Source organism: Jaculus jaculus, chromosome 12 (genome assembly GCF_020740685.1).
Source record: "Jaculus jaculus isolate mJacJac1 chromosome 12, mJacJac1.mat.Y.cur, whole genome shotgun sequence".
In the NCBI taxonomy this organism is placed as follows: Eukaryota; Metazoa; Chordata; class Mammalia; order Rodentia; family Dipodidae; genus Jaculus; species Jaculus jaculus.
The window spans coordinates 9,062,509-9,165,522 of NC_059113.1; the positions used below are offsets into that span (position 1 = coordinate 9,062,509).

At 45.4% G+C, this 103,014-nt stretch overlaps 1 protein-coding gene across 1 annotated transcript; it reads left to right on the plus strand.

Annotated features, from left to right (window-relative positions):
• The first annotated feature begins 35,634 nt into the window (after nucleotides 1-35,634).
• On the plus strand, nucleotides 35,635-100,169 carry Sh2d4a (SH2 domain containing 4A). Its single transcript, XM_045131147.1, has 9 exons — nucleotides 35,635-35,764; nucleotides 41,112-41,501; nucleotides 53,420-53,576; nucleotides 54,925-55,093; nucleotides 81,402-81,513; nucleotides 83,587-83,779; nucleotides 87,843-87,973; nucleotides 98,493-98,713; nucleotides 99,465-100,169. The coding sequence occupies exons 2-9, from the start codon at nucleotides 41,321-41,323 to the stop codon at nucleotides 99,555-99,557; spliced, it is 1,257 nt and encodes a 418-aa protein (XP_044987082.1). The 5' UTR covers nucleotides 35,635-35,764; nucleotides 41,112-41,320; the 3' UTR covers nucleotides 99,558-100,169.
• Nucleotides 100,170-103,014: the final 2,845 nt, after the last annotated feature.

Genomic DNA, 103,014 nt, shown 5'->3' on the forward strand with positions numbered 1-103,014 from the left:
GAGTGTGATTAGCCCCAAGCTCACACACAAGGAAACCGAGGGTTTGGGACACTAAGAAGCAGGTCTAAAGTTCTGTGATTTATAGAAGGTGGAATGTGCTCAGATGCGCTCAGCCCTCTGGATATGCAGATGTAGTGAAAACAAGTCTGCAAATGAAAACCTATTTTTGTGACTGACTTTCCCGAAGCTATGTGCCTCCCCGGAGGCAAAGTGAGCCCCGGCAACTCTGTCTCACAGGCCAAGCCCTTCCTCCCTGGGTATCCTGCTTCTGGTGCTGAGGCTGTCACAACCTAACCTGGATCTTGTCACTTTACTTTTTTAGGCTCAGGTTTCACATCAATCAAAAGGTAAAAAAGGGCTGGAGAGATGGCTTAGCAGTTAAGGCACTTGCCTGAGAAGCTTAAGGACCCATGTTCTACTCTCCAGATCACACTTATAGCCAGATGTGCAAAGGTGAGGCACGCACAAGGTCGTACATGCCCACTAGGTGGTACCAGTGTCTGGCATTCGATTGCAGTGACTGAGGCCCTGGCATGCCAATTCTCTCTCTCTCTTTCACTGTCTCTAAAATTAAAACAAAACAAGAGGTAAATGATGTACTGTTTGATTTCTGCCATGCCTTCCAGCTCTGAGATGCGCAGTGCAGGCCTTGGTTCAGCTGCTGACTTCTTGCTCATTTCCTGTGGGCTAGGAGAAAGAGGCAGGCTTAGATGCAGCCAAGGTGGTGGAGGGAAGCTGTTGAACTCCCATAAATGCCTTTCCTGTGTCATTTGTCCCTGGAGCAGCAAAATGACATCCTGCAGACTGTATGCAGCGTGCCCCTCAAACCAGAGAATGGAGTCGAAGAGCTCACATCTCACATAGGTACACAGAATATACAAGCTGAGGTCTGAGGCCCTTTCAGGTTCTCTATGACAACCTCATCAAGAGTGTCCAGAGCTAGGTGCAGTGGCACACACCTGCAACTCCAGTTACTCAGGAAGCTGAGGCAGGAGCATGGAGAGTTCAAGGTTGGCCTGAGCTACGTAATAGCAACACCTGTCCACCCCCTCAAAAAAAAAAAAAGTCGTTTCACAGCATTCACCTTGAGTTAGTTGGCTGAGAGCCTATAGTGCTGTCCACCTACTTTCAGAGTGACGTGATCCTGTCAACCCAAACATGAGTCCAGGTATTCTAGTGCACGGTTTTATGCATGCTTACATGCGTCTGTTATCTCTGCCACTCAGCCACTGTGCTTTAGGTTGGTACTAGCCATTGTGAATGAGTGAGACACTCTGTGCGAGCCTGAGTACAAAAGGACTGCAGAGGGCTGGAGAGATGGCTTAGCGGTTAAGCGCTTGCCTGTGAAGCCTAAGGACCCCGGTTCGAGGCTCGGTTCCCCAGGTCCCACGTTAGCCAGATGCACAAGGGGGCACACGCGTCTGGAGTTCGTTTGCAGAGGCTGGAAGCCCTGACGCGCCCTTTCTCTCTTTCTCCCTCTGTCTGACTTTCTCTCTGTGTCTGTCGCTCTCAAATAAATAAATTAAAAAAAAAAAAAAAAAAAAAAGGACTGCAGAGTGGGTGGGGCCAGGCTTGCTATGGACCAAGATACTCCTTATTGTCTGTATCTAACACATACGTACACACATACCATATTTAGATAGATGTATATGTGCATGCGTAACATACGACTCATATATATGCATACATATCACTATAGCAATAACAAATGAGCAATAGATATGTTTCTTAAATGCAAAACCATATTTTAAAAAACAGACATATTTTTTCCCGTGTCAGTTTATAGATTTAATTCAATTCCAGAGCTCACAGGGAGACTTGGAAATAGACAACCTCCCACCTTATCGATGGCTTTGCGAATCGCAAAAATCCTCTGAAAAGAAAGTTGGTCATATGTGTGAAGAATCATAAAAAGATTAAAGTCCTTTAGCCCATATTCTACTCCTGGGAAGCTATCTGAAAGAAATTATTGAAAATATAAGAAAAAAAAACATATGCTCATAGATTTTTGCTGCAGTACATGTAACAATGAAAAACTAGAAGGAAGCAATTTAAATGCTAACAGAACAGTTATGGAAAAATCAGAGAAGAAATACACAGAATTAAAATGAGTGCACAGGAAATAATATTAGGGAATAAAGGACAATAAAAGCTGCTTTTGTTACATCTAGCAGAATGCTCAAAAGCAAACGTTTAAACAAAATATGCTTTATGAAATACACTAGTGGATGACTTCTATCCCCCTTTCTAAATGTTCTGAAACTTGTAGGTTATAATTCAAGGGGAAAAGGGGGGCATAATTAAGGCAAACGTCTAGTTTTAATGAAATGCATTTATTTATTTATTCAGGTTTTTTTTTTTTTTTTTTTTTTTTTTTTGGAGGCATGGTCTTACCCTAATCTGTGCTGACCTGGAACTCAGTGTGGAGCTCAGGCTGGCCTTGAACTCATGGCCATCCTCTCATCACAGCCTCTTGAGTACTGAGGTTTCAAGGAACCCACCTAAATTAAAGTTTATCATTTACTTTTTATTTGGGAGAGCGAGAAAGAAAGAGACAGAGAAAGAGAGAATGGGTGCACCAGGACCTCTAGCCAATGCAAGTGAACTCCAGATGCACGTGTCACCTTGTGCACCTGGTTTATGTGGGTCCTGGGGACTCAAACCTTGGTCCTTAGGCTTCGTAGGGAGGTACGTAAACTGCTAAGTTATCTCTCCAGCCCATATTTATTTACTTTTTCAATTTTTTTTGAGGTAGGGTCTCACTCTAATCCAGGCTTACTTGGAATTCACTATGTAGTCTCAGGGTGGCCTCGAATTCATGGCAATCTTCTTACCTCTGCCTTCCGAGTGCTGGGATTAAAGGCGTGTGCCACCATGCCCGGCAACATATTAATTTTTTTAATCACAGTAAATGCAAGAATTTTTGGGTGCTAGACATCACTACTCATCTGAAAGGGATTTTATTTTTCTATTTTCCTTAATTACAGGCACAGAAGAAAGAAAATTTCTAGATTAGTTTTAGAAGCCAAACAAATTCGACACTAGCTGACACTGCATCTTAAGGCAGCCGCAGTGGAGGCCAGACCGCATGGCCTGCTGTATGAAGTGCGGCCACAAGTCTGCACTTGCTCCCCTGTTGGGTAGATCAGTCAGGACAGGATTCGCAGGGAGAACAGGTTTTATGAAACCTAAGTCTTTGTAATGTCATGAGAGGACACTATGTGGAAAGGACCCAGACAAGAAGCAAAAACGAGATAACAACTGGTATTTTCAGTTCCTTACTACAAAGTCTCTACTGGGCCTTTCTAATGCCTAAAAGAACTCTGTATATTTTTTGACTACTCAAGTTCCTATTGGAACAAGATGATCTATATAAATAAGACAGCCAGGTAGAAGGAAACAAGAAAAATTTATGTACTGCCCTGTCAAAGACACACTGGGTCAGGGTGGATGGTTTGAACTTAAACATGGGGGCCTTGTATATGCAGGGGACATTTGGAGGCAAGGGAGAATGATAGTGGAAATATGGATGATATTCACACAAGACATAGCTCTCACCTCAAAGGGAGTTAAGAGATAGCATATCCCAAGGAAAATATGAGTGAGCATGGCCTAGCAACACAGATCCAGGTTGTCCCAAATAATGTGTTACAACCGTCAGAATGGATACATGCAAAGGTTATTAGTTACAGAATAAAGAATGTCATAAATGAAAGGATTTACCGAGTACATTGGTGGGAGCCATAGGTACATGAAAGCACAGAAAACTCTGCAATAGCTCTCAGATGGTATCTGATGGCGCCCTTAGCTTTTGGATGGGTGCAAGTGGGTAATCTGTTAAGAAAACATTTTAAAGTTTTTATCTGATAAAGAAAAAATGTTAGGTTGAGTGCAGGGGTGGATAATGAATGGTGTTTCAGGTAGCTTCTCATTGCTGGGACAGATGTTCAAAAGCAGCTTATGGGAAGCCAGGATTCGTTTCAGCTTACAGTCTCCAGCCCTAAAAGGGTGACTTCCTCACCACAGGGGAAGCATGGCATAGCATCACATTTCATCGCAATAGCAGGGAACGAAGGAGTAGCGACGAGCTAGCTCTAGCTAATACCCGGTAAGGCTGGACTGCTAAACCTCACAATCTGCCTCCAGTGACACACCTCTTCCAGCAAGGCTCCCTCTCCCAGTTACCACCAGCTGAGATCAAGTATTCAAAACACATGAGCCTGGGCTGGAGGGATGGCTTAGCAGTTAAGGTGTGTGCTTGCAAAGCCAAAGGACCCAGGTTCAATTCCCCAGGACCCACGAAAGCCAGGTGCACAAGGTGGCACATGCATCTGGAGTGTGTTTTCAGTGGCTGGAGGTACTGGTGTGCCATCCTCTGTGTGTGTGTGTGTGCTTCTGTCTCAAATAAATAAATAAATAATATTTTAAAAAACATGAGCCTATAGGGGACTTTTCATTCCAACCACTTCAAATGGTCATTAAGGGAACTTAAAACAACCACTTTGGCTCTGGATCAGCTATCTTCCAACTCTACCATGACAGAGTTTTGAGCAGCCCGTCATCCATATACAATCATTAGCACAGATATGCTGTTATTTTCTGGGAAATCAAGACATGAAAAAAAAAAATGAAGTCTAGAATTCTGCTGGATGGAGGTTGAGAAAATGAAAAGTTACAAGGAACTGTATGGGGGGGGGACAGAAAATACAGAAGGACATGATGAAGAAATCAGGCTGCCTCAACAGAGCATAGAATGCCAAAAGTCATAATGGCACTGCTATCAAATAGACTTTTATAGTCCTGCTTTCTACTTGAAGTATCAGAAAGTCCCTTTTCATTTCAAGTACAAACGTATCTTGTTCATTTTGATTTGTCTGAAGAATCTTCAATCCAGTCTTCCGGCACAGCCCCATCCTCAGGTTGTCATTTCTTGTAAAGAGACAGGTGATAGACAAGCATAATTGACTCGAGGTCTTGTGGGTGTTGAGATCCACAGTGGCCCTACCCACTAGGGAGGCCGTCAATCTTCACCCTGGGCTGTTATGCTCAGCCTCTAGAGTGAGTTTGTTCAAAATGACTTTGGTTCTGCCCAGAAGATGATTAGAAAACTTAAGCATACACTGAAGTCATTCTGTTTTCATGCTTGAATGATGAACTAAGATATCACTCCTGAAAGGTGTGACTTGGGTCTCTCATTACTGCGAAGGGAGCTAGGGTTGTTTCACTCTGCCCTCACAAGATGCTGGGATAGGATTTCACTCATCTTAAAAAAAAATGTTATTTTTATTGATTTGAGAGTGATTGAGTGAGAGGGAAAGAGAGAAAATGGGCGCACCAGGGCCTCCAGCCACTGCAAACGAACTCCAGACGCGTGCGCCCCCTTGTGCATCTGGCTAACGTGGGACCTGGGGAGCCAAGCCTCGAACCGGGGTCCTTAGGCTTCACAGGCAAGCGCTTAACCGCTAAGCCATCTCTCCAGTCCTCACTAATTTTTTTGTAAAGCAAATTGAAACCCAAGTAGGGATTTCTGCATCAGTTGACCAGAAGCTATTGGGAATTGTTAGTTACCTTTGTATTGCTGGACAAACACTGGACCAAAAGGAGAAAAGGGTTAGCAGAGAGACACCACCAAAAGCGCGAGCAAGCACAGACAGCCCGAGCTCAGACTGCTCTCTCCACACCTCGCAGGGCTGGACTACAAGATCCACCCCCAGGGACTCCTCCTCCGGCAGGTTGCTGGAGGCTCAAGTTGCAAGCTTAATACCTCAGGCTATGGGGGACATACATTCACCTTCACACTACCACAGGAGTCAAGTGAGACACTTGACCAGATTAGGCAGGCTAGGAGGACGTATGTCACGAATGCTGCTCTTGGGACTTTCAGGAGTGCCTCAGCGAGCTCAGCCAGCACATTTTCATAAAGAGCAGGGACCAAAGCCAGCATGAGTAGACCATGTGCACAGTGCCTGATGGAGGAGGAAAAGTCATTAACATGCATCTGTCATACATGAGCCACATGTGACCTTCACAGTCAGCTCTCTGACCTTTTCTCCTCTAGTCCTTCCTGGCCTGGCTTCCACTCTGTCCACCATGGTCATTTCGCAGGTCCTTGGCCCTCCAAACATGCTCACATCCATGGGCCTCTGCACTGTTAGACTTACTCCATGGTCTGGAATCATCTTCCCTGCGTACTCATGGCTGGCTTGCTCCCTCACACCCTTCAGGCCTTTTCTGTTGTCACGTTTTTTGGATGGAGTGAGCTCCCTTGGCCACCGTATCTATATTTCTAAGCTCCTTTCTAGACCCACCCCCCACTTTTGTACGTAGAATTTACTCTTGTCTAAATTATGATTAACCTGTCCATATTGCTTACCATTCTCCCTCATGACCCCCTGCCATGATCTCGACAATGCTCAGCACAGGGCAGACCTTGCTCAACTGACGCCCAAATTGTCTCCCATGTTATTCACACCTACTAGGTGCCTGAAGTAGGTCATGTATGTGAGCAGTGCATGCAGCATTGCCTCCACATTGAAATATTCCCTGGGCGGGGGGGTGGGGGGGAGGCGGGGGAGAGAAAGTCTCATAACACTGGGAAGTAAGGAAATCTATAAGGCTCAGGACCCTGAAAATTTTAAGATTCACAAGGCTCATCCACAAGGTTACAAAGCAGTATATAATTCCTGGAGGAGAGGAGATGCTCTTCAGTGGAATTTCCACCAAGATCAGACAGGAAGTTCCAGGGATGTGGCTAAGAGGCCTTTAGATTGTGTCCTTTAGGTATTTTCCAGTATATCTTTCCATTCTACTGTCGCTCACTATTACCTACTCATTTCTGTCTCTCTCCTCATGTGTGTCCCTACATCTTCTCTGTCCCATGTTTACACACTGAGGAGAACGCTCTGCTCACGACCAAACCTCTATAATCCAGCACACCCCACCTTACCCTTGGACCCAGCTACCTTTATGTCACTGTGGCCAGTGATGGAAACAACTTGAGAAGGGAAAACTTTATATGGGCTCAGTCCATGGTTACTTGGCCCCGTATACTTGGGCAGAATCACAGGAGGTGGGGGTGTATAGTATGGAAGATTACTCGCTTCGTGACAGATGGGAAGCCACGAGGAAAGGAATGCGGGTGCTCAACTGGCTTACCCCTCCCCATTTATTGTGTCTAGGCTCTCACCCCACAAAGACGGCACCACCTACATTCAAGGTGAATTTTTTTCTCCCATCTCTTTAGAGATGCCCCCACCCCATACCAACACACATACAGGTGTGCCTCCCTGTTCTTCTAGGTAATTCTAAATCCATTCAAGTTGACAGTGAAATTACCCATCACGCCCCTCTTTTCTCTTGCTTTAAATGATGAGTCTTATAAAACACATGTTGCCTTTATGGTTTTTAGACCTTCTTCCCTCAGCCACCTATCCCTAGATACTGATCAAATATACCTGTGCACTAGCTTCCAAGTTCAAGTCAGTTATGTGAATGAAAAACACTTTTGAAAGCAAGATGCTATTGACAATATATGTGAATTTTGTCATATGTGATAGTAGAGCTCAAGAATTAAAAACTACTCAGGGTTCAATAGCAGATGATATTTATGCTTCCAGCTCAAAGATTTAGATTTATTTATTTATTTGAGAGAGAGGGAGAGAGAGAGGGAAAAAAGAGAAAGAGAGGGAGAGAGAGAGAGAGAACGGGCACACAAGGACCTCCAGCCACTGCCAATGAAATCCAGATGCATGTGCCCTCTTGTCCATCTGGCTTATGTGGGTCCTGGAGAATCAAACATGTGTCCTTAGGCTTTGCAGGCAAAGCACCTTAACAATTAAGCCATCTCTCCAGCCTAAAGATTCAGGTTTTGTGGTCAGTTTCACCTCTATATGTGGAGGAACTGGGGGGCTGCATTTAGACTGCCTTCCCGGAAGGACACACTCCAAACTTTCAGTACCACCAAGGTTAGGGAGCAAGTATGCAACACAGATACGAATAACAAAATACATGAAAACATAAGGCCTGCGTTTTTCTTTTTAAATTCTATTGTGAGAAAAGCTAGTATATTTGCTTATAGAATTCAGTGGCTTTTGAAACTTATGTTACTTATTATTTGATCTAGTTTTCTGGCACCCTTTTATAATTACTCCATTATAATCTAAGAGATGCACCATTTAATTCTAACATTCAAACAACAAGTTTCCTCCCCATGGGGACTAAAGAAGATTAGATTTTTTTCCCCAAAAATGAATTCTGAATTTTTTAGGACTTTTCACTTGAAGTTTTATTTATTTATTTATTTGAGAGAGGGAGAGAGAGAGGCCATTAGAGAGAGACAATGGAGGCCCCATGGCCTCTAGTCACTGCAAACAAACTCCAGACACACACACCGCCTTGTGCATCTGGCTTGGGAAGTTGAACCTGGGTCCTTACGCTTTGGAGGCAAGTGATCTAACCACTAAGAAGTCTCTTCAGCCCAAATTCTGAAGTTTTATTTACCAGTTAAGCCCTTAAATCAATACAGTGACCGACACAACTTTTGATCCTCTGTTGGTTCCTAGATAACCACTTTAGGGGCAGAAGGTACTGAAATAGTCATTTAAATCTTGAATGAACTTTTGTCCATATAATACTGTTACGGGACTTTGGAAGAAAACATGAAACTTTGCCAGGACAAGTAGAGAAAGGCACCCTTCCCATGGAACAAAATCCCAAGGGTAAAAACCTTATTAGCCTCACTCTTTTCCATAGTCTATTACCAAAGGCTGCATTTACAACACAGTAATACCCAGTGCATATTTTTGGCATGCAGTTTTCTTTTAAGAAATATTACTTATCTATTTGAGAGAGAGAGAAAGAGGGAAAGAATGGTGCACCTGGGCTTCTAGTCACTGCAAACGAACTCCATATTCATGGCCTCCCTTGTGCATCTGGCTTCTGTGGGACCCGGAGAATCAAATTGGGATCCTTTGGTTTTACAGACAAACGCCTTTACAGCTAAGCCATCTCTCCAGTGCCCCCCCCCCCACAGTGCATTTTTTTTAAAGAAAAGCCTTTTCTTCCTTCCTTTATTTCTTTAAATTATTTATTTATTTATTTGAGAGTGACACAGAGAGAGAGAGAGAGAGAGAGAGAGAAAGGGAATGGGCACGTCAGGGCCTCCATCCACTGCAAACAAACTCCAGATGCTTGCTCCCCCCTGTGCATCTGGCTAACCGCGGGTCCTGAGGAATCAAGCCTTGAACCAGGGTCCTTAGGCTTCACAGGCAAGTGCTTAACTTCTAAGCCATCTCTCCAGCTCCACAGTGCCTTTTTAAAACTGGAACGCAGCTTCACATGGAAGCCCATGCACTCCCACCATTGACTATGGAAGCATAGGAGGACGAGCCGGGATGGCACAACGAATATGGAAGCACTGTCTGGTGTTGCAATCCCAGGAAGAGCTCTAGTCTCTGAAGCCTCTTTGTTACCAGCTTCTCACTAGGCACCACAGCATGACAGGAGGAGGACCTGCCCTCGTTTGATCTTTGGCAGATGTACCTTCAAAATTCATCTAGGTCTGTCACCAAGGACATACCCAGGACTTCCGTGTCCTCCTTGACCCTGGGGCTTAGTGAGGCTCTTGAAAACTGTCATCACTGTGCCTTAGTCCATTTTAAGTTGTTAAATCAAAATACTTAGGCTGGGTACCTTATAAAGAAGTTTATTTGGCTTACTACTCTGGCGTCTGGAAGATCCTAATTGCATGGCACTGGCATCCCAGTGATGTGCTAAACGTGGCCTGGGGCTGTGTCAGTACGTGACAGAGAACGAGGAAGGCAGGTGTGTGCGCACACTTAGAAGGGGCCAAGTACATGGGATGACTTCATCTTACAGCGATCTACTTTCAAGAGAACAGGTCCAGTGAGACCTGCCCCACTGCCCCACAGCAGCATTGATCCATTCATGAGGGCAGAGCCCCCGCGACCTCATTATCTTCTATTGAACCCCACTTCTCAAAGATCCTAATGTCACCATGGCAACACCACGCTTCTAGTACACAAACCTTGGGGAATCAAAGAGCATCAAGCCATGGAAAAGCTAAATGTAAGTGGCCTGATTTAGGACTTCAGATTGACCTTCAAGAATAAAAAACAAAAAGTTAAATGACTGTAAGACCACACCTCTATTCCTACTGACAGAACCAGACTTTCTAGTCTTGAATCATTCCACACTGACACCTTAATCCACGTGGTACTGGATTTGTCAAAGGAAAAATAAATAGACTGATAGCTAAAGATATCTTGTTATGGGCTGGACAAAGTAGGTGGCTGGCCTCTTCAATATCTCTCCCATTTAGTCGTGCACTTGTGTGTGTGTGTGTGTGTGTGTGTGTGTGTATTTCTTGTTGTTCTTGTATGTGTGGACATGCATTGGAAATCTGAGGCCAGTCTTGCATTTGAGGCCAGGTCTCTTTTGTTCACCACTATACAAACTAGGATAACTGCTCTGCAAACTTCTAGGAGGCTCGCCAGTCTTGCATTTTACCTTGCCATAGATATGTGGGCATTATAGATGCCCACCAGAGTTTCAGGCTTAGTGTGTGGATACTGCGGATGCAGAGGAGGTCCAAACTCATGCTTGTGTGATAAGCGCTTCATCCTCCAAGCCATCTCTCCAGCTCTATTATTTACTATAAATATGGTTAGACTGTTGGAACATGGAAGACTTGCCTCTTCTTTTAGTGACGTGCCCTTAGGTTCTAGTATGAATGAGTTCTCTATTTCTCAAGATTTATGGAACTGTTGAATTTTGAACTTTTAGACTTCTTTCTTGTAGATGTTTCACTATGTAGATAAGGAAATTGGACTGGAAAGGGGACGACTGTGCCCTATCCCCCATTTGTTCTGTTCTGATGAGTCTCCATGTATGCTCATGTCTCTTTCTGGCCTTCAGTTACTCTTTATTCTGTCTCAAGTCCTCATGTCTTTGAAATATGGGCCATGTGGACAGGAGAATAGCGTCCTGCCTGTACTGACTCAGTCTCAGAAGCACAGGTACTTTTGGTTAATGATGATCTTGCCTCTTTTAAAGGTAAAGTTTCAAAAGATGTTTTTTGTCGGCTAATGGAGAATGAACACAGCCACTCCAGATGTGGAGAAAAGGAAGCCAGTCCCATGGATTCCTGATATTACACTGAGACGCTCTTGCGGAAGGACAGTCAACCTCCCAGCTAGCACAGCATTACAGCCCCCGCCAGGAGAGCAGCATGTGCTGACGGGACAGGAAGGAGAGGATGGTACTCTGGCCAAAGGCAGATGTGGCCCAGGCAGGGTAGGACTGAAATCCTACTGGGCTTCCAATAAAGTTACAGAGCAGCAGGAGCCAGGGTGCACATCAGGCCTCAGGAAGCCTTGAGCAGTTATCTCACTCCCCACTGTGGCCCTGTATCTAACAGAAATGCCCTAAGGAAGGAAGAGTTCATCTGGGCTTACATATTATAAATAGTTTCTAAAATTTATTTATTTATTTATTTAACAGAAAAAGAGGGAGAGAGTGAGATCAAGAGGGGGGGGGAGAGGGAGAAAATGGGTGTACCAGGGTCTCCATCCACTACAAATGAATTCAAGACACATGCACCCCCTTGTGCATCTGGCTAATATCAGTCCTGGGGAATCGAACTTGGGTCATTTGTTTTCGCAGGCAAACCCCTTAACTGCTAAGCTACCCCTCCAGGCCCTGGCTTATATTTTAAAGGAAGACAGACAATCCCTCATGGCAGGGAAATCATGGTGGTAGAAGTGGCTGGCAGCCATGGTGGCAGGAAGCAACTGGTTACATACATCTCTACTGTGGTCAGGAAGCAGAGAGGGAATTTAACCAGAACTGGGACTAGACTTGAATCAAAAGGCCCACCTCCAGTGACCCAGTTCCTCCAGCTTGCTGCCATGTACCAAAGGTTATCAACCTACCAAATAGCTTCACCATTTGGGGACCAAGGGCTCAAACATATGAGCCCATGAGGAGTATTTAAACCATAACACTGACACAAAGAACCAAGAAGATCCCATTCAGTTACAGAGTTAATGGTGCAGTCATGGATCTAAGGAAGAGTGATGAGTTCTTCATGAGATACATACCTCGTAGATACCCAAAACAACCCACCAACCCTTTCTATCTTAGCAATAATCAGTGATATGCTTATAATTCATAGCTAACATTTGTGTCCGAAAGATTTATACATCTACACTGTAACACATTTTTTTTTTTTTAGTTTTTATTATACTCTGATATCTACAGGTTGCAGCATGCAGAAAGGATCACTCATGCACTGAAGATTGAATGCCATCTGTTTAACTGGGGAACATTTGCTCTGAGATCCCAGGTCCCTTGAAGAAAATGATTTCCATCAGGGATCCACATGAAGAAAACTGAATAATGGCAATTTTAACATTGTTTTAGTTGATCGTTTTTGTATGTCTGGACATTTCAGAATTCTGAGAGCAATTTTCAAGTTTTATCTCTGCTTGGTACCTTTCTTTCAAGGTTTCTAAATAACCCCCTCAGTGAAGGAATAGATCATTCTAGGACTGAACATTAAGGCATCTAAAAAGAAAAACAATCTTTTAAAACCGTGTTACCGTCATTACATACAATGAGAACTCCTTTCCCTTTTCACATAACGAAGGCACATTTTCCACGCTGCAATCTTTATCCCACTCTCCCTTCTTAATGTTTTATCTTATAGTTTAACAACTGGTCTTCTAGACCCTTACTATCTCCATTTTCATTCCCCAAATCGTGACAGGTTATGTATTTGACATTCCTTTGGCATAATCTTGCTTCTTTTGCCTTCCAACCTTGGACATGTTCTGATTATCCTGTGAAGACCACAGGTCATTGTGAGAGCTGCTTCCTAATTATAGACAAAGGGAAATCTTTACTCTGCCATGCTTCCATTCAAATGGTGCAATTGCATAAACAGCCTTTAAAGTACTGATAGGCATGCATTCTGGTGGCCTTGTAAGCCTTAACCACAAGGCTGTAAAGTGAGAGTAATTTCCATATGCCACAGGGTGGCGAGATGAAGCAGTGAAAGGATGAGCATCTTGGCATCATAGAGTGGTTTAAGGTTGGCAATGATAATGTGTAAAGAACTGATCAATCAGACATTCATAAAATGTCTACTGGATTCCACATCCTTTTCCAGAATATGAGATTTCAACAAGGCACAATACCAATTCTGGCTTTAAAATTTTACAGCAGAGGGCTGGAGAGATGGCTTAGCAGTTACGTGCTTGCCTGTGAGGCCTGAGGACCCCAGTTCAAGGCTCCATTCCCCAGGACCCACGTCAGGCAGATGCACAAGGGGCACATGCATCTGGAGTTCATTTGCACTGGCTGGAGTCACTGGTATGCCCATTCTCTCTTTCTTTGCCCATCTGTCACTCTCAAATAAATAAATAAAAACAAAACAAGAAATTTTAAAAAATTACAACATAAAAATTCTTTAATAATTTGATGTCCTTCAAAGAGTACACAAGAAGTAGACCCTGGGAAAGGTGGCTTATAACCTTCTTGAGAATGTCAGGGATAGTGGAGAAAAACTCTGCAGGACAGGCTTGGTGGAGGAAGTCAAGTCTGAGAAGAGCGTTAGAGGAAGAGTTATGTAGCATTACTCTTGTCTTAAGCTCTGTGGAGTGGACTGTGGGATGGCAATGTAGAAAGGGAAGGAAGAGGAGCCCTCAAGCCACAAGAGACAGCGCGCATTCAGGCAGAGAAGCCTATGCTATCAGTAGGTGAGAACAACATGAAATATTTAGTGTTTCTGGAGCCCAGAGTATGAATCAGCATAAGAGATAGACTAGAAGGGAGATGGGAGCTTACCTTCTGGATATAGACTTTATTAGTGGTGTTTTGGGCATTTGGAGTATATTTATTTTAAGACTGAGTCTCTTTATGTACCTCAGGCTGACATCAAACCCACAACCCTCCTGTCTTAGTCTCTCAAGTGCTGGGATTACAAGTCTGCTACGTTATTTCAGCTATGGTGGGTTTTGAGATGCTGTGACATTGTTTGCTTCATATTACTAATATCCTTTCTTTTTTTTTTTTTTTTGTTTTTTGAGGTAGGGTATCGCTCTAGCCCAGGCTGACTTGGAATGCGCTATGTAGTTTCAGGGTGGTCTCAAGCTCACAGTGGTCCTCCTACCTCTGCTACCTGAGTGCTGGGATTAAAACTGTGTGCTACCATGCCTGCCTGACATTAATATCCATTTTTTATAAAGAAGGTGAATACAGAAAGAAAAGATGAGAAGAAGGGAGGCTAGTTAGAAGACTAGGATAAGTTGAGATTTGGGAAGAAATGATGAGATCCTGAATCAAAGGTGTGGTAGTTTGATTAAAGTGACCCCCCTCCATAAACTTAGGTGTTCTGAATGCTAGGTTCCCAGCTGATGGAGATTTGGAAATTAACGCCTCCTAGAGGCAGTGTATTGTTAGGGGCAGGCTGATAGGTGCTATAACCAGTGTTCCTTTGCCAGTGTCTGCCACACTCTCCTGTTCCTATTGTACACCTGATGTTGGCAAAGGGGTGATGTCCACCCTCTGCTCATGCCATCATTTTCCCCTGTCATTATGTAGCTTCCTCTCAAGCCTGTAAGCCAAAATAAACCTTTCTCCACACAAGATGATCTTGGTTGGGTGATTTCTACCAGCAATGAGAACCTGACTGCCACAGTTATGTTGGTACCAAGGAGTGGCATTGCTGCTTAGACGCCTGACTGTGAAGCTTTGGCCTTTTAGAGCTGATTTGGAATTTGGAAGGATTTCAAACCTGGGCCTAAGATATGTAAATACAACTTGATGGACTATTCTGGTCAGAGTTAAAAGATCTGATTGCAGTAAGAACTATGGACTGCGAGGTTTGGCTTGTGAGGGTGAGAAGGAGCTTTGCCTGGACCTGGCTAGAAGCAGTTTGTGTGAGAGGCTTGCTGTTATGCCCGTGTCCTGAGAATTTGTTTGTACAGATATGACCTGGTGTGAGCAAAGGGATATGGCACACAAAAAAATTGAAATCTTTGGACCTAAACTTCTGCCCATTCTCTAATTATATGAGAGATTATAACCTTTGGGATTGTACCAACTGACTTGCATTAGGACAACAGGAAGAATGTAGACTCTTTTGAAGGGGACTGTATGCTGAAGGAGTGTCTTATTCTTCAAAGTCTGCTTTATTCCCCCCTGGATTAACAAATTGGCACCCTACCTGGTATCATGGAGTATAAGAAATGCAGGAAAGAGAGGGTCACTGAGTTTGCAACATGGTCTTGTGTTTTGGAAATGGCCATGGGCAGTGTGAAGCAGGTTTGCTGGATGCCTGCATGGAGACCTGATGGAACTGTGAGGATGAACTGTGGATTGCAGTGGAGCCCCAGTGGAGATGCTGGGACCATGAAATTGCTGCTAAGGAAAGCTGCCAGCCCCAATGAAGTTTTCCAGGACTGTGAGTAGCCTAGCTGGAGGGGCATAATTGGAACCCAGAGACTTGTTGCTGGTCAGAATTATTGGACTTGGAGACTTGTCCCTGAGTAGAGTTGTTGGACTTGGAGCAACAGACTTTGATGAGTTTTTAACTTTTTAAATGGCTCGAGGGATGGCTTGGTAGTTAAGATACATGCCTACAAAGCCAAAGGACTTAGATTTGATTTCCCAGGACCCACATTAGCCAGATGCACAAGGGGGCACAGGCATCTGGAGTTCGTTTGCAGTGGCTGGAGGCCCTAGAGTGCCCATTATCTCTCTCTCTCTCCCCTCTTTCTCTGTTAACTAAATAAAAATAAAAAAACAACTGTTTAAAACTTGTATTGGTTGAATATTTCTTTGTTATGCCCAATGCTCTCTTTTGCAGTGTGTTTATTCTGCCCCATTATGGTGTTTGAGGGGATTTTTTTTTTTTTTGTATTATGGCTCAGTTAAAAGTCCTTGAACTATGGGAATCTTTGAACATCATTAGGATTGTTAAAAATTATGGGGGGCTGGAGAGATGGCTTAGCGGTTAAGCGCTTGCCTGTGAAGCCTAAGGACCCCGGTTCGAGGCTCGGTTCCCCAGGTCCCACGTTAGCCAGATGCACAAGGGGGCGCATGCGTCTGGAGTTCGTGTGCAGAGGCTGGAAACCCTGGCGCGCCCATTCTCTCTCTCCTTCTATCTGTCTTTCTCTCTGTGTCTGTCACTCTCAAATAAATAAATAAATAATTAAAAAAAAAAAGATTTAAAAATTATGGGGACTGCTGGGCGTGGTGGCACATGCCTTTAATCCCAGCACTCAGGAGGCAGAAATAGGAGTATTGCAGTGTGTTTGAGGCCACCCTGAGACTTTATAGTGAATTCAAGGTCAGCCTGGGCAAGAGTGAGACTCTGCTTCACAAAACCAAAAAAAAAAAAAAAAAAAAAAAAAATTATGGGGACTTTTAAAGTTGGATGAATACATCACATTTTACATCATGTGTGGTTGTCAGTTTATAGAGGCCAGGGGAGGAATGTGGTGGTTTGATTCAGGTTTCCCCCATAAACCTAGGTGTTCTGAATGCTAGGTTCCCAATTGATGGAAATTTGGGAATTAATGCCTCCTGGAGTATAGTTGTATCGCTGGGGGAGGCCTTATAGGTATTATAGCCAGTGTCTCCTTGACAGTGTTTGGCACACTCTCCTGTGGCTACTGTCTACCTTATGTTGGCCCTGGGGGGTGATGTCCACTCTCTGCTCATGCCATTGTTCTCCCTACCACTGTGGAGTGCTCCCCCGAGTCTATAAACCAAAATTAACCTTTTTTTCCCACAAGCTGTTCCTGGTCAGGTGATTTCCGCCAGCAAACCTAACTGCAACAAAGGATTCAGAGTTGAAGAGTCTGTGACAAATTCACAAGAAATATTTAATCATTAGCTCAATTGCCCACAGGCTGACTGCACACAGTCTATTTAGAATTGCCATGGATGAGAGGTATTAAAGGAGAGAGAGAGAAAGAGATGCTAAAAATGGCCTGGGGGATGAGTTGGTATGACAAAAGACATGAAGGAAAAGAAAATACGCCTTCTGCTGTGCTGTGGAGTTGACCCACCTGACATGTGGACTCACCTGGCATGTCCATCATGTACCTTGTTATCTGAGTCTCAAAATTCCTTTGCCCCAAAGAACAGGTATTATATGAATGAGTTAATGAGAAATATTAGAGACTAAGAAGCTTTCTTCAGGAGTTCACTCTCTTCCCACAGATGAGAGCAATGGCAAATACCAGGAGGACCTTCTTCCCCCATCCTGCCCCCACACACCGGCCTTGCCGGGTCAGAGGAGTGGACGCAGCGGGCGGGGAACCCGGTCCATGGGGACCACTAGTTACAGAAGTCAAAGGGACCACGGTTGTGAATTGTTTGGTGTGACTTGTATAGTGGGTATGTCCAGCAGAAGTGGTTACTTCTGCTATTAATCTACTCTGAGAATAATATAAAGGCCTCATTAGGCACTTTGAGCTCTGAGATGATGATATAGCTTCTGAGCCACACACTTAAGATAGCTAATAAAACAAAAATATAATCCAAGCAACAAAATAACTCCAGATGTTAAAATACCACTTACAGTAATGTAAGAAACATGGAAAGTTAAGATAATATAACTCTTCTAAAAAACAACAACAACAAAACCTAATGCCATGATAATGAACTCTAGTGAGAGCAAATTAGGTAAAATCCCAGATAGGGAATTCAAAATAATGAGTGTATGTTCAAAGAACTTAATGGAGAATAGAAACTCTGCAAATCCAAGGATAGCATAGAAGTTACACTGTCAAGTGTTAGAATTTAGAGGCAGAGAAGATCCAGGCCACGCTGATATGCAAGTTGTAGAGACCATCTCTGGAATTCAAGAGACTCCGGGTCAGTAAGCTGTGCTGTTGAACAGGTCATCTGCTCCTCTGCCTACCTGGATAGTGGAATTTCCTGGGAGTGGAATGAACAGGGAGACGTCATATTGGGTCCCAAGGTTGGTGACTGAGGAGCAGGGCTTGGAGCTGAGGCAGTGGCAGTGGTGACAGAGTGGAATGACAGATCCTGATGCTCTGGAACATACAGATAATGAGCTTGAATAGAAGGGCTAGTGAAAGGCCAGAAGCAGTTGTCCTCGACTGAGGAAGAGATTTAGAAAGGAGATAGCTAGAGTGAATAATGATGAAACCCAGAGAGTGACAGTGAGAATACTGCTGTCCTTCATTGAGTGAGTGGCAGTTGCCACAAGGAAGCAAGACAGGCTTGGTCTTGCGTCTCCAATGCGCTTACATTGTCCAGGATATTTCTAGAAACAAAAATAGCTAAGTCACATTCATCTGAGACTTTCTGATATTTGAAGATGGTTCTTGCTATCCCCAAGCCTTCTTTAGTTCAAGCTAAACAGTTTTAGCTTGAGAGGAACTTAGTTCACATTTTTTTTTTTTTGTCCTGTAGGAAAGGACTGCATTTGGCTGTGATCAATGCCATTTCATTTATTTATTTATTTAATATTTTTAGTGTTTTTTTTTTTTTTTTGAGGTAGAGCCTTACTCTGACCCAGGATGACCTGGAATTAAGTCTGTAGTCTCAGGGTGGGCTCGAACTCACTGCGATCCTCCTACCTCTGAAGTGCTGGGATTAAAGGCGTGTGCCACCACACCCAGCTTTCAATGCCATTTTAAAGTGTGGTGTTCAATGTCAAGCACTACTGTCCAAAGGCAATCATATCTAAGAAAAACATGACGGAGCCCAGTGTGGTGGCACACGCCTTTAATCCCAGCACTTGGAAGGCAGAGGTAAGAGGATCACCGTGATTTAGAGGCCACCCTGAGACTACATAGTGAATTCCAGGTTAGCCTGGGCTAGAGCAACACCCTACCTCAGAAAATCAAAAATAAAATTAAAAACGTGATGGAGCACCTAACTTTTCTTTCCTATAGCCTGAATTGCCTCATCTGAACCAAGAAAAGACCCAGAATTCAATCTGTATAGCCCCTTTCTTCCCTCCACTACTTTTCAATGGATTTGTGTCCAAACACAAGTATGGTTTCTGACAACTAGAAGAACAGTATGCATAAATGAAGACAGTAGTAACACAACTGAAAGCAAACTGTGGGTAACACTTTCCCCCAAGGAACTAGCATCCAAGAGGTACAAAGGAAGCAGGGAGTCCGTTTTGGCTTTGTTTCGGCTTCTAACATGAACCTCATATGTAAACAAATAATATGTGACTTCCTCAGGGAGACCTCTATCCTAATGCTCTCATTACTTCCTGTGTAAGTCAGGCATAGCTCAGATGCCTAAGTTGCTTACATGTCGTGGCTAACATACTAGGAAACTCTGACGCAAGCAGGAGACACCGCAGAAATACTCGGCGTTCCGCTTCTACTCGGTTCTGCGGTTCGTTAGACTTAACGAGAAATAAAATCTATTACAAAGTTCCTTTGAACTCATTGATTGTGACATGATAAGGTTTTATTGGCATAAACTGATCCTCTCTTTTCTGGAAAACAACATAAATAGTCATGTTCATAGAATACAGGCAAAAATGAGATAACTAAAAGTTAGTAACGAGGACAGTATGCATTTGGGAACGTGATGGCTCAATGCTACAAATCCACCTTTGTAGCTATTGCAGTTCGCTTCATCTGCTGGCCTAAAGCACGTGACCAAAAGCAGCCAAGGAAAGGGTTTATTTTGGCATACAGGCTCAAGAAGAAACTCCATGATGGCAGGGAAAACAAAGGCGTGAGCAGAGACTGGACATCACCTCCTGGCCAACATCAAATGGACAGCAGCAGCGGAAGAGTGTGAGAAGCCTTGGCACGGGGACACTGGCTGTAACACCCATGAGCGTACACACCTCCTTCAGAAGGATCCAATTCCTATCAGCTGGGGATCAAGTTTTCAGGACACATTACATGTGTGGGGGACCCCTGAGTCAAACCACCACAGGAGCCATGACTCCTTAGTTCCTCTATCAGTTAATTTAATGTTGAACATGACAAAAAAAGGACACTATTTAGAATTTAGTGTAATAATTGGTTATCATGTATGACATTGAGAAGTAAAGAAATACAAAGAAAATATTTGGAAACAAAACAGCATATTGTACATCGGACGAGAAGACCTCAAGTGAAGAGTTTGAAACCAGCAAGGATACCCACAAATTCATGTCCTTACGGAATGAGGAACGGGGTCATCAGTGTTCACAAAGGTGGCTAGTGTCATACTCCAGAGATTTCGTCCCCAAAATCCCAAAAGCAGCATGGGTGAGTCATTCGTTGTCTTGCTTGGTCCTCTTTTCCCACATTTGTCAAGTAAAAACTTTGGAAACTTTAATCCTAATCACTTGATTCAAATATTCAAATGATTATTTGAAAGAAAGAAAGCCACATGAAAGATAAAAAGGAAGAAAAGGATCAAGGAGAAAATGAGAGAAGGGTTTACAGAGTACCAGATGGCTTAGTCTCCACAAGTTCAGACAAAAGTCAACCCAGGACATAAGAACCGCGCATCTTCCTGAGCAGGCCATTCATCTTCCAGAGAGGTCTGTACTAGATCAGGTGATAGACTGTTACTCCAACAGGGCTCAAAGAATTGACTCTCCAGTGTCAACGCTATGGGAATATCTCCTCTACATTGACTGTGGACTTGACATTGTGGCTCGCCTCAGACGATAGGACATTAGCCCACGGACTGCTGCCATATCATGTGAATAAACCAGTCTAGATTCCTTGACCATGAACGATTGCATGACTGGAAAGGCCCCATCATTCTAGCCTGTCCTATGTCTCAGTTAATCCATAAGAATGTGTCCAGAGAGAGAGAGAGAGAGAAAGAGAGAGAGAGAGAGAGAGAGAAGATTAGCCACTCAGTGGTGCATAGCCTCCTAAGAAATTTTACAGTATTGTTATTTAAAGCCACTGAGATTGGAGGACATTTGTAACATGGCAAAAGATTGATACAAGCTGTAAATATCAGAACAGGGGACTTGAAAGTTTTAATAAAGAGAATAAAATCCTAAAGCGTTAAAATGTTTTGGGTTCAGCCCAAGTTCCTTTGTTATTCTACCCTAAAATGTCTACCATTCTCTTAATAAGAATTTTTAACAATTTTTATTTATTTTTCTCTTTTTACCGTTTGCACATATATAATGTTTTTTCATCTTACTCCCTTCCCCAGTTCTCTCTCATCCCCCTCCACCTTTTTTAAACACCTTTCTTCCCCATTAACCCTCATCTTATTTTCATTTTTAACCCACTGATTTAAATTAGGGTTGCTTGCATGATCATGGGTGGCAGGGCCTTTTCCTTGGAATTGGTTACTTCCCAGAGGCTACACCACAGATGACCCTAGCTAGCTCCCCCTCCTAGCAGCCATTAGCTATTCTTGGAGGCGTGGGGTCTCATGTGTTCTGTCCCCATGGATGGAGAAGTATTGACAGACTCAGTCTTGTGCTGGAAACTGCCGCCGCTGTAAGTTCACAAGTGTAATGGGCAGAAGTCAGCCCTCCTCCCCATCTTCCCGCATCTACTTTCTTTCCCCCCCTCCATTGTTTTATATTAACAAGTGAAGGTTATCATATATAAAATGAGGGAGCAATCACATATAATTTTGGTGTTCAGGTTAGACTCTCTTCCAGAACACTGCGTGTTTGGAGAGCTGGCTTGGAGGTTCTCTCATAGACCCTCAAAGGTGAGAACAAGCAGACATACCGTATAGCCTAAGGGCCAAGACTTGGTGATCCTCCTTGGTTCTCTGTTGACCTCTCACCACAACAATCTTTGCAAAGTTCAAGGCAGTTGAGACTAGGCTTTTCTAGGACATAAAAGGCTGTTCCATTCTTGGTCAAGTAGGATAGCTGAGCTGGGTAACAATGGAGTCATATGATTTCTTAACAGACTCAGCAAATGTATTGGCACAGGGTTATCTAGCTTAGTAAGAAGTTCGTGCCACTCTGGAGGGAGATGATTGTATAAACCAACAAGGAAGTCAGAAATGCATGCAAAGAAATGGAGAAATAGTTATAGTTAATCACTAGCCAACTCACACATAGAGCCCTCAGTGGTTCCTGTAAAGCCAAGGGATAGGCTAATGTGGCTACACAGCGTGCTGTACAGAAGTCCTCTACTGTGTTTGTTTTTTTAAAAATATATATATATTTATTTATTTGACAGAGAAAGGAGAGAGAGAGAGACAGAGAATGGGCATGCCAGAGCCTCCAGCCACTGCAAATGAACTCTAGACATGTGTGCCCCCTTGTGCATCTAGCCAACATGGATCCTGGGGAATCAAACCTGGGTCCTTTGGTTTTGTAGGCAAACACCTTAACTGCTAAGCCATCCTTCCAGTCCTGTATTTGCTTTTTAAGAAGATGAGTTAAAGTTCTTTTTCCTTTCTTTTTCTTGTTTTTTTTCCTGGGGGGGGGGGAGGGTTGAGGTAGGGTCTCACTCTAGCTCCGGCTGATTTGGAATTTACTATGCAGTCTCAGGGTGGCCTCAAACTCACAGTGATCCTCCCACCTCTGCCTCCTGAGTGTTGGGATTAAAGGCGTGTGCCACCACACCCGGCTGAGTTAAAGTTCTTTATGCCACTGGCCCTTCCTCTGCCCTTTTCACTAGTACTGAAGCATCACCCTCCTGCCCCTCGATGTCTTTTGCATTTGTCCTTTTCTCTTCATTCCTGCTTCCTAACTGAAGCTTGAAGCTCGTATTACCACTTGATCTGCACTGATTTTCCTGCCTTTAGCCTCTCTTCCTGTCCATCGGCTGCCAGATTCACCTTCCCCCATCTCAGCATTCTCTCCTCAAACCTCACCAACAGCTCGTGCAAAAGAACAAACAAACTAGTTTTGGTCTTGCATTCTTGGTTCATCTCAGTTTAGTCCCAAAGTTTTTCACTGACCACGTATAGCCTAGCTCCATCATACTAGATCTCAGTTCTCTGTACAAGGCCATCTTCCCAACTTCTAAAACTCAGACTCTCTTTTCTGAGAGCTGGGGAGATAGACGAGCAGTTAAAGGTGCTTGCTTGCAAAGCCTGCTGGTTCCAGGTTTTATTGCCGAGTACTCTTGTAAAGCCAGATGCACACAGTGGCACAAGCATCGAGAGTTCGTTTACCGCAGTAAGAGGCCCTCCGCATGCACACTCACTCAGTGTCTCAAATGAAAAAACAGGAAACATATTTAAATTGCCTGTTGGAATGTCCTTGATTCTTAGTTCTGCTCCAAGTCAGGTTCCTCCTCCAGGGCCATCTGAAATACCATGGCTTCCATGTAAACTCTGCTGATCCCCCCAAACATGCAGTGGGTCTTCCTCTGAGCACCCATGCTGTGTGTCTACAACCTGTGTGACACTCACATTTTCTCACCTTTATTACTAAAGTCATCATAATTCTTTTTGTTCATGGTGTTTCCTCCTGACAGGTCATGTGTTTATGGACATCAGGAAATGGCTCATTACTCTCCAGCCACCCACCCTAGATTACTACGTGTTTGGGGGACAAACGGGAGTGACCATTCATTTTCCCTTCACCTTGTCAATGAAAGTCTCATGTCCATGGGTTTTTATACAGGCTGAGCAGAGGAGAAAACATGAAGGAGTTCTCTCAGTTTTCTTCTTTATTTTTTGTCCTACTAACAAAAACTATGTAACCTAGAAATTAAAAAAATAGTAACTCTTAGAAAAATTATGTGGGGTTAAATAAAGCAGAATCACTTCCCAGTCACAAGAACTATAAAGCTGGCTCAAGAGAAATATAAAAGAAAATTGTCTTGTGAACATTTTTAAATGCTAAGGACTCCATCAAATACGGCTCTAAAGCCACCTTTTTTGGTTTGTGAATTCAGCGATTCATCTTTGTTCAGCGAACACTTCCTTTGTCATAAGAGGGATGTAAAATAAGTAAGATCCACAGGAGGTGAACTAAAGCAATTTCAAATTAGTTTGGTAATAAAAAATGCAACTGTTGAATAATAATTCAAGATGATATATAACTAAACTTGTAAAATTAAACATGAAATAGCAATTGTTCAGTGTCAGGACTCTAGAAATTCTGTATTTTCACACATGTCTGTCACTCATATTGAAAGGATAAAAAAATTATTTTGTGGCATGGGATGAATGACAATCTGAGCGAGAGAGAGAGAGAGAGAGAGAGAGAGAGAGAGAGAGAGAGAGAAACTTCAAGAGAAAATACAAATGGAGATTCTGTGACAGGCTAACATGTTCGTGTTCATGAGGTCATCCGCTCCCTTCACACAGATTAGCGTCTCATCTCAGAATATGCAAGCTGCCACCGTCACTCCTGAGCTTAAAGGGCCTCAAAAAACATATCCGTTGTCTTCAAATATAAAGACACTTACATTTCATTATGTATGTGTGTGTAATATATATATGTGTGTGTGTGTGTGTGTGTGTGTGTGTGTGTGTGTGTGTACACGTTATTGACAACTTCTAAACTTACAGCCAACAAACCATAGTATTTCCCTCCCCTCCCCTGTTCTCCCCTTCATAACTCTGCTCTCTATCATATCTCCTCCTTCTCTCCATTAGTCTCTCTTTTAATTTGATGTCTCTTTTAATTTGATGTCATCATCTTTTACTCCTATTACGAGGGTGAAAACAGTGGATACTGGAAGTCTCAAGTTTGGCCAGACAGGCCAAATGATTGAACAAGTGCAATAGTAGCATGTCTGTTCTGAGGGCAACCAACTGCTCTTTAATTGGATTGAAGGCCTGCTCTGTGGGAGGGAAAACATGCCTGGTACAGAAACCTAATCAAAAGCCTGTGGCAGGGGAGGTCATGAGCCTTAGGGGTATAAAGCCTGCTCTTGTCTATAAATGCATACATTACTCTCACCAAACTGCCCTGAAAGCACTACACTTAATGGTCATATTCATATATTAATGCTACTCTAATTTCTGGTTAGAGAATCTCTTCTTTTTAGATGGTGATGGCCACTGGGATGACCCAAAAGGCAACATAGTGCTGAGAAGAAGGGACAGAGGAGTGTTCAGCACTGAAACATCTCACACCCTCCAAGGCTCAGGATCCATTGTAGAAGAGGTGGTGGAAAGAATGTTAAGAGTCAAAGGAACCACTCCTTACATACAACTGTCTGGACAGAAATTGGCCTCAATATCCAAGAGCTTGCAGTACCTAGCAATACCTACATAAGACAGTGTAGCCTGAATGAATGAGGGAACCCTCGAGACAGAATGAGCTGGCATGTAGCACCTGGATTGGATAGATGTTACAGAACTTGATCTTGAGTCGCAGGGTTGGTTCAATAGTCCCTAAATTACTGTGAAAATCCAGGCAAGCCCATGAATTGCTTTGCATCTAAATGTTCTCTTATCAGTTGGTATCAAGAGGCCTGCTCGCCAAGAACTATAAGGACAGAATGAAGCAAGAACTTGAAATGCTTTGCCAAGTTAATCTGTCCAGATTTATGGTGTCATCTGAATAGCTCACTTTGAAGACTACAATATATAGCTGACCTTTAAGTGTCTTGTTGTTAGTAACATATTGATTGTTTCCTTAGAGTCCAACGAGGAAATATTATTTTCAAACACAGTATAATTTGAGTTCCTGGGCATTATAATACCAATTTTATTTAGCTAGTGTAGGAGAACTGCTGGCCATCTAACAACACAACCATGTTTATTAGCCCAGTATGGGGCAGAATTTCCTATTCTTCTACTGAAAAACTTCCAAGATAGTTTCTAGTCAACTAATGGATTCTCTCTCTTTGTGTGAACTACTCTCCTGCAAGAAAAGAGCGTGCAATTGAGGATCCTTAAGAATGTACCGAGGGCAGGATAGAACTCACAAGAATCAACTATATTGCACACTTGTTATCAAAAATCTCCTTTCTCTGCTTTACTTTCCTGAGGTTCATTCCTCTGTCCCTTATTATTTTCTCTTTCCTTCTCTTGGTCATAACATGACCTAAGGAAACACTTGGGATTGACTGACCATTAATTAAAACTTTTTTTTTTTTATCATACCTAGGAGCATCACAGCCTGGGCTTTGTCTTTTCCAGGTGGGACTCCAAAGTTTCATGTGGGATCTGCAGGTTTGCAACCACAGTGCAGCTCTGTGTACCTTCAGCTGACCTTGAGCTTGTGGGTGCAGCTCCCAGTTACCTCATCAAGAGCCAACTGCCGCTGGGCATAATGCCACATGCCTTTCATACCCACAGCACACTGAGGGTGAGGCAGGCAGGATCGTGAGTTTGAGACTACCTTGGGCTACATTGTGATGCCTGTCTCACTTGTCTCAGCAAAGGAAAGCGGGGGCAGATGGAAGGGGGGACACAGAGGTTTTCCGTGTTGACATCAACTCAGATAGAGACTGTTTCCACTTTGCCTCTGAAGTCAGTGAGGTAATGAACTATTTCATACAGTTCAATAACTGTCAAAACTATATGCCAGGAACTCTGAATTCTTTCATTTTTAAAAAGCCACCAACTAGCTCTGTGCTTTTTTTAACTTTCTCCTTCCTTTTTTTTTAAATTTTTTTTATTATTTATTTATTTATTTATTTGAGAGCGACAGACACAGAGAGAAAGACAGATAGAGGGAGAGAGAGAGAATGGGCGCGCCAGGGTTTCCAGCCTCTGCACACAAACTCCAGACGCATGCGCCCCCTTGTGCATCTGGCTAACGTGGGACCTGGGGAACCGAGCCTCGAACCAGGGTCCTTAGGCTTCACAGGCAAGCGCTTAACCGCTAAGCCATCTCTCCAGCCCACTTTCTCCTTCCTTTGCTAGTTTGTTTTTTATTCGTAAAATAAGTCTAGATTCTTTTTAGCACTGAAACATAAAACTCCCTGTCTTTTGATGAGAAGTTGTAGTGATACAATGTTCTTTCCTGATAGGGTGGCTACGTCAATTCAACCTGGATACAGACCCTTTCTCTAAAGGGCCCAAGGAGTCTCTCTTCACAGTTCTCCTTTGTAAACCATGGTTTCTCATTTATTGGACGGGTCCTTCCCTAGAAGCTAGCATGAATGCTGTGTACATCCCCTCATCTTTTACATACATACATACATGGCAATAAAAAAAAAAATCAACTTTCTGTCTCAAATTTAACTCAGCAATGGCTTTTACCACGGAGGTTATGATCTGGCTCTTACACATACACTCGGGGGATGAGGCCACCTGTGTTACTTTGCCCACAGGCAGAATGAACTTGAACTTCAAGTTAGAAAAGAGTCTTCAGATAAAGGAGTCTATCTGAGGGCGGTGGTTTGGTGGGGCTCACACAAGTTCTAGGGGACAGAGCTTCGCCTACCTTTGGGATAGATAGGAAGTGACTAAGGACATTTGGGGTCATGGGGTGGGAATGCAGGAGGCACTGGTGCCACAGGAAAGTGCTTTCCAAGTGAGGGCTGGTGGGGACATTGTTGTCTCATAATCAGGAAGCAGCAGAAGGAGGAAAACCATCCATGCCCGGCCAGCCACTGGTGCTGTGCATCTCCCCCGTTCCCCACGCTGGCAAATGCTGGGCTGGCTTGCTTGGGCATCTATCCTAGACAATGCTGGGGTGTTTACTCGAAGACCGGAGCCAGGAAGCAGAACACGTGTACCTTGGTAGAGTTATGACTGTTATGACTTCCTCAAAATTACCCATGCTTACATTCATTTAAGTGGTCCTCAGCCTTGGCCACATGGTAGGCTCTCCTTGAATCATGTGAGGATGTGAAGACATGTGTGCTCATCCCATCCTGACAGAGCAAAAAACCCCTGGGAGGGTCGACAAAGAGACAATCTTAAAATCCCCTAAATGATTTTTTTTTTAATTTATTTATTTGAGAGTGACAGACACAGAGAGAAGGACAGATAGAGGGAGAGGGAGAGAATGGGCACGCCAGGGCCTCCAGCCTCTGCAAACGAACTCCAGATGCGTGCGCCCCCCTTGTGCATCTGGCTAACTTGGGACCTGAGGAACCAAGCCTCGAACCGGGGTTCTTAGGCTTCACAGGCAAGCGTTTAACCACTAAGCCATCTCTCCAGCCCCCCTAAATGATTTTAAGCTTTGAGAATTATCACTGTCCTCATTTGCAAAAATATATATTTGAAAGCTAGTGAATTTGTGTACTTGTTGTAAAGGCTACTTAGAAAGTTGAGACTCCATTCTGAATCTGGTGGAAGGAGATAGAACAAATGTTTGTCAGTCTGGAATGATGCAGGGATTGCCCGAAGGCTAGCAGGAGCTCCCCGTGGCCTCTTGGCCTTGACCCGTGGAGAGGATGCTGGCGCCTGCAGACGTCTCATCCTGGACTGTGGGTTGTTTCTGTGGCACTGCAGGTCCACAGGGAACTACGACTGGTGCCGGGGCAAACCAAAGCGATTTTCTAGAAAACAAATACGTGATGGCAGCTCTTGGAAAAGTAAATAATTAAATTATTGGTTCACAGTTAGAAAGTCCAATAATTTATCTTGGTATCTATGGCAATGAAGAAAGCAACACCTTCCAGAGTCATAAAGCGGTGACATCAACTATCATTGTAGGCACAAAGCTAAAATCAGCAGGGTCACAGTGTATATTTTATGATCAATGAATCAGATGAGATTTATTTTGACATCTGATCAATTTTCAGTAAAGTTTAAATATTTTTATTTTTTTCCCTATCTACCTCATATTCACTGTGGAACATATAATTTCTTAAAGTGTTTTTTTTTTTTTAAGTTGTTGAGGGCTAAGGAGACAGCTCAGTATTAAAAGTCAGTTGTTTACAAGGCCTGCTGGCCCAGGTTCGATTCCCCAGTGCCCATGTAAAGCCAGGTACACAAAGTAACACATACATCTGGGGTTCATTTATAATGGCAAGAGACCCCAATGTGCCTATGCATTCATGCTTTCTCCCTCTCTCTGTCCTTACCCTCCTCTCAAATAAATAAATTAAAATTTTTAAAAAAGTTGCTGAGGATTCTAGTGCTGATAATAAAATACACCAGGAAAATATTGCTGCTTAGCCTATTTTATTCTATAAAGAAAAATATGTGAGGCCAACTTTCAATTTTCTTGCAAATTTAAACACAAATTAAGTTGGAGAAAATGAAAAATGACTTATCTTTCTGGTGCTGTCACACGACTTCAGGAGATGTCCTGTATGTCACAGTGCCTGTGATTGACACGCACACAGTTGTCCTCCTGCTCCTCTGAATGACTGTCTTGACAGTTCTGAGCAGCAAAAGAAATGCCAAGGAGTCTAGTCATTAAAAACGTATCCTGTTTGTCTCATATCCATTACTACAAATAAGTGACATTAAAATGCTTAGTATAGGAAACACATATTTAGCTCATTGAGCACCAGCAGTGGAAATCCCAGAACTCAACGTCTGTCTATGTGTTTCTGACTGGCCAGAAGCTGCCCCCACCCTCATTCTTGCCCATCTCCTGTTCCCAACGCATTCCAGATCACAGATATGGGACCTGTGTTCTCCCAAGAGACCTGGTCCTAAAGGAGGAGAAAACTTAATGGAGGTATAATAAGGAAGTAACTGAGTTATGTGATTTGGCAAAGCAATATAAAACATTTGTATTTTTATTTTTATATACTTTTTTATTTTTAAAACATTTTAATAAATAGTTGCTATTTCCCTAGCTGTCAGCACCGTTTGGAGAGGTGATGAAACCTCTCGTACCTGGGATGGAGCTAGCAGAAACAGGTCACTGAGGGGTGGCCTTGAAGGTGATACCCACTTCTGGTTCTGTCTCTTGATCCCCCAAAGTGTGAGGAATCCTGGTTTCAGGGTACTGTTGCCATCAACTCCACCCTGCCTTACCTCCCATGATGGCTTATGCCTTGGAAACCTTGAGACAGAATTAATCTTCTCTCTTGCTTCTTTAAAAAATTTTTTTTTATATATTTATTTAAGTCAGAGAAAAAGAGGAAGACAGAAAGAGAGAGACTGAGTAAGGGTGGGCCAAGGCCTCCTACCAGTGCAAACCAACTACAGATGCATGCGCCACTTTGTGCATCTGGCTTCATTTGGGTACTGGGCAGTCGAACCTGGGCCATTAGGGTTTGCTGGCAAGTGCCTTTAACCACTGAATGTTCTCTCTAGCCCTTCAGTTGTTTCTTTAATCTAGTTTGTAACAGTAAGAAGATTAACTAACAGAACCAACCACTTCTGAAATTAAGGGACAAATGTAAATTTTCTCTCCAAGATAATGCCAACTGAAAGAAGAAATAATGGGAGATAAGACAGGAGTAGAAAAAGGGAAGATGATAGAGGAGAAAGTGGGGGGAAGGTCAATAGAATGGGGAGAAAATACAGAAGCAAGAGACCAGGCCAAGTGGAACAAGTTTATAGACACAGTTTCTGGGGAGGCCGAGGACAGATTCTTAAGTCTGTGGTCTGACTGAGCTGAGAGCAAGTTCAAAGCCATTATCAACAACTTACTGAGAGCCTGTCTCAAAATAAAAAGTATAAAGTAAGGGCTGGAGAGAAGTGTTAGTGATTAAGGTACTTTCCAGCAAAGCCAAAGGACCCAGGTTTGATTCCCTAGTACCCACATAAAGCCAGATGCACAGGTGACACATGAGTCTGGAGTTGGTTGCAGTGGCTAGAAGTCCTGACACACCCATATTCTCTCATCTATCTATCTATCTATCTATCTATCTATCTATCTATCTATCTATCTACCTACCTACCTACCTACCTATCTACCTATCTATCTATCTCTATCTCATCTGCTACTTTCTCTTTCAAATAAATAAATGGAAAAATACTAAATAAAAAGTATAAAGTAAAATTAAATAAATAAATATATGGCTAGGCATATTGTTCAGTGGTAGAGTGCTTGCTTAGCAGACACAAGGTTCTAGGTTCAATCCCCACTTCCAAGCAAACAAATCAGAGGGAAGAAACTTACAAATACAGGAAAGAGGCACATGTCATGAGGGAGGCAAAGGGAGTAACAGGGAGTCAGGATTCGAAGTTACCACTTACTGTTTTTGTATAATCTGTGCTCATTTGGCCTAACGCTCATTCAACTCCATGGCAAGGGGCACCTAAGCCATTGACTGCTGTCCCTACAAAACCACAGAGCTGGCCCCATCACCAGGTGCTCATTAAATGGTTTCTGGGTATGTTAATTGCTTGATATTTCTCTTAGTGGATGAGACAGGGACTGTTTGGTTCTGCGAAGGGGAGAGAGCAAGGTTCCAAAAGTCCTATGTTCAAGGTCTTCATGAAGGGAGGTGTGGGGCAAGACATTTTACACAAAGGGCCCAGTGTGAAACCACAGAGCCTGTGTAGGTTTATGGCTTGGAAAATACCCAATAATCTGAATGATATCTGTAAGGTTTCTAGTAGAATTAAGATAAGGCTGAGAGAGCTGAGTGTCAAATTGTCCTAGTTCTTAAAAGATGGCAAGCAGAAGCCAGGTGTGGTGGCACATGCCTTTAATCCAAGCACTTAGGTTCTAGGCCACCCTGAGACTACATATTGAATTTCAGGTCAGCCTGGACTAGAGGGAAACCCTACCTTGAAAAACCAAAAATAAATAAATAAACAAATAAAAATCAAATAAAATTAAAAAGGCAAACAGTTTAGTCTTACTTCTCATATATATATATATATATTATTGAAAACTTCCATACTTACAGACAACAAACCATAGTATTTCCCTCCCCTCCCTCATTTCCCCCTTCATACCTCTGCTCTCCATCATATCCCCTCCCTCTCTCCATTTGTCTCTCTTTTAATTTGATGTCATCATCTTTTTCTCCTATTATGTGGATCTTATATAGGTATTGCTAGGCACTGTGAGGTCTCGGATATTGAAGCCAATTTCTGTCTAGACAGTTATATGTAAGAAGTGGTACCCTTCCTTTGGCTCTTACATTCTTTCTGCCACCTCTGCCACAATGGATCCTGAGCCTTGTAGGGTGTGATAGAGATCACTCCTCTGTCCCTTCTTCTTAGCACTATGTTGCCTTTAGGGTCATCCCAGTGGTCATCACCATCTGAAAAGGGAAGCTTCTCTAACCAGAAGTGAGAGTAGCATTAATACATGAATGTGAACATTAAGTGTAGTGCTTTCAGGACAATTTGGTGAGAGTAATATATTCATTTATCCAGACATGAACAGTCTTTATACTCCTAAGGCTCATGACCTCCCCTGCCATAGGCTTTTGATTAGATTTTCAGTACCAGGTATGTATTCCCTCCCATAGAGTGGGCCTCCAGTCCAATTAAAGAGCAGTTGGTTTCCCCCACAGCAGACATGCCACTATTGCACATGTTCAGTCATTTGGCCTATCTGGCCAAATTTGAAGCTTCCAGTGTCCACTGTTTTCACCACTGATGACTTCTGTCTCCCATAAGATTGCATACAGTGCAGCTTTTCCCAGCTTTCAGTTGGCTGGGCTACAGGGAGAAGGTTCTCTGCTCAGCACCAGCTTAATGTCTCAGTGACTTTGCCCCTCAGGCATGTGAAGTCTTCAGCAATAGGGTCATACCTTTCTCATGGGCAACCAATGACCTTGGCTACTCCTACTTCTTTGGGCAAGGGGGGAGGGCATTGTAAGTGTTATTGGAGGGTTGGAGGATATGCTACAGTAGAGGAAATGCTGAAAGATATTAACATGTAGCCACATTCAGAGGGTCTGATCAGGAGAACCTGGAGGAGGGATTCTGGGAACGAGTTTGGTAACCTCATCCTTGACTGGCTCACCTGAAGTACTTGTTTAGCACACAGAGGTCAGCATTGTACAGGTGTTATATTTCTCAGTTCTGGGATATATGATTAAATAAGCCATTTAGATGTTTAAGTAAGACATCCAGGTAGTTTTGTTATCTGTGAAAGCTAGTTAAAACTGGCTTTGAGTTTTCCAACATGGGCCTGGCAGAATGGCTCCCACAAAGAAGAGTGTCGAGAGCTGCTCTGCCATCCACGAGGTGGTGACATGAGATGGCCGTCAGCATTCACAAGCACATTGATGGAGTGAGATTCAAGAAGTGGGCCCCTTCTGGAAGTTTGCCATGAAGGAGTTCGGGACTCCAGATGTGCACATTGATACCAGCCTCAACAAAGCCTTCTGGGCCCAGGGAATAAGAAAAGTCCTGTGTCGCATCTGTTTACAGTCGTCCAGGAAGCACAATGAGGATGAAGATTCCCCAAACCAGCTTTACACTTTGGTGAACTAAGTTGCTGTTACCACATTCAAAATCCTACAAGCAGCGTGGATGAGAACAAACTGCTTGAGTGTCAAATAAAGGTATAAAAGTTTAGGGTTAAAAAAATCAGACTGGCTTTGAAACAAGATCAGTGAGAGCACCCATTAATTATCTATTTCTGTGCAGCAAGTGACCTCAGATGTACTTACTGCAGTGTAAACGTAGTGTCTTGAAGCATGTTGGCCAGGCGTTCTGAAGTGGCTTAACGGCGCAGTCGTCTGAACTGGCAGAGCTGCTGCAGGCCCGTGCTGAAGGGGTGACAGCTACCGGGTGGTTTTGTTTTTAACCTAATTGCAGAGGCAGCAAAGCATCACCCCTGCTAAATCCCACTGGGCACGTAGACCAGCTCTGGGGCAGTGGGAGTGTGGATACTTGGAGGCAAGGATGACTGTGGATCACGTGCAGTTGGGTAAGAGAGGAGACAAAATCCAGAGCCCAGGTATGAGGTGGTAAAAACACAGATTATGAAGATTATGAAATCACAGTGTATGATGTAAGATAACGTGAGCACCTGCCTTTGAACACTTCCTGCATGCCAGGAACATTTGCAATGTACCATCTCCTTCAACCTTCATGACAACTTAGTGAGACAAGCATTCCTACTATCCAGAAGGGGAAACTGAGGATCAGAGGGGTTAAGCAGCCCAGTGAGAGAACTGCTTGTCAGGACCTGGAAAGATCATGAATGTGGGCGATGACAGGAAGTATCATCGGTGCTCTGTGAGATTTTAGCAGGCTGACGGGTGGCTCTGGTGGTCCCTGGCTTCCATCCAGAGGGTATGAGGCTCTCCCCTGAACTGGCACAGTAGCTACCCAGAGGGGAACCACGTACGGCTCTGAAGCACCGCTCAGGCCGCGCATTTCAGTGCAGTGAGAACTACGCTGGCCCGTACACTCTCTTCTGACTGATTTCTTCTGACTGGATTATGAGTATGTAGATCTTGTTTCCTAGGGATGTGGGGACTGATTCCTGCTCCAAGGCTCACCCTAGAATCTTCTGCAGTGTGGCATGGCTGCAGTGGAGCATGCTTCAGTGCAGCCAATCTCCTGATAGGTTGTAAGAGGTCTTACCTTTGTTCCCTGCTTGTTAGACATGTTCCCAACACCCACCACCTACTGTTCCCCAAGCACTCCGCTTTCCTGCACACATTCCCAATGTTTCTCTCCAATGGCAATGGGTCTCCAGCCTTTCCACTTAACTAAACTTTCTTCCAGGTGTCCTTACACTGTCCTTGCCACCTTACTGCCGCCACCTCTGCACCACCTGGTCCTGTTCAAGGTGAGATTCACAGGATATATATATATATATATATACACACATACATACATACATACATACATACATATATATGTATATATATATATACATACACACACATACACACATACACACATACATACATATACATACATACATATATATATATATATATATATATATATATATATATATATATACTTACATACATACATACACACACATATATATTTCTTCTTCTTCTTCTCCTTCCTTTTCCTTGTCTCCAGCTCTCTCTGAGCGGCAAGCTACTCCTATCTTCAGTGCCCTTCCCCTCCCTGGTAGTGTTCTGTAAAGGCAAGCCTGGACTGACAAGGGCCTCAGAGTTTGATAATTTACTTAATGTCAACAAAAGGTGGGGAGAGTAAGCTGGAGCAGATAGGGCGAGAGGCGAAGCGACCGCAGGGCCCCGTGTAACCGAGGAGGCCACTCTTGCTCTCTGCCCGATTCCTCTGTGGTTTCTCCTGGGCCTGGACTGAGATGCATGCGAGGCCTCGTTTATCTCCTTGGGTCTGAAAAAGAAAAGACAGATTCTCCAACGGAGAGTGAAGTCAGCATAGGTTAAGTGGGATCATTGTTATTAATTCAGGGAGAGTTGGATGGCTGTAGTCCTTCTTTTAGCCAAAGACGAGTGGGAGCTGACATTGGAGAGGATAATCTTTGTCTCCATGGGATTCTGACCTGATTCCTAGAAAAAAAAGGGGCGAAGGGCTGGGGTAGTAAACTGGAGAAACTCAAGCAGGAGCAGATAGGGAGAGAGGCGAGCCAACTGGGCCCGCGGGACCCAGTGCCACCGAGAAGGGCACGCCAGCCTGGGCACCTCCACCTGGCCAGGTGCAGCGGGAGCGCGGCAGGGGCCTGGCTGGGTGACCAGTTGCACGCACGGACCCCGCGCCGTGGCCGGAAGGGCCACCGCAGACTGCGGACACGGCCTGGGGTCAGCCAGGAAAAGAGGAGGCCTGGGCGTCTCTTCTTCCCGCAGCCACCTCGGCCAGCCTGAGATGTCCCAGCCTCTCCTAGTGGCCCTGGAGCGACTCCAGGTCCGGGTGGGGCGGCCGAGCGCAGTCAGTCACCGGGCATGTGGGCGCGGCGGGGCGGGGACGCGGGTGTTTGTCCGGCCAGCCTAGCCGGCGTGGTCGCGGGGCCTCGGCGCGTCCCTCCCGCCCGTCCCCGACGGCTTCTGGACACCCAAGGGGCCGTGACAGGTGCTTGGGCCACCTTGCCCAGGCGAGCCCTGGACCCGAGCAGGTAGGGGCGCCAGCCGATGGCCGGGACGCTGCAGGGGAGGAGGGTGCGCGCGCGCGCAGGGCGAGGTGGGTGGAAAGGAGGATCGGGACCGTGCAGGGGCTGGGCCGAGGCTGCCACCTGGGTGCCCGCCGCCACTGCCGCTCCCCCGTCCGGCTCGGGTGCCCAGCTCAGCCCGAGAGCGCGGCCCGTGTCCCGGGTGTCCGGTGACCGGTGTCCGGTGTCCAGAGCCGCGAGCCGGGGAGAGTGGCGGCCGCAAGACAGAAGGACTTGTGGTCGAGGCGTGAGGAGTCCCCACCCCCACCCCGACACACATATCGGGACAATCTGGGGGGGGGGGACTCAGCTGTCCTTCGGGGAAGCTGTGGGGTCCAGCAGGCAGGGTCGCGTGGATGCGCCTGGCCCGGGCACTGCGGGGTGAGGCCTGTGGCCCTCCTTGCCCGGGAGACCTTGCAGACCGAGAATTCTGGAAAAAAAAAAAGTTTCGGCCCACGCTGGACCTCCCCCTCTCCCCCAGCATCTTCCCAGCATGAGGACACCCACGGGCGCCCCCAAGTGGGGCTGGGTCCTGCATGCCAGGTAGTGTTTCCCTCTCTGGAGCTCTGGGCTAAAGCTAAAGGCTGACCCAGGACTGCAGACACGATCTTGAACTTGCACTCTCCCCCCACCCCGCCCCCGTCGCTGCTGGAGCCCTCCAGGGCCGCAGGAATCACTGGAGGTCTTCTGAACGGGGCTCTCTCAAGGACCCCAGAGAGGGCGAGGGTGGCTGTCTCCTTCTAAGCTTTACATTCATGTCCTCCAAGCTTCCCTTGGATTGTGTGTGTGTGCCATGAAAAAAACAACGCAGATGTAGTTTGACTAAATAAATGGAATACATACTGAGGCACAAATTTAACACGAGTGGAGTTTTGTAGGTAAGTTTGCATGTGCAGGAATCTCACATTTCTTAAGTCCACGTTGACATAATTTACCAAATTGTCATCTGTGGCATTTTATCCTCAAAAACATCCCTTTTGCATATTGATGAATGATCAAAATTTGAATAAAATAAATGAAAGTCTGCAAACAGAGCTGGCTGTTCAAATAATCATTACAATTCAAACTTTAGAGCTATACTGTACATGTCACAATACTGTTATGGTGTGGGCCATTTCTCAAATAACCTATTTTATTTTGATTTTTTAAAATATTTCTATTTTTTATGAGCTTCTCGCTACTGCCTATGACCTCCTCCAGATGCATGCACCACCATGTGCCTCAGCTTACATGTGTGTTGGGGAATTGCTGCTAAGCAATCTCTCCAGCTCTTACTTTTTAAATATTTTTCAAATAAAACATTATTTATTAACAATTTTAATACGTATATTTAAAAAATTTAAGGTCCTAAATAATTAAAGACACAATTGTGTTGCAGAATAATGTCTGCAGAAGGCATGAGAATCGGACCTGGGAAATCTAACTGAGCCTACGACTCCTTAGAAATCGGTTTTTGGAAGGAACAGCAGCTATAGACTTGCTGCGACTCAGCTCCTCTCTTAAGAAAGGTGCTGTAGAAGAAAAGTTAGCCTCGCGTCTCTTTTTACTGGATCTCAGATAACAGCGATCCTGCTGCACTCTGTGTGAGGCAGGGAAAGTCACCAGGTGATCCTGTGTCAGCAATGACTGTCTTGTCAAGGAGTGAAAGTAGGAAAACCCCTGATTAGTCAATTTCCTCTTTCTTATTCCTGGTGCTCTTTGCTTTGATAGCTTCACAGATTATATTTTATGATTTACAAATTACAAAAAAAAAAAAAAAAAAAATCCCAGGGCTGGAGAAATGGCTTAGCGGGTAAGCACTTGCCTGTGAAGCCTAAGGACCCCAGTTTGAGACTTGATTCCCCAGGACCCATGTAAGCTAGATGCACAAGGTGGCACGTACATCTGGAATTCGTTTGCAGCGTACCCATTCTCTCTCCTTCTCTATCTGCCTCTTTGTCTGTCGCTCTGAAATAAATAAAAATAAACAACAATTTTTTTAAAAATCCCAGGTTCATGTTACAGATGGGAAAACCGGGTTAACAGATGTGAGGTGGCATCCAAATATCACATAACGTATTGGAAACAGAGCTAGCAGTTCGGGCCAGTGTCCTCTTGGGTGTCCTGTAAGCCCAGTGCTGTGCTGGGGGTTGCCATGGGAAAGCCTTGTGGTGGGAGGTGCAGGAGATTTGACCCAAAGTGAAGGAACACCCCCATCATGACACACTTGTGTAAGTCTGGCCACAGCTGTCAGCCGGGTTGTCTGCGTGCTCTCTGGGTGCATATGAAAATGAATTTTCTTCAAGATCCACTAATTAAGATAAACCCAGTCTGCCACACCAGCTACTTGGCAGACTGAGGCAGGGAGATGGAAAGTTCAAGGTCAACTTTGGCTAGAATGAATTCAAGGCTAGCTTGTGAGATACTGTGCCAAAATGAAATTAAAGAGTGGGGTGGAGATTTAGATCTGAAGTACAATGCTTGCCTACCTAGTCCCACAGGGCCCTGAGTTTAACCCCCGATACCACAAAACAAACAAAACAAATAAATGGCTAGTTAACTTTAGCGCTTGAAATTCATGTTTCTCATAAAAGGCCAAAAAATTAAAAAAATAAAAATGAAAGCTTGTGTATCTCAGAGGTTCCATGGAACTTTTAAAAATTTTATTTATTTTGTTTTATTTTTTTTCTGAGATAGGGTCTCACTCTAGCCCAGACTGACCTGGAATTCACTATGGAGTCTCAGGGTGGCCTCGAACTCACGGTGGCCCTCCTACCTCTGCCTCCCAAGTGCTGGGATTAAAGGCGTGCGCCACCACGCCCGGCCTATGGAACTTTTGACAGCCTGTGAGAGGCTGAATGTCCCCTTGGTGCTGGAACTGGTGGTGGTTTGGAAGGGGAAGCTGGGGAGACGAAGTGGTGAGCGACGTAGACAAACATCCGCCCCTGGACCTGCGTTGCCGACTGCTCTGGGTGGGATGTGTTGGCACCTGGCCACCTAAGCTTATTTACAGTTGGCAGGGTGGGGCTGCTGGCCCTGAGAGGCACTTGCTAAATTACCTCTTTTGCTCGGGTTTCCTGGTCTTTGCCCTAAAATGTCACCCGTGGTACCACATCATGATGTCCTGATTCTGGACTCACAAGGAAACGCCCAGAAAGCACCGTCTCTGAGCTGTGGAGTACAGGAGGGCTACCCAGCGGCCCCACCCCCAGATGCCAGCCTTCTGGGTGCCATCTTACCCATCAGAGAAATGAGGCTTGAACTGGAAAGGCTAGTGTGCCCAAGTTAATGTCTGCGGAATGCTCTAGGGAGTACCTGGAACAGTTAAGTGTCTGCTCTGTTACCAGAGCACCCTGGGCGGGGTGAGGGAAGGAATGTGCCTTTGGCCCTTTAAGGGTGTTTATTTTAGGATTTTCCTATCCCTTCAGGAATATTCAACCCATTCAAAATGGGGGGGGGGCAGAGTGGAAACCTCAGGTCTGGTAATCACAATGACGTTTTATTGCTATGGGAGTCACCCCTGTGGGCATGGAATGAGCTCACTTAAGGAGGCTTCCTGGAATGTTAAGGAGTTTTTTGCTTTGGTTTCTTATGACTTTATCTCAGAGCTTTGGAGTCGTGCATGCCAAGGAACCAGCTTGTTCCTGTGCAGGGAAAGCGTCCTCTACAGACCCCTCCAGTGTGGACTTAGTTGGCTCCACTCCATGAAAAGTAAACTAAAAAGTCACAAGGTATCAACTGCCTGCCTTGCGAGCCTTTGAGGGTCATTCCACAGCACTAGCAGCCTTGGTCAGGGACCCCGGAAGGGGTGTGCCTGCCTGAGTGAGCCAGTGACACGTTTTTACTATTGTCTAAACTTTCTCTCTTATTTTGTCCAGGTGGGATTCCAGGAGTCTAATGCTAGGGAGGTAGTGCCAATGCGTGCAGCTCCAGCAAAGGCCCCTGCTGCACAAAACAGTGAGTCCAGGGGCTGTGGATGCAGATGACTTGGTGGACCTGCCCACTGAGCATGCTGGTCTCAACAGACTGTAGTTCAGAAGGAACTGTGCAGGGAGAAGGGAAGTCGAGAAGGAAGAGAGGACACGTGGGCTCTGAGAGGACCATGCTAGTTGTATGAGTGGCAAGACCAAAGAAAGGAGAACAACCCAAACTACTGTGGGCATGATGTGGCTGAGTAACTAGTCTCAGGATTGAGAGAGTTTTAGTTAGTATGGAGAAACATGGCATGTGGGAGGGCATGGCTACATGGCAAGACCACTAAAGCATTATCCATGGGAAGCCAGCTGTTGACGTCTTAGAACACAGGTGGTCCAGAAAAGTCATCATAAGACTGTTATATTTCCTTGACCTTGAAAAAAATTGGCCTTTTTTGTAGGCTGAAAATGTAGACAGTATTCCATCCTGATGACGAAAGCATGAAGGTTTGATATCTTGAGGGGTGGGGGAGCCACATAAAACTGTTGTAAAGTAGAATGAAGCGTCGTGGAATCACCCCACCTCAGCGTGACCATCGTGACATTGCCGCACACCTGTCCCAGACCATGTCTTCTTTCTAAAGAGTCTTTTCAGTAAACTTGTGTAAATCAAATAACTTTGTTGTTGTACCTTGTGACCTCCGTATACCCGTGGCTAATCTGATCTGTACATTTGGATTTTATTAAATTAGGTTAGCTGGAAAAGGGGTGCTGAAAATCTGGTGACCTTCCAGAATGTTACCTGGTATGTTCTTTTCTGCACCATAACTATTCTCATGCTCCATTAGATTGCGCGGAATCACACTGCCCTTTTGTGAAGGTGAAACCACATGTTGCATTTAGTTAGTTCTGTGAAGAAAACATGCATTCCAAAATGCACTAGGCTTTAACTTGTAATTTTTTTCTTGTTGTTCTTTTCTGAGCATGGCTCTGTCCCTTTGAAAAAGATCTCAAAAAATGGTATTTTCATTTTAAAGAAGTTATTTAGGGATCACACTATAATGTCTTCCTGGGTCCATTTTTGTGTTAATATTTTTTTGGCAGCCACACGGTTGGTGGTTTGGTAAGCTCTGCAATAATCATGTGCTTGTTCAGTGGTAGAGGGCTAAGCCTCTGTGAAACTTTTGTTTCCCTGAGATTGACCTCTATAAAGTTAGGGTTCATTCTGTTTCTCTGGTAAAGTATCTCTAGAAATCACAGGATAGACGTTACACAAACTCTTCACAAAATGCACCTCAGCTTTTCTTCTTTCCCTTTGAAATGGAAAACGATACTGAGTTTCCTCTAAGCTTTATTTCTGACACTGTTCCTGTTCCAAATCCGCAGTTTCATATTGGATCTCCGTTTGTTGCTCTTCGCAGGTTCACTGAGCAGCGTCTGGGGCAGGATGCTTCGTGCCGGTTCCCAGGGGCCAGTTTGCTGAGTTCCCGTCCTTGCGGGTCTGGACTGCTGATCTTTTAGCTTCTCTGGACCAGTCCGTCAAGGCACCAAGGGCAACCGGCTGGAAGTACGGCCACGAGCCATTTTCGGGACCATTTGCCACAGGCGTAAAAACCTCTAACCTGCTACGATGCTGAAACAGATACTGTCAGAGATGTACATCGACCCTGACCTCCTGGCGGAGCTCAGCGAAGAGCAGAAACAGATCCTGTTCTTCAAGATGCGGGAGGAACAGATCCGGCGATGGAAAGAAAGAGAAGCGGCCATGGAAAGAAAGGAGTCCTTGCCAGTGAAATCCAGACCAAAGAAAGGTAACCCTAGCCTGCCCGGGCTGCCACGGGCTAGCTGAGTGGGCCGTGCCCCGCCACGGCATGCACAATCCAGCCAGGTGCAAGGGGCAGTTTTGCAAATGGAACAAGATGTTGTAGAGATTCTTAAAGCGGGTTATGGACATGAGCCCCCCACACAAACTCGCGGTGCATTTGTCGTGGAGCCGTGTGACCCTGCGCACATCTCTCATTTAAAACCAGACTGATGTTACGCTACCGTTAAATGCCACTGTTAGGGGATGGGGGTGCAGCTCAGCCGCAGAGCGGTTGCCAAGCATGCAGGAGCACTTCAGTTCCTTCCCCAGCATGCCCTACAACGTGAGGCAGCCTCGGGTTTGGCTTCAGGACTGTTAAGGAAGCTCTCTGTCCTATTCTTGGCCTAGCATTCCACCACCAGATACCAAGATCTTCACCAGCACCTTTACAGCAAGTGCAATTGCAGTTCTTAGACTCCAAGAGATTCTTCTCTCTCTCTTTCTTCTTCTTTTTTTTTTTTAAGTATCATTTTGAGGGAGTGCCTCTTAAAGTATAAGGAATTCCTTACAACAAAATAAATCATAACAGTTTGTGTTTTGTTGAATGCTTTTCAGATGTACTTCCTCAGGGCTGAATGACTCCTTAGTAGTTTGAGAGAGTTCTTTTGCAGTCATAGGGTAGGAATTCTTTATGTATTAAGATGTGTTGCAGTCAGGTTCACATTGCTGGCAGAAATCACCCAACCAAGAGCAGCTTGAGGGAAAAAAAAAAAAAAAAAAGAGGTTTATTTTGGCTTACAGACTCGAGGGGGAAGCTCCATGATGGCAGAGAAAACAATGGCATGATCAGAGGGTGGATATCACTCCCTGGCCAACATCAGATGGACAACAGGAACAGGAGAGTGTGCCAAACACTGGCAAAGGGACACTGGCTATAATACTCATAAGCCCACCCGCAACAATACGCTGCCTCCAGGAGGCTTTAATTTCCAATTGTCATCAGCTGGGGAGACCAGCATTCAGAATACTTAAGTTTATGGGGACACCTGAATCAAACCAGCACAAGACATAAGCATATACAAACACAGACATAGGAAAACACACATGATCTGCCTCCCACACAGACCCTGTCATAGGTGAATACCTAAATTGCTAAAAAAGTAGCAAATTTTAAAGATTATTTAATAAGCTATTGAAGACCAATTTCTTTTGAATTTCTTTTTTTATTAAGCAAGCCAGGAAAAGCAAAATTTTATAAAATTATTTAGGACTTCAAAGGTTGAGAAAATAAATCTCACCTGCATGCTTGAATTTATGTGTGAACACAAAATGAAATTGAGTGATTGGATTTCAGTTTATACTATCATTCACTAAAACATTTTTTCAGTGAAACTTTTATTCTCATAAAAATATAAATCTGATGGGGCTGTTCAGATGGTTCAGTGGATAAGGCACTTTCCGTGCAAGCGTGAGCACCTGAATTTGGATTCCAAGAGCCCATGCGAAGCCAGATGCAACAGTGTGCATCTGTAAGCTCAGCCCTCCTTCAGTGAGACAGGAGGGGAGACAGGAGAATCCCTCACCGTGCAAGGGCCAGCTGGCCTGGCCTACTCAGCTTCGGACAAGGAACCCTGTGTCAAGCAAAGTAGAAATCAAGAACCCTTACCTGAGATTGTCCTTTTGCTTCCACACATGGACCACGGTGTGCCTGTATCCACACACACAAATATACTCTCTCCCACACAAAAACATACACACACACACACACACACACACACACACACATCACACTACAAAGATTAAAAAAGAAGTAAGGGCTGGGTGTGGGGGGCGCACACCTTTAATCCCAGCACCCGGAAGGCGGAGTGGGGGATAGGAGATCCTCGTTAATTCAAGGCCTCCCTATGACTACATAGTGAATTCTAGGTAAGCCTGAGCTATAGTGAGACCCTACCTCAAAAAAAAAAAAAAAAAAAAAAGAAAGAAGAGTATTTCATTTCATTTATTATTGTGTTACATAACATGCATTAATTTATAGGATATAGCTCAGTTGATAGAGTGATTGTCTAATATGTGAGAAGCCTTGGATTTGAACCCCAAGTACGAACATTATAAACAATAGCTGGGGCACCATTGCCCCAGTCAGTAAAGCGCTTGTCAAACAAGCGTGAGGACTTGATAGGAAAAATACATAGCAATAATTGTATACTCATTATATATTAAATGACAATATTTTGGGTGTCTTGGGAAGATGCATTATTAAAATCAGTTTCATCTGTTCCTTTTTTTAATTTATTTGACACACACAGAGAGAGAGAGAGAGAGAGAGAGAAAGGCAGATAGAGGAATGGGCACACCAGGGCCTGTAGCCACTGCAAACAAATTCTCGACACATGTGCTACCACGGGCATCTTGCTTATGTGGGTCCTGGGGAATTGAACCTGGATCCTTTGACTTTGCAGGCAAATGCTTTAACCGCTAAGCCATCTCTCTGGCCTTCATCTGTTTCTTTTGATGTTATAATGTGCCTACTACGAAAATCAGTGTTAGGTATGTGGCTCCTGTGTGGATGGGACTGCTGGGGGCTCTAGAAGGTACCCCAACAAGCATTTATTATGCTGGCTGTGTGTCCTTCAGACTGTGAGCTGAGGGTTTTAGTATTTTATGTTACAGTACCAATCAAGCCTAAGGCATGGATTGCTATTTACATCTTACACATGATGGAAGTGAAGTTCAGAGTCATTCATTAACTTGCTAGGGGCAAATGGCCACTAAGGGAGCGTTAGACTAGACCTTGAATATGATTCTCTCCACACTGGTACTGTGAGCAAATGCGCTACAGGTCAAGCTTTACTGGGGCTTAAGGCCAGTGATTCCTGCCTGGAGGTGCCTTGCACTGTCTGAAACACGTGGCCACAGCCTTTGCCCTGCACAAGTGACACGGAACGCAAACAAGACATGGTCACTTGGCAGGAGGTTTCTCTGTGCTTGTTTCACTGAAGCAGAGGATGCGAGCTGTGAATGGTGTGTCCTTGAGACAAAACTGGGTTCATGAAACTTCATTTGCTGAATGTTCACTGTTTCTAAGGCAAGTTTCTTCATGCAAAGCCTCCCTGTTTAGTGAAACCATGATGGAGCCTTTGGCTCATGCCGTCACCAGCAATGTCTCCTCTCTCCTTTAGAACCCAAGGTGTATGGTAACAGTGGAATCATCCTTTCTGCTAGATTCACTTTTTAGACATTTTATTTATTTATTTATTTATTTATTTATTTATTTATTTATTTATTTATTTATTTATAAGAGAGAGAGAGAGGGAGAATGGGCACACCAGGGCCTCTAGACACCGCAAATGAACTCCAGACACAAGCGCCACCATGTTATCTGGCTTTACGTGGGTCCTGGGGAACCGCACTCTGGTCCTCAGGCTTTGGGAGGCAAGCAGCTTCACTGCTGAGCCCAGATGCACTTTCTGTCTTTGTCCATTCAGAAGCTGTGTCTGACTCTATTCAGATGCCTCTCAGTCTCCCCCTGCGTCTTCTGCTGCTGTCTCCTGGACCGTTTATTTTCCATCTCTGCCTCCCCCGCCCTGCCCTCTGGAATCAGTGTTCCTCACGGAGTGCCTCACTCTATACTGGTGGTCTGTAACTGTGAGACTGGGCGGGCTGTGTGTGGGAGGGAGCTCATAGATTTGACCTAGGAAAATGCATGTTGTCAACTTTTTTTTTTTTTAATCATTTCATGATGGTCACAGACACCTCATGCTGACTGACAGAATCTCAGGTGTTCATGTGTGCTACATTAAGAGTCTGTGTTATTTCCCTGGTGTAGCTCTTATGGCTTCGAAGGTTAAATACCACAAACATGACAGGGGCTCACACCCATACTGACAAGCTAGACCACCCACCCCAGCTTTGGTCTCAGGGTCAGTTACCCATGAGCCTTTATGGTAACATGGCCCTTGAACCTTGCAAGCTTGATGCAAAAACCAAATTCATCCCAACTTTCCCCACTGCTCCCCACCAAGGCGTGGCCTGTCTTTGGCTGCCTGTCATGATGAGGGGAGGAGACTCCTCCATCCCCAGTCACTGAAGCCAGACCTGTGGGAGCCTCTGTAATTCTTCTCTGACTCTCACCTGTCCACCGAACCACTAAATCATACAGAATTTACTGTGTCTGTCCCACTGCACGGAGCATTTCCCTACCAAGGCCCCAGTCTGTTAGTATGTGCCAGCTGGAAACACTGCATGTAATCCTCATGAAACTCTGATGAGGTCGACGTTGTCTCCCTATTCTTATAAATAAGGAAATAAGTTTAAAGATAGTGTTGCAGTCAGGTTCACATTGCTGGTAGAAATCACCCCATCAAGAGAAGATTGTGGGGAAAAGAGGTTTATTTTGGCTTACAGGCTCTAGGGGAAGCTCCACAATGGCAGGAGAAAACGATGGCATGAGCAGAGGGGTAGACATCATCCCCTGGCCAACATCAGGTGGACCATAACAATGGGAGAGTGTACAAACACTGGCCAGGGGAAGCTGGCTGTAACGCCCATAAGTCCACCCTCAACAATACGCTGCCTCCAGGAGGCTTTAATTTACAATTGCCATCAGGTGGGGAACCTAATATCCAAAGCACCTAAGTTTATGGGGGACACCTGAATCAAACCAGAACAGATAGATTTTGCATAAGTTAAGATTGCCAGGATTTGAAATGGATTCCAGCTAAATTCTAAGTCTGTTTTGGACCAGTTGTCTTGACCCCCAGCCTCTAGCTTGAGCGTTTTGTCTCAGTAGCCCTTTGCTGTGTGGTTCTCCTGTCTACTCTTCTGAGTGGCGTTCTCACTCATCCGTCCACTACCCGCTTCCCTCCCAGGAATGGGATGGGCAGATCCTTCAACAGTCTTCCTGTCCTTTTCTAAAGTAAGCATGTAATTTTATTAAGATCTTTAAAAAATGACTTTATATTTGATAACCCCAACATTGTTACCAACATTATCAAATATTACAGAAGATGAAGAAAGAAACTTTTGTAAGTAATGTGAGGAAGGTTGATAGGAGCCGGCCTTGGCCTTCATGTGATCGAGCATGGACCTAGAGCTGACCTTTTCGTATTGCGTTCCGTCCTACGAGATGGGGATAAAATAAAAGCAAACAACAACAACAACAACAAAAAAACATGATGTTGACCTTATCATAGGTAAGTTCAGCTTACCCAGCATCCTGTCACATTTGCCATCCCAGCATCCCTTGTGCTTGGTTCTCTTCTCAGTTGGATCATATTTCTAAGACTGTCCTAAGAATAGGCTTTGTGGCCACACAAACCAGTTTTGAATTCTGATCTCAGAATGTAGCAGTTTTATCCTTGCAAGAAGTTACTTTCTTGATCATCAATGACTTCACCATAAAAATGAGTCAAGACATCTGATGGTGGCATGTAATGATGTATATGGTGTGGACATCCACCAATCAGAAGGGACATGAAGCTGGGTGTGGTGGCGCATGCCTTTAATCTCAGCACTCGGGAGGCAGAGGTAGGAGGATTGCCGTGAGTTCGAGGCCACCCTGAGACCACGTAGTGAGTTCCAGGTCAGCCTGGGCTAGAATAAGATCCTACCTCAAAAAACAAAAACAATAAAAAATAAAAATATAAGAAAGAAAGAAAGAAAGAAAGAAAGAAAGAAAGAAAGAAAGAAAGAAAGAAAGAAAGAAAGAAGGGACATGGCCATGGGACTGGAGAGCCAGAGGCAGCTGTGTTCATCTTTTGTTTTCTGGATTCGCTGGGTGGGACAGTTCCTAGAGGCCTGGGTAAAGAATGAAACTTCTTGGAACCCCTAGGACAGCAGTTGTGGAAGTACCTTGGGTTGTTCACCACCTTAGTATTGATAGGTACACTATTTATATTAGCCCCCGCCCCATATTTCAGGCAGTCCCCTGTATCTGTGGTTTATACATCCAAGGATTCAATCAAGTAGAGTTGAAGATATTAAAATCTTAAATTCACATCTTTTCCAAACACGTTCACTCTTTCGTTGTGTCACTATTTCCTAAATAACACACTTTAACAGCTGTTTACATAGTATTTGCACTATTTTAGATATTAACAATAATCTATGAATGATTGAAAGGATACTTACTGTAAAGTATTCACAGTTTCTATGCAAATATGACACTATGTTACCCAAGGGACTAAGTGTCTATAAGCTTTGCCATGTGTATATATATATATATTTTATTTTTATTTTATATTTTGGAGCTGAGCATGAAGCCCAGGGCATTTTTCACATGTAGACATGACTGCTGAGCCACATCAGCCCATTTGTGCAGTTTGATATCCACTGAGGATCCTGTAACCAAACTGCCACAAAAGAAAGACTGTAATATGTCCCCAACTTGTCATGGGATCCTGCTGGTATTGATGTTGTCTGGCTCCTGTTCCCCGAGTTGCTCGAGTTCTTGCGGCAGGTTTACAGTACACAACGGTCGTCCTCTCCTCCTCTCTCTCCTTCACACCCTGTCACACAGGCAGGCTCTGCGGTGGTTCCCCTTCCACTTGGAAACGTCAGAGCAGAGCCCGTTGCTCTTTCCTCATGGTGCAGTCTTAGCCTTGGAGGGTCTCAGGTCGGCCTGATGCTGAGCGGAGACTCTCGCTGGGCCTGCACCTCTCCTTCTCGCGCCCCCACTGGACCCACCAGAGAGGAGACGCCAGATACAGCGATGCCGGAATATCAGACTGGAAACAAGCCTGGCCGCATCCTTGCCAAGGGGTGCGCCACCCCATTTTATGCAATATTTTACAACCCTGCCTCATTAGAGGGCTTACACGCAGCTCCACATAAGGAAAATCTTTCAGACGAAAGAGAATATTTCTCTGAAGAATGAGGTGTGGTCACATGTCTGCTTGGCCAATCGTGGTGGTGTGGTCCCGGAGCAGGACAGACCCACTTTTCCAGAAAAGCTGGTTTTAGAGGAGCGTTGTGAGAATCCCTAGCGAATGAATTGGAAGGACCCTGGAGAGTGTAGACATGGTTCAGAGGTGGGTGGGGGGCTTATAGTTAAACGGAAGTGCCATATAACGACCCTTCCCTTATTGTCCTCTGATTGAAGCACACATGCAATTTCAAGCTGAAGTAGATGGGAAACCCAGAATGCCTGGACAATGTTCACTTAGGAAAAGACACTGCGTGTCCCTTTAGAATCCCTTGTGGTTATAACTTTGGCTTAAAGAGGCACGCCTGAGCAGACAGGTACTCTGTGCACAGCTCTTAGCTTTTCTCCTCCCACACTGCAGATTTGCTTGTCTCCTTGTCAACTCTTCCTTCCTTCCCCTATGCTTCATCCCTTTCCACCCCCATTTTTTTTGTTCTTTCTGAAACAGTTTCGTCTAGCCCAAGATTGTCTCAAACTCTCTGTGTAGTTAAAACGACCTTGAACTCCTGATTCCTGTGCCCAGATCTCAGGAGTATTGGGATTAGGAATGTGTGCCCCCATGCCCACCTCTGTGGTGCTAGGGAATTGAATCCAGAGCTTGATATATGCTGGGCAAGCACTCTACTAACAGACCCGTTTCCAACAGAGTGGAAACTTTTGTTTTACCTATCTCTACACACATCTCTATTTTGAGCCTTCCCGTTACCCTAATTCTCTACCCTTCCAGCAACCCAGATGTAAGGCCTGCACATGCTTTCCCGACTGAAAATCGCCCCCCTGGCCATTCTGAAGCTGCCCTCCTGCCCCGGGGCCAGCGGAGCAGCACTGGAGCGCAGGAGGTTCTCTGGCCAGGTTGCTGAGAGAATGGCTGAACTCCTTTTCCTTAAGGAAAGAGAGAGGGAGGGAGGGAGGGAGGGAGGGAGGGAGGGAGGGAGGGAGGGAGGGAGGGAGGGAGGGAGGGAGGGAGGGAGAATAGGCATGCCAGAGCCTCCAGCCACCGCAAACGAACTCCAGATGCATGCACCACCTTGTACATCTGGTTTACGTGGGTCCTGGGGAATTGAAGGAAGGTCCTTTGGCTTTGCAAGCAAGTGTTAACCGCTAAGCCATCCCTCCAAGCTTCTTCTGTCTTTTGTCAGAACTCTGCTTGCACAGTCATTATTATTATTTTTTTAAATCAGGACTCTTTTTCTTCTCCCCCGAGTTGAGCTTGTGCTTCTTTCTTGTCTGGGTCTGCTTCTCTTTGTGGCTCAGCTATGCCAATTCTGTTCTAGGGATTACAACAGTAACATCTAAAGGTCATCCCATGTTCACCTGGTCAGTCTCCACATCATTTCTGAACTCTAGATCAGGTATTAGATGTCTACTAGGTGTCTCCACATGGATTTCTAATAAAATTTAAAAGAATAACTTATTCTGCATTTCCAAATAGCTCACTATCTTATTCCCCAAACTCATTTTCTTTCTTTTTTTTTTTTTTTTTTGAGGAAAGCCCAACAGACTGCCTTTTTAAAATATATATTTTAGATTCACTTACTTATGAGAGAGAAAGAGGTAGAGAGAGGTAGGCAAAGGGAGAGAGAGGGAGGGAAAGAATGGGTGCGCCAGGGCCTCCAGCCACTACAAACAAACTCCAGATGCAGGCGCCACCTTGTGCATCTGGCTTACAAGGGACCTGGGGAATCTGCTTCTCTTTATTACTGCCACCATGTTCTTGTCACTGCCACACTCCCAGCGCCACTACATTCCAAGTTTCTGACTCCTGGTCTTCTTGTTTGCCTCTCTTCTCTGCTTGTGGATCCGGTGCCCTCACCCGATTCACCAGCAGTCCTGGGGTCTCTCTTCTCCCTGCCCCGCTACCCAGAGTCCTTGCTGCTGCTAGCAGCCTGTGGTGCTCTCTGGAGACTCTTCCAGGGGACACTGGTACTGCCACCCCAGCTGAACTGAGGACTCTCCGGGCTCTGTCTGTTTGTCTCTCTTGGCAAGCTCCCAGTGTCTGTCTGCTCTGGGTGGCATTCTCATGCTGCCAAAAAAAAAAAAAAATATTTGCAGAGAGTTACATAGGTGAAGGTTGAGAGGTGGTCATAATAAAACATATCATTAGTTAGTATAATAGGGGGAGTTATGAAGTATGACAGCTTTCTCAGGTTAACGAGCCATTTGCCATTTCCAGAGACCGAGCAAGCCCTGGGAGGGACAGCACCAGGCCGCCTCCCTGCTGGGACGTGTGGGGAAATCCGTTTTCTCTCCCACCTGGGTGCCACGATTGCTGTTTCTCCTCTGTGCAAACAGCGTCGGGGGAGCTTCCTTCTGACTGACAGCTGTAGCGTCCTATGGCAGTGTCGACTATTTGAATCTGTTCCACCCTCCCCATGGATCTGGTCAGGATGTTCCTAGAGTGCACTAGTGTCTGCTGTCCTGAGCGGAGCAGAAAGTGCTAAACAAGGATCAAGGATTGGAGCAGCCAGCTTTTATAATGTATCTCAAAGTAGCGGCGTGGAAAAGGTCCATAATCTGTTGCCCTCCTTTGCTTGCTACATGGAGGGTGGGCACAGTCCCAGTGTGGCGTTCTGACTCTGTGTTTCTGTGTGTGCATGTGTGTGCACTTGTGGACGCTAGAGAGCTCAGGTGCTGCCTATTTATTTATTTATTTATTTATTGAGATTGGGTCTTTCATTGGCCTGGACTCACAAGCAAACCAGGCTGACTGGCTAGCACACCCCAGGAATCCAACAGTGTCCCCCTCCCCCCAGTACTGAGATGACAAGCTCGTGCCACAGCGCCCTGTTGATTTTCCATGGATCCTGACAATCAAACTCAGGTCTTTCTTCGTATTTGCAAGGCAAGCACTTCATCAACTGAATTATCCCCTGGGACCCTGAAGTTCTAACTTCCATAGCCTGGGTGACCACGTGACCTTCCATTCACACACTCCACCACTGGCTGGCCTGGAGATCGTCACTAGACCCAACTTGTATGTGCTAAAGACTCAAGGTGCAACGTAACAGGACTTAAGGGAAGGCAGGGTTTGTTTCGGCTTACAGGCATCATGGCAGAGAAGGTGTGGCAGAGGGAGGAGGAGGTGGCTGGCCATATTGCATCCCAGTCCGGAAGCAGAGAAAAGAACGGGAGGTGACTGGGCTGTAAAGCCACCACTCATGAGTAGATCTGCTCTGGGACCTTTAGATTTGGGGGTGCACTTCTTGGCCTCTCCTAGGCTCACTCCACCTTCTTCTGTCTTCAGGAGCCATGCCTCCCACGTGGTAGCTGTGTTTCCAGAATGACAATGTAATACAACCCGTGACAGCAACTGTAAACAAGGGTTATTTAAGTAGCTTCACCAAGTGTCACACTACCCAGTGGGTATTAGCTTCTCACAAGCTGGTGTGAATCCTGAAGCAGCCATAAGTAAATAATAGCTGCTGACCTCTGTTGAACTTCTCTTCCAAGGCTGATCCCAGGGGCAGGCCTTGGCACCCCTGGTGTGGCTGCTCCTCACAGCACTCCCAGTAGTAGATACTGGGTCAGCATTTTGCAGATGAGGAAAGCCTTAAGGAGTGAAGTAATTTGCCAAGTCATACAGCCGGTCGGTGACAGGGCTGGGATTTGGACGCAGCCAGCCTGACTCCACAATGCATGCTTTTCTGACTTGAATGTGTATATGGGTACATAAACCATTTTGATCAATTTTTTCCCTTGTTACCTTCTCTTGCCCTGCTCCTTCCCAATGAACCACGTTTTCTTCCCAACTAGCCCCACTTCTTCCTTGATACCTCATCTCTCTCTCTCTCTCTCCCTCCCTCTCTCTCTCTCTCTTTCCTGTGAACTGTTGAGTTTCATTAGTGCTGCTTATGAGCTTGGGTTGGGGATTATGGACCAGGACATGTGTAATTTACCAGCGGCTACACCACAGAGAAAAGCCCATCTCCCCTCCCCCAGCAACCACTCATTGCTACTAACTCCCCAGAGAGGGATGAGATCTCCTGAACCCCTCCACCACCCACGCAGAACGCTGATGGGCCCCATCATGAGCAGGTAGCCAACCACAGCTGCTGTGAGTTCATGAGTGCAACAGCCATGTCATGTCCAGACGACAGAGTTCCGCACTGCCCCGACCTTGTCTTCCTCTCCCTCTCTATCTCAGTATTCCCGAGCCTGGCAGGAGATTGTATGGATGCCCCATTTGGTTTAAGTCAAATGCAGACATTTTAGGTAGTGTGATAGTGGAACCAGCAAATCCTTGAACAATTGTATAGTTCTGGGAGACAGGGAAATCCTTAGACTTGGAGGTTGTGGTGCCCCATGTTAGCTTTCTCCCTCTCTCTCTTACCCCAAAGGAGAATGCACATCCTGAATGTTTGCTTCCCCCCTCAGCACCTGCAGTTACAGCACAGGCACGTGCAAAAACTGAGCCTATCTTGTTTATAAACAAACATCCCTCTACTCTTCCTGTTACTTCCTTTCAACGCTATTCATTTCCTTCCTTCTTTCCTTCCTTCCTTCCTTCCTTCCTTCCTTCCTTCCTTCCTTCCTTCCTTCCTTCCTTCCTTCCTTCCTTCCTTCCTTCCTTCCTTTCTTTTCATAACTAGCCTGCGAGGAAAGTGATGTCATAGAAATGACATGACAGCCCTTCAATCTCATGCTTAGAAGAGATGAAATCCAAGTTGAATCTTGAAGGAGTTTCAGGCACAGAAGGTTGAGAAAGAGAGTGCAAGGTAGGCTCTTGCTCTAGCCCAGGCTATCATGGAATTTACCATGTAGACTCAGGCTGGCCTCGAACTCACAGCGATCCTCCTACCTCAGCCTCCCTAGTGCTGGCATTAGAGGAGTGTGCCCCCACGCCCCGCCAGTGCTGCTGGTTTCTGAGCAGGTTGGATGTGTTTTATCTTCCATAATTTCCCCCATGTAAAGATGCCAAATACTTTACTGAATTGGAAACACAGCATTTCCATAAACACAGATATATGATCAACTCCCATTTTGCTTTGTTTTGTTTGCAGAGAATGGCAAATCCGTGCATTGGAAGCTGGGCGCTGATAAAGAAGTGTGGGTGTGGGTGATGGGCGAACACCATCTAGACAGGCCCTACGACGTGCTGTGTGAGGAGATCCTGGCGGAGCGAGCGCGGCTGCGGGCGGCGCAGGATGCGGCGCTCAGGTAGGACGTCGTCGGCGTCTCAGCAGGTGGCGCTCAGGGAGAAACACTGCGCAGGTGCCTCTCACCGCATCTGGCAGCGGAGCAGGGTGAGATTTGAGGGTCCTAAAAATATCATTTTAGGTCTTTTGGGAACCTTTCTTTGGCCTTTCAGCGATTCCCTTAGTTCTTACAATGCTCCAAGATCAACCCCTTCGTGGGGCCTCCAGCCACCCCAGTGCTGATCTGTTGTCATGGACCATCCCTGTTTCCCAAGCGCCTTGCTAGAGCAGGGCAGCCTGCCACGGCTGAGCATCAGGCACACGTGTGACCCTTGCAGTGTCTCTGCCCAAGCGCCAGGCCTGAGGAAGGAAACAAGCAGTGGAACAGGCAAGGACCTCCAGGGTCTTCCACCGGACGCAGGTGGCTTCCAGGCTGGGAGGAGAAATGGGAGGCGCTGATGTATTCTCTGCATGTGGTGAGCTGGGGTTGGCGTGGTGGGATTCCTCAGTCCCAGGTAGAAGCTTATCATTTAGATGCTTAGAAGAGATGAAATCCAAGTTGAATCTTGAAGGAGTTTCAGGCACAGAAGATCGGGAAAGAGAGTCCAAACGGAGAGCAAAAGCAGGATTGGACCTTGAGCAGCTCTTGGGATGTGCTGAGCTGCTATGAGTGCCTGGAAAATATCTGGACGAGGGGTAGGAGATGGTAGGCAATGTTTTAACGTGCCTTGCAGGCTAGATGTAGCAGATGTAGCTGTCTGGACCTTGTATATGGTCGGTGAGGAGGTTTCAATAAGACAGTGACATCCATAATCAATTAGTCATGTGAGATGACGTGAAGGGGGCACTGAGGCAGCCCTTCAGTACTGTCCTTTCCTTCTGGGTGATGACATCAACAGCCTCACCTTGGCGAAATGGAAAAGAAATGACATGCCAGCCCTTCAATCTCCTGGGCTGGTGGTGATACCCGTTAATTTCTGTGACACTGGAACTACATATACACATAAAAAGATACAGGGACTACTCACTGACTGACCCTAGGAAGGACGTTTGCACTGGAAGCCTAGCTTGGAACCAGGAGTTGGACAGACATGGGTTCGAATGCTGACGGTGCCTCTGTGCAGCTTTGAGTATATGATATTTCTTTGGTTCTCCTGGTATAAAGGGAGGATAACATCACTTTCCTTGCAGGCTAGTTATGAGGACTCAGCTGTTACCTTCAAGGTTCACAGCCAAGAACTTGGCAGAGGACGAGCACTGTAATGAGCATCCATCACTGTTCCTCACGTAGCTTGATGACAGTCATCTGTTTGGAATGGCAGTCCATGTGGAAGAATGTTGTTGATAATCTCATTGTTATTTCTCTTCAGGAAAGCTCAGCCAGAAGAAATCCCCGACAGCTTGAAACCAAAACCTCAGGCCTGTGATCTGCAAGTGCCAAGGAGGTGGGAAGGTCGGACTGTCCCTGGGAGAGCCGCAGCGGAGGAGGGGTCGAGACAAGCCGCCGCAGTGGCATCCAAAGAGGAAGACGTGTCCCACGTGAGTCTTGCATACCTGCAACTGCGCATGGCTGCGTAGGTGGGGGGCAGGACGAGATGAGGGCCAAGGACAGGGGTGTAACTGAGTCCCAGAGGCTTAAACTGGCTATCTTGGTAAAAGAAACTCCCACTTTGAAGGTTTTACCATTTATTTTATTTTTTGCGGGTGGGGGGGAGGGGTCTTGAAGAAGATACAGCACACTTTTCTCATGAGAGTGAGGATGCTGAAGGAACTCTAGTAATAAAAGTTGGCATTTTAACTGGGGCATCGTGGGTGCACATCTTTAATCCTAGCACTAGGGAGACACTTAGAATACATAGTGAATTCCAGGTCAGCCTGGGCTGGAGAGCAAGATCCTACCTCAAAAAAAAAAAAAAAAAAACCAACAACAAACAAACAAAAAAAAACAATAAAATAAACTTTAAAAAGGTTGGCATTTTAGTTCTAAGATATTGTCACTATATTTTTCCATGTCTGTAACAGAAGTCTACCAAGTTTTGCTATCAAGGCCACACAGTAAACTAGGCTTTGTGGACTAAATGGTGAGTCACAACCGCACACAAATGACCAGGCACGGCCCGGTTCCAGTGAAGCTGCACTTCCAGAGATAGGCAGCGGGCTGGGCTTGGCCCACTCCCAAATCAGATTATCTATACTGAGTCTTCCTCTTTGTATTCAGAGCTCCTAAACTTCATACCGGCACCTTTTGGGCTTCCTGGATTCTGCCCATGCTGTGGGATTGCTGCTTCCCCGGCACAATAGGATGTTTTGCTCAGAACTGATAATGAATTAATTCACTTATGGTCTGGGTACTTTCGAAAGCTCAGACCTAATTTGCTGCTCGGATTGTAGTTTGGAAGAGCAACAAAACTGAAGGAACTTATTCTGCCAGGAGTTCAATTGTGCTGTGAACGAAGGGCAGATTTGCACTTGTGTGGCCTCCATGCAAGTTTACGTGGGTTGTGTGTTTCAGACAACTGGCCCCAAGCTCCTGTGGAGATAACCACATGGTTATCTCTGCCCGGCCTACACCCTGGGCAATGCTCAGTACGTGACATGGGTCAAGGGTCGCTGCAGTAAGGGCAGGCTCACACGGCTGCGGCTTCCCTTCCATGCCCACAGCACTCGGGATTACCTGTTGTCTGCCTTTGTTCACGTTAAACGTGAGCAAACTGACACCAGCTATGGTTAAGCAATCTGCTAAGGTCTTGCTCACACCTGGGTCTGCAGGACCCTGAGATCACACCTTATCTGTTAACACTTGTTCCCGACGGCTTTGGGACTGTAGGGAAGGTGGAAAAGCTTCACAACTGTTAAAAACATAATGTTTACAATATTTAGTCCAAAATTCGAAAGTTTAGTTTATGTCCCAGGGCCAGGCCAGAGGACTTTTCCAGCTCGCACAGTGGTGCCTTCAGTGTCCCCAGACCCAGTGTGTGCTTAGCTTGTTGAACATCAGCTGTCTTCTTTCCTGAGGGCGGAAAATGAAGAACCCCCACCCCCCGCAACAACATAAACCTTCAGGAGCACTGGGTATTCATGCTTGAATCAGATTCCCCAAGCAAACCTTTATTTCAAAACTAGGCTAAAAGATTAGAATAGAAACCAGAGGCTGGAGAGACAGGCCAGGCATAGGCATCTGAGTTCAAGCCCCAGGGCCCACAGACAGCCAAGGGTGATGGCTCTCATTTATAACCCCAGTGCTGGGGAAACAGAGAAAGGAAGATCCTGGGGCTCACTGCCCAGCCTGTCAATCCTTCTTGGCAAGCTTCAGGCCTAATGGAGGGAAAAAAAGACTGAAGGTATCTGAGAAACAAACACTGGAGAACGTTCTCTGGCCTCCACATGTGTGCATGCACATGCAAGTTCTCACGTGCACACACACAGACTCAATAGGTACCATGGTTATTATTCTTCAAGCACATAATAAATACTACAGGGAGAGGGATGCTGTCCCATTCCTTAGATGTTTGCGTAAGTGTCAAATGGAAAGAAATGGGACAGGGAAGAAGGAAACATTTATGTACAAAGACTGTGGAAATGAAAGAGTGAAGGGGTTTGATCCACCTCAGCGTTTCATCGTTCCCCGTGTCAGGAGATGTGCCAAGTTCCGCTGTACGGTTTGTTAAGGGCACCCCGGCAGGGGATGCTTTCGAGGCAGTGACTGTCACAACGCATTAGTAGAGCATACTGAGTCTCATGACAAGTGTTTTTCTAAGAGAAAAGGAGGTGGGGACTCTAGAGACAGAAACACAGAGAAGAAAGTCAGGAGAGGACAGGTGGGATGATGCTGGCTTCCCCAGGCAAATGCTGGAAGAGGCAGAAGGAGTTTGCTTAGAATCAGTACGAGGGGCTGGAGAGATGGCTTAGCGGTTAAGCGCTTGCCTGTGAAGCTTAAGGACCCCGGTTCGAGGCTCGGTTCCCCAGGTCCCATGATAGCCAGATGCACAAGGGGGCGCACGCGTCTGGAGTTCGTTTGTAGAGGCTGAAAGCCCTGGCGCGCCCATTCTCTCTCTCTCTCTCCCTCTATCTGTCTTTCTCTCTGTGTCTGTCGCTCTCAAATAAAAAATAAAATAAAAATTAAAAAAAAAAAAAGAATCAGTACGAGGGTGTGAACACCTTGATCCCAGGGTTCTGGAAGTATAAGAGAAGCATTGTTGGGCTGGAGGGATGGCTTAGTGGCTAAGGCATTTGCCTACACAGCCAAAGGACCCAGATTTGATTCCCCAGGACCCAAGTTAGCCAGATGCACAAGGGGGGCACACACATCTGGAGTTAGTTTGCAGTGGCTGGTGCCCTGGCATGCCCATTCTGTATTTATGGAAATGCTGTGTTTCCAATTCAGTAAAGTATTTAGGATCTTTGCATGGGGGAAAATTATGGAAGATAAACAAATGACATAGCCGGGCCCCTGAGCTTAGGTGTCGAGGACGTAAGGGGTCACCAGCATGGGCAGGAGCTCTGGGCAGAGCTGATTAAACAGAGATGATGAGCCTGGCTTGTAAAGAGTGAAGGTTCCCCATGCCCTGCTCATGATGGTGGCGTGGATAGAAGCCAGTCCTGTACACAGTACATGCAGTTTGAGTTACAGCTTTCTCTCCTGGTGTTACGTCATCCCCTTCATTTCACAGCCTCTTGTGAAGTGAACAATGTATATACTAGAATTTCTTTTGTACAGATGAAACTGATGGTAAAGAGATGACAAGATCTGCCTCCAATTCACAGATCGGGATGGCCTTGTTTTCCATATCTGCTTTATCCTGTGCTCCCGTAAAAACCTTGACACGTTAAAACCTGAACTCTTCACCTTGCCTCAGACCTTCTCCTTTAGATGGGAACTCCCGTGGAAACTCAGGGCTGGAGGGCTGAACCGTCCGATCTGCTTCCAAAATGCAGTCTGGTTTCCAGACAACGAATGTCCAGTTCTAGCTATGGTTTATTATCTTCACTAGGATATCTAAAGGATGTTGCCTTTAAAACCCTACTGTTCTATAAGGTGTACAATCTATTTTTAAAAAGGATACAAATACCTAATGCTTGTGTGCATAACATGAAAGGATTTAAAGAGCTATCAGTCTTCCAGGCACTTAAATGATCTGAAACCATATTCAGAGAAAGCCAGCTTCGGATTTACTAAATATCTGTAGTAAGTTTTTTCCCATAAAAGAGCGTCACTAGAAACTGTGCTCTGTAGTCTAATAAAGTGTTCCAGACCTGAGACCAAGGGCATTCCTTACTGCTGTGACCTAAAATCCCCAAGGCCCGTAGAAGCCGGTGGAGGTTAACTTCAGCCGAAGCACGGGCACGTACGCAGCGCGGCGGGTGAGTGGGGTCCTTGCAGGAGGTAGTGCTTCTCCCAGACCTCGGCTCTTGCATCTGTGTTGAGCAGAAGAGAAGCTGGATTGTCTCCAGTGCCTTCTGTGTTCCCGTGCTGCTGATGCTCATCCGAAAGAATTACTGAGGCCGACACATAGCCAGGGGTCCCCTTTGGCCAACGCAGCACATAGATGAAGTCTCGGCTTCTTCACCCCTCCCCTGGTTTACCTGCTGATATTTTGGCTAGGATGTAATCAGGTTGACAGAATGCCAAGGCCAGCTTCAAGGGCAGGAAACCACACATCAAACGAGCTGCCACCGTCATGTTTGGCTTAGAGCCGGCCGCTGGGGTGACTGTGGTTGTAGGTGGGCCGGGGGCAGTCGGCATGTCACATCTGTGGAGCCCCGTACTCCACTCAGGAGACTCACAGTCACCACTGCACTTTACAGCAACCTGAGGAAGAATAACACAGATATCTTGGTTTCTTTCCTCCAAACGGTTGCAAACCCCAAGTAAGAGTAGAACTGGGCTCCCTCCACCCTTGCTTCAGGGCCTCTTCCTCACCGTCCCACAACGGTGTTCTCACCTGCACCCCAGGGGATCACCCTTCCAGGATGAGCTTCTGCCCAACAGCAGGAGAGCTTTGACTCAGCTCTTAGCTTTAAATTAAATGAACTTTCTTACGAAACCATCGAGAGTGAAAGAGGGGAGATAGACGCAGCGTTAAACGTCTGGAGGCCCGGGGCTGCCTGCGCTCACCCGTGGTGGTTGTCTGTCCAGGGCCCGCTCTTGCCTTCCCTCGGCGTGTCTGTGTGTCCTCTGCAGAACTCCTGAATGAGCGGGAAAGGCTGAGGACATACAGGAGAGCGTGCTACTGGGACTTCCTAGGAGAAAAATATTTCATAAACATTTGTAACACCTCTTTCTTCATCTACAAAGTGTGGAAGTAATGGAATATATGTGCCATGAAAGCAGAAGAGGGACTAGCTGGGGGGCGGGGAAGAGGACAAGCAGGAGGAGGAGGGAAAGTGGAGGAGAGAAGTGAGAGGGGTGGAGGGGCTGTAAGAACAAAGTAAATGATTCCTGTAAGGCAATCCAATCACAGAAGCTCTTAAAGCAAAGAACTTTCTCCAGAAAGTCTCTCAGAGATAGCACCGAAGCCCATTTCTTTATATGCTAACCAAAAAAAAAAAAAAAAAAAAAATTGTTTTAAAAAAAGAACTGCCTGGGCTGAGGAGAAAGCTCAGTTCACAACATGCTTGTCTTGCAAGTGTGAGGAGCAGAGTGTCACCCCCAGAAGTCCAGTAAATAAGCCCGGGGTTGTGCTGTGGACCTGTGTGTGCTCCTTTCCTGAGCGCTAGGGAGGCAGAGACCAGCAGCTCCCTGCCTGGGGCTGGCTAGGTCAACCTGTCTAGCCCTCTTCGCTGGCTCTAGGTCTATGAGATCCCTGTGCCCCCAAAACATGGGTGACACCTGAGGAAAGGCACTTGGACCTTTTGGGTTATCCTCTGCCCTCCACACACATGTGCAGCCATATCACCTCCATATGCATGACGATGCACATGTCCATATGCAGACATAAACATATGCATTTTAAAAACTGCCTTGCTTTTGCTTATGAGTTTGTGAGTAAAAAATCCTATGGGGTTTATGTATTTGGAATGGCTCTGAAACTGCACAGATAGGAAGAGTCATTTTTATTAGAAACGCTGGAAGCCTGACTTCCTCTGGCGGACAGTCTCCGCCCAGCTCACACTTCACTCCTTTATGTTATTGGACCAGTTTGGCTAAATCAGTCCCCAAGTGAATGTTCAGTCAGGGTTCAGGACATGTAACGAGGGCTATTACGGAGCCAGTCACAGGGAGACATAAAATGAGATCTTGATCCCACTGGGTAGAAGAGAAGCCTGGGGAAGCAGGAGACGCGGCCACGTTTAACGAGGCTCCAGATCAAGAGCGGTGCGCCGGGTAAGCGGGACGGACGGGCACGTCAGAAAGGCAGAGGGGTGAGCGACAGCCCGCAGCCCTGGCCAGTGGTTTGGAGATGGAGGGGAAGTGCAGAGCACCCTGTGTGGGACCCAGGGAAGAGAACAGCCTGGCTGGGACTTGGCAAATTGGGCTGTGTCCCAGGATGAGTGGTGTTCACAGGCTCCAGTCTGGAAGTCGAAGCGGGCTTGTCTCGTGAATTAGTTTTCAGTTACTCTCATAACAAAGTCATCAACTTAGTGCCTTAAGATGGTACCCATTTATAATCTGAGACCTTGTTAAGTCTGGCATGGTGCCTTCCCCGTTTAGGGTCACACCAGGGCAAAAATCACGGTGTATGCCACGTGAGCTGTGACCTGGAGGCTCTGAAGAAATATGTACGTTTACTAGGGTCTTTGGCCAAACGAGCCACCTGCAAGCCCGGCTCCTTTGCTGACAACCAGGGGACACTGACGCATGGCTCCTGGAGGAGCTGGGACTCTGGGCTGGGTGTCAGCTAGGAGCCTTAGCCTGGAAGGTGCCTGCAGCCTGGCCTTCCCCGTGCCTTCTTCCAGTAAGGGTGGGTCAAGAGCCTCTCCTGCTTGCAATCCCCTCGCCTCCTTTCTGCTATCTCTGAGAAACTTTCTGGAGAAAGTTCTTTGCTTTAAGAGCTTCTGTGATTAGATTGCCTTACAGGAAAACCTCCCTCTCTGGGGCCCATCATTTATAATTAACATCTACTCACAGGTAGTTTAAGGTGGGGCTTCTCTCTGCAGCTCTTTGGACTTTCTTGCTTTGTAGGTATTGGGCTCCATAGTTCAGGAATAGTATCCATTATTCAAAACAGCTGGGCCCAGATGTCTTTCAGGATTCAGATTATTTCAGATTTTACACAAGAAATGCTGAGTGCGTGCTATGGGCAGCTTCTTAAACTATGGCTCAACACTCCTTATCGGGTCACGTCACCAAGTGTGAGAAACACACACACACACACAAATTGGCAAACGTTAAAGTACCTACAGTGTGCAACAGCCGAAACCCTAATTCAAAGCGAGGAGCTGGACGAATGCAAGGTTCTTCTGTGAGCCCTGGCTTGCGTTGCGTCTTGCTTGCGTCGTGTGACTTCCCTGCGGCCTGGGTTCTGAACACACAGGCGTACTGTTCATGCATGTGATGCCAGGGAAGGCTGCCTGAACAAGTTTGGGTCAGATTTGAGAGTATTCTATATTATAAATTATAGAGTTTTTACTTGCACAGATAGTGTAAGTAAAATACAAAGACCTTAGCATTTTCCTACCATTGTGTCCTTCTCCAGCTTGTATCAACTTACTTGCACTGTGTTAGAATGTTTGATTTTTAAAAATTCCTATTTCAGCTGTCCTTAAATGAATTTTGACTTGATATTAGAACAGAATTTCCAGCGATTTCAGAAGGGACCCAGTGCATACTTCTGCCATTTTTTACTCATAATTATGTGAAGTGACATTCTCAGTACTGATGACAGATGATAAAATGAAAATATTGACCAACTCTAATAAACACTGAAGATTTTCTCCACCCTGCCTTATCAAATAGTCAGCCAAAATTTGATTTTTTATGTAAAAATAAGCAGGCACATTCATCCCATTATTATATGAATGTTCTTTCATCTTCAATCAATGGTAAAAAAAATTACATGTACTGAAGAAGTATTAAAAAAAATTCTTTATGATTTATTAGTAAATACTTTATTCGCATACCTTTGTTATATACCTATCCACCTGGAGTCACACACAAAAATGCTTGAACAAAAAGAGACCATTTATGGAAAAAGTTTAAGAATCCCTGTACTAGGGCTGGGGAGATGGCTCAGTCTGTAAAGCGCTTGTCATGCCAGTGTGAGCCTCTAAGTTTGGATCCCCAGTGCCCACACAAATGTGGGCCAGGTGTGGTGGCGCCAGCACTGAGGAGGCAGAGACACAGGATTCCTGGGGCGAGCTGGCCAGCTAGGCCGGCCAAAATAGTGAGCTGTAGGTTCAAGCGAGAAACCCTGTCTTCCTCAGTAAGGTTGTAGAAGACACTGTATGTCCACGTTTGTGACCGCAAACATGCGCATGCAAACTCTCATGGGCACTACACGTGCCACAGAATAAATGAATCCGGCCAGGTGTGACGGCACACGCCTTTAATCCCAGCACTCAGGAGGCAGAGGTATGAGGATCAATGAGAACTTGAGGCCACCCTGAGACTAAACAGAGTGAGACCCTACCTCTAAAAACCAAAAATCAGCAAATAAATAAATTGATCAAAGAAGCCCTAGGCTAGTCAATGGGTAATCCCCAAGGTTTGGGGAAGTATTCTGTAATCAGTGTTATAAGTATTGTGAACAGTCTCATGTTAGTTCAATGTGAGTTTGCCCCTCCACAGGAGCTATTTATTTTCAGAGCTTTTTAGATTTCAGACTTTTCACTAAAGTGTAATTTTTTCAGTTGAGGTAATATAATCAGAGCACGTGTGATAAAGTACAATTTGAAGGTTTTTTTTTTTCTTCTTTCTTTCTGGCTGTGTTCCAGTAGGACTTTGTTTTCGTTATATAAAACGAGAGATAATTAATCGGTGGAGTAATCACAAAGCACACCCCCATACTTATCTGCTGGTGCACCTAGGCAGACATCACTAATGGATTGCAGCACGCATGGTTGGTGTGGTTGCACCTAGGCAGACATCACTAATGGATTGCAGCACACATGGTTGGTGTGGTTGCACCTAGGCAAACATCACTAATGGATTGCAGCATGCATTGTTGGTGTGGTTGCACCTAGGCAGACCTCACTAATGGATTGCAGCACGTGTTGTTGGTGGGCCAGGCTGCTGGCTTCACATTCTCATCAGCAGTGTCCTGTGGTGGTGCAGTTTGGCAGCTGAGATGACAACGCATGGTGATTTCCAGCACTAAGCGGCCATGTCTCAAGCCAGCACTCATGCCCGCATAACCTGAAGAAGGTCTCCTTGTGTCACTGGGGCTGTGAAGCAGGCTCTCCACATGTTCACCATGACCAAGCCACACTGTGAGGTCTAGAAGCTCACTGTCAATCAGCAGTGAGGCAGGGACATGAGGCTAATTCAGTGCCGTTCTGGTGAATGACAGACAGATTGCTCTTCAGGTAAGAGGCAGTCCTAACCAGAGCTGCTTCTCCCCACTGCCCTGTACTTGAACTTCACAATCTTATCTTTGATATACCCTTCCCTATGTGGAGCAGCAGAAAAACCAAAACATCAACTAGCCCAGCTGACACGTTTGCTTTTTGGTTATTTTCTACCAGGGTAACTTGAGCTGTGTATTCATCATCAACTGGCTTCATCTAAGGAGATCTTGGGCAGACTAGTAAAAGATTTGTTCAGATTCTGTTTCACCCTGGTAGCCATGCCAAAGAAATGTGGGGGTTTGGAGGATGGTTACTTGATTCCTGCCATGAGAAAAAACTTGAGATCTAGTCCTGGAATATCTTTTTACAAACATGCAAGACAATCCTTGAAAATATAGTTTTAGAAGCTTATATCTACGTTGGTTTAAAATTTTCATTATTACCAACAAATAACCCAAATTGACTATCTGATTAAATGCCAGATACCCAGAAACCATGTTGCTAGCGCAGTAGAGTAGTGTAAACTGAAAATGGAAGTTTTAGTCTTTGCAGGCAACTCTGTGACTACAGGAAACATTCCACAAAGACCCTATGGCCTCTGTGAAACAGATTCGATTTAGCAGCACCATTCCTTTACAAAGGAGGCCGAGAAGATGTGTACGTATGAGGAAGCTTGCAGTTGGTGGAAACAGCAAGAATCAATACCCAAAAGTCTTTCAAATATGAGATGCTTTTCAACTGTGAGCCCAGTCTTGGCCCTTCTCAGTTCTCACATGAACTTCTGGACAACAGAGCCACAGGTTTGTCCCCACGGAGGAGAATGCCAGTGTGTAATGCTCACTTAGAACTGAGCACACTGCTTCTGTTTTGCAAATACCTGCCTTGTCCTTATCTTTGGCAGGTATGAGGCAGCTGAGGGACTTTGGAAATGATGCTGTCCTTCATATTTGATAGGAGTGTGGTCGTTCTGGTGGATCATGGTGAACACGCAGTGTCCCTGGGCACTTGTCACTAAACGAGAGGTAACAGCCAGGGCTGGAAAGATGGCTCAGCAGTTAAGGCATTTGCCTGCAAAGCCAAGGGACATAGGTTTGATTTCCCCAGGACCCACATAAGCCAGATGCACAAGATGGCGCATGTGTTTGGAGTTCGTTTGCAGTGGCTGAAGGCCCTGGTGCACCCACTCTCTCTTTCTTTCTTTCTCTCTCCCTTTGTCTGACTCTGTCTCTCTCAAATAAATAAATTTAAAAATATTTTTTTAAAGTAGAGGTAAGAGTAAGTGGCGGGATTTTGCTGTTATCCAGCCAGGTTCTGAGACATGCAGGCTGGGTAGCAGATGCCTTACTTAGGCAAAGATAAGTGTGAAGGAGAAGATGGCAGGGAGGCACTGTGCCAACAGGCTTCTGCCCAGGGGGGTTGGGCGGGAACTAGGAGGACTTGGCGGCTGTGGGGAGATCCTTGGGGACCCAGGATAGATAGCATCTGAATTGTTTTAGTGTTTCTTTCCCTCTGCTTCAAGAGTACATGGAGGGAGATGGAGACAACCATTCCCATTGTAGCTGAGAGATAGGCAGGATTTGCTAATTCAAAGATAACCCCTGGGTGTCTCCTCTCCTGTTCAATTTGTAGTCTGGAAACTCATTAATCAGGGGACTGACTGTCCTTGCCCTCAAAGGGGACCTTGAATAAAATTATATTTACTCACTTTTGTATATTATCTTCAAAGTATTATCTCACTTTTTATTTACCAGAAATGTCCTTCAGGGTTGGCCACACAATAAAACGGGAGATTTTAAAAGTTAGAAAACGAACATCTGGGGTTCAAAGCACTGCAGTAAAAATAAGGAAAGAAGACCTTGCAGCTAGCTAATTGGAAAGCCTGGAATAAGAGCTCTCTGTTCTCATTGTCAGAATGGAGTTAGGAGATGGGAGGTTGGAGCTCCACGTCTCCCACGCGTGCCCCGCCGCACACAGCACTCACATTGCATGCACACCAGGTGAAGTGTTACTCCAACTCCCAGAAATATTTTCCCATTGGTTAAATGGCCACATGTAGAACACATGAAAAACTTCCACTTAGTTCTTTGCTCTTCCACACCTCCCTTCCAAACCAGGGAGACGCCTGCCATCTACTCTGAAGCCAGCAATTGCCCCAAACTCGACTTCAGTGGTTTGCTTTGACAAAGGAGTGCTTTGGAAGTGGCCAAAAAGAGCTGAAAACTCTATCTGCTGAATTCGTTTTTGGTTACATGGTTATCTCGAAATGCCAGTGCAAGGCAACCAAAGTTTGGGGTTCTCTGTTGCTTGGGCCTCCTGAAAAATGTGGGAAGAGTGCTGGGTTGGCTAAGCAAGGGTGAACGCCGAGGGCTGGTGAGTGGCGGGGATAAGCAGCCTCCTGTGCTCCTGCGCAGTGCTCAGTGGGACCACCGTGGTGTTGACCGGCTTCCCGCTGCAGATGGCCACACTGCCGTTTGCCCAGAAGACCAGTGAGTCAGGTGCACACTTGGAACAAGGCACCCCACTGCAAGCAGTATGAGGGAGTCCATTTCTGAAGTGCACGCTGGCATTGGGAGGACTGAGTTGGATATAAGTAGAGAAAAGGGCCTACTTCTACTCCAAAGCCAGTAACTGTTTCTTTTGATATATATTCCCTTCTAGTATGCACAAAAGAAGCATCCCAGTGGCATTTTTCTGAGAGATATAAAGTATTGGGTGTATCAGGTAAAAACAGAAAAGAAATAATTGTGCTTATCTTTTGAATTCAAGAATGGAGCCCTAATTAGAGGTTGATACAGTTACCCATGCAGCTTCCGTATAGCTAACAGAATATTTTAGTAGTTTGTAGAATAAGATTTTGTGTAAGAAAGAATCATAAAACACCAGCACTTTAAAGGTCACTTAAGCTGCTGTGCCTTTTAAAAGACAAATGAAAATAGCAGTTTGCATAAAATAGAATATAAAGTAAATTAGAAAAAAAGGGAAAAATATCTGACTGACATTGAATGGCCCTGGGTTTGGTTTCTCAACACAGAAAAAAATGGAAAAATAAAAGATTTTAGGGCTGCACAGATGGTTTATGAGTTAAGATGCTTACCTGTGAAGTCTAGGACCCAGGTCCGGTTCCCCAGAACCACATAAGCCAGATGCACAAGGTGGTGCACGCATCTGGAGGCTGATTGCAGTGGCTAGAGGACCTGGCATGCCAGTTCCCTGTCTCTCTCTCTCTCTCTCTCTCTCTCTCTCTCTCTCTCTCTCTCTTTCTCTCTCTCTCTCTCACACACACATGCACACACATACAGACACTCTCTCATAAAATAAGTAAATAAATAAATGAATTAAAGACTTAAGGTCTTGAGAATTGTACATTATAAAGCTGGTAACAAGGCTTGGTTTAATTTTACTTTTCACCAAGTTCCTACACAATTTGTGTTGCAAGTGATGTTTGCAATGACTCACCTATCCAAACCATTAAAAGTCATGTGCAGGGAAGAGAGAAGGGACTTGTCAGGAGGCTGGAGGTGAGGCTGAACATGAAGAGCCACTCATTCAGCTCTCTGAGGCTGTTTTCTAGTCTATAATCTGGGGTTACAGTAGCTACAAGTCATCGGACTAATGTGATAAACAAATTAGTATATATCAAAGTGGTTTTTACACAGCATTGTCCATGATATGAATATTATTTTCCATAATTATCTCTTGTAAATAGGTTTTTAATGTCCCATTGCCTTGACTTCCTAAATCTATCTTATTTTAAGACTGAATATCCTCTTGATGCCTCATGATACCTTCTTAGGACCTTAGGTTTAATAATTCCATTGTTTTTCTTGCCTACAAGCAGTAAAAGCTTTTGCAGCCTTCGCGTCAGAAACGCTTTGTCCTAACAAGCCTTCCCGGCTGTCCGCTACCGAGTGTGTTTGCCGCCGTGTTCACATTGCTGTATGGGCCTATCAAGGGAAGGTGCAGCAGAACAGAGCTGACGTCCACTTAGTATGACAACCCAGTACTCTAATGTGTTCAAAACGAACTCAGATACCAAAGAGGATGTATTGATTTTAAATCACATGGCTTGGTAGGAGCCTGCTGTTCTTTTACATTGGAGTATCCAGCCATTTCTGTGTGCACATTTAGCTAGGGACAGCATTAACCTAGTGGGGAAAGATTTCCTCGGGTCTCATTGTCCTCATTCACATTTCAGTGACATCACTCCTTAGGGGGTGGGGGGAAGCACATAGCATATTTTCAGTAGTAAAATGCATTGTGCCACTTTTCATCTTACTAGTCCCGTGGAGGAACATCTGTCTCTCTGTCATTTTCACTGTAACTTTGTTAAAGCCAGGTTTCATTATTCAACCTCATGCTATTTTACAAGCTACCTCCTGGTATGTTCAAAAGCTTAACATTACAGCCTTCATTGGGACATTCCCTTTTCATTTAAAATGGCTGGGAGGAGAATGATGTCATGGTCTCAGTTAGTGGTTAATAAACACAGGGAGTTACAGGGCATTGATTTCCAGGGTATAGGAAATAGGTATATCTGGATTAACAGTAAAATCCAGTTGCATTTGTTTTAATGAGCGCTAAAGCATTTCGTGAATTTCATGTTCATTTGCTCACAGACGTGCAGGAGGCTTTACTAAGTGTGAGCTAAACTCTGTTTGCTGGAGACTCCGATGGTGCTACTCCAAACCGGCATAGGGTTTTACTCCAAGAAAGTCTTTATTCTCAAATATCACAGGTGTGAGGGGCATGGGAGAATAGGATGAGTAAAACCTTAGTATGTTTTTCTTCATTTATTTTTTGTCTTTTGAGATAGGTTTCACCACATACCCCAGGTTGGCCAGCGATGACTTTGTAGCCCAGACTGGCATTGGACTTACAGAGAGCTTTCTGCCTCTACTTCTACTTTTTATTTATTTATTTATTTATTTTGGTTTTACAAGGTAGGGTCTTGCTCTAGCACACTCAGGGTGGCCTTGAACTCATGGTGATCCTCCTACCCCTGCCTCCCAAGTGCTGGGATTAAAGACATGTGCCACCACGCCTGACTTTGCCTCTACTGTTTAAGTGCTGAGGTTACAGATGTGTGCCGCCATGCCCAGTCTCAGTAGTTTACTTTAAACATAAGCTCTTGGCCGTGCTAGGCATGGGGGCACACACCTGTAATCCCAGCACTTGGGAGGCACAGATAGGAGGAGGATGCCATGAGTTTGAGGCCACCCCGAGACCACACGACGAATTCCAGGTAAGCCTAGGCTACAGCCAGACCCTGCTTTAGAAAATCAAAAACCAAAATAGAACAAAAAGACCTCTTAGCTATATGTTGACTTATCCTTTTCATCTTTGCCACAAGATCCAGGCGCTAAAAATGTTGTGTTTATTGGGCACTTTTGGTTTAGTTGGAATTAAAGTCAGTAGGCATCTGTCTAATTCAGAAGCCTATTTTTTCTTTTTTTTTTTTTTGGTTTTTCGAGGTAGGGTCTCACTCTTGTCCAGGCTGACCCGGAATTAACTCTGTCATCTCAGGGTGACCTTGAACTCATGGCAATCCTCCTACCTCTGCCTCCCGAGTGCTGGGATTAAAGGCATGCGCCACCACGCCCGGCCAGAAGCTTATTTTAAAACAAAGTTAATATTAAGTGGATGGGTTTTCAAGCCAATTTAAATAGTGAATGGAGTTAGAATAATCTTTCTCACATGATGCCTATGTTCTGTGAAAAATGCATTTTGCAGCCAGGTAATGCCAGTGTGTTAGTAACATCTGTTTGCAGAAGACAAAATCTTATCCAATCTGAAGAGAAACCAGAGTATTTGTAATCTGTTACTTATGTAGGTTAAATTACCATGCCTCTTGGTTTAAGCACATCTGGAATGGGCTCCACTGGTGGATCACACTGGGATCCTCATTCTGGCCAGTGTGCACAGGCACTCTAGCTTCTAATGCCCTCAGCTTTCCATTTCTCTCTTTATTTGTATGCATAGGTGGGCGGGGGGGGGGGTTGCATACATTCTCATGCTGGTGTTAATTCTGAGTTAGAGAAAATATGGAGCTTTGACTCTGGCCTTAGATTTTCCCTGATGCAACAGGTGGGCGATGGCCGTGGAGGCTGGCTTGTGTGAGCAGACACTCTTCTCTCTGGAACGTCCACTCAAAGGAACAAGCTTAGATTTGGAAAGCACATGGGCACAAGGCCAGTTCTGATGCCTGCTACAAAGGCCAAACAATGTATTTTACTTGCAAGTGTTCTATAAGCTGCAGGCATACGCTAAAGTGTTGGGCTGTAGTTACAAGCTGCAGTGATATGGCCAAGGGGCAATTTTCCTCACTTTCTTTTGCACAGGAAAAATCCAAGAGCATACTCCTCTCTTGCAAGCTTCAGATCGGGGCAGTGACCTCCACACACAGCCTCCACCAGGAGCAGTCAGTGTTGCAGCAGTATTTCTGAGCTTATCTTCCTTTAGAATTGCCATCAAAAGCCATCAGTTTTGAGGCTGTTAGTCAGACTGACTTTTTTAAAAAAAAATGTTTTATTTTTATTCATTTTTAAAACTTTTATTTTATTCATTTATTTTACAGAGAAAGAGGGAGAGAGAGAGAGAGAGAGAGAGAGAGAGAGAGAGAGAATGGGTGCACCAGGGTCTCCAGCTACTGCAAACGAACTCCAGACATGTGCACCCCCTTGTGCATCTGGCTGGCTAACATGGGTTCTGGGGAATCCAACCTGAGTCCTTTGGCTTTGCAGGCAAATGCCTTAACCACCAAGCCATCCCTCCAGCCCCTAGCTGACTTCTGATAACCTTTTTTTTTGGCTCACACTCTTCTCAGTCTGTCACAGCGTACCGGGTGGGTTTCTTGAATTGGCAGAGTGTGGAGAGGTAGCGGAACACAGCCCGCTGTGGCAAGCTACACTTCTTCCTCACGCTTTGGAACCATGTCAAATCTTTGGTCACTTTGAAAAGAAGTTTTTGAGGAGGCGGGGGGGGGGGGATACAAGTGTTTTATTCAAAGCTGGTTGTTGACAGTGATCAGAGGGACAGGCGGCGGCAAAGGTGGCTGAGTGTACCTATGGCAGCAACTCAAACCGAAGCCACTTTTGAACATCCAACTGTGAAAAGATGAATTTTCATAAATGCTGCTCTTAGTGTGTGTGAATGCCTCTAGAATTTACAGTGAAGTTTAGATACATAGACATATTTGAGTAGAAGTGGCCAACTCTGAGGTGGTTATTAGACTATTCAATTTTATGCTAAAGATACTGTGTTTACTGTGTTTACTTTGGGTGGTTTTTTTTGTTTTTTGGGTTTTTTTTGAGGATATTCACAACTTCACCACATCCGAGAAATTCTAATGCAGTAGTTATATTGAAAATGCTAATAAGGCTCAGGATAATTATGGGGGAAAATTTTAAGATATGATATTATTGTTTCGGCTTGGTGTGTGTGTGATGTCTGTGTTGTGTGTTTGAGTGTGTGTGTGTGTCAGAGGATAGCCTTGGGAATTTGATCTCACCTTCTACCTTGTTTGAGGCAGAATCTCTCCTTTGCTTCTGTGTGCCACAGGCTGGCTGTCCATGAATTCCAGGGAGTCTCTTCTCACCATAGGATCACTAGGATTACCAGCTACCTCGCCCAGTGTTATATGGGTTCTGGGGTTCCAAACTCAGGTTCAATTCCCGTGCAGCAAACACTACCCACTGAGCATCCCCCCTCCCAGCCTTAAGATTCTTACAAAGCAAGTGGTTAGGAAACCATGCTGTTTGTGTACATGTGTAAAGTCATCCTGAGTGACAGAGAATAACTCCTACAGTAGGCAAAGTGTTGTGCTCATGCAGGTGACATCAGCTGACAAGGGACAAGATGAAGGGGAATGTTTGATAAAATAGCCAACATGTTTTTTTATGGAAAGAATTGTTTTACTTCAGATTGCAGCTTTTTTTTTTTAATTTGAGAGTGACAGAGAGAGAGAGAAAGAGAGAAAGAGGCAGATAGATAGATAGAGAGAGAGAGAGAGAGAGAGAGAGAGAGAGAGAGAGAGAGAATGGGCTCACCAGGGCCTCCAGCCACTGCAAACGAACTCCAGACACGTGCGCCCGCTTGTGCATCTGGCTAACGTGGGTCCTGGGGAATCGAGCCTCGAACTGGGGTCCTTAGGCTTCATAGGCAAGCGCTTAACTGCTAAGCCATCTCTCCAGTCCCAGATTACGGCTTTTAAGAGAACTTTAATTATGGTGAGGGAAACCATGGGAGGAATGGGAAAATGGCATAATATCTCCACGTCACCATGAAGGAAGTAGAGATTGCAGTGGATGATGGTGAGCAGCCAGTGATTTCTATTTTAATCAGTTCAGTACCTTACCCATCGTTTCACTGGGTCATTAAATGCCTTTGTTGGCCACTGTCAGATGCCAGTTAGCCTCATGCTAATTCAGGGAACAGCAAGAGTTTGAGAGTTCAGAGGCTGAATTCAGTGACACTAACAAAATGTCATGAGCGGCCCAAAAGCTTATTTCATGGTTGCATTAGTAACCTTGGTGCCACTCCGCTAAGACACGCTTTTGGAAGGTTGCATTCACGAGCCCAGTACTGACCTGCGTGCAGCTAGGATTCCCAGAACATTCCCAGAGAGGTGGGCGGGGGGGGGAGGAGGGGAGATAACTGCCTCCTTCGTTTCAACAGACAAGAAAGTGATCCTGTTTGCAAAATAACACCCCAAACACCCCATAGATCTCAGATCAGCAGAGAAAGGAAAAGTGAGCCTGTCCCTCAGTCTAGATAAGAGATTTACAGTCATTGGGGACTTTTGAATAAACAATTCTAACTTGTTTGGGATAAAGAAACTGCCTTTTACACTCTATTTTTCTATGCCAAACAGCTGAGTCTCCTTTCATAATATTAAAAAGAATGGACTGGTAAGATGGCTTATTAATTTCTCAGACACTTTCTTGCAAATCCTGCTGGCCGGGGTTCCATTTTCCAGTACCTATGTAAAGCCAGATACACAAAGTGGCACATGTGTTTGGAGTTTATTTGCAGTATCAATAAGTCTTAGCACATCCATTTTCTTTTTCTTATAAATAATTAAACATTAAAAAAATAGAGGGATGAAACAATGGCTTAGCAGTTAAGGTACTTGCCTGTAAAACCAAAGAATCTAGGTTTGATTTCCCAGGACCCACGTAAGCCAGATGTGCAAGGTGGCGCATGCATCTGGAGTTCATTTGCCATGGCTAGAGGCCGTGGCACACCCATTTTTTCTTTCTCGCTCTTTTAAATAAATAAATAAATATTTTTTAAAAAAGAAACAGTAAGAAAGGTTGTGGTATGATTTGGAAACCTGTGGGATCCATTACTTTGCCAAGTCACGAGCCTAAGGCATCGTGTGACGTGCGTGTGGTTTTCATGTCACTGCAGTGTCTGGAGTGGAGACCACATAAGCTATCGCATGAGACAGCTGTGCAGCCCCACACAGATCTTCTCAAACTCAGCCTAACTTCTCCTGAGAACTGGGGTCCAGCCAGCAGAGGCGTTGTGTTTATGAAATCATTAACACAGCAGCCGACCGTAATAGGCCTCCAGGGGTTAGCAACCGCTAGTAAAATTAGTATTAATTAAGCTACCCATCCTAAGTTCGAAAATCTCAGCAGAGAGCTTCAACAGTGCCATCAATGTGCTGTGGTCAGCTTGTCAACAATTTTTTTTTTTAAAGAAATAGACCCAAGATAAAATGGAGAAAACATAGTAGAAGTTCATTTTTCTCTCCTCACAGCCTGGGATGGTTATTGTGGTTCAGGGGCATGGGATCCACACAGTTTTTCAGGTCCCAAAGCTGTTGGTGGCTCTCATACCTTTGGGGATAGCTTAAGTGGTTACTGTTGCTCTTCCAGTCCAGGCAAGGGGTGTCTTTTGGAGGAATGCATGCAGGAGGTTTTGAGGACCTGGATAGAAGTGATCAACAGCTACTCCCTGTAGAACGTAATCTGGACATACCGAAGTGTTCGGGCAGCTGGGAAATGTAGCTGAGTTTCCACAAGTCCGCTGTTGAGAAGCATTTCAATGAGATGGTTGATAGTCTCTGTCACACCAGGGGGTGGCATAGTAGTGACCTCACCACATTGTCCTGTCCTCTCTGCATACCAGTACTGACCTTTGCCGAAATTTGCAGATCTGTGCCAAAATTCAGGAGTGAGTCCTCAGGCTCAGGGCATCTAAGCCATAGTGATATGTCTTGCGGGTAGTTGTGAGGGGCTACCCAGGGTGTGCGGTTGCCCATGCTGGCACATGGCTTGGACCAATGTAACTGACCTAACTTTAAGGAGCTGCCTTTGGGTCTTCTAGTTCATTCATAGTTCCAGAGGGGCAAGCACAGGGAAGGTAGGAATGCCAGAGGGAATCCAGGTAACAGATCTTTCTCCCATGGCCCTCTGGGAAGTGCATCTGGAGCAACAGAAACCTAGATACTGGGTAACAAGAGTTGAGAGGGGGATATATAACCTAAGCAGAGAAAGTAGGCAGGGCTTCCCAAGCAAGCATCAAACTGGTATTCCAGCCTTGGAAGAGGGTAGGCACTATTTAACTAAATGCTAGACACCAAGACATTTATCTTATCTATCCTTTATCTCTTTGTAGATCAGGCAAGGAGAGAATTTAAGTTAAGAAGTAGTGGTGAGGGCTGGAGAGATGGCTTAGCGGTTCAGCGCTTGCCTGTGAAGCCTAAGGACCCCGGTTCGAGGCTCAGTTCCCCAGGTCCCAAGTTAGCCAGATGCACAAGGGGGCGCACGCGTCTGGAGTTCGTTTGCAGAGGCTGGAAGCCCTGGCACGCCCATTCTCTCTCTCTCCCTCTATCTGTCTTTCTCTCTGTCTCTGTCGCTCTCAAATAAATAAATAAAAAAATTAAAAAAAAAAAGAAGTAGTGGGGATATCTAAGACAAGGAGGGTCTCATGAGAGCAAGGCTCGTGAGCAGTTGTTCCTTTCTACGCCCTGATAAAGGCTCACCTGCTGCTGAAGATCAGGCTCGGTTTAGGAACTCAGGGGCTCCTGAACGGAGACTGGGGGGGGGGGCGGCGGGTCGCTCCATCTGTGGGGGCAGGGCAGCATTAGCGAACGTTGAAACTAGAGAAGCATTATTAGATTCCAAAATTCCATCACAGCTCTAAATGCTATTAAAAAAATGTGTTTCATTTAACTTTTAGTCGCCCTCCAGTCCTTCAAGAAATATTCAACAAATGTTGGCAGAATCTATCAATCATATGAAGGCGTATAGATTTCTCCAAGTAAAAAGACTTTCATTCTGTCTTCAGGGGGCTAAGACACAGAGCCAATTTCACCGATGTTTCACACATTAGTTAATTAGGCTCATGTTGAACTGGAATGGGGCACCAGAGTGGGAAATCTGTCTCAAAATCTGCAGACACAGCTATTGATCTCTCCCCATTCATCTTGAGCTGGAAACATCTTGGATGTCACGGGATGAACAGACATCAGGTCAAGCGCACTGAGCTCCTCGCCGATACTGGGACAGCACCTAGGACCGCAGCAGGCACTGAGGGAAGACTGATTTTACAGACGGACAAATGGCTCACCGAGCCGGCAGCAACAGTGACTTCCTCCAACCAAGTGGCTTGTGTGCTGCCTGTTTCCATGTGCCCAATGCTTCAAGAAGAACAAAACTTCATTCAGTCCGTCCACTGAATGGAGAATTCCTCAGGGACGTGATTGCTTTTTCGGCCCTTCCAGACATGACGGTACCCCTAAAGGGGAGGATCTGCTGTTCCCCAATGCTATGTTCTTATCAAATCATATGTTGTTCAAAATAAAAGGAGGGATAGGCTGGGAAACCACAGTTGGTTTTGACCCATAGAAAGTCTGAAAACTCAGGGGAAACTTGAGCCTGTGAAGAGAAGTTTTTGGAAGACCCTAGGTCTGAGCTTACCCATGGAGGATTCTGCTTAGAACTTCCCATGGAACATGAGATCGTCCTCCAATTTACCTTCAGGGACATGTATGAGCTGGGACAACTTCCAATCCTGAGAAATCAAGAAATCACACAGAATTTTTGGAATTCCAGTCCCCATCTGCATAATGATGAAATAAGAAAGTCTTCTGTATCCATGGGTCCCACATCTGTGGATTCAACAAACCATGGAGCAAAAGTTTTGGATAAAAACAATCATTTATACTGAACAGGTACAATGTAATGCCTACTTAGTCTCTACATTGCAAGAAGTATGAGATGACTGAATGAATATAGGAAGAAGTGTATAACATACATGCCAATACTCTGCTAGTTTACATAAGGAACTTAGGTATCCAGAGGTTTTCGTATTGGCAGGGAATCCTGCCAGTCATGACTGCATGCCTTTTTCTAAAGCAGTAGTAATAAAAGATTGGAAGGGAAAATTTCAAGAGCACTGTCCTGATGAAATCATATCAAATAATGATGGTTGAGAAAGCCAATCCACATATTCATTCAACACACATTTATTGTAGGCCTATGGCGTAGTGCTCACTGATGTGGCAGCAGAACATAGCATGAATGTTAGACACCTGAATTAAGATTAAGTTTCTCCTCTTAGGCAGTTTACATTCTGAATGGAGATGATAGATAAGCAAGATATGTCAGCGGAGGGATGCTGGGAGATGAGGTGGTTGGAAAAAGTCACTCTGAGAAGGTAAGGCTGGAGCAGGACGTGGAGGAGTAACGGAGTAGAAGGAAAGGGATGGGTGGGAGAAGCGTCTTCCGGGCAGTGGGGGCTGAAGGCGCGAAGACTCTCCGTCAAGAGCTTGACGTGACCAGGAAACGGCAGCTCACTGGAGAAACTGCGTGTGTGCAGATCTCTTCCTACGGGTCTCTAGAACAAAGACCATGAAACAAGCTTCTAGCTCTTTGAGAGTAGCTCAGAGCAAGTTATTTAGTTTTTCTAACTGCTGTGAATAAACGGAAAGGTCAGAGGCAGATCTCACCTGCTATTACTCTGTGAAACTCATTCATTTGGTCTCCTTCCCTACCTTGACCATGTAATTACACTGCACCTGAGGAAGGAGAAAGGAAACTCATTCAGTTGGTCTCCTTCCCTACCTCGACCATGTAATTACACTTCACGAGAGAAAGGATGTTTACCGAATGTAGCCCTGGGACAGTAGAGTATCACCTATCAACCAGCTACTTCCTGAATTCGTCCACTTAACATGTTTCCTTCAGTGGGATTTTTAAACTTCTTTTTGTTTTGTTTTGTTTTTCGAGGTTGGGTCTCACTCTAGCCTATGCTCACCTGGAATTCACTATGGAGTCTCAGGGTGGCCTCGAACTCACGGTGATCCTCCTACCTCTGCCTTCAAGTGCTGGGATTTAAGGCCTGCGCCACCACGCCCGGCCTTTTTAAACTTCTTGTTTATGGTGAGCCTCTGTATGGGACAGTCCTAGTTTGATGTGTATTTTTTCGTCACTTATAAACAAATGTACATACTTGTGTGTTATGTATCTCTTCCCCTGTATGAAAAACATTCCTTCTTAGCCCTTTAGTCTCAGGAAGGTCAAAAACTTACAAAAGAGATGGAGAAATGGCTTAGCGGTTAAGCGCTTGCCTGTGAAGCCTAAGGACCCCGGTTTGAGGCTCGATTCCCTAGGACCCATGGTAGCCAGATGCACAAGGGGCGCACACATCTGGAGTTCATTTGCAGTGGCTGGAGGCCCTGGCGCACCCATTCTTTCTCTCTCTCTATCTGCCTCTTTCTCTCTCTGTTCTCTCAAAAACAATAAAAATAAACAAAAAGAAAATTAAAAAAATAAATTAAAAACTCACAAGCCCCACACCCCAATGTTACATAAGCAATCAGCAATTTCAGGGTGAGAAGACGATTCAGTGGAGCTGACCGCAGGTTGGGCAGAGGATTCCAGGGATGAAGCTCTCATTAGTGATCACCTGTGCTGGTGATACAGCATAGGAACAAGATAGCATTTGTCATAGGCAGACATCCAAGGACAGAGGGTCAAGGAGATTCCACCTTGTCTGCTCTTGCAGGACTAGAACCCACATCTGATCTAGTCTTGTTCAAGATGGCTATAAGAGACAACTCCAGTGAGAACTTCCTGCCTCTTTTTCAGATTTTTTCCAGGCTTAGCACACCTGAGCCAGCCTCTTGAGTACACCTACCAGTCAGGTCTCTCCTTTACACACCTGAGTCTGATGATGTGGTTCATCCTAGTAGGATGTTTGTTTCATAAATGGGCCTGGTATGTGTATGTTAATCTCTGTTGGCTTTTCTTCTTGCCTCATGGCTCTAGCTTCTTGGTTCCTGTAGTAGTTTTTTTTGTTTTCTTTTATTTTTATTCTTCTTCTTCTTGTTGTTGTTGTTGTTTAGAGAGAGCAAGCAAGAAAGAGATGGAGAGAGAGAATTGGCACACCGTGGCCTCAGCCACTGCAGTCAAACTCCAGATATTTGTGCCACTTAGTGGGCATGTGCAACCTTGTACTTGCCTCATCTTTGTGCATCTAACTTATGTGGAATCTGGGGAATCAAACATGGGTCCTTAGGCTTCGCAGGCAAGTGCCTTAACCTCTAAGCCATCTCTCCAACCCTCTTTATCAATTTCCTTTTGCTGGGATATTGTCCAGTCTGCTTTCCATGTGTTTCCCAGCCAGGCTGGGAGATGGAGGATTTTTTTGGGGGGGGGTCTGGTCACTCCCTGCCTTGTTTTTTTTCAGGGGGTGATCATGTTTGCTTTGCAACTTATATGATCTCTATTTAAACTGTGAGTCCTTTCCTCTCTCTTAGTTCTCTCTGACCCCACATGTGAGGGGGAATCTTTTGGCTTGGGCTTTCTTGCTCTGTTTTCTACGTGTGTGTGTGTGTGTGTGTGTGTGTGTGTGTGTGTGTGTGTGTTGCCCCCAACCCCGCCACACACATACATATTATTATTTTTTTATATTTATTTCTTTATTTGCAAGCATAGAGAGATAGAGAGAAGAGAGACAGATAGAGAATGGGCATGCCAGGGCCTCTAGCCACTGCAAATGAACTCCAGATGCATGCACCCTTTTGTGCATCTGGCTTACATGGGTCCTGAGGAATCACACACGGGTCCTTTGGCTTTGCAGGCAAACGCCTTAACCGCTAAGCTATCTCTCCAGCCCACACACAAATTCTTCTCCAGAAAGATCTTCTGAATAAATGAAGGAGCTGTCTCACCCCCTCCCGCCCCCATGAACTTAGGTTTAGGTTTTCCTGCTAGCTTTCTTTCTGGATCTTAACTAAATCCTGCATCACTGGCATAGGCTTTGGGGTGGTTTAGTTGCCTTCGCATCATTCATTCTTTGTGGATAAACTGAGTGAACTTGATTCACCAGGCTAGTCTTAGCTAGAGTCCTTTCTTTGGTCTGTCACTGGTGCCCTTTCAGGTCACTATAGATGTTTATTCACATCTCCCAAGAATGATACAACAACAGGAAAATTCCACTTTCACATGTTTTTCTTCTACTTAAGTTTGGAGATTGCTAGCAACACCTTTCTATTACCAGCCTCAGTAAGAGGTGGTGATTTTTAGCCATCATTCAAACCAAAGGCTGTTCTCTGGATTTTATGCTATACTGAATTGGCTTGTCTCTAGGCAGGAAAACAAAGTAAGAAAAAAAAATACAAGATACACAAATATTTAGTTACATCTGAAGCAGAGCTTATATCAAGTGTTGCTACATTAACTGTGATTTATGATTTCCTATGGGATCAAAAATAGTTCACATCAAGGTTTGTATTTTAGTTTTGGTGACATGCTTTCATGGCAAAGAAGTCTTATGGTTTTGTGGCACAGGGAATCGAACCTAGGGCCTTGCACATGCTAAGTAAGCTCTCTGCCATGGATCCATGTTCCCAGCTCTCTCCTACTTTTTTTATTTTTTAAAAATATTTTGTTTATTTATTTATTTGAGATTGACAGAGAGAGAGAGGCAGAGAGAGAGAATGGGTGCGCCAGGGCCTCCAGCCACTGCAAACGAACTCCAGACGCGTGTGCCCCCTTGTGCATCTGGCTAACGTGGGTCCTGGGAATAGAGCCTCAGACCAGGGTCCCTAGGCTTCACAGGCAAGCGCTTAACCACTAAGCCATCTCTCCAGCCCATCTCCTACTTTTTTTAACACAGGGCATTACTAGGCTGTTCATGTGACCTTGAACTCACTCTGTAGCCCAGACAGCCCTTGAACTTCTGATCTTCCTACCTCAGCCCGACAAGTAGCTGTGATTACCAGTAAGTGTCGCCAGACTTGGCTGGCAAGGAAGTCTTGATTTATGCATAAGAAACCACAAAAGAAATAATCTTGTCACTTTTGTTGGAGAAGGAAGTAGGGTCTATTTTTTTTTTTCTGATCTATTCAGTCTGCTTTATTTACTTTTAAAATTTTCATTTATTTGCAAGTGTGTGTGAGAGTGCATGCGTGTGTATGTGTGCCAGAACTTTTTGCCACTGAAAAACAAACACCAGACGTGCCCAGCTTACAAGGGTAGCTTGGGAATTGAACCCAGGCTGCGGGTTTTGCTCGCATATGCCTTAACCACTGAGCCATCATCCCAGCCCCTAGCCTGCTTTGTCACTTAGCTAATCAAGGCTTCCGTTGCTTCACCAAGTGGTAAGTTCACTCTTCCTACTGGCTCTCAGAGGGTTGCATCCAGATAAACATGATGTGTTCTAGACCTAAGTGATTTGGTTTGCTTATTCCCCTAGTTTAAGAGGGGTCCCTTGGTCACACTTAATGACACAAAAACATCATTCTGAAAACTACTGAGGATAGTAAATTCTGTTCAATGTGCATTTTACCTTAATAAAAATCTCTCTTTGTAAGTTATTATTAACTTTTATAATTTTGGGTTGTCTTTCTTAAAGGTAGTATTTTTTTCTGTTTCTTTTTCAATCAAAAATATTCCTTTGGACCACCTAAGATGAATCTTTGGGGGCATGTGCTGGAGGACATGTGGACTCCAGCTGAGATGGACAGTGATTCTGGAGAGCCCGTCAGCTGCTGCAGAGCAGTGTGTGCTGCGGAGACAGGGTGTGTTTACTTCAGGAAGTGTATTTGAAGCACCCAAGTACTCTGTCTGACAAAGGGGCCACTTGTTCAGTTCTGACTGTGTGTTACGTTTGCACTGTGGTACTCACTTCTGAAAAACAGTTAACCCTCACTACAACTGTATGAAACGTTCATTCTGTTTATGAAGAAACAGCTTTGTGAGAGGTTCAGGAATGGGCCCTGGATTTCCACAGCAAGGTCACAGCAGCTCCTGTTTCCAGTACTGCTAATTGTGAGTGCCTCTGCGGAGGGCCAGAGAGAGTGAAAAGACAGCCTCCTGCCCAAGACCTCTCAGAAAGCTGTCACACTCCTTCACTAGCGCTTGTCTCTCTCCTTTCTTATGTGCAGAAGAAAGAACCTGCGAAGCAAAAACAAGATGAAGAAGCAAAAGCAGCAGATGACGAGAAAGCCAAGCAGACGTACAGGAGCTGGAAGGAAGACTCGGAGTGGCAGGATTCCTGTGAGTGCCCAGCGGCCTCAGCACGCCTGCCTGCCGGGCTCTCAGCTGGGCATGCCACTCAATAACGTGCCCCGCCTGGGAAGCACGGAAAATGCTGTCTGTGATGACCCACCAATGCTCACGAGCTACTTTGCAAGCTCAGAATGGCTTTCTGATTTGGTTTTGCACCATCAAAGTGTAATGTGATTGGGGGGAGGGCATGTAGTTATGAAAACCACCCTTTGGAAGGATGTTCAAGTACCTTAAAATATACCTCTTTTGCTTGGAGAAGAGAAATATTTTAAATTGTATAAAACATTACTTTTAAAAGGATGTTATGAAGAAAGGAACTGGGAGGTTATTAACATGTTTACATTCATTCGGTTGGAAAGTAGGATTTAAGTTTAGTGATTTGAATTTTACTTCTAAGCCAAGTGTGGTGGTGCACACCTTTAATCTCAGCACTCAGGAGGCAGAGGGAGGAGGTTCACCATGAGTTCAAGGCCACCCTGAGACTACATAGCCATTTCCAGGTCAGTCTGTACTAAAGTGAGACCCTACCTTGAAAAAAAAAAATTTACTTCTTACTATTCTATTTTGGGTTTCTCCCTAATTTTTCAACAATGCATGCATGTTTTACACAGTTTTAAGTACAACTGGCACTAACATGTGTTTTCATGAGGTGCAGTGTGAAATTTCCATGTAAGTCTAAACTGAAGAATGGCAGATTGGATATCATGCCATCTATGTTTTGCCTCTGATTCAACCCTGACCCTTTAGTCAGCTTGCACTGCCAGAGCTAAACCACAGAGGAGAATCAAGCCATGCCCAGCGAGGAAGGCCAAGCAGAGGATGGGCAAGGCAGCTAGAATTCAGGCTCGAGAAAAGACTAGGTGTCCACCTGACATGGAGAGACACTAAACTGAGGTCATCCCTTGGGGCAGGTCTCATCTTATTTATGAAGAAACAGCTTGTGAGAGGTTCAGAAACAGGTCCTGGATTTCAAGGCAACAGCAGTAACCTTGAGCAAGAGAGAAGGACAATATTTGCAGGGTGTCAACAATTCTAAATTGGTCTTCAGTTCCATTACAACAAATGCCATTAAAATGATAATTTTCGAGAAAGGGAAATATTTGCAAGATCCAATCCACGGCTTTCTTGTGGTGTGTGCACTGAACCCCTGCTATAATGAAATTTTTTCTTATCGCTTTGAAGTCAAATATGACAGGATTTGACTAATAATGCCTGAAGTAGACATACTCCCAATAAAACTATTCCTGTATCTTGCATGCAAGCCTTTAACACTATGTGGCTAAAACAACAAAACCTCCTTTATTTTGTAAAGGAATGTTAAAAGGTAATGTAGGGGCACTTTTATATGTACTAACATGTATTATAATTTCCTAGAACATGTTTATGGTTAAACATCCTTTTGGGTTTTTTTAAGACTTTTTTTAATTTTGTTAGAGAGAGAGAAGAGAGGAAAGGAGAGAACAGGCATGCCAGGGCCTCTAGCCACTGCAAACAAACTCCAGACACATGTGCCACCTTGTGCATCTGGCTCATGTGGGTTCTGGGGAACTGAACCTGGGTCCTTAGGCTTTGCAGACAAGTGTCTTAACTGCTAAGCTGGCATCCATTTTGGGGGGAAGGGTCAGGCCAATTCACATTTGGTAAGCTCCGAGTGTGACCTTTGGCAAACTAAGCTCTTCACCCTGTCCACTGCCCCATGCTATGGAGTGCTCCTGTGCACGTGGTTGTTGCCAGGGGCCTGGGACACACCACACCCCGCGCATGAGCGTGTCAGAGACGTGACTCGGCTCGCGTTTTCCATGTCTCTGCAGGGTACAGATGGTTACTTAGTATCACGAACTAGAGGAATTTATTCATGCCATGTGTTCTCCACTTCTGCTATCTTTTTTTTTTTTTTTTCTTCCTCTCTTCTCTCAAGGGAATTCCGTAGTGAGCACTGGTTAGCCTCCAAAAACGCAGGTAACAGTCAGGGAGAGTCACTGTTGGGCACCGTAGGAAAGAGCTGGGTCGCCGTCCCCGTGGGCTGACGATGGTCTTTCTCCAACCCTGCTCTATGTCTAGTGCGAAAATCCAAAGCAGCCGACGCGAGGAGACGCTCCTTGGCTAAACAAGCGAGGGAAGACTACAAGAGGCTATCCCAAAGAGGAAGGAGTGGAGAGGGGGCGCAGAGTGCCCAGGCTGGCCCACAGAAGCCCAGACGACCTCCCCTTCCGCCCAAGCCCCAGTTCCTGCACCCACCTCAGAAGCCTTTGGGGTAAGCTGCTTCAGACCTGGCTTTAGCACTGAAAGGGGCTGTTTAGCGACCAACGTGGGTGCTGTGGGGGGTGGGGGTGCTCAGTGGGGAAAGTGCTTGCCACAAAGAGTTGAGTTTGGATCCCCAACATCAGGACCATCCTTAGGGCCGGCTGGCTGGTGCTTTCGTAAGAGGCGCACGCATCTGGAGCTCGTTTGCAGTGGCTGGAGGCCCTGGTGCCCCCATACTCCCCCTCCCCCTCTGAAATAAGTGAATAAAAATAAATAAAATATTTTTAAAAAAGCAGGTGGCGCTCGATTAAGGAAGATGTCAGAAATCTACCTCTGGCCTCCACGCCCATGTGCACACACGTGCCCACATATATGTATGAAGACACACGCCCCTCACACACGTGTGTCCACACATATGCTAACACACATACAAAAAGAGACTAATGTGTGACCCCAAAAAAGGACCAGCTGCCTGCGTCTGCTTACCTCCAGCCTTGCCTCCTGGGATTGGGTTCTGCCCCTCCCCATGGCAGGGGTTATAATTAGTATTCCCAACCAGGAGGTGAGGCTGAGCATCCGGTTAGCTGACTTTCTGTGACCTGTCCCCATCAAAGAGAAAGGGGAGCAATCTGGGCGGGGATGGTCTTCAATATCAAGGGTGCCTCTAGCGGTTTGCGGACCCTCGTGACATCTGGGACTTCATTTTCACTGCAGAGGGAAGAGTCAGGGTTGATGGCAGTTCTCATTCTGACACACACAGCCAAGTACATGTTTTCCGAATCCGGAAAAGCTATATCCCCAGCCCTAATATTCTGATATCTAGAATGAGAATGTTTAAAATCAGTTAATGGTTGAATGAACAGACTGTGTCCGCCGTTGCCTTCAGAAATTAAAAACTAAAAGTACCTCTCTGTGAGGAGTATGACAAAGTGAAAAACAAACAAAAGCCTCTGTTTGCTTGGAGCCAGGAGTTGCCCCCAAGGTTTATTTATTTTTAAACAGGGCTGATGACCTCAGAGGAAGTCCAAGGGTGGACCTGATTACTTACTGACTCAGCTGAAAGGCTCCATATTGAGACGAATGATCATGTGTGATAAAGTGACAGTTTAGAGAAAAAAAAAAAAAACTGAGAAGAAAGGAAATGGGCCTCATAATCAGGTCACAAAGGGCCTCCTGGTGAAGATTTTGGGTCCAGGGAGGGATTCAATTCTGTAATGATGCAGGAGATCCCAGGCTCCTGGACCCCTAACTTTTGGATTCTTTTTCATGATTGAAAAGAATTGAAAACACAGACTCCAAGAAGGGTAAATTATGAATTATGAGGCTTAATTTATGAAGAGTTAGGATCTACAGGAAAGGCTAATTGAAAGACCCAAGCCAAAAAGAGATTGTACCCTTCCAAACCAGGCTGGCAAGGGGAGGAAAGAGAGAAAGAAAATCGCCCTCATAGAGAAGAGTCTGGGTGCACACACACACACACATAGACAGCAGAAGAGGGGAACCCAAGCCACGAGATCACCCTCACATAATAGATCAGAGATAATAAAGGGCTCAGAGCTTAAAAAGAGATCATGCACATAACAAAGTGAGAAAGCATCCAAAAATGAGGAAGGAAAGTGCCCAGATAAGAAGAAATTCTTCCCTTCCCATGGAAGGGGGATTGCTTACCAAAAGAGACATACACACTGAGATCCAATAGGAGGAGAGGAAGCTAAGAGAGCACTGCACACATAGTTAGCAAGAAAGTCCCCAGAACAAGGCACACATGGGAAGTAGGCAGAAAAACATCCCAGCAGAAAAGCAATTCTCCCACTTCCCAGTCAGGCCGGGAACAGGGAGAGCTTCCAGGGGCCCAGAGAGCCAGGTACCAGGTGAAAGCAAAGGGATCAAGAGGTTTACATGTGTGGTTAGGCTACTTGAAATGGTGGGTCAGATATCCAGTTAGGATGAGTTCTGTCATCGGCTCAGGTGTGTAAGGGAGAGATCTGATTGGTTGGTAGACTCAAGAGTCTGACTCAGGAGGGGCCAGCCCGTCCAGGTATGTCAGGCCCAGGAAAAGAAAGAAGCAGGAAGTACTGGGGAATTGTTACTGATGTCCACCTTGAGTGAGACTGGATCATGCCTGGGCTCTAGTCCTACTTGGACAGGTATGGTGACATCCATGTTCTCCTTGGGCCTCTGTCCCTGGATGACTTGCTCCTGTCCCTCCCTCACTCCCGCACGTGGCTCTGTCTAATGTGTGCTTGTCCATGCATACTGGTCACAGAGCCTGGGATGGGGCAGTTGATGCCGTGACCTCTGGTTCTCCAGTGTCTCTGTGGGTGTCACAGGAGTACGGCCTTTGAGATGTCTCCATCCTACAATGTATTGGATTGATGGCAATGAACTTGGCTTGGAAAGGGGGCGGGGATTCCTGTCAGTTGTCCTCAGCTCACTTTTTCCAACTAAGGTAGTGCATGAAGGGCTTCTTGTGTGGCAGACTGGAGGGGCTGAGCCTGGCTCTTTTACCCAGTGATGACAGAGGTCAGCCAGGAGCCAGCCCTGAAAGACAGACACTGGCTTGTCTGCAGTCTCTGCAGTTCTGTTCTTTTCCAAGGATTATGTGGAGGAAAAAAAAAAATAAAAACCAATAACAACAACAATTTGTAAGCTAGTATAAGAATTTATCATATAACCTCATGTGTCTGCAAGGTATGCTTCCTTGGGAAGTGAAATATTAGACGTTTTCTCCAGCGTGTGTAATATATACATATGAATGCATGCTTCCAGATGTAACATATGTGTCCCATGTAGTGCAAGGATAGTAAATAAATACATATGTATGCATATGTAAATACATGTTTGTAGACCTTATGTGTATAGCACATAGAACTCTAGTAGGATACGGTACCAGAAAGGCACGAAGAGGTATATATTACGTTACATTAAAGGAAGTTCCGGTGGCTCTTCCAACCTCTGTTGTTGTGCTCAGACTCGGAAATGTGTTTATCACACCACAGTGCTGCCCTTTGCAGTGGGAATCTACTCACCCACAACGCAAGTTCTCACTCTGACTTGATTTCCAAAAGATTCAGTTTCTTATTTTTCCTTCCAGCTTTCAAGCAGTCCTCTTCCTTTTCCTTTGTATTTCTGAGGCTATCTTTTATCACAACGAAAACTCTTCAAAGTGTGTGAGAGAGAAGAAAGCAAGTCAGGGAGGTTAGCAGAAACTGAGAAAGGAGAGAAAAATCAAATACTGAAAATGTTCCGGAGGAAAGGGGTCTTAGCTCATGGGATCCCTCTTGTTTATAAGTCCATCCCCTCCATGAACATGGGGCTGGGGTCCATTTCAACTTTCCAAGGCTATTTTCTCAATTTTTTAATTGAAAGTTAATGAATGTCCTGATGCCTATTTCAAGAAATGTGAATTTAACCCAGCACTGGCTCATTTCTGTAACAAGCCTCTAGGAAGGCTAATGGCAGGTTTCTATTCCTTCCTGTCTTTGCCCCTGAGGAGTTGCTTGATGGTGGTGTGTTGTGAGTCCAGCCTCCCATGAAGCAGACCATGTAATTATATGTGGAAATGTATATAATTCTTATAATTCCTTCTCTCTCTCTCTCTTTCTCTCTCCAGTTGTTCCTCAGTTTCATCCATGGGGACTGGTTCCAGGACCCCCTGCAGATACTGAAATGTGAGGCTGCTCCAGCCCCTAATACAAAATAGTATAATGTTTATGTATAAAGCAAGCACGTGCGTCCTGTGCTTTAAAGCTCCTCTCGGTCACTTGTGACTAATACAATGCAAATGCTATGAAAATATTTCTTTAGGGAATGATGACAAGGAAAACATCTGCACATGTTTAGTACAGATACAGTTTTTGTCATTGAATAGTTTTGATTCTCCACTGGTCATGTCTAAGGATGCAGATGAGTTTTTGCATATGTGTGTGTGCATGCATGTGTGTATTATTTCCACTGACCCCACGCATATGAAAGCTACACACACACACACACACGTAAGACACTTTTTGAGGACATAATTTCAAATTAGAAATTAGTTAACCCTAACTTGTGAACTGTCTTATCTGTGACAGAAATCAGGGTGTGACAAGGGCAGCATCAAGCTCTGCCCAGGAGGACATCATCCAGTGGTTCAGAGAGGAGCAGCTCCCCTTCCGAGCAGGTTATCAGAAAAACTCTGACACCATCGCGCCTTGGTTCCACGGTGAGTGTGGGGACCATCTCTGATGCTCTCTGAAACAGTGCTGATCAATCCCTGGGAAGAAAGAAAGATTAAAACCTTCCTCTTATCTGTGCTGCTCCAAAAAGATTCTTTCAAACTATCTTCTCAAAGCAGATTTCTCACAGGCTTCTTGGTGAGTGGACTTCTCAGGCTTGCTAGAAAGCTGGTGGCGTCCTGACCACTACATGTGCGGTGCATTAATCCATCACCACAAACACAATACCTCAGGGTGGGTGGGAAAAACAGGGCTTCCTAGAGACTCCCATGAGGATACTTGGTCGTGATTCCAGAAATTGGCATTGCCTTTCTTTCCCTGGAGTGCCTCCTGGACTCGTAAGATATAGAGGATGAGCTTAACAGGCAAGAGGTCAGGCATGACCCTCAGTTCTATTAACTAGTTGAGTGACCTCAGAAAACCATTTGTAGTTTAAATATTTTAACTTATATTTCCTACTTTTGACATTTTAATACATGGATATGATGTATTTTGCTCTTATTCCCCCAAATTACCCTGACTTACCTCTCCTTCTCCTATAGACACACTTCTCCCCCCTTCTTACTCCCTATTACTTTTATACTTTTGGTTGAACCCTTTGAGTTAAATTAGGACCACTTACCTGCCATAGGTGGAAGTTTTTTTTTTTTTTTTGTGTGTGTGTGTGTGTTTTAACCACAGAGTGGGAAATTTCAGTAGCTGTAACACTGATGAACCTGACTACCTCTCTCTCAGCAACCATCAGTCAAGCATGAATGACTGACGTGAGCTCATCATCACTCAGGTCATCTAAACCATCCCAGGGCTCAATGAACCTCACGGAAAAGAGGATAGAGAGAATGTAAGAGCCAGAGGATGGAGAGGAGGGCTGTGAAAGGTTGTCCTCTGGATGCAACATGGCTGTTACAGATGCGAATTCACAGCAGCTATTGTTTCCTACATATGATATGACCCTTCACCGTCGATTGCAGAAGGATATTTGAGACCCCAGTATTCCCCGAGTTTTTTTTTTTCTGTAGCAGATCAACATGTTTGAGCCTCATTTCCCTCATCTCTTACGTGAGGGACTTGAATTTAGTCATCCTTAAGAATATCATAGCTTTGAGCCTTTCTTTCAGGTATGTGTTACTGTTGTATGTGGGTTTGTGGGTCTTGAGAAGTTCTGCAAATCATTTCTACATTTGACCCAAGAGGCCTAATTAATTGAGGTGTCAGCTTCCCCAACTCATATTCACTGGCTCTCTGTTTGAGTTTCAAGGAAGTTAATGGCTTCTTGGAGCCCCAAGTTCACTTCTGGAAGATCCATGGTTGAGGGCTAAAGGTACAGCTCAATTGCAGAGCACTTGCCTAGTCTTCAAACTTATCAGTACTCTTTCCAGAGCTGCAAAACAAACAAATAAATAAGCTTGTGGTTGAATTGCACTAATTGGCCAAATATATATCAAAGAGCACTGTAATGCAAAAGTAAAACTCTCTTACTTACCACACATCTAAATGTCCTGGTTTGAATTATGTGGAAGTTATCTCTCTCTTAAGCACTGTCATTGCACACAAACAGAGTAATTTTCCATGTATGTGGCCTGGACAACCACTTCTGAAGGGCACAGCCTCATCTGAGACAGACTCTCTCCTGAGGGCTGCTTTTGCAGCCTGCAGCAGTTACTTCTCATTGCTTGAAGAAGCACCCAGCCACAAAAAGCTTATAGGAGGAAAAGGTTTTATCTCAAGCTTATGATTCTGAGCTGTTTCACCGTGGTGGAGAAAGCATGGTAGAGCAAACAGTCTGTTACTTCTTCATACATTAACAGCAGAGCAGGAGCAACAAGAACGAGCTATGGACACCCAGTAGGGCTGCACTAAAAACCTCAAGGTTCCTTTCACTTCACCACCCTTTTGGTAATAATGGAAGTTGGTAGAAGAGGACAAGGGAAATGAAGACAGACGTCTGGTTTTTGTGGCTGGGGCAAGGTGAGCAATCATCAGTTGAGAGAATGAACAAGGATAAGGACATACAGAGAAGGGGAGAAGACAAGCAGGAAGAGAGTGAGCTAATTTGATAGGATGGTTTTGAAATGTCTTAGAGGCACTCATGAGATGATATCCCCTTGGCAATCAAATGGATGGATCAGTGGTTAAAGCGACATGTTGGGGTCACTAGCATAGGAACAAATGCATGGTGGGGTGAGACTTACTAGGAGTTAGAAAGAGATTAAGGGTAAAGAAATCAAGATGGAAGAGAGGGAACCTACAAAGGGACCATCATTTGTGGGTGCATGTGCATGCACACATGTGTATTCATGAGTATGTATGTATGTGCTGGTACATGTGTACATGAAATCATGTGGAGGCCAGAGGACAACCCAGGGTGTCGTTCCAGCTTCCTGTGAGATAGGGTCTCTCACTAGCCTGTAATTCATCTAAATGGATTAGGGTGGCTAGGTGGCAAACCCCAGAGATTGCCTGTTTCTGCCTTCTCAGTGCTGGGGTTACATGTGTGCTTCTATGCTTATTTATTTTTTTAATGTGAAAACTAGGGATCAAAATCAGATCCTCATGCTTTTAAGGCAAGCATTTTCCTGAGTGAGTTATCTCCCCTGTGTGTGGCTTCTTAATGTCCTGCTGGAGATTACACTCTTACTGCAGAAATCCTAGATATAGGATGATGCAAATTCCAATATGCAAATGAAAGAGATCCTGAAATAACTGCTGAGATCTTCCTGAGCATCTACATTTACGAATTCTCCCCAAATCTGCTCTTGTCTTAGCAAGAATTTGTGCTTTTCCAACGTGCATTTATAGAACCAGTGAGTCTCAACTTTCCCTGGACTTCCTAATCCCATAAGGGGACTTACTCATGGACTCCTATCTTAGTCCATTTTCTGTTGCTATAACAAAACACTTGAGCTTGGGTAACTGGTAAAGACAGAGATAGAGAAAAAGGAAATGGGTGCATGAGGGCCTCCTACCACTGTAAAGGAACTCCAGATCCATGCACCACTTTGTGCATCAGACTTTACGTGGGTACTGGGAATCAAGCCCAGGCCATCAGTCTTTACAAACAACCATCTTTATCCACTAAGCCATCTCTTCAGGCCCTCGGCTCCCTGTTAAAAACATTTATTTATTTATTCATAAACAGAAAGAAATGGGGAAGAGAAGAAAGAGAGAGCAAGAGAGAGAGAGAGATAGAAAGAGAGAGAGAGAGAGAGAGCAAATAGGTCCATCAGGGCCTCTTGCCACTGCAAACAGCCTCCAGATGCACATATCACTCTATGCATCTAACTCTGGTGAGTACTGGGACATCAATATGCTTTTTTGTTCCTCCCTCATCATCCATGCCAAAGGATTGATGGATCCAATATGTGCAGGTGGCAACAGCTGCTTGTGAGGACATGAATGCAAGAGCTGAATAGCGTCCAGAAGACAGCATTTTCCCAATCACTCCTTGCCATCCTCTGGCCCTGACATTCTTCCTAGCTCTCTTTTTCTGTGATGTTCCTTAAGCCCGGCAGGGTGTGATCGAACTGTCTCATTTAGCTCTGAGTACTCACAGCAACTTGTTCTCAACATTTTGACTGGTTGTAAGTTTTTATGCAGGTGTGTGTGTGTGTGTGTGTGTGTGTGTGCACGTGCACGTGTGTGTGTGTGGTATATGCACATGTATGTGCTGATACAATGCCCTGTGTACTCACCTGCTTCATGTCACCCCCTCCATCAGGTCTCCTAGCCATTTCTCCTTATGACAGTTTGTCAATCTCTGTTTTAAAAAAAAATTTTAATCATTTTTATTTATTTATTTAAGAGCAACAGAGAAAGAGGCAGATAGAAAGAAAGAAAGAGAGAGAATGGGTGTGCCAGGTCCTCCCGCCGCTGCAAATGAACTTGTGAGCGCCCCCTTGTGCACCTGGCTAACGTGGGTCCTGGGGAATCGAGCCTTGAACTGGGGGTCCTTAGGCTTCACAGGCAAGCACTTAACTGCTAAGCCATCTCTCCAGCCCATAGTTTATCAATCTCTTACTGATTCTGGAGCTTGCTCTTCTGAGCCCCAGCCATCACTCCATCCTCACTCCCCATAGGACTGGGGCTACAGACAGGCATGGCCACACTTGGCTGTTAACGTGGGTTCAGGAGACTGGGCTTGGGTGGTCTAAAGCCCTTCTGGCCCTTCTGCTTGCACAGGAAGCTCATATAACATCTGCGCCCTCCCTCCTGCCTCTTTGCTTAGTTTCAAGTCCTTGGTGTTACTTTGTCCGATTTCCCGCCTACCCCTCGGGCCCACAGAGGAGTCATCACTGCTGAGTGTGCACTGGTGTGTGGGGGCTGAACCCCTCAAACATTTGCTAGTTACATGGGTGTTTCCTATACAGTTCTACAGATCTTTGGATGTTTTTCCAGAAGAGGGAGTTTTAAATACAATCATATCAGATGCCTATATTTTCTTCTAAGTCTAGGATTTGTCTTTTCACTTTCAAGCACATAAGAAAAATTTTTTTGGTTCTTTTCCATTTCAATGAGATTCAGGTTAACTTCTCTTTCTTTAAGTGCTTTTTTGCTTATTATATGATGCACAACCAACCTTTCATTCATTTTTGCATAAGATACAAGGTACAGAGGCCTGATTTATGTCTTCCATATTGTGTTCAAGTACAGCTGTTCAGCTGCCCACATTCTGCCCATCTTAACCACTTTTAAATGTTCAGCTCAGTGTTGATGTTGACAATTACAGGTGCTCTTTGTGCCAAGGATTAGTAGGAGGTATAAACTTGAGTCTCCTAGGTCTTTTCTTTCTCTTTTTAATTTGTGTGTATGTGTGTTCGTACCCGCAGGTGAGTATGTGTGCGTGAAGGTCAGAGACAAACTAAGGACAGGTCTTATCCACATTAAAAGTATATATGTTTATTTATTTCAGAGAGACAGAAAGGCAGATAGATAGAATGCGCGCACCAGGCCACTGAAAATGAACTCCAGCTGCGTGCACCACCTTGTGCATCTGGCTTTACGTGGGTTCTGGGGGATTGAACCTGGGTCCTTAAACTTTGCAGGCAAGCACCTTAACTGGTAAGCCACCTGTCCAGCCAATCTTTACTTTTTTAGATCCTTCTCTCATTGGCCTGGAGCTCAACAGTTAGGCTCGACTCGACAGTCAGTGAGCCCAAGAGATCCTCCTGCCTCCATGTCCCCAGCTCTGGGATTATAGGCACATACCACTATCCCAGAATTTTTACACGAGTTCCAGATACCAAAGTCAGGCTTCATGCTTGTCGGTAAGCATCTTACCAACTACGCCTCCTCCCCAGCCCCCCTCTCGGTTCTTGTGTTTGCGCCCTCCCTCCGTCCGCATGGTGACTTTCCAGTCTTATACCGTGTACGCAACAGTGTGGAATGTGCTCGTCTTTCATATTAACTCCCAGAGGTGAAAAAGAAAAGAATGAAGGACTGAGGGAGCTTGTATTTGTTTCTCTTTGTTTTTGCTTGTGCGTGTGCACAGGTATGTGTCCTCTCTGAGCGTCGTATGTTCACCTGCAGCAGGGGTCATTGGTCTGCTGCTGAGGTCATTTGCCTGCAGTGCCAAAGTAAAATGTCAGGAGTCCCACTCCATTCTTTTCCACTGGGTCTTATTCTGAGCCAGATTCTCCTTAAAATTTTTATTTTTTTTTATTTTAAACCTTTTATTGACAGCTTCCTTAAGTATAGACAATAAACCATGATAATTCCCACCCGCATTCTCCCCCTCTCAAATCCACCCTCCATAGAATACCCTCTCCCTTCCAATTAGTCTCTCTCTTCTATTTTTATGCCATCAACCTTTCTTCCTATAATGAAGGTCTGATTAAGGATCTTGTGGGGCTCCGATGGTTCTCAGGTCTCTGGCTCCCCTGTAGGACTGGGGTTAAAGGCATGTGTGGCCACACCCAGGTTTTTTTGTTAATTTGTTTGTTTGTTTTTGTTTTCGAGGTAGAGTCTCACTCTAGCTCAGGCTGACCTGGAATTCGCTATGTAACCTCAGGGTGACCTTTAACTACTCATGGTGATCCTCCTACCTCTGCCTCCCAAGTGCTGGGATTAAAGGCGTGCACCAGTATGCCCGGCACACCCAGGTATTTTACGTAGGATCTGGAGATTTGAACTTGGGCAGTTTCAGGCCTTCATGCTTGTGCAAAAGGTGCACTGCCTCACTGAGCATCTCCCTAGCCCATGGAGTTTTAAAACTTATTGTCCAGAATACCTAGTTGTGAGTTGTGTAAATGAGAGTGATGATAAATATGTCATATGGTTATTAACATAAAGCAAGTAGATCAGCTAACATGTGTGAAGATTCCAGAACAGCGCTTGCCACCCTGTGTTTGTGCCGTGGCTTGTCAGAATGGAGGGGTGTCAGGATAAGTTCACCCAGCCTGGCTAGCTGGCCCTTCCCTTTTTCATTACCCTCACCCTACCAGAAATATTATCGCTCTGGGTAGCAGTGTCGTATACAGGAAGCACCCCATTCTTCAGTAAAATAGATGTTAATTACTGCCCAAACTGTCTTCTGCAGAAGTATTTATTTAGAGCCCACCCTTAAAAGGCTGGGAGGTCAACCCAGGAGGTAACAGCGACTCAGAAGGATGCAGGACAGCGGGAACCACAGAGGGTGTAGCTTGGTGGGGTATTTGCACACAGGATGGGAACTTGGGGAGGAGGGGCGCAACCATGGGGGGCGGGGCTAGAGTGCTGAGGCAACATCTTCTGTCTCCGAGACTCTTCTGAATTCTGTCTCCGAGACCCTTCTGAATTCTGTCATGCAGGCTGGCTTGGTTTGTTTCTTCCAGACAGATTCTTTCTTTCTGTTCTTGTCCCCTGTATCCCTTCCTGTCTGCTGGGCTGTGCCCCACTTCTCAGGTCAGTGGTCTTGACCCTGAAATACAATCCTTGCTTTTCTTCATCTTGTGTTTGCACCTGGTCATCATGTTGCAGCAGCTGCAAGGCACATGATCAGAGTGCGAACGCCCCCTTGGGTAGCCCACTGACAGGGTCGTCCTGCTTATTCTACTTCCTGACCTTGAGTTTCCCAAGTATATGGATGCCCACCAGCCTTAGCTGCTGGCCTCTGGTGCTCTGCTCTCCAGCATCCATGTAAAATGCCAGGCTTGGCTGTACACGCCCGTAACCGTAGTGCCTGGTGGGAGATGTGAAGGAAACGGGGAGGATCAGTGGAGCTCCCTAGTCAGCCATTCAAACCTAAACGTGGGGAGCTCCACGTTGATTGAGGGTCCTGCCTCAGTGAAATGAAGCAGAAGAGTGATGCAGTACACTGGGTGTCTTCCTCTGGCCCCTGTACCTGGTGCACAGGGCGTGTACATCTGTTAAAATATTTTTTAAATTTTATTTATTTATTTATTTATTTGAGAGTGACAGACACAGAGAGAAAGACAGGTAGAGGGAGAGAGAGAGAATGGGCGCGCCAGGGCTTCCAGCCTCTGCAAACGAACTCCAGACGCGTGCGCCCCCTTGTGCATCTGGCTAACATGGGACCTGGGGAACCGAGCCTTGAACCGGGGTCCTTAGGCTTCACAGCCAAGCGCTTAACCGCTAAGCCATCTCTCCAGCCCGTGTACATCTGAATACACACGTGCATTGCATACACGTAGTACACATGCACACACACACACACACATACACACACCCTTCTGATGTAGCACTTTTCCAGAACTTTCTGTTTGTAGATAATCCCTGTCCCTGCTCTGCACATCTTGGACCAATCATTGTTCCTCTGCAATAACATGAACACGTGCTTTTCCTAAATACAGGTGTGCCCAGACACTGATGTCTCCTCGGTCACATTCCGTGGATGGTCTTAGCTGACCTCACATATAACTGAATCTGCCCTTTAGATGTTATAGTCACACTGATTTATATTTTAAGCTACACAGGGAGCAGATCCCCGTAGCTTCTGTGGAAGTTGACTTTGGTCATTTGCACGAGCCACCGTGGTGACAGCTTCTGTTTGTGAGGTGGGTGGCTGCCTCGTTCTCCCTGGAGTTAGAGTCTCTCCATCTCTGTGGGGTGGTCACTCCTGGAACAGAAGCGCCCTGTCATCTGTTTTGCTGCTCCATTCCTCCCCAGCTGGCCACTGGTCAGCCCCCAGCTCCTTCAACAGTGGCAAACACCATCACAGCTGGGCATAGGTAACAGTAGATCTCACTAAGAAAGGCTGGTAGATTCTGACCACCGAGTCTTTCAGGCAGGCCTGTCAATCGATGCCTATTAGTGATGTGTCCTTTGACAATGTTGCTGTGTATAGAGATTTCTTTTTTTAAATAAAAAGATGGATAAGTGGCACAAGTACAATTTTATTTATTTGAAAGAGAGAGAGACAGAGACAGGAGAGCATGGGCATGCCAAGGCTTCCAGCCACTGCAAATGAACTCTAGATGCTTGGGTCCCTGTGTGCATTTGGCTTATGTGGGTCCTGGGGAATTGAGCCTGGGTCCTTTGGCTTTGCAGGCAAGTACCTTAACTGCAAGGCCATCTCTCCAGACCATATGTGGATTTCTTAATCACCTGGCATCAGAATTCTGCACACCTCTCACCACGGGGTGTTAAGCCTCTGTGGTCCATGCATAAACTGCTAATGAATGTGACATCTCAAGTCCTGCTGTTCCTTCCCTTTGCATGACGGCATCCTGCATCTTTTGCATACAAGACACATGCATCTGGGACAGACACGCTATGGTCAGCAGCAAGAATATGTCACCAGTGTGGGTGTCAGGTAGGGCAGCTAGAAATCTGTTCCCGGGTGTTCACTGCCCTCGTAGGAGCCAGCAGAGCTCCTCTGAATGTCCAAACCTCATTACATTGTGCCAATGGCATCGAAGCACTTGTTGGAATTATTCTCAATGCTCCTCCTGTGTGACAGCATTGGATTTGTTCAGGCTTCCAAATGAACCAGAGGAGATGAAACCAAGGGCTGCAGCCGCAGATTTACTCTTGGGAGAGCGAGCTCTTCTGCAGAGAACACTGTTCCTTTCTAGAAGACAGGCTTTCCCCACCAGTGACTCAGCGCAGTGGGCTTTCTGCAGAACTATTACTGTGGGCCCCAAGCTCTCATTTGACTTGCCTTTTGGTATGTATAGTATGTTTTGTGTGTGTGTGGTGCATGTATGTGTCTGTGTGGGTCATGCGTGCAGATGATTAGGCGTTCTTCCTGTAACATTCATCCATGTATTTCCTTGGGACAAAGTGCAGAACTCCATCTTTTTTTGAGCCTCAGTGATTCTCTGGTCTCTCCCCTCCTGCAGGACCGGGGTCACAGACACGTGCAGCCAGGCCCACCTGTTTACATGGGTCCTTGGGCATCAAACTCAGGCCGTCTTGGGCCCTTTTAGGACTCCATGCTTGCAGCAAGTGCTCTTACCCACTGCACAATGTCTCCAGACCCTATTTGACTCTTGCAACTAATGTACTTGTTACAAATGGTGTGTGTGTGTGTGTGTGTGTGTGTGTGTGTGTGTGTGTTGCATGTCTTCCATGCAAGCCAATGCTGTGCCACTGATTGTACCTCAGCTTGGGGCAGCAGTATTGTAGCCCTTCGTCATGCCCTTAGAGTTCTGGTGTTGCGTAGGAGCCAGAGTCCAGTTGTGGGAGAGAAAAGAGAGCGTCTCCGCTTTGAAGATGCTGTTGTATTTAGGGTCCGTTGTAGAAAAGCAGCTTCTGCGGCTGAGAGAAACAGAGGGAAAACTATGCTTTTGTCAGCAGACTTTCTTGCCTATTCCTCCTGCTACAGCCAGGAGGAAGGGACTGGAAACAAACAGAAGTGAGTAGCAATCCAGAGCACACTTTAGGGGCTGCTTGATTTCACACCCAGTGCAGCTTGAGGTCCCCGGGGCCTCTCATCCTCAACACATGAGCTCCCATGCTTAGGAGAGTGGGAGAGAGTGTCCAGCTATCCCGTATGTCCAGCCAGACCACACTGATGTGCCACAGACAAATGCACCTTCTATAAGTTAAGCCAAATATAAGCATTTCTTTGTGGAATGAACATGTGCAGTTTATTTTCAACCAACTCCAGGGAAAATTCATGAGCCCAGTGTGTCAAAGCAAAGCACCAAAGTGGGAGATGAAGACCTGGGACCACCTTGATCCTGCAACCCTGGGCGTTTATCAAAAATCCCCTGTAGATCTGACATGCCCAACAGCACTGTCAAGGCATCCTGCAAGTCCCTCTTCAGTTATGGGCAAATCATGTTGCTACAGATGTAGCTCTAATCTACACTATACACACACACACACACACACACACACACACACACACACACACACACATATATATATCATCTACACTATATATTTACCTGCATAATCTGTCCTTGTCCAGTGACCAACTACCATGATACCTTAGTGATTCCTAAGAAACCTCAAATACACAAAATGTCTGCCTTTCACCAAAGTTTGCCCATGCAGCTGGGTTTACCAGGAGAGTTTTCAAAAGGATCTGCCTGAAATACCTGCTTCTTTCCTTTCCGACAGGCATTCTCACACTGAAGAGAGCAAACGAACTTCTGAGCACGGGTGTGCCAGGCAGTTTTCTGATTCGAGTCAGTGAGAGGATCAAGGGCTACGCCCTGTCTTACCTGTCGGAGGAGGGCTGCAAGCATTTCCTCATAGATGCCTCCTCCGACTCCTACAGCTTCCTGGGCGTGGACCAGCTGCAGCATGCCAGCCTGGCTGATTTGGTGGAGTATCACCAGGTGAAGTCATCAACTTAATTTGCTTTGGGAGTTATGGTCGATAGCAGCTTCAAGAAAGAAAGGCCGGGTCGGGATGCAGCTTAGCGATAGAGTGCTGGCCTCGCATGGGGGGAAGGCCTGGGTTCCAGTTCTGGCCCCAGCACAGCAGGGCACAGAGAGACAAAGAAAGGTAAGAAGGAAAATGATGGAGACACATAATAAAGGGATTTGTGTCTGTCTGACCATTCCTCCTGACAACCAGGAATCTTAATTGCATTTCCTTTATCACGGAAACTGGTTCCTCCTGATATACTCAGAGAGACTCCTACATCTCAGAAGAGCCTTGTGTTAGAGCTATTGCTCTAGAGGAAGGGAGAGGGTGCAGAAGAGAAGTTTATATACACATGTATATATTATATATACATAATATATATACATAAATAGTTTTGAGAGGAAGAGGCATAGAAAGAGAGAAAGAGAGAGAGACAATGGGCATGCCAATGCCTGCAACCACTGCAAACGAACTCTAGACGCATGCACCACCTTGTGCATCTGGCTTATTTGGGTCATGGGGAATAAAACCTGGGCCCTTTGGCTTTGCAGTCAAGTGCCTTAACTGCTAAGCCATCTCTCTAGCCCAAGAAGTTCTTTTAAGATGATTAAAGAAACACTGAAGGTTTATACAAGCTAAGGGTAGAGGGACAATATGCCCTGGGGAGGGAGCAAGGGCACCCAGCACACAACCAGCCTGATCTCGTGCCTTGGCTGACAGGAGGAGCCCATCACTTCCCTGGGGAAGGAACTCTTGCTCTACCCCTGTGGTCAGCAAGACCAGCCACCTGACTACCTGGAGCTCTTTGAGTGACAGCTCCCTCCCGGGTCGCCGTGCAACCGCCAGCTGGTCTCTCCTCTGCATAGACGCCACGGAGATGAACGTGTGTGTGCGTGATGCCAAAACCGCCCCACATCACAGTCAGTCCTGATGAATGGCTGTGTCCACGGGGTCCTTGTGGAAATCTCTCTTCTCTACAATCACTAGAGTTTAATTCAAGGGACTACAACCTCTTTCTCATCATCACTCCAAAAGGAAAGGGGAAGAGTGGCCATTGCAGCTTCCAAACATGAAGGATATGACCTTGAAGGATAGGACTTTAATGTACGTACGACAAAATGAACAAAGAAACTGAACCGTTTGGGGAAATGTCTTTTACTGAATCAATAGCTTTTGTGACCTAAGTTTTGGCCTGCGTGCCTGCTTTGTGTGACCTCCGGAGGTCTCAGGGGTGAGCTTCTCCTTGGCTTTGTCGTGTGGGGAAATGTCCTCACTGAGAGTTTGCTCATCCGTGCACCATCTCCCCTTCTCTCGGTGTTGGAGACAGAAAAACAGAGGTTACATGTGTACGTTGTAAAGGGAAAGTTTGTCCATGAAGGAGGAGAAGCCCAAACTGTGCGGAACTATGTATTTGGACTCTAGGGAGGGGGGGGGGCAGGCACCTTGGAGCTCTGGAGGGTGGGGGAACGCTTGCTCTGTGTTCTTTGGCTCTACCTGGAGGTGCATGAAAAAGAGGACATCACACGTAGTTACGTAAGGTGGCGCATAGCAGTGGTGTATGGACAAGAAGAGATTAAGAGCTGTTTTGAGTATTATTTGCGTTGAATTGTTTCTCCCCCCAAATACACGAAAGTCCTAGCCTTGCTATCCACGAATGTGACCTTCTTTGGAATGGAGTCTTTGCAGATGAAGACAAAGATGAGGTTGATCTGGGGCAGGGTAGGCCCTAAGCCCAATGCCTGACATCCTTACAGAGGAGAGAGATTTAGAGACAGACAGGCGCAGAAGGAAGAAGGGCCAGGGGAAGGCAGGGGACAGAGACTGGAATGAGGAGGTTATAAGGCAGGGAATGCCAAGGACAGAGTTCTAGAAGCAAACATGGCCCTGCTCACACCTTCATTTTAGCTGTTATGACCTCCAGAACTGTGAGAGAGTGTTTAAGTTGCTGAACGTATGATAATTTTTTACAGCTGCTTCAGAAAGCCAATACACATCCGTTGCTACAGTCTTCCATGCCCATAATTAAATAAAAATAGGACGCGGTTTAGCCAGGAGTCTTCTGCCCTATAGCACCCTTAAACCAACATCTCCAGTCCATGCTGGACAGGGACCAAGGAGTCTGTGAGCCACATGATGGCATTTTTTCTGGAATGATAGAGTTTTGCCTATAACTCAGGCTAAAGTCTGTCCGTTAGCATTCTTTGAAACCGCCTTTCAGTGAAAAAAGAATTGTCCCGCCGTTTGTTGGTTGTGTGGGTCAAACTTCACAGGGCAGAATGTAACCAAAGTAGAAGCTGGTGTGTGCCTTAATGAGAAAACCTCTGCATTTAGATCATGGAGGACGGTTTTGTGAAAGATTCTATGTGGCTTGTGTTAAGCTTTTAAACAATCAGGGCATTACTCAGAGACTTCTGTCCCCATCTCCTCACCTTGTTTTCTTTGTACTCTTGGGTGGGTCCCTTCCTGTGTCACACCCCAGCTTCTGAAGGGAAGCAGGTCTTTTACTGGGTGAGACTTGCTATGTTCCCCCAACTCTGAAATCTTAAAGCTCTACTCTGTTACTCACTGGAATAGTACAGAGTCTCCTACAGCCATTGATAATTATGAAAACATGGAAGAGTCCAGCCCCACCTTCTACATAAATTACACTGTAGGAAACACGTATGGTTGTATCCAAATATACTTGCACTATGTGGCATCCAACTAAAAATTTAGAAAACAGGAAACACTCTAACCAAATCAATTTGCTATCACCAGGGGGTGGAAGCTCTGTGCTATTTTGTCCTGTTGGTAATTGACACACAGAGTGATGGTCCCAGTGTTGGATGATACAATTAATGGGCAGAAGTAATACGTGACATAGAGAAAGAGAATTGTTGACAGAATCCAGGATTTCAATGAAATGTGGTGATGAGGCCCAGATTCTCATCCTATTCTAGATCCCCATGGTCCGAGCAGTTGTCAAAGTAAGTCACGCAGCTCTGGCCTTACAGAGAGTAACAGATCATTTATTCAGAGCAAAATATGAGTGACCACAGCCAGGGAATACAGATCCAGGCTACCTTAAATTCCACGGTCCAATCTATTAACAAATTCTTGAAGGTTTCATAGTTACAGAGCAAAAGGTCACAAACCAAGGTACTTGTCAAATCCATTGGTGGAAACAGGCAGGTTATAGCAGAAGGGAGAAATCTCCACTCTAGGCTTCAGATGTTATGTGGTGGCATTCTTAGCCTTTGGGTTGGTGAAAGCTGGTATTCCCTAAGCACATTCTAGAAAGGTTTCACCTGGGCACCTGGTAAGTCACAAGGATTTTAGGTCACACAGAGGTGGGCAATAAATGTCTAATAAGTGGGATAAAGATAACCCTAGGTAATTTAGCTCTGGACATGAAATTGATTGGAATTCTATTCAGTTTTCTTTTATTCCAGGAGCTTCAGTTCACACGGTGCAGTGTCTGATCTTAGGTGTGCTCTGAGGTGGTGGCCAACCCCGGCCACAGACCCTTCTTCTGCTGCAGTAATAAGCCCAGCATCCTGACTTCCTGCCCAAGGCTTTCTAGTCTGTGATGTTGCCCTCTGGGTACTGCCCAGGTTCTCAACCTCAGGGAGGTGGACACCTGAATTTGAGGCTGGTGCCAACCACCACTCTGCTCAGTCATTCTTCTCCACATCAGTGACATTGCCCCTAATGTTATCTCGCATTTTCTAGCCTCTGTATTTCCAAAGCCTTCAAGATTGCCTCGAATCACCCTCGTCCTGGGTATCTGCTCCAGTAAGATGCACAGGAATGTTTCTGGGTGTCATCAGCAGTGCTGAGCTAGGTCAAAAGTGCATAGTTGGCTCAAACCTTACCCCTGTATATGGAAAAAACTCAGGAACAATTCAGAACAAAATGGATCAAGAGGATGAAAAAGTGAAGATGGATGAATAGGTCACTAAAATATATTAGGGCATCTTTTTCATTTTTTATTTTATTTTTAGAGAAAGCAAGAGACAAAGAGAGAGAGAGAGGGAGGGAGAGAGAGGCGGTATGCCAGGGCCTCAGCCACTGCAATCAAACTCCAGATGCTTGCACCGCCTAGTGGGCATGTGCGACCTTGCTCTTGCCTCACCTTTGTGCGTCTGTTAACATGGGACCTGGAGAGTCAAACATGGGTTCTTGGGCTTCGCAGGCAAGCGCCTTAACTGCTAAGGCATCTCTCCAGCCCTTCTGTTGTATTTTACAGCTCCAACTTTGCTACATGAGGGATTGACTCTCTACAGTGTTA

Coding starts and splice junctions, on each gene's coding strand:
- Sh2d4a (XM_045131147.1), top strand. CDS start 41,321: ATGCTGAAACAGATACTGTCAGAGATGTACATCGACCCTGACCTCCTG. Junction 55,094..81,401: donor AAGAGGAAGACGTGTCCCAC/GTGAGTCTTGCA, acceptor TCTTATGTGCAG/AAGAAAGAACCTGCGAAGCA. Junction 98,714..99,464: donor ATTTGGTGGAGTATCACCAG/GTGAAGTCATCA, acceptor CTTGGCTGACAG/GAGGAGCCCATCACTTCCCT.